The sequence below is a fragment of the Coregonus clupeaformis genome, chromosome 18, assembly GCF_020615455.1.
Source record: "Coregonus clupeaformis isolate EN_2021a chromosome 18, ASM2061545v1, whole genome shotgun sequence".
Taxonomy (NCBI): domain Eukaryota; kingdom Metazoa; phylum Chordata; class Actinopteri; order Salmoniformes; family Salmonidae; genus Coregonus; species Coregonus clupeaformis.
In genome coordinates this window covers 182517-304412 of record NC_059209.1, presented here as the reverse complement: position 1 = coordinate 304412, position 121896 = coordinate 182517, and the positions used below count along the sequence as shown (strand labels likewise).

The window sequence follows — 121896 nt, the reverse complement described above, 5'->3', positions numbered from 1 at the left end:
TTTACATTTAAGGTTTATCTCCTGATGGCAGTTACATGTCTGGTTGACCCAGAACAAACAAACTGACACTGCCTGTGTGATGAACTGTTGCCACATTGCAGATACAATAGTGCTGATGCACCATTATGCACCCTCACTCTCAGTGAAAAGCATTGCACTTATCTAGCTTCAGCAGCCTGCCATTCGCATGCAGTGTTGACAGATATTTTTTGTATTAGGAAGTTGATTGAAAATATGTTTCTACACCAGCCCTGTTCCTGGAGAGCAACTGTCCTATAGGTTTTCACTCCAAAAACCTACAGGAAGGTAGCTCTCCAGGAACAGGGTTGTGATATGGTTCATTGATTGTACACAAGGATTGGGTGAAAGATCAAAGGCAGGTCACATCATTACATCATTGCAACATTGTAACTTTTTGAAATCATGTTTCAAACATGCACCTGCTTGCTGAAAGTGTAGTTTGGGAATTTGTCAAAAGATATTATAGGTTTACAGCCAATCGAGTAAGGAGGTGTTGGTTGCCTGATAACGCAGTAGCCAATCGCTGTAGTGTTTGGTTTGTCAGCTCCCGGAGTCTGCAAGCTCGTGAGGCGGCTTATGAGTTTTTTCGGGGCACCTTCATGATGACATAAAAACGTAGGTTAAGTTTTATTACATGTCATCTGTAGAATGTTCTATGTAGGAGACACTTGTATATCCCTTGGCCTAGATATTGGCGTTATTTTAGTAGCATGCTAATTCTACTGTACCTGGTTTGACAGCAGCTTGTCTGCGCAGCTTCCTCGTGCATTTGACCGTTCTCGTATTGGTCCAAACAAGTAATCGTTAGCGAGCTAGCTACTGTAGCTTAAAAAACTGGCCTGCAAACGATATTAACTGCGCTGTTAGACTAGTTATATATGAGTTATCCAGCTTGTTGTCTTGCTAGCTATCCCTTGCCCTTTATTCTACAACGGGCTGGTCAAAACAAGCGTTTGTGATTGGTTAAGACGCGTTCTAAGCCATATGTTTAGCACGGGGTAGTTTTGTTGAGAGCCGCGACGCTCGGTCTGAACATGCTTGCGTTACGGTTTTGGAAGACTAAGAACCTATCATACTGTCGAGAAATTATTTTCAAAAAACAAAAGGTTAAATTAATACACAACTTTATAGAGTTAAGGTTCAGACATTACCATATTTCCATGTTACAGCGCTTGTTTACGGAAAACATACGGAAGAAGGCGGACTACTTGTGCTAATGAACACCACAAACGTGTTGTCACTGAAATTCTGTCGGCTGCAACTGTGTTAAAACAGTGTACAGTACGTGTGTATTTTGCGTTTGTACAATTATTTTGATGTGATAGAATAGTAAAGGGATTTGTTTCTAGGACCGTGCAGCAATTGAGACTCGATTCACGTTAGATGGAGTATTTGGCTGTTTTGGCTTCTTGGGCCAATTCGCCCTTTAAACAAAACATGTAAGGTCCTTGGACTAAGGAGTAGCTTTAGTCCAATAATTGGCTAAGCTGTCCCTAGCCAATTTATCAATAACAAATCCTCGGGGAGCTCGAGCCTTCCACCATTCACCAGCTGGGACCACTTTAGTCGGGCTCGAACATTATCCAGTCAGTCTCAAACTCGACAATGTAGTGAGACTGTATCATTAACTTATCTGGTATTGTAAGTGGATTTCTAAATCACACATTCAACTGGGCACACCATGTCATTTCAACGTGGACATTTGAGTAATATTATTCACCCACTCAAAAATACTGCATGAAGTTTGTTGAATTTCCAGTGTGTTATCACTATACTTTAAACAATCTAAAAGCACAACCAAATTCCAATGGAAAAACAATGTCAGATTGTTGATTTAGTTGTCATATAAATGTGTTATCACTGCACTTTCAACCATTTTAAAAGTACAACAAAGTTCAAATGGGACTACAATGTCAGATATTTTGTATTTACAACAATTTAATGTTTTATCACTGTGCTTAATCTAGGCCTAATAGCACAATACAATGACCTGAATTGCAGTTGAGATTACATTAAAAGTACATAGTGCAAGTGATCAATGCTGTTAGCGATTCCGTGCAGATTATTATATCAATTGTGAAGATCTCCACAGACCTGCGACCTTTGCACACTATCGTGAACATGCACGCTTTCTATGATTACATAAGAAAACATTTTACAGTAACCTCAATGTGGCCATGGATGTCACCATGGCTCGCGACTAACTTTCTTCCTCACCGTCCTGGTACTGTCCTGAAGTGCAATTTCAACTGTCCCAAACTGAACTTGAACCGTCCCAAAATGTTATGTTTTGATATGCCAACATGGGCCTAGGTCATTTGCAGTACTTTTACACGTTTACAATATATCTAAGAGAGAATAATGTTGTTGTGAACTGGTTACTGAAAAAAATTAAGTTGGAGACATTACATTCCACCACCAGCTGCCCCATTAAACAACATAACACAACAATGTACAATAAAGATTGTGTGTTCCCCAGCCTTCACTTTCTCTGCTTCACCCTCCCTCTTCAGTCACTGAAGAATGGTCGCCGTGACCTTTTTGAGCGCCACCACTTGATAACGGCCAGGGCCTAAAATGTACTTTTTGGTACACCAGCCACTGTGGCAGGTAGATAAAAAAATCTACCAGCCACTCAGATTTTTTACCAGGCTAAATATTGTCTTCCGCTAAAATTGCACCAACAAAAACAAAAAAAACGGATGAGCATGCTTTGTAATGTTCCTAAAAACAATAAATGTATTACTAGTAAGCAGTAATGTGGCACATTGTTTAATTTAATTACATTTTTTGTGACCTGAGTCTTTTAACCAAAATATCACAGATGAGACAAATGTTTACCTGCCCCAAAAGGGCGGGGGATTACTGTGGTAATGCGACTCGAGTCATGTTTGTGCCTGTGAGATTGAGTTTGACTAGTATCCGCGTTTCTTCTCTTTCCTAGCAGTTGAAACTCAAACAACCTAGTTTGTGAACAAAACAATGTAAATAGCCAAGGAACACAAGGAAAAAGTCTAATTTCAGTAGACTTCTGTTTTAAGTCAATGAAACAAACTTTATCTGTCATTCAGCTCTTCACGTGCGTGCGCGAGGCAGAAACACTTTGCACATTTTACAGTGTGCATTCAGTTCCGGTCAGGGAAATACAACCATATTCTCTAGAACAGTAATTCTCAACTGGTGGGTCGTGACCAAATTGTGGATCGCGGGAGGTTTTGAGTGGGTCATGGTTGTCTGAAAAAGATTATATATATATATATATATATATATATATATAATAATAATAATAATAATAATAATAATATGTATGAAGAAATACTCCAGTCCTTAACCAACAATGCATTTATTTCTTAATAAAAAAGTAAAATAAAACAACAACAACAAAAAAGTGTTGAGAAAAAAAGAGCAGAAGTAAAATAAAATAACAGTAGGGAGGCTATATATACAGGGGGGTACCGGTGCAGAGTCAATGTGCGGGGGCACCGGCTAGTTGAGGTAATATGTACATGTGGGTAGAGTTAAAGTGACTATGCATAAATAATTAACAGAGTAGCAGCAGTGTAAAAAGATGGGGTGGGGGTGCAAATAGTCCGGGTAGCCATGATTAGCTGTTCAGGAGTCTTATGGCTTGGGGGTAGAAGCTGTTGAGAAGCCTTTTGGACCTAGACTTGGCGCTCCGGTACCGCTTGCCGTGCGGTAGCACAGAGAACAGTCTATGACTAGGGTGGCTGGAGTCTTTGACAATTTTGAGGGCCTTCCTCTGACACCGCCTGGAATAGAGGTCCTGGATGGCAGGAAGCTTGGCCCCAGTGATGTACTGGGCCGTACACACTACACTCTGTAGTACCTTGCGGTCGGATGCCAAGCAGTTGCCATACCAGGCGGTGATGCAACCAGTCAGGATGCTCTCGATGGTGCAGCTGTATAACTTTTTGAGGATCTGAGGACCCATGCCAAATCTTTTCAGTCTCCTGAGGGGGAATAGGCTTTGTCGTGCCCTCTTCACGACTGTCTTGGTGTGTTTGGACCATGATAGTTTGTTGGTGATGTGGACACCAAGGAACTTGAAGCTCTCAACCTGTTCCACTACAGCCCCGTCGATGAGAATGGGGGCGTGCTCAGTCCTCTTTTTTTTTCCTGTAGTCCACAATCATCTCTTTTGTCTTGGTCACGTTGAGGGAGAGGTTGTTATCCTGGCACCACATGGCCATGTCTCTGACCTCCTCCCTATAGGCTGTCTCATCGTTGTCGGTGATCAGGCCTACCACTGTTGTGTCGTCGGAAAACTTAATGATGGTGTTGGAGTCATGCCTGGCCATGCAGTCATGGTGAACACTGAGTACAGGAGGGGACTGAGCACGCACCCCTGAGGGGCCCCCGTGTTGAGGATCAGCGTGGCAGATGTGTTGTTACCTACCCTTACCACCTGGGGCCGGCCCGTCAGGAAGTCCAGGATCCAGTTGCAGAGGGAGGTGTTTAGTCCCAGGATCCTTAGCTTAGTGATGAGCTTTGAGGGCACTATGGTGTTGAATGCTGAGCTGTAGTCAATGAATAGCATTCTCACGTAGATGTTCCTCTTGTCCAGGTGGGAAAGTGCAGTGTGGAGTGCAATAGAGATTGTATCATCTGTGGATCTGTTGGGGCGATATGCAAATTGGAGTGGGTCTAGGGTTTCTGTGATAATGGTGTTGATGTGAGCCATGACCAGCCTTTCAAAGCACTTCATGGCTACAGACGTCAGTGCTACGGGTCAGTAGTCATTTAGGCAGGTTATCTTAGTGTCCTTGGGCACGGGGACTATGGTGGTCTGCTTGAAACATGTTGGTATTACAGACTCAGTCAGGGACATGTCGGTGAAGACACTTGCCAGTTGGTCAGCACATGCTCGGAGTACACGTCCTGGTAATCCGTCTGGCCCTGCGGCCTTGTGAATGTTGACCTGCTTAAAAGTCTTACTCACATCGGCTACGGAGAGCGTGATCACATAGTCATCCGGAACAGCTGGTGCTCTCATGCATGCTTCAGTGTTGCTTGCCTCGAAGCGAGCATAGAAGTTGTTTAGCTCGTCTGGTATGCTTGTGTCACTGGGCAGCTGTGCTTCCCTTTGTAGTCTGTAATAGTTTTCAAGCCCTGCCACATCCGACGAGCGTCAGAGCCGGTGTAGTACAATTCAATCTTAGTCCTGTATTGACTCTTTGCCTGTTTGATGGTTCGTCGGAGGGCATAGCGGGATTTCTTATAAGCGTCCGGGTTAGAGTCCCGCTCCTTGAAAGCGGCAGCTCTACCCTTTAGCTCAGTGCGGATGTTGCCTGTAATCCATGGCTTCTGGTTGGGGTATGTACGTACGGTCACTGTAGGGACGACGTCATCGATGCACTTATTGATGAATTAGTTATAGTTTATCAAATTTTAAACTAAATGTTGTGATCTGTTTCATCAGCCTCGTCTCTGTGTTTAAACATTTTAGTATGGAACTACTGTTGTATGCATTTTATATTTTTCTGGCCTATTGTCCCGCAACTGTCCAAATGTCTGTTTTGAACCATCCAACATATTTTTTATCGTCCCCAGGACGACGGGACACCCTTCATTTCGAACCCTGGATGTCACTCATTTTAAGGTTGAATAAATACTGTTAAATTCATTTGTAAGATAGGCTAAATGTAGCCTATTTTCTGTATTACAAAAGTAATATTGAATTGTGTTTGGTTAACAACGCAACCAAATATCAACATTTAAAGGAGATTTATCTAATGCTTGGATAGTTTCATCTGAGCCACTTGCTTAATCCAGTTGTTAAAATAAAATGTTTGATTTAGTTGGAGACGTCAATCCAACATATACTTTTGTTAACTTATCGACAAGTAATAGGGTATTTGCTGTATTGCAGTAGTGATAATGAATTGTGGTTGGTTGTCAACGCAACCAAATAACATTTTGAAGGAGATGTATCTTTGGTGCCACTGATTTAGTCTGGCTTTAATTCCAGTTTGTCTACAAATTAATAATTGATATGTTGGACTCGCGTCTCCAATTCAACCAAAAATCAAAGTTAAAGGACTAAATCAAATCCATCTTTATTTAAAGTGAATTTAAAGTTTGTTTGATCTGATTTAGTCGTATTCTTTAACTTTGATATAGTCATATTCTTTCATTTAGATTTTCAGTTGAGATGAAGATGTGAATCCAACATATTAATTATACATTTGTAGACACTGGAATTAAAGCCAGATTAAGTCAGTGCACAGATGGAACTATGTAAGCAGAAAATACATCTTCAAATGTTGATATTTGGTTGCGTTGACACGTCTCCATCTCAACCAAAAATCAAAGTTAAAGAATACGACTAAATCAGATCAAACAAACTTTAAATTCACTTTAAATAAAGTTTGATTTGATTTAGTCCTAATCTTTCATTTAGATTTTTGGTTGAGATGGATATGTGAATCCAACATATGAATTATTAACTTGAAGATTACATTTTGAAATCAACCAAAGCCTATGTTTTGTCTATTTTTTGTTGAACCCTGGGTTGAATTGAAACAATAGCTGTTGATGACTTCGCAAATGCTATATAGACCTATATAGTATCATTGATGATACAGTGAGGGAAAAAAGTATTTGATCCCCTGCTGATTTTGTATGTTTGCCCACTGACAAAGACATGATCAGTCTATAATTTTAATGGTAGGTTTATTTGAACAGAGAGAGACAGAATAACAACAAAAAAATCCAGAAAAACGCATGTCAAAAATGTTATAAATTGATTGCATTTTAATGAGGGAAATAAGTATTTGACCCCTCTGCAAAACATGACTTAGTACTTGATGGCAAAACCCTTGTTGGCAATCACAGAAGACGGACGTTTCTTGTAGTTGGCCACCAGGTTTGCACACATCTCAGGAGGGATTTTGTCCCACTCCTCTTTGCAGATCTTCTCCAAGTCATTAAGGTTTCGAGGCTGACGTTTGGCAACTCGAACCTTCAGCTCCCTGCACAGATTTTCTATGGGATTAAGGTCTGGAGACTGGCTAGGCCACTCCAGGACCTTAATGTACTTCTTCTTAAGCCACTCCTTTGTTGCCTTGGCCTTGTGTTTTGGGTCATTGTCATGCTGGAATACCCATCCACGACCCATTTTCATGCCCTGGCTGAGGGAAGGAGGTTCTCACCCAAGATTTGACGGTACATGGCCCCATCCATCGTCCCTTTGATGCGGTGAAGTTGTCCTGTCCCCTTAGCAGAAAAACACCCCCTTAGCATAATGTTTCCACCTCCATGTTTGACGGTGGGGATGGTGTTCTTGGGGTCATAGGCAGCATTCCTCCTCCTCCAAACACAGCGAGTTGAGTTGATGCCAAAGAGCTCGATTTTGGTCTCATCTGACCACAACACTTTCACCCAGTTCTCCTCTGAATCATTCAGATGTTCATTGGCAAACTTCAGATGGGCCTGTATATGTGCTTTCTTGAGCAGGGGGACCTTGTGGGCGCTGCAGGATTTCAGTCCTTCACGGCGTAGTGTGTTACCAATTGTTTTCTTGGTGACTATGGTCCCAGCTGCCTTGAGATCATTGACAAGATCCTCCTGTGTAGTTCTGGGCTGATTCCTCACCGTTCTCATGATCATTGCAACTCCACGAGGTGAGATCTTGCATGGAGCACCAGGTCGAGAGAGATTGATAGTTATTTTGTGTTTCTTCCATTTGCGAATAATCGCACCAACTGGTTGGATAGCTGTAGATAGATCATGTCTCCAGTAGGAGATGCTGCCCAGCCTATTTTTTTTTCTGAAAGTGGATGTAAAGTTCAAGATCTGACGTTGTTTCAAAGGTAGGAATTCAACTAATTTTATACAAGGTGTATCTATGTGGAAAGTTGGTTACCATGATGAAATAATCCTGTGGTTGAAATTTCACCCTCAAAACAACAGTTTATGTTGATGACTTTGCAAATCCAATGTATTTTCCACGTAGATTCCATATCACAATACATTGACAAATTACTTTGAAACAACGTTAATTCAAGCAGTTTGTGCCCAGTGGGATAACTCAATCAGATGGAAGGAATCAGGCTGTGCAAAAACGGATTGAATCAACTATGTTTCCACGTCATTTCAACCCCCAAAAATCTGTGATGACGTTGGATCAACGTGAAAAACAAGTTGGATTTGTTTCACCCATCTTTGAACCTAGGCCTAAAACCAATGACATGACATTATTTGTTGATTTCATGTTGAATACGCGCTAGTTGACAACTCAACCAAATGTAAATCAAAACTAGACAATGAACTGATGTCTGTGCCCAGTGGCCAGGATTTATCAAGTTAATTAACAGTCAGTTTATTAAGTGTCTGACTAGCCTAAATAAGATTGTTAGGTTCACCATCTGTCCAATAGATTCAATTAGATTAAGTGTCACCAGAAGGTCCTGAATGGTCTGGGTGGTAAAGCAATATAAATTATTGAAACAAACCCAACATGCATAAATTGTTATCCCATTTCTAAAGAAAAATATTTTTTTGTTATTGTGATTTTGTTTATGTTGACCCCAATTTACCCTTTTCAGACTTGACATAGCCTACATTTTATAGCCCTAGGCTAACCCTACAATTATTCATTTCCTCAGTGCTTGTCTGGTCATCTGTTTTTGAAAAGATAGCCTACAAGCCATGGGTTGTTCTATTTGCACAAGGGACTGTCTGTTTCTGTAGATAAAAGACCATATTATGTCTCTTGGATTAGGCTGGTGATAAGAGCATGAGGAGATGGTATGTAGCTATTCCATTTGTTAATAGCTTAACTTCATTGGTAAAATTGTGTATTGGCCAGTTTCTTTGCTCTAACTTGGTGGTTCCCTCTTTCCTCTATTTGATGTGTAACAACCATCAGTGCCTTAAACTGCAATTCAACCTGTGGATTCCTACAAAGACAATATGAATCCCGGCCTGTGTTGCTGTAGAACTGGTGCCTGCTGAGATAAATGATTTGGCTTTGTCCCTCCCTAATAAGCTCCCCACACTCCCCTGTTCTTTAGGCTATTGCATGTTTCCATCCCTCCTTGTAGACGTCCGTCGTCCCTAGTAATCCTGTGTCTCGTGTCCACTGTTATCTGCCCCTCTATTTCAGGAGCCGTCTGCGTAGGCTATTCCGTGAGCTGCATGTAACCTGGGAGGTAGCGGATGATCCAGACACATTCGGTGTGTTCTGAAGCGTCGCCCTGAGGGAGTCTGGAGGACTGCAGCGATGCCAGAATCTTCACTTGGTGAGTACTGCATTGACCTTATGTACTGCTTGTGGTTTTCATTGCAATTGTGATGCAGTTTTTCTGCATTGTTTAGTGTGATTACGATTCTCCATTCGTCACTCCACTGAAGTGTCCTAGTAGTATAGAGCTAGCCTACTTAGTTAAAGATGCAGTGATGAGTAGCTAGGCTGCTACTGTCTCATTTTTCTTTTGCTCTACATAAAGTGAAGCCTCATGTGTAAAGGAGAAGATTAAATTGACAGAAATAGCAGATTAATGCTATTTTAAGGTTGTGTGCCTAGAGTAACCTCGATTCCAAAACTCACTCGTAAAAGGAATGCCTCATATTGCCTTTCTGTTATCACAAAGATATTATACTATTTAGCTTCCCAATAGTCCACCACATAATACCCATAAAAACACGGAAATGGTTCCAATGTTTTCTTTTTTGGCATACATATTTCACATTGTAATTCTTGTTTTATTTTTTAATTAATTCATTGTGTGTTTGGTGTAGGCTTACCTTGGTGTGACGTTTTGATAGCCGTGTAATTCTCTCTCGGACAAGGTGAGTTTTATCAATATATTCGCCTCAATTTACTCAAAGAAATGTGCTATACTAATTATTAATAAAAGTTACCTTGTCTGAGAGAGATTTGTGCGGTTATGAAAATGTCACGCCAGGGTAAGCCTACACGAAACCTTATATGAAGTAGTTTTAAAATCCCAGATGGAAAAAACTATTGGAACCATTTGCTAATGATTCAAAATTATACTGACAATAAGGTTGGAATTCAAGCGTTGCTAATAGCGTTGGATTTTCACTCAGTGTTTACACTGTAGCCTATTGGGTGTGTCAACTATGTTGAAGGAGAATTTCACTGTTTAGGGCTTTCATCTTTAAAAAATGAATTTAAATAGCATGTTAAAGAAGGGTGCAGAAACGTACCCCATCAGCAATTGACTTCCTCAGCTTCATTCTGGAGTTCCAGGGCGTCCCAAAAAAAACACCCAAATATGTAATTTTACAAACAGCAAATCATTTTACAAACGGCAAAGCTCTCAGTATCGTGATGCAGGTTTTTAGATGTTGTACACATGAAATTGTCATACCGAACTTTATCCGCAACGTTATAACCCATTTTGAAGAACTTAAGCGATAATTTCCGTTGCGCATATTGGCGTGCATGTGTGTACTCCCTTGTTCTCAATTCCTCTCGCTACTGCGTGCGTGTAAGGTAGTGGGGCATGGAAGCTAAAGGAGAGAGACAGAGCAGGCAGAGGTTTAGGCTGATATTCATCTAGCAGCCGAGGCCAGACTCAGGACATCTGGGGACTGATGGTGTACCTGAGGGCAATGCCAATTGATGCCCGCTGAAGACGAGTGTCTTTGCTGCCCAGAGTGGGACCTGCTTATGCCAGCCTTGGAAAATCTATATGTGTCCGGTGAGGAGAGAAACTGGAAGAAGAGACCTCTGCCAGAGGGACCTAATGGCCAGCTGTCAATAAAGTAAGTACAGGTCGTTTTTATGTGATGAATAGGCTTCCCAGCATTACAGTATTCATAGGCTGTGTCAAATGTCATCAGTCACCCAAATGCTCGTCAGTACCCCGACCTAGTGTTATTTTGCTTTCGCACAGATATTTATATTTATTTATTTTCTAGGCAATATAGACTTGTGGTCTTGGAATGGGGATTGAAAGGCAAACGACTTGGCCGTGGCCAGAGACGAGTGTTACTCAGTTGCGTCGTCAGAATCATCCGCAACAAGTACCCCTCGCCCACCGGTGTCTACGTTGGATTCAAGGAGTCAGATGAAGCCTTCAGAATCCTTTGCACAAACTTCCACCGATGGCTCACATCCTTTCCCTTTCTATACAGTGCATTCGGAAAGTATTCAGACCCCTTGACTTTTCCCACATTTTGTTACGTTACAGCCTTATTCTAAAATGGATTAAATAGTTAAATAGACCCTTTGCTATGAGACTCGAAATTGAGCTCAGGTGCATCCTGTATCCATTGATCATCCTTGAGATGTTTCTACAACTTTACTGGATTCCATCTGTGGTAAATTCAATTGATTGTACATGATTTGGAAAGGCACACACCTGTCTATGTAAGGTCCCACAGTTGACAGTGCATGTCAGAACAAGAACCAAGCCATGAGGTCGAAGGAATTGGCCGTAGAGCTCCGGGACAGGATTGTGTCGATGCACAGATCTGGGGAAGGGTACCAAAACATTTCTGCAGCATTGAAGGTCCCCAAGAACACAGTGGCCTCAATCATTCTTAAATGGAAGAAGTTTGGAACCACCAAGACTGTCAAGAGGAGCAAAACAAGGTTGTCCACTATCGGCATATCTATTTATTATGTCCATCGAAATGTTAGCTATTAAAATCAAGAATATCAAGGGATTAGAAATCCAGGACTTAAAAACAAAGGTGTCATTGTACGCTGATGATACATGATTTATTTTCAATCCACAACTTGAATCCCTCATCAGCCTCATAGAGGATCTAGATACATTTACTAACATCTCTGGGTTACAACCAAATTATGATAAATGTACTATATTATGTGGTGTTCCAATAAAAAATATAACTTTTACATTACCGTGTAGTACTATAAAATGGTTTGATGGTGATGTGGATATACTCGGTATACATATCCCAAAATAAATAAATGATCTCACTCCAATACATTTTAATAGAAAGTTAGCAAAAATAGATAAGATCTTGCTACCATGGAAAGGTAAACCAAGGAACCAATTTGTGGAAAGATCACCCTGATTAACTCTTTAGTATTATCCCAGTTTACCTATTTGCTTATGGTCTTGCCTACGCCTAGCGAACAGTTTTTAAAAATTATATGAGAAAAAAATATTCCATTTTATTTGGAACGGCAAGCCAGACAAAATTAACAGGCCTATTTTATATAATGAATATGAATTTGGAGGACAGCAATTATTAAATATTAAAGCATTAGACCTATCACTAAAAGCTTCAGTCATACAGTGAGGGAAAAAAGTATTTGATCCCCTGCTGATTTTGTACGTTTGCCCACTGACAAATTCATGATCAGTCTATAATTTTAATGGTAGGTGTATTTGAACAGTGAGAGACAGAATAACAACAACAAAATCCAGAAAAACGCATGTCAAAAATGTTATAAATTGATTTGCATTTTAATGAGGGAAATAAGTATTTGACCCCTCTGCAAAACATGATTTAGTACTTGGTGGCAAAACCCTTGTTGGCAATCACAGAGGTCAGACGTTTCTTGTAGTTGGCCACCAGGTTTGCACACATCTTAGGAGGGATTTTGTCCCACTCCTCTTTGCAGATCTTCTCCAAGTCATTAAGGTTTCGAGGCTGACGTTTGGCAACTCGAACCTTCAGCTCCCTCCACAGATTTTCTATGGGATTAAGGTCTGGAGACTGGCTAGGCCACTCCAGGACCTTAATTTGCTTCTTCTTGAGCCACTCCTGTGTTTTGGGTCATTGTCATGCTGGAATACCCATCCACGACCCATTTTCAATGCCCTGGCTGAGGGAAAGAGGTTCTCACCCAAGATTTGACGGTACATGGCCCCATCCATCGTCCCTTTGATGCGGTGAAGTTGTCCTGTCCCCTTAGCAGAAAAACACCCCCTTAGCATAATGTTTCGACCTCCATGTTTGACGGTGGGGATGGTGTTCTTGGGGTCATATGCAGCATTCCTCCTCCTCCAAACACAGCGAGTTGAGTTCATGCCAAAGAGCTCGATTTTGGTCTCATCTGACCACAACACTTTCACCCAGTTCTCCTCTGAATCATTCAGATGTTCATTGGTAAACTTCAGACGCAACTGTTGTTACCATCTCACCAAGCTGCTTGGCGATGGTCTTGTAGCCCATTCCAGCCTTGTGTAGGTCTACAATCTTGTCCCTGACATCCTTGGAGAGCTCTTTGGTCTTGGCTATGGTGGAGAGTTTGGAATCTGATTGATTGATTGCTTCTGTGGACAGGTGTCTTTTATACAGGTAACAAGCTGAGATTAGGAGCACTCCCTTTAAGAGTGTGCTCCTAATCTCAGCTCGTTACCTGTATAAAAGACACCTGGGAGCCAGAAATCTTTCTGATTGAGAGGGGGTCAAATACTTATTTCCCTCATTAAAATGCAAATCAATTTATAACATTTTTGACATGCGTTTTTCTGGATTTTGTTGTTGTTATTCTGTCTCTCACTGTTCAAATAAACCTACCATTAAAATTATAGACTGATCATGTCTTTGTCAGTGGGCAAACGTACAAAATCAGCAGGGGATCAAATACTTTTTTCCCTCACTGTACAAAAGTTATACTTAAATCCGAACTGGTTCTCTAGCAAATTAGTAAGATTGTCTCACCCAATGTTCAAGAATGGCCTTTTTCCCTTTATTCAGATTACAACCTCTCACTTTCAGTTATTTGAAAAGGAAATCATCTCCCAAATATCACTATTTCTAAAACAAGCCATAGACAATTGGTTGCAATTTCAATTTAATCCTCCAGAAACGACAGAACAAATAATGCAACAAATATTGTGGTTAAACTCAAATATACTAATTGATAAAAAAAAATGTATAATCTTCGTAAATGATATCATAGGTAGGAATGGTGGAGTTATGTCACACATGCAGCTAACAAAAACATATGGAAATGTCTGCTCTACCCAAAATTACAACCAAATAATTGCAGCATTACCGCAAAAATGGAAGAGGAAAGTGGAAGGGGGAAAAAGTAAGGAACTTGTCTGTTGGCCCTGCATTACCATAATTGGTTAAAGAAAATTGTGCTAAAAAAGTATACCTGTTTCATTTAAGAATCAACGGATTGACAGCCGTCCCATATAGATTGCAAAATAGTTGGGAAGAGATTTTTGACGTACCGATTCCATGGTACATGGTTTATGAACTGATATGCAAAACGACGCCAGATTCAAAACTTACGATTTTTCAATTTAAATTATTATACAGAATTCTTGCTACCAATATAATGTTATTCATATGGGGGATACAATCTTCCCAGCCCTGCAGATTTTGCTGCGAAGAGACAGAATCATTAGATCATTTGTTTTGGTACTGTCCATTTGTAGCTTGTTTTTGGTCACAAGTCCAGGAATGGCTGAAGGATTGCAATATTTACCTGGAGCTAACCCTGCATATGGCACTACTGGGTGATTTTTGAAAAGTCATAAACAAATCGATCAATAATATAATAATACTTTTAGCAAAAAAAAAATATTTTCAATTTACAATCTGTTGAAACAATGAGAATAGAAGGGTTCAGAACTTTTGTGAAACATCACAGTACAGTTGAAAAATATATGGCAAATATAAATCCAATATGGATGGTGTTAAGAGATAGATGGGAGGTGTTGAATGGAGCTGAAGGTTGGGACTAATAACAACAACATAAACATTATGGACACATACTGTGTCCATAATAAGTATATAGGTTATAGGTTAAGAATTTTTGTGAAAGAGCACAGTTTGAAAGATATGGCATATAGAAGCGAACCGGATGGACATCATGAAAATGATCAGAGAGGTTGAGGGTAGAGGAAGTTCAGGAGTAAAAACTATTGTAAAATTGACTGTCCATAAAATGTATATAGTATGTATAAGCTGGGAGTAGAGGCCTAAGCTTTGTAGTTCACTAGTTTACTCCAATTAGGGGAGTGGTGGTGGGGTTGAAAAGTAATAAAGGAAAATATATTTTAAAAAAGGATATGTGTATATACAGTGGGGGAAAAAAGTATTTAGTCAGCCACCAATTGTGCAAGTTCTCCCACTTAATAAGATGAGAGAGGCCTGTAATTTTCATCATAGGTACACGTCAACTATGACAGACAAAATTAGATTTTGTTTTTCTCCAGAAAATCACATAGTAGGATTTTTAATGAATTTATTTGCAAATTATGGTGGAAAATAAGTATTTGGTCAATAACAAAAGTTTCTCAATACTTTGTTATATACCCTTTGTTGGCAATGACACAGGTCAAACGTTTTCTGTAAGTCTTCACAAGGTTTTCACACACTGTTGCTGGTATTTTGGCCCATTCCTCCATGCAGATCTCCTTTAGAGCAGTGATGTTTTGGGGCTGTCGCTGGGCAACACAGACTTTCAACTCCCTCCAAAGATTTTCTATGGGGTTGAGATCTGGAGACTGGCTAGGCCACTCCAGGACCTTGAAATGCTTCTTACGAAGCCACTCCTTCGTTGCCGGGCGGTGTGTTTGGGATCATTGTCATGCTGAAAGACCCAGCCACGTTTCATCTTCAATGCCCTTGCTGATGGAAGGAGGTTTTCACTCAAAATCTCACGATACATGGCCCCATTCATTCTTTCCTTTACACGGATCAGTCGTCCTGGTCCCTTTGCAGAAAAACAGCCCCAAAGCATGATGTTTCCACCCCCCATGCTTCACAGTAGGTATGGTGTTCTTTGGATGCAACTCAGCATTCTTTGTCCTCCAAACACGACGAGTTGAGTTTTTACCAAAAAGTTATATTTTGGTTTCATCTGACGATATGACATTCTCCCAATCCTCTTCTGGATCATCCAAATGCACTCTAGCAAACTTCAGACGGGCCTGGACATGTACTGGCTTAAGCAGGGGGACATGTCTGGCACTGCAGGATTTGAGTCCCTGGTGGCGTAGTGTGTTACTGATGGTAGGCTTTGTTACTTTGGTCCCAGCTCTCTGCAGGTCATTCACTAGGTCCCCCTGTGTGGTTCTGGGATTTTTGCTCACCGTTCTTGTGATCATTTTGACCCCACGGGGTGAGATCTTGCGTGGAGCCCCAGATCGAGGGAGAATATCAGTGGTCTTGTATGTCTTCCATTTCCTAATAATTGCTCCCACAGTTGATTTCTTCAAACCAAGCTGCTTACCTATTGCAGATTCAGTCTTCCCAGCCTGGTGCAGGTCTACAATTTTGTTTCTGGTGTCCTTTGACAGCTCTTTGGTCTTGGCCATAGTGGAGTTTGGAGTGGGACTGTTTGAGGTTGTGGACAGGTGTCTTTTATACTGATAACAAGTTCAAACAGGTGCCATTAATACAGGTAACGAGTGGAGGACAGAGGAGCCTCTTAAAGAAGAAGTTACAGGTCTGTGAGAGCCAGAAATCTTGCTTGTTTGTAGGTGACCAAATACTTATTTTCCACCATAATTTGCAAATAAATTCATTAAAAATCCTACAATGTGATTTTCTGGAAAACATTTTCTCAATTTGTCTGTCATAGTTGACGTGTACCTATGATGAAAATTACAGGCCTCTCTCATCTTTTTAAGTGGGAGACCTTGCACAATTGGTGGCTGACTAAATACTTTCCCCCCCCACTGTACTTACAAAGCATGTAGCGGTCTGTAATTTTTATCATAGGTACACTTCAACTGTGAGAGACGGAATCTAAAACAAAAATCCAGAAAATCACATTGTATGATTTTTAAGTAATTCATTTGCATTTTATTGCATGACATAAGTATTTCTTCACCTACCAACCAGTAAGAATTCCGGCTCTCACAGACCTGTTCGTTTTTCTTTAAGAAGCCCTCCTGTTCTCCACTCATTACCTGTATTAACTGCACCTGTTTGAACTTGTTACCTGTATAAAAGACGCCTGTCCACACACTCAATCAAACAGACTCCAACCTCTCCACAATGGCCAAGACCAGAGAGCTGTGTAAGGACATCAGGGATAAAATTGTAGACCTGCACAAGGCTGGGATGGGCTACAGGACAATAGGCAAGCAGCCTTGGTCTGGGGCTCCATGCAAGATCTCACCTTGTGGGGCATCAATGATCATGAGGAAGGTGAGGGATCAGCCCAGAACTACACGGCAGGACCTGGTCAATGACCTGAAGAGAGCTGGGACCACAGTCTCAAAGAAAACCATTAGTAACACACTACGCCGTCATGGATTAAAATCCTGCAGCGCACGCAAGGTCCCCCTGCTCAAGCCAGCGCATGTCCAGGCCCGTCTGAAGTTTGCCAATGACCATCTGGATGATCCAGAGGAGGAATGGGAGAAGGTCATGTGGTCTGATGAGACAAAAATATAGCTTTTTGGTCTAAACTCCATTCGCCGTGTTTGGAGGAAGAAGAAGGATGAGTACAACCCCAAGAACACCATCCCAACCGTGAAGCATGGAGGTGGAAACATCATTCTTTGGGGATGCTTTTCTGCAAAGGGGACAGGACGACTGCACCGTATTGAGGGGAGGATGGATGGGGCCATGTATCACGAGATCTTGGCCAACAACCTCCTTCCCTCAGTAAAAGCATTGAAGATGGGTCGTGGCTGGGTCTTCCAACATGACAACGACCCGAAACACACAGCCAGGGCAACTAAGGAGTGGCTCCGTAAGAAGCATCTCAAGGTCCTGGAGTGGCCTAGCCAGTCTCCAGACCTGAACCCAATAGAAAATCTTTGGAGGGAGCTGAAAGTCCGTATTGCCCAGCGACAGCCCCCGAAACCTGAAGGATCTGGAGAAGGTCTGTATGGAGGAGTGGGCCAAAATCCCTGCTGCAGTGTGTGCAAACCTGGTCAAGACCTACAGGAAACGTATGATCTCTGTAATTGCAAACAAAGGTTTCTGTACCAAATATTAAGTTCTGCTTTTCTGATGTATCAAATACTTATGTCATGCAATAATATGCAAATTAATTACTTAAAAATCATACAATGTGATTTTCTGGATTTTTGTTTTAGATTCCGTACCTCACAGTTGAAGTGTACCTATGATAAAAATTACAGACCTCTACATGCTTTGTAAGTAGGAAAACCGGCAAAATCGGCAGTGTATCAAATACTTGTTCTCCCCACTGTATTTTCAAAAATGTATAAAACCTGTTTTTGCTTTGTCATTATGTGTAGATTGATGAGGGGGAAAAAATATTTAATCAAATTTAGAATAAGGCTGTAACATAACAAAATGTGGAAAATGTCAAGGGGTCTGAATACTTTCCGAATGCACTGTAAATGACAGCAGACTCAGTGTTTCCCCTTTCATCAGTGATGTTACTTTATTAAGTAGGTAGGTAGCTACTTTTATAGCATATCTCTTACCTCGATTTCAATTTCTGCTGGTCCTAGACAGGCGCGGCGACGTCCTTCAATGGTTGGTATAGTTGTTTCATGTGTACAATTTCATGTGTACAACATCTAAAGACCTGCATCACGATACTGGAGAGATAGAGCCTTTGTTCATGTTTTTGTACGCCCTGGAACTCCAGAATGAGGCTGAAGATGTTAATTGCTGGTGGGGTAAGTTTTTCAAAACCAAGTGAAATTCCCCAAGAAATGTCTGGACCCTTCTATACAGATTAGGGTCCTAAATAGTGAAATTCTCCATTAACTCCAACATACTGTATCTAACATTTTTGTGGTTTGATGTCTTGACATTCTGCAGTCATTTTCATTGGACATTTCATTTCAACACTAAAGCAAGACGGCTGCGCTTGTTTGAATCACATACATGAGGATTGTTTTCTTTTTGTCCACTTTGAAAGGCTATTTGTGATTTAATGGATTTCGACCTAGTAATGGCAATCCTTTTGTCCTATTATTCCTGCACAGAAATCAAGGACACTTCCTGCAGCTCTTCAAGATACAGAATGTCTTCTCTGAGGCAGTACAGCCAATCATCAGTGCTCTCTCTGCCAATGACCAGAAACCCCTACAACATGCCTGCAATAAGTGCCTTCTGTACAGAGGACAATGTGTCAGAATGTATCTCATACATCAATCAGGTAAGAGACCTCAAATGTTTTAATTTATAAAAGACGTCACAATGATGTCATTGCAACCAGTGTTGCCTGCTGGGTTCATGTTTGTTTTCATGTGTTGGATGCCAGTAGCTAGCCGCTAAGCTACATATCCGATCCCATCCCTGATTTGCCTCTGCAGGAGGTATCCTCACTGGGCTTTCCATCGCTTTGCACAGTGTCTAACGACAGTCCTGAACTGAACGTGGTGGCAGTGCTGAACAACGTGTACAACCTGCTCCAGCTGCACCGCCGGTGCCTGCAGACGGTGGAGGACATTGAAGTGGAGCAGGTCAAGTCCAACAGCAACATGGACTATCTGCAGCTCAGCAACACTAGACTGAAGGTTTGGCCTTGACTTGCTCACTCGCTAACCCTCTTAGTTTATTATCCTTTATTTATTCCCTTAGTCACTGTCTATGCACATCAATTGCTGTTCAAACGTGATTTAGCCTTACACAAACATATAGCACATTATAAAGCGTGGTCATGTAGTTTGTATTATGAATTCAAGCTTTGTAATTAAAACCACTTTTTTTATATATGAATCCTTATAGGATCAACTTGAACTCTCCAAGAGGGAAAACACTGGACTTCTTGAGAGAGAACGTCAGCTACAGCTGAAAGTGAAGAGCTTACATAACTGCCTGAAAAATGAAAAAGAAGAGGTACGCTTGGTTGATTTATATGGAAACTTGAGATGAGATTAGAATATCTAGTACCATTCCAGTCTATTTATTCCTAAACAGGATTATCATGTAATAGCCTACTTGTATTGTTTTCTTGCCAGGTACAGAAACTTCAGAGCATCATAGCAAGCCGTGCCACTCAGTACAATCATGACATGAAGAGGAAAGAAAGGGAGTTCGGCAAACTAAAGGAGCGCCTGAATCAGCTTCTGATCGACAAAAAGGATAAGAAACAAAGTAATCATTAAAGTTGTACTTAATTCTCTACATCCTCTGATCAACATTTTTATTTAATCTGTTAATATTTTCCTTTTCACCAAATGCTATGTATCATACAGTTGAGACTGTGATGGAAGTTGACCTATGTGTAATTTCTCTATTCTAGCGTTTGAAGTATTGAACTACGTGGGAAGATCTGATGGGAAGAGAAGCCTTTGGAAAACTGGGAAGACTGAGGCCAGGTAACTATGTAATAATTTCAATGATTTTACAGAGTTTACAGTTCATTTAAAACTTGAGACATTTGTGGCATTGTGTTGTGTGACAAAACGGCACATTTTAGCGTGGCCTTTTATTGACCCCAGCATAAGGTGCACCTGTGTAATGATCATGCTGTTTAATCGGCTTCTTGTATGCCACACCTGTCAGGTGGATGGATTATCTTGGCAAAAGAGAAATGCTCACTAACAGGGATGTAAACACATTTGTGCCAAAAATGAGAGAAATAAGCTTTTTGTGCGTATGGAACATTTCTGTGATCTTTTATTTCAGCTCATGAAACATGGGACAAACACTTTACATGTTGCGTTTATATTTTTGTTCAGTATATATTTTTTTGCCTCATAGTTGCACTCATGACATTAACAAATACTTCTGTGTACAGTGAGCTCAAAGTATTGGGACAGTGACAATTTGTACGTTGTTTTGGCTCTGTACTCCAGCATTTTGGATTCGACTATGAGGTTAAAGTGCAGACTGTCAGCTTAAATGTGAGGTTATTTTCATCCAAATCGGGTGAACCGTTTAGAAATTACTGCACTTTTTGTACATAGTCCTTCCATTTTATGGGACCAAAAGTATTGGGACAAATTCACTTATGTGTATTAAATTAGTAAAAAAATTAAGTATTTGGTTTCATATTCCTAGCACGCAATGTACAAAAAGTGCTGTAATTTCTAAACAGTTAAAGCTGACAGTCTGCACCTTAACCTCAGTCATTGTGTCATTTCAAATCCAAAGTGCTGGAGTACAGTGCCAAAACAACAATGTTGTCGCTGTCCCAATACTTTTGAAGCTCACTTGGTTTGTGATTATGTTAGCTTATCTTGTGTAGCATTTTAAGCGTAGGATCTGGGATAGTGTGTAGAAACCTTTAAGATTCTTCAAGAAACTCAGCCAAATAATTTATCATCACATGCACTGAGAAAACACTAAACACAGGTGAATGTCTTTATTTTTCAGACATGAGGGAGAGATGTATAAGACTCTACTGAACGACTACGACAGTCGCCACAAGCAGCTATTGATGGAGAATGCAGAGTTAAAGAAAGTATTACAGCAGATGAAAAGGGATATGGTCACCATTTTGAGCCCCAGGAAACCTAGCCTATGTGGCGAGAAACACGATGACAGTCTAGAACAGGTTTGTCTAGTAGTATTGTCTCTGTCATGGGTATCCATTGTGCTGTACCGGATGGTGTATTTGGTATCTACACTCCCCTCCATATGTATTTGGACAGTGAGGCTGACATTTTGTATTTGGCTCGAAGCTAACATTTTTTATTTGGCTCTATACTCCTGCATTCTGGATTTGAGATAAAATGTTTCATATGAGGCAACACCTTTTTTTTTGTGGGTATTTTCACACATCTGTTTTACCGTTTCGAAATGAAAGCACTTCATGTATCTAGTCCCCCTATGTGAAGTCATAAGTATTTGGGCAAATTCACTTATAGTATTAAAGTAGTCAAAGTTTAGTATTTGGTCCCATTTTCCTTGCATGCAATGACTACATCAAGCTTATGACTCTACAAACTCGTTGGATGCATTTGCAGTTTGTTTTTGTTGTGTTTTGGGTTATGTTTTGCCCAATACCCACTTGACAAAAAACGGGTTGAAACAAGGTTGTTTCCATGTCATTTCAAGGCCAAAATATTTGTAGGAGTGCTGTGTGTTCAGCTCTGCCCAAGCAAGGCATTTTATTGGTTTAACGTGTTTGATTGTGTTTGATATGTGTTGCTTGTTAAGCTCTGCCAAAGCAAGGCATTTGTGTTGAGTGCATTCGGAAAGTATTCAGACCTCTTGACTTTTTCCAATTTTGTTACGTTAGAGCCTTATTCTAAAATGGATTACATTGTTTTTTCCCTCATCAATCTACACACAATATCCCAAAATGACAAAGCCAAAACATTTTTGCAAATTTATTAAAAATACAAAACTGAAATATCACATTTACATAAGTATTCAGACCCTTTACTCAGTACTTTGTAGAAGCACCTTTGGCAGCGATTACAGCCTCAAGTATTTTTGGGTATAACGCTACAAGCTTGGCACACCTGTATTTTGGGAGTTTCTCCCATTCTTCTCTGCAGATCCTCTCAGGCTTTGTCAGGTTGGATGGGAGCGTCGCTGCACAGCTATTTTCAGGTCTCTCCAGAGATGTTCGATTGGGATCAAGTCCGGACTCTGGCTGGGCCACTCAAGGACATTCAGAGACTTGTCCCGAAGCCACTCCTTTGTTGTCTTGGATATGTGCTTAGGATCGTTGTCCTGTTGGAAGGTGAACCTTCAACCCAGTCTGAGGTCCTGAGCACTCTCAAGCAGGTTTTCATCAAGGATCTCTCTGTACTTTGCTCCGTTCATCTTTCCCTCAATCCTGACTAGTCTCCCAGTCTCTGCCGCTGAAAAACATCAACACAGCATGATGCTGCCATCACCATGCTTCACCGTAGGGATGGTATTGGCCAGGTGATGAGCGGTGCCTGGTTTCCTCCAGACTTGACGCTTGGCATTGAGGCCAAAGTGTTCAATCTTGGTTTCATCAGACCAGAGAATCTTGTTTCTCATGGTCAGTGTCCTTTTGGTGCCTTTCGGCAAACTCCAAGCGGGCTGTCGTGCCTTTTACTGAGGAGTGGCATCTGTCTGGCCACTCTACCATAAAGGCCTGATTTGGTGAAGTGCTGTAGAGATGGTTGTCCTTCTGGAAGGTTCTCCCATCTCCACAGAGGAACTCTGGCGCTCTGTCAGAGTGACCATCAGGTTCTTGGTCACCTCCCTGACCAAAGCCCTTCTCCCCCGATTGCTCAGTTTGGACGGGCGACCAGCGCTAGGAAGAGTCTTGGTGGTTCCAAACTTCTTCCATTTAAGAATGTTGGAGGCTACTGTGTTCTTGGGGACCTTTAATGCTGCAGACATGTTTTGGTACCCTTCCACAGATCTGTGCCTCGACACAATCCTGTCTCGGCGCTCTAGGGACAATTCCTTCGACCTCATGGCTTGGATTTTGCTCTGACATGCACTGTCAACTGTGGGAGCTTATTTAGACAGGTGTGTGCCTTTCCAAATCATGTCCAATCAATTTAATTTATCACAGGTGGACTCCAATCAAGTTGTAGAAACATCTCAAGGATGACCAATGGAAACAGGATGCTCCTGAGCTCAATTTCGAGTCTCATAGCAAAGGGTCTGAATACTTATGTAAATAAGGTATTTCATTTATTTTATTATTATTACTGATGAGGAAAACATTTAATTTAATCAATTTTAGAATAAGGCTGTAACATAACAAAATGTGGAAGAAGTCAAGGGGTCTGAATACTTTCTGAATGCACTGTTGTCAACCTATTGATCCATCAGAACTAGTCTTCCTTCCTTTATATACAGTCAGACTAAAGGCTGAGGTCAAATGAATAACCACTATGTTGCCTCTAATTGTAATGCTCGGAATAAAAAACATTGCTTAGTTCACAACTGAAATTACTCCAGCATAGTTTTAAAACCATCTGCACACAAAAATAACACACAATATAAAGGTGACTGCTTAATTAAATTAATTAACCAATTAATGGTCTATGCCTGTTGTCGCCACATTTCTCTGCAGCAGGCCAGCTCAGAGGAGGACGAAGTGTGTGACTCAAGTAGAGAGAGCCTGGAGCTGTCCTGTGAGCACGCACGGGAACAGCTCACCAATAGCATTCGCCAGCAGTGGAGGAGACTAAAGAGCCACGTGGAGAGACTGGACAGCCAAGGTATTCTTTGTCACATACTACTCGCATCATCTCTAAAGGGCAGCCACTTGTGAGGCTTTGTTAGCCTCGTTTGCTTACCACTGAAGAAAGAGGTCACTCAGGATACTCAGTTTTATTGTCTGGGGTATTATAGTTTTGTTATAAATAACATGAAAGACTACCGGGCTATTTGAGTTGATTAAATGTCCACTTAAAGCTCAACTGAACAGTGAAACAAATCGCTTGTTATAAGGAATGCCAGTTGATGGGTGGTCACTCTGTTATCAGCCAAATGAAAAGAGTCAAATAAAAGTGGTAGCTACTGTCTGTGAAACATGAACCAACAGACACCTCTACTGGTTCTTTGAGGAAAAGCAGTTTTTTATTTCTATATTTTTCATCCCCAGACCTTAATTCTTAAAATCCATTAGTTAAGCCTATTATTTATAACCATAAACAATAAACCATCTCAGAATCACTGGTAATGTTGTGACATGGTTCCTGTCCAGCGTCCTTGGTGGGGGAGAGAGACAACATGGACGCCGTCCCCAAAGAGGCCCATGAAGAGGAGATGGACAGGCTGAAACTGGAGATCCAGCAGTACAAAGACTTCATCCACACGCAGCAGCAGCTCCTGCAGGTATACACCTAACTCTGTTCTCTGTGAGGCTGCTTGAGTGAAGTACTTATTCAGCCTTGTTTGTTTTGAATTAATCTGGCTATTAATACACCTACAGTGTCTTATCTAACTCTTTCTAGCAGTCCTGTAAATCTGTCTACCTATTGCCTCAATAAATTGATCTATCAGCATAGACATTAAAGTAAATGGAAAATACTTATTAACAACTCGAGATATTGGGATTTATTAGGTTCTATCTGACATTTGCAATCCAATCCTGAACAAATACAAACGTACCAATCAGAACACGTCTTTGCCATCTCCCTCTAAATATGGTCTTGTCTAGTCAGCAATAATGGTACGCAAGCAAAAAAAAACACTGTCAGAAATCTTAAAGTAAATCATGTTGTTCAGTGATGACAGTAATTTGTCTGATCATAATACATTTTTAATGTATTTGATGATGTGTTGTGACTATCGTTTTATGTATTCAAATAGCTACAGTTTTCTTAACTGAACATGTGTAATTCAGAAGTGTCACATAGAACCTTATAGCTGAACCCAAATTGACATTTCAGCGCCATAAGGTTCTATCTGCGATTGCACCCCCCTAAAAATGTTTATTTACAAAAGTGTCAAGATGTTGATACTATGCACTTTAGGTACCTTTTAAGGTGAGGACCTTTATGGGTTATGAAAGAAGAATCCACTACAAAACAGATCTGGGATGTGAAAACATTGATGCTTAATATCTCAGAACTATACTTTGCGCCGATAGAACGCTATAGTCCCAAGGTCACAAACTGCTACCTCAGTTGTCAGTAACAATCAGTTGTCAGTAATTCTCCCTCCTAAGTCTCCTCTGCTCTGTGTGTTCTGTTCTCACAGCAGCAGCTGAACTCCCCGTGTGACGATGAGACAGCCTCGCTGCTCAACAACTGCTACATGCTGGAAGAGAAGGAGCGCCTCAAGGAGGAGTGGAAGTCCTTCGAGGAGAAAAGGAAGAACTTTGAGACTGAAAGGAGGAACTTCACCGAGGCAGCCATAAGACTGAGCCACGAGGTACAGAGAGTCTGTTCAGAGAGTGTACAAGAGGGCAGATAACTTGGAAAGTTGATGACTGCAATTTCATGAATTATTTTATTTCAGTGTGAATTATTCAGGCTAATATGCAATCCTTTGTCCTGCAGAGAAAAGCATTTGAGGAGGACCGCGCCACATGGCTCAAACATCAGTTTTTAAATTTGACTCCATTTGGAGACCAAACGAAACCACAGATGTCAAAGTCTCAAAGTGCCTTATCAGTATGTAAGTAATGAGCTCCTCCTGAAAACCATCAGCACTAAGCTGGAGGACATGGCTTTTCCTTCACATCAGTCAAATCAAATAGAAAGCATTTGTCTCTGAACACTTCATAAAGCGACCTGCACCTAAATTCCCAAAAGAGAAAGCCTACTGTAGGGCACATTGGTAGAATTGGTGAAAACTGTTTTGTGTATGGTTGTTGACACACCATGACTCATTTAATATCTTTTGACAGGGGCTGAGTCAGAGGTTAGGCCTTTGTCGACTCCAGCAAAGTTAAATAAATCACTATCCCACACGGCTTTCTCCACATCCAGAGCCTCTCCAGTGAAGACGCCATCCACGGCAGACCTGTATCGCACACACCGCCTTATCCCAGAAAAAAGGTAGCCTACAGTCGTGGTCAAAAGTTTTGAGAATGACACAATATTAGTCTTCACAAAGTTTGCTGCTTCAGTGTTTTTATATATTTTTGTCAGATGTTACTATGGTATACTGAAGTATAATTACAAGCATTCCATAAGTGTCAAAGGCTTTTATTGACAATTAAATTAAGTTTATGCAAAAACCCTTCTTTTTCAAGACCTCTGCAATCCGCCCTGGCATGCGGTCAATTAACTTCTGGGCCACATCCTGACTGATGGCAGCCCATTCTTGCATAATCAATGCTTGGAGTTTGTCAGAATTTGTGGGTTTTTGTTTGTCCACCTGCCTCTTGAGAATTGAGCACAAGTTCTCAATGGGATTAAGGTCTGGGGAGGTTCCTGGCCATGGACCCAAAATGTCGATGTTTTGTTCCCCGAGCCTCTTAGTTATCACTTTTGCCTTATGGCAAGGTGCTCCATCATGCTGGAAAAGGCATTGTTCGTCACCAAACTGTTCTTGGATGGTTGGGAGAAGTTGCTCTCGGAGGATGTGTTGGTACCATTCTTTATTCATGGCTGTGTTATTAGGCAAAATTGTGAGTGAGCCCACTCCCTTGGCTGAGAAGCAACCCCACACATGTATGGTCTCAGGATGCTTTGCTGTTGGCATGACACAGGACTGATGGTAGCGCTCACCTTGTCTTCTCCGGACAAGCTTTTTTCCGGATGCCCCAAACAATCGGAAAGGGGATTCATCAGAGAAAATGACTTTACCCCAGTCCTCAGCAGTCCAATCCCTGTACCTTTTGCAGAATATCAGTCTGTCCCTGATGTTTTTCCTGGAGAGAAGTGGCTTCCTCGCTGCCCTTCTTGACACCAGGCCATCCTCCAAAAGTCTTCGCCTCACTGTGCGTGCAGATGCACTCACACCTGCCTGCTGCCATTCCTGAGCAAGCTCTACACTGGTGGTGCCCCGATCCCGCAGCTGAATCAACTTTAGGAGACGGTCCTGGCGCTTGCTGGACTTTCTTGGGCGCCCTGAAGCCTTCTTCACAACAATTGATCCTCTCTCCTTGAAGTTCTTGATGATCCGATAAATGGTTGAGTTAGGTGCAATCTTACTAGCAGCAATATCCTTGCCTGTGAAGGCCTTTTTGTGCAAAACAATGATGACGGCACGTGTTTCCTTGCAGGTAACCATGTTTAACAGAGGAAGAACAATGATTTCAAGCACCACCCTCCTTTTAAAGCTTCCAGTCTGTTATTCTAACTCAATCAGCATGACAGAATGATCTCCACCCTTGTCCCCATCAACACTCTCACCTGTGTTAACGAGAGAATCACTGACATGATGTCAGCTGGTCCTTTTGTGGCAGGGCTGAAATGTAGTGGAAATGTTTTGTTGGGATTAAATTCATTTTCATGGCAAAGAGGGACTTTGCAATTAATTGCAATTCATTTGATCACTCTTCATAACATTCTGGAGTATATGCAAATTGACATCATAAAAACTGAGGCAGCAGACTTTGTGAAAATTAATATTTGTGTCATTCGCAAAACTTTTGACCACGACTGTACACATGATATAGATATTCATTACAGGTACACATTACAGTGCAGCACTCAACACAATTGCAATACCAAAATATGGCAAAAGAAAACTAACACAGCAGAGCTTAAATCAATTGAAGGAACCGTGTCATACATGTGAAGATGGTTGTCCTCTGTATGCACTGACTGTTTGTTGCTCTGGTTTAGAGGAACTGCTAGCTAAATAACTATAACGTAAAGAATTCAAGACTTTGCTCTCGATGGGGATGAAGACATAATGCTGTGTAAAATGTTCTTTCCAGCCCAAGCACAATCCACCCAAAGCAAGACTCCAGCATCCTTCGCAATGGTGATGTTCCTGCCCAGCACCGACACCTGAATGGAGGAGCAAATCGCAGAGCATACACATTCATGGGAGATAGAAACGGCTCCATTTAAACACCGAGATAGACACCTTGATCTCTTTTCATGACAATCCATGCTCTTAAATCAAGTGTAGTATCAAAGTTAGTCAGACACACTTGAATGGAAACACCAAACACAAAATATATTTAGTTCTTGTTTGTAGAACTTTATAAAATAAAAATCTGTAATTTAACCAGCCAAAAAGGACCCGGACAGATGAGGCCCCTGACTGTGTTTTGATAGAGCCATAATATTTTGGCTGCTGAGTGGCTCATTGTAAATGACAGGGACAAATGAGTGTGGTTTTTAATGTAATGTTGGTGTTTGTAGATGTCATTTGTATATATTTCATGTCAAATGTCTTTGTTGTTTTACCTTTTTGTTAAGGTCATGTAGTTTTGTAAAGTTTAATGTTTATCCGTAGGCACTCTGTAAGACCGAGTAATGTATTTGTTACCATGTTCAACATTGTTTTCACCTTAAATATTTGATATCGTCTTAGAATGTACTTTTAGTTAAATGCTGCTGATATACCAAATGCAATAAGATACATATATATATATATATATGTAACTCAGCAAAAAAAGAAATGTCCCTTTTTCAGGGCCCTGTCTTTCAAAGATAATTTGTAAAATTCCAAATAACTTCACAGATCTTCATTGTAAAGGGTTTAAACACTGTTTCCCATTCTTATTCAATTAACCATAAACAATTAATGAACATGCACCTGTGGAACGGTCGTTAAGACACTAACAGCTTACAGACGGTAGGCAATTAAGGTCACAGTTATGAAAACTTAGGACACTAAAGAGGCCTTTCCACTGACTGAAAAACACCAAAAGAAAGATGCCCAGGGTCCCTGCTCATCTGTGTGAACGTGCCTTAGGCATGCTGCAAGGAGGCATGAGGACTGCAGATGTGGCCAGGGCATTAAATTGCAATGTCCATACTGTGAGACGCCTAAGACAGCGCTACATGGAGACAGGACGGACAGCTGATTGTCCTCGCAGTGGCAGACCATGTGTAACAACACCTGCACAGGATTGGTACGTCCGAACATCACACCTGCGGGACAGGTACAGGATGGCAACAACAACTGCCCGAGTTACACCAGGAACGCACAATCCCTCCATCAGTGTCTGTCTGCAATAGGCTGAGAGAGGCTGGACTGAGGGCTTGTAGGCCTGTTGTAAGGCAGGTCCTCACCATACATCACCGGCAACAACGTCGCCTATGGGCACAAACCCACCGTCGCTGGACAGGTCAGGACTGGCAAAAAGTGCTCTTCACTGACGAGTCGTAGTTTTGTCTCACCAGGGGTGATGGTCGGATTCGCGTTTATCGTCGAAGGAATGAGCGTTACACCGAGGCTTGTACTCTGGAGCGGGATCAATTTGGAGGTGGAGTGTCCGTCATGGTCTGGGGCGGTGTGTCACAGCATCATTGGACTAAGCTTGTTGTCATTGCAGGCAATCTCAACACTGTGCGTTACAGGGAAGACATCATCCTCCCTCATGTGGTACCCTTCCTGCAGGCTCATCCTGACATGACACTTCAGCATGACAATGCCACCAGCCATACTGCTTGTTCTGTGCGTGATTTCCTGCAAGACAGGAATGTCAGTGTTCTGCCATGGCCAGCGAAGAGCCCGGATCTCAATCCCATTGAGCACATCTGGGACCTGTGGATTTCCCCACAGAAATGTCTGGGAACTTGCATGTGTCTTGGTGGAAGAGTGGGGTAACATCTCACAGCAAGAACTGGCGAATCTAGTGCAGTCCATGAGGAGGAGATGCACTGCAGTACTTAATGCAGCTGGTGGCCACACCAGATACTGACTGTTACTTTTGATTTTGACCCACCCTTTGTTCAGGGGCACATTATTCAATTTGTATTAGTCACATGTCTGTGGAACTTGTTCAGTTTATGTCTCAGTTGTTGAATCTTGTTATGTTCATAGAAATATTTACACATGTTAAGTTTGCTGAAAATGAACGCAGTTGACAGTGAGAGGACGTTTCTTTTTTTGCTGAGTTTATATATACACACACACACTACCGGTCAAAAGTTTTAGAACACCTACTCATTCAACAGTTTTTCGTAATTTTTACTATTTTCTACATTGTAGAATAATAGTGAAGACATCAAAACTATGAAATAACACATATGCAATTTTGTAGTAATCAAAAAAGTGTTAAACAAATCAAAATATATTTTATGTTTGAGATTCTTCAAATAGCCACCCTTGCCTTGGTGACAGCTTTGCACACTGTTGGCATTCTCTCAACCAGCTTCACCTGGAATGCTTTTCCAACAGTCTTGAAGGAGTTCCCACATATGCTTAGCACTTGTTGGCTGCTTTTCCTTCACTCTGCGGTCCAACTCATCCCAAACCATCTCAATTGGGTTGAGGTCGGGTGATTGTGGAGGCCAGGTCATCTGATGCAGCACTCCATCACTCTCCTTCTTGGTAAAATAGCCCTTACACAGCCTGGAGGTGTGTTGGGATATTGTCCTGTTGAAAAACAAATTATAGTCCCACTAAGCGCAAACCAGATGGGATGGCGTATCGCTGCATAATGCAATGGTAGCCATGCTGATTAAGTGTGCCTTGAATTCTAAATAAATCACCAACATGCTTCACAGTGGAAACCACAAATGCGGAGATCATCTGTTCACCTACTCTGCGTCTCACAAAGACACGGCGCTTCGAACCAACAATCTCAAATTTGGACTAATCAGACCAAAGGACAGATTTTGGCCCAAGCAAGTCTCTACTTCTTATTGGTGTCCTTTTAGTAGTGGTTTCTTTGAACAGTTGATGTTGAGATGTGTCTGTTACTTGAACTCAGTTATTTGGGCTGCAATTTCTGAGGCTGGTAACTCTAATGAACTTATCTTCAGTAGAGGTAACTCTGGGTCTTCCATTCCTGTGGCGGTCCTAATGAGAGCCAGTTTCATTTTAGTGCTTGATGGTTTTTGCGACTGCACTTGAAGAAACTTTCAAAGTTCTTGACATTTTCCAGATTGACTGACTATGACTTAAAGTAATGATGGACTATCATTTCTCTTTGCCTATTTGAGCTGTGCTTGCCATAAAATGGACTTGGTTTTTTACAAAATAGGGCTATCTTCTGTATACTCCCCCCTACCTTGTCACAACACAACTGATTGGCTCAAACTACCTCATGAAGCTGGTTGAGAGATTGCCAAGAGTGTGCAAAGCTGTCATCAAGGCAAAGGGTGGCTACTTTGAAGAATCTCAAATATAAAATATATTTTGATTTGTTTAACCCTTTTTTGGTTACTACATGATTCCATATGTTATTTCATAGTTTTGAAGTCTTCACTATTATTATACAATGTAAAAAATTAAGAAAAACCCTTGAATGAGTAGGTGTGTCCAAACTTTTGACTGGTACTGTATATATATATATTCATGAAATTGACAAACTGTGTCTTTCCCCTTGAAGTGACAACAAAACAATATTGCTCTAGGCTATTGTGTTTAATGTTGTAGATGCAGTGTAACAAAATGGTATACGGAACAGTCACAGTGAGGTGGATGCGCTTATCACTCTGCATATATCACTTTGAAAGTGTTTTCTGCATTGATGTCTTATTTTTATTTTACAATTCACCATGAAAAGTGATTGCCATTAGATTGCTGTTGTTAGAGGGCTATAATGTATCAGAGACCGTCTTTGAATGCACAGTTGGATTTATTACAATTTGAATGGTCAAGAATCTCAGTGATGTGAAATTACATATTTTCTGTTCGAAAGGTTACATAGTATCTGCTCCACCAGAGCTCTAAGCACACTGCTCAGAGCAGCGACAGGCCACATGGTCTTCTGCCTTCTACCTCAGGTCCACACTCTAATCGTAGATGCTGCTCAGACCTTCAGAGCGGTTCAGGTTGGAATCTGTAATAGGAAAGAAAGTAAGAAATCAGTATTCATTGAATACATCACATACAGTATGGTGTCTTCAGTAAAACAGTTGTCCATTCTATACTCACTGACTGGCAGGCAGTGGAAACCGATTGTGTGAGTGGTCCTCACTGGGAGGCAGACAGTGCAGGACAGGCTCAACAGAGTAGCATTTGGACTTCTTGCCATCAACAATCACCTGCTTCTCCAGACTCAGGCTTCATGAGACATTCGGGGATAAAGATGTACAGTAATAATGTTAAATAAATGAACTTACATTTGTTAAAGTGATGCATAGGCAGTAGGCTAAGACTTACCAGACTTATCACTGCAGTTCTCCGAAGAAATCACCCAGGAATGGGCAAAGCTGACTGGGCTCTTGGTCAGGCGGCCACTGGGTGTACGGTACTCGTGTCTGACTTCCCCATCAGCCTTTCCACAGATTCCACAGGTATGTCCCTTCATCCAGTCCACAACTTGAACCTGAGTGCCAAAATCATATGATTTAAAATTACTCTTGCTTATGATTTAGTACCCTTTAAACAGGTTATATGCTATTTATGAATTTAAAGAAATTATGGATATTATGACCTAAGATTCCAATCACCAGGGCCAGCCCTAGCCTTTTGGGGGCCCTAGGTGACATTTGTTTGGGGGGCCCCTCGTGGAGAGGGAAAATGTAGTTTTAAAGTGTATTTCCTGCAATTCTACACATTTTGCCATGGGGCGGAGATATTTTGTTGTTGCAGTTTTACATCTAATTTCCTGCAATTCTACAAATTATTTCATGACTTATGCCATGTTAATATGATATCTGAGTGAGAGTGACTAACAAAATCAATGGGGGCCCCCTGGAGGTCAGGGCCTCTGGGCACGTGTCCGGTTGTTAATTCGGCTATGATTACTACCAACTTTAGATAGCTGGGTAGACTAACTGAACAATCTAAAAACATTTCAGCTGGGCTAATTGAGTGACTGTAACCAGGTTTCCATCCAACCTTTTTATGCGAGTAAAGTACTTCGGATGAAATATATCCCGACAAATCAAATCAGTCCAAATTGTATTTGTCACATGCTTCGTAAAAAGGTGTAGACTAACAGTGAAACAATTACTTACGGGTCCTTCCCAACAATGTAGAGAGCAAAACTAGAAAATAATAACACGAGGAATAACGATAACTTTGCTATATGCACAGGGTACCAGTAACGAGTCGATGTGCAGGGGTACGAGATAATCAGTGGCGGTTGTGACGTTTATGATGAGGGAGGACGATACATTTTTTTATTACAGCCTTATTTCTATTACAGCATATTGGATGACCGTCATTAATAACCGTCATTAATCACTACATATTCATCGCCAAACCCACTGGCTCCAGGCCATCTATAAATCACTGCTAGGCAAATCCCCGCCTTATCTTAGATCATTGGTCACCATAGCAACACCCACCCGTAGTCTGCGCTCCAGCAGGTATATCTCACTGGTCATCCCCAAAGCCAACACCTCCTTTGGCCGCCATTGCTTCCAGTTCTCTGCTGCCAATGACTGGAACAAATTGCAAAAATCTCTGAAGCTGGAGACACTTATCTCCCTCACTAACTTTAAGCATCAGTTGTCAGAGCACCTTACCGATCACTGCACCTGTACACAGCCCATCTGAAATTAGCCCGCCCAACTACCTCATCCCTATATTGTTATTTATTTTGCTCATTTGTACCCCAGTATCTCTATTTGCACATCATCTCTTGCACATCTATCATTCCAGTGTTAATACTAATTGTAATTATTTTGCACTATAGCCTATTTATTGCCTTACCTCCATAACTTGCTACATTTGCACACACTGTATATATATTTATTTCTGTTGTATTTTTGACTTTGTTTTGTTTTACCCCATATGTAACTCTGTGTTGTTGTTTTTATCGCACTGCTTTGCTTTATCTTGGCCAGGTCGCAGTTGTAAATGAGAACTTGTTCTCAACTGGTTTACCTGGTTAAATAAAGGTGAAATAAAATAAATAAAATAAAAATAAAATAATCCATTCATCCAGCTCAATGTAACATCGATAGGTTTAGGCTACTACATGATACTATAATTTTCCCTATACCCATCATGAGGTTGCTACAACCTAGCCTATGAATTAAAGTTTACAACGTAGGTACACATGTCGAGAGAAAAACAAAAGTAATCAAGGTGACAGACAGTGACACATTCATTACCGCCTTGCACACTCTTGCCTGCATCTAGCTGATCTAGGTTGTAATCATTAGTCCAACAGTTGAAAACAAGAGTTTCTTTTGGACAAATTCAGGTATGTTTATCCCTGTTTCATTCCGTTTAAGAAACGTTTTTCAACAGAATCTGCAGAATGAATACACCACTGATCACACGCAAACACAGTTCACTTTCATAGCAGCCACATACAAACAACATGATCATTTTGCTCATATAATTCCTTCTCGCATCTACGTGCTCTCCTCCTCTCACCTTTTCCCTTCGCTTGTGGACTTCAGTGCACAACACATCAGCTGTCTGTAACCAGGCGAAAAAACCTTTCCAGGCAAAATCTTCATATCATAACCGCTAACCGCTACACACAGCCTACATCGTTATCGCCATATTGGCTAATGTCATAGTCATCAAACAGTAGCTACTAGAACTAACGTGTTAGTAAACCCGCTACAATCATGCAGTACAGGCAGCAAGCAGTTACACCGGCGGGCCATAAATTAATAAAACCAAAAGCTTAGAGTTCCAGTGTTGGATAGCCATAGCTAGCTAACATAGCATCCCTCTCTGTTTGAGCCAGGTGTTTGAGTAGGCTAATCTAGCTACAGTGACGGAAAAAAGTATTTGATCCCCTGCTGATTTTGTACGTTTGCCCACTTACAAAGACATGATCAGTCTATAATTTTAATGGTAGGTTTATTTGAACAGTGAGAGACAGAATAACAACAACAAAATCCAGAAAAACGCATGTCAAAAATGTTATAAATTGATTTGTATTTTAATGAGGGAAATAAGTATTTGACCCCTCTGCAAAACATGACTTAATACTTGGTGGCAAAACCCTTGTTGGCAATCACAGAGTTCAGACGTTTCTTGTAGTTGGCCACCAGGTTTGCACACATCTCAGGAGGGATTTTGTCCCACTCCTCCATACAGACCTTTTCCAGATCCTTCAGGTTTCGGGGCTGTCGCTGGGCAATACGGACTTTCAGCTCCCTCCAAAGATTTTCTATTGGGTTCAGGTCTGGAGACTGGCTAGGCCACTCCAGGACCTTGAGATGCTTCTTACGGAGCCACTCCTTAGTTGCCCTGGCTGTGTGTTTCGGGTCGTTGTCATGCTAGAAGACCCAGCCACGACCCATCTTCAATGCTCTTACTGAGGGAAGGAGGTTGTTGGCCAAGATCTCGCGATACATGGCCCCATCCATCCTCCCTCAATACGGTGCAGTCATCCTGTCCCCTTTGCAGAAAAGCATCCCCAAAGAATGATGTTTCCACCTCCATGCTTCACGGTTGGGATGGTGTTCTTGGGGTTGTACTCATCCTTCTTCTTCCTCCAAACACGGCGAGTGGAGTTTAGACCAAAAAGCTCTATTTTTGTCTCATCAGACCACATGACCTTCTCCCATTCCTCCTCTAGATCATCCAGATGGTCATTGGCAAACTTCAGACGGGCCTAGACATGCGCTGGCTTGAGCAGGGGGACCTTGCGTGCGCTGCAGGATTTTAATCCATGACGGCGTAGTGTGTTACAGGTGCAGTTAATACAGGTAATGAGTGGAGAGCAGGAGGGCTTCTTAAAGAAAAACGAACAGGTCTGTGATAGCCGGAATTCTTACTGGTTGGTAGGTGATCAAATACTTATGTCATGCAATGAAATGCAAATTAATTACTTAAAAATCATACAATGTGATTTTCTGGATTTTTGTTTTAGATTCCGTCTCTCACAGTTGAAGTGTACCTATGATAAAAAATTACAGACCACTACATGCTTTGTAAGTAGGAAAACCTGCAAAATTGGCAGTGTATCAAATACTTGTTCTCCCCACTGTAGCTCTCTCTCTCTCCCTTCATTTTTAAAGAAATTAATTTGTTAACTTTTCAACTATTGTCTACTGCAGTACTAGCTAGCTGTAGCTTATGCTTTCAGGACTAGATTCATTCTCTGATCCTTTGATTGGGTGGATAACATGTCAATTCATGCTACAAGAGCTCTGATAGTGAATATATTTAGTATAGTGTTTTCGAAAAAGGATGACTTTTTATGGTCCTCCCCTTACTCATTTGTGGAGCCTCCACTGGAGGTAATTGAGGTAGATATGAACATACAGTGCATTCGGAAAGTATTCAGACCCCTTCCTCTTTTCCCAAAAATTTTTACGTTACAGCCTTATTCTAAAATGGTTTAAATAGTTTTTTCCCCCTCATCAATCTACACACAATACCCCATAATGACAAAGCGAAACAGGTTTTTAGAAATGTTTGCAAATTTATAAAAAATAAAAAACAGATACCTTACAAGTATTCAGAAATACAAGTATTCAGACCCTTTGCTATGAGACTCGAAATTGAGCTCAGGTGCATCCTGTTTCCATTGATCATCCTTGAGATTTTTCTACAATTAAATTGATTGGACATTATTTGGAAAGGCACACACCTGTCTATATAAGGTCCCACAGTTGACAGTGCAAAAGCCAAGCCATGAGGTCGAAGTAATTGTCCGTAGAGTTCCGAGACAGGATTGTGTCGAGGCTCAGATCCTGGGAAGGGTACCAAAACATTTCTGCAGCATTGAAGGTCCCCAAGAACACGGTGGCCTCCATCATTCTTAAATGGAAGAAGTTTGGAACCATCAAGACTCTTCCTAGAGCTGGCTGCCCGGGAGGTGACCAATAACCTGATGGTCACTCTGACAGAGCTCCAGTGTTCCTCTGTGGAGATGGAAGAACCTTCCAGAAGGACAACCATCTCTGCAGCACTCCACCAATCAGGCCTTTATGGTAGAGTGGCCAGACAGAAGCCACTCCTCAGTAAAAGGCACATGACACCCCGCTTGGAGTTTGCCAAAAGGCACCTAAAGGACTCTCAGACCATGAGAAACAAGATTCTCTGGTCTGATGAAACCAAGATTGAACTCTTTGGCATGAATGCCAAGCGTCACGTCTGTAGGAAACCAGGCACCATCCCTATGGTGAAGCATGGTGGTGGCAGCATCATGCTGTGGGGATGTTTTTCAGCGGCAGGGACTGGGAGACTAGTCAGTATGGAGGGAAAGATGAACGGAGCAAAGTACAGAGAGTTCCTTGCTCCAGAGCGCTCAGGACCTCAGACTGGGGCTAAGGTTCACCTTCCAACAGGACAACGACCCTAAGCACACAGCCAAGACAACGCACGAGTGGCTTCGGGACAAGTCTCTGAATGTCCTTGAGTGGCCCAGCCAGAGCCCGGACTTGAACCCGATCGAACATCTCTGGAGAGACCTGAAAATAGCTGTGCAGCGACGCTCCCCATCCAACCTGACAGAGCTGGAGAGGATCTGCAGAGAAGAATGGGAGAAACTCCCCAAATACAGGTGTGCCAAGCTTGTAGCGTTATACCCAAAAAGACTTGAGGCTGTAATCGCTGCCAAAGGTGCTTCTACAAAGTACTGAGTAAAGGGTCTGAATAGTTATGTAAATGTGATATTTCCGTTTTGTATTTGTAATACATTTGCAAAAATGTGTAACAATCTGTTTTTGTTTTGTCATTATGGGGTATTGTATGTAGATTGACGAGGGAAAAAAAACTATTTAATCAATTTTAGGATAAGGCTGTAACGTAACAACATGTGGAAAAAGTCAAGGGGTCTGAATACTTTCCAATGCACTGTATAGTTAGTGGTAAATTGACTAGGCAACAGGATAAATAATAAACAGTAGCAGCAGCGTATGTGATGAGTTCGTGCAAAAAGGGTCAATGCAGATAGTCCGGGTAGCTATTTGGTTAACTATTTAGTAGTCTTATGGCTTGGAGGTAGAACTTTTTCAGGGACCTGTTGGTTCCAGACTTGGTGCATTGGTCCCACTTTAATGCAGTAGCAAAGAGGTCTATGACTTGGATTGCTGGAGTCTTTGACTTTTTTTAGGGCCTTCCTCTGACACTGCCTGGTATAGAGGTCCTGGATAGCAAGGAGCTCGGCCCCAGTGAAGTACTGGACCATATGCACTACCCTCTGTAGCACCTTGCGGTTGGATGCCAAGCAGTTGCCATACCAAGTGGTGATGCAGCCAGTCAAGATGCTCTCAATGGGGCAGCTGTAGAACTTTTTGAGGATCTGAGGGCCCATGACAAATCTTTTCAGCATCCTTAGGGGGAAGAGGCGTTGTCGTGCATTCACGACTGTGCAAATTTTAACGTTGTGAAAATTCCTCTGGCACACATTTACTGTAAACATTGAGGCTGTACCCGCTTTAATTGACTGTTTTAACAGTGGCCAAGTAGGCTACTGTGGCTATTTGATCATAATGTAGGCCCTACCAGAGTGGCCTACCATCAAAAACAATGGAGAAAATGCATCCCATAACATTTTAACATGGAAATAGCTGTTCTATCATTCAGCCTACAGTAGCAGCCAATGTGTGGTGTTCAATGTAGGTCTACATTGCATGAGACTTTTGAAAGAAAACATGCAGGGCTTGACAATAACCTGTTTATCCACTTGTCCTTCAGAAAAGGAGGTCACTGAACATTTTGTTGTGTTGTTTGATTTAAACCACTTTAGAAAATAACAAACATTATTATTCCCATAGATTTATTACGGAGAATCAGACAAATTATGCTATGGCTACTTAGCTTATTCAAGCCTGTCTCAAAATACAACACTGCCCCTTTAAGACATAAAAAAAAGCTCTTTACCTGACTCCTTTTCAAAGATGGCTAGAAATGTACACGTTTTGTGCTGTTGTAGGAAGCAGTCACTCCCACATTGCTGACTACAAATTAGCTATAACTGGGCTAATAACTCACTAACTAGCAAAGAATATGAACAAATGTGCACACGTGGCTACATGCAGCTCTCGCTTTGATCTCAAAACAGGCGCATATACTCACGACCGCTCATGCTGTAAACACAGTCCAGTTCAAAGTGAATGGCTCAAATCCATATATGGCAATGGTCTATTCGCATATAGCCCTACTGCAACTCTGATTGGTCTGTGTAGAGTAGGTCAATGCAATAGAATCCTACTCCGATGCGCTCTGCCTACAACAAAACCTCTTGCACAGTTAGTTTTGCATACTAAGTCTTGCATAGTTTTTTTTTTTCTCTGTATGTGGCATTGAAAGTGGCTAATATTGTGTTGATTCGATTACAATTCCCACAGTAAAGGGAAATGTCGATATTGTTAACTAACGGGGAAAACTCTAGAAAGTTGAGTGAAGTTCAATCTCTTGAGTCTCTGCGCAGGCTGCTATTTATTCTTCAGGGCAGTCCAGTGGGAGCTTCATGCAGCAGCTCAGAGGGATCATTGGTGTGGACCATGTTAATTCCTTAGGGCCTGATTCCGACCTGAGTTAAGAGTGTGTAAATGGAATGGAATTCCCTTTTTATGCACTTTTCTCTCTATATGCATATTCTGACCTTGAACTTAAGCATGGGAATAGCATGCTATTTACCCACTATTCGTTTGGGGTGGAGGTCGAATAAATGAAGGTGTGGCGGAGGTGTGTCTGACCTTGACTTAAATACCCCATAATTCCACCACCGTTATGAGTGAGGAAACCATGAATTGAAGTGTGAAAGCAGCTACTTTATTTTTTCAGATAGAAATAACACCTTTCTCCATGCACTGTACTTTACAACTTGATAAGAGCTATTGATAAGAGCTAGGGAAATAAGTAATCTGTTTGGATTGTTTTAGATATTTTTACTTATAATAGCTGGAGACGTGAGACCAGTCATATGACAGCAAACTGAAGCATATCAACTTTCCCACAGTAAAGTTTATGGAATTATGCAGAATTTAAATTGCACAGCCTTTTTTACTTGCAGGGATGGGTCTGCTCGAATGTCTTCATTATAGCCTACCCGGACTTTCTCTATCTCCTATTTAAATATTAGCCAGTATCGACCATCAGTAGACCTAATAACCACACATATTCAACAGCCAACTAAAAGGTTCCCTTCAGTTACTATAGCCTACATTATCATTCAATTTTTTTTAAACTCAGTTTATTCAGTTTTACACACATCACACATAATAAGACAACACTATATAAACAATATAAATAATATGCTGAACTAGAAAAAAAAATAAGAATAACTATAAAGATACCATACTTTAGACAAGTTAAACACACTGGACAGAAGGGTACAAAGGTTAAAGGGGTAGGGTTGAAGAAATGCAACCACTCGCACATTCACAGACAGTCATGGCCACAGACTGACCATCCATCGGACCAAAATGTAAGTTTACAATGCTTGTTTTATTTTTTACAGTTACATTGTTTACAAACAGAGCAAAACAAGCTCACATTTTAGGCTCTGACAGGGCAAGAGGAATAAGGCAGCCACAAGTCACATTCTATAAGAATCAATGGGCACATCCCCAATCTCAATGTCCTCCCAAAAAAACACAAAAAATAAATGCTCCTCCAACCAGTAAAACCAGATTTATTTTTGTTCAAAGTAAGACCGGAATGGAGCCCAAGCATCATAAAACAGTTTGGAATTCCCACGTGTATTGAATTGAGTTTTACCTAATTTCAGAGAGCACAACACATCTCCCTCCCAATATTTATGAGATGGAGAAACCGCCATCTTCCAGTTCTGGAGTATTAGCCGTCTTAACTAAAAGAGTTGTATAAACAACAGTGTCCAACTGAATTCTTGACAGGGGGGTACTCCAAAAAGGTCTGTAAGGGGAGATGGATCTATAACAGTGTCATATACTGTATATCAGAAAAACATTTTATTATGAATTCCCAGAAACCAGACAGTTTATGACAGTCCCAAAACAGTGGCTGGTTCTGTTTTACATCGAACACAAGTAGGATCAAAATCAGAGAATATTCTTCCGAGTTTAGCCCCGGACCAGTGAACCACCTTGAAATGGATGAGGCTGTGCTAAAAGAGGAAGAATGCACCCTGTACAGCACAGATTCCCAGGTGTCATCCTCAAGTTCCTCCCCCAAATCCTTTTTCTATCGAGTCTTTAATGGCAACAAAGATGGGTTCTGTATGTCATTAATGATTGCATATACAGTACCAGTCAAAAGTTTGGACAGACCTACTCATTCAAGGGTTTTTCTTTATCTTATACCAATAAAAGTGTTAAACTAATCAAAATATATTTTATATTTGAGATTCTTCAAATAGCCACCTTTTGCCTTGATGACAGATTTACACACTCTTGGCATTCTCTCAACCAGCTTCATGAGGAATGCTTTTCCAACAGTCTTGAAGGAGTTCCCACATATGCTGAGCACTTGTTGGCTGCTTTTCCTTCACTCTGCAGTCCAACTCATCCCAAACCATCTCAATTGGGTTGAGGTCGGGTGATTGTGGAGGCCAGGTCATCTGATGCAGCACTCAATCACTCTTCTTGGTCAAATAGCCCTTACACAGCCTGGAGGTGTGTTGGGTCATTGTCCTGTTGAAAAACAAATGATAGTCCCACTAAGCCCAAACCAGATGGGATGGCATATTACTGCAGAATGCTGTGGTAGCCATGCTGGTTAAATGGGCCTTGAATTCTAAATAAATCACAGACAGTGTCACCAGCAAAGCACCCCCACACCATCACACCTCCTCCATGCTTCACGGTGGGAACCACACATGCGGAGATCATCCGTTCACCTACACTGCGTCTCACAAAGACACGGCGATTGGAACCAAAATCTCACATTTGGACTCATCAGACCAAAGGACAGATTTCCACCGGTCTAATGTCCATTGCTCGTGTTTCTTGGCCCAAGCAAGTCTCTTCTTATTATTGGTGTCCTTTAGTAGTGGTTTCTTTGCAGCAATTCGACCATGAAGGCCTGATTCACGCAGTCTCCACTGAACAGTTGATGTTGAGATTTGTCTCTTACTTGAACTCTGTGAAGCATTTATTTGGACTGCAATTTGAGGTGCAGTTAACTCTAATTAACATATTGTCTGCAGCAGAGGTAACTCTGGGTCTTCCTTTCCTGTGGCGGTCCTCATGAGAGCCAGTTTCATCATAGCGCTTGCGACTGCACTTGAAGAAACTTTGAAAATTCTTGACATTTTCTGGATTGACTGACCTTCATGTCTTAAAATAATGATGGAGTGTCATTTCTCTTTGCTTATTTGAGCTGTTCTTGCCATAATATGGACTTGGTCTTTTACCAAATAGGGCTATCTTCTGTATACCAACCCTACCTTGTCACAACACACAACTGATTGGCTTAAACGCATTTAGATGGAAAGAAATTCCACAAATTAACTTTTAACTAGGCACACCTGTTAATTGAAATGCATTCCAGGTGACTACCTCATGAAGCTGGTTGAGAGTGTGCAAAGCTGTGTGCAAAGCTGTCATCAAGGCAAATGGTGGCTATTTGAAGAATCTCAAATATAAAATATATTTTGATTTGTTTAACACTTTTTTGGTTACTACATGATTCCATATGTGTTATTTCATAGTTTTGATGTCTTCACTATTATTCTGCAATGTAAAAAATTAAGAAAAACCCTTGAATGAGTAGGTGTGTCCAAACTTTTGACTGGTACTGTATATATTTTCTTGTCACTTTAACTCCCAAGTAGCTGAAATGATCCCGGACAGTCCTAAAATGAAAGCTTGTTAAAGAGCACTTTAAAGCAGCCTGATTTACAGGAAAAAGCTCACTCTTGCCTAGATTCATATTGTACCCTGAGATTGCTCCAAACAGTTTAAGAATAGATAAGGCATGTGGTAATAAGGTATCAGGGTTGGAGATAAACAAAAGGTAATCCTCATATAGTGAGACTTTCTGCTCTAAGGCCTCCCTGAGTATACCTGAATAGCATCATTAGAGCACTGTGCGATGGCGAGGGGCTTGATTGCCAAAGCAAACAACAAGGGGGAGAGTGGACAACCCTATCTGGATCCACGGTGCATGGGAAAATAATCAGAGGACAGGTTGTTAGCCCATACTGAAGCCATGGGAGAGAAATAAATAATTTTTATCCACGCAATGAATTTGGCCAAAAAGAACAAATAGCTTCTTAGCAAAGAGCAATTTCTCAAGAAATACTTTTGCTAGGACTGTCTTCGAGGGGTCTGAGTGGGGAGGGGAAAACTGAACCTTTGCTGTTATTGGCAGAGAGGTTTGAAACTCTTATTGGTCTATTAACCAATTTACCGCATTGGACCATGGAAGGCCGAAATTTCATCCCACCAACAGGCTGAAAATTCCACAAAACACTGCAAGTTCTTTTTAAAGATCCTTACTTGTCGTTTAATTTTATTTTTAGTAATTTTAAATAGATTTCTAAGTCTTTTTGTAAATTATTGTAAAGCCCAAAATTGATTTTTATCTGTTACGTAGTCCCACTCGAAGCAGTCAAAAGCTTTTCCCGCATCGTGTGAGACCACCACCTCCGGGGCCCCGAACGCTGGGGAGTACAGTACATTCATAAGGCGTTTAATATTGAAAAACTAATGCCTATTTCTCATAAAGCCAGTCTGGTCAGAGTGTATTACTTGGTTCAGTGAGCCCTCCATACGGATGGCTAAGAGGTTGTCTAGGATCTTGTAATCACAATTTTAAAGCGAGATTGGGCGATAAAATCCACATTCCAGGGGGTCCTTGTTTTTCTTTAATAGTAATGAAATTGAAGCCTGATAAAGACTTGGCGGTAACTTTGATGTATTAAGGCACAATGCAAATAATCGAGACAGGAATGGGCAAAGCAGACCGGAAAACGCCTTGTAAAATTTGTTTGGAATGCTGTCCGGACCCGGGGATTTACCGCTTTTCTTGCGGACACTGCCGTTGCAATCTCCTCATGTGTAAATCCTTCTTCTTTTTTTTTTTCTTTCTTCTAAACCGTTATGAGAGTCTGTATCAATTGAAGGCATTTTTAGACCATCAAATAACAACTCAATGAACAAAGGGTCTAGAGGAGATTCAGAGGTGTATAGCGCAAGAGTAAAATTGTTTGAATTGATCATTGATCTCTTTATGTATAACTGTGGTAGCACCAGACAGGGTCCTTATTTGTGGGATTAAATGTGAGACCTCAGATTTACGGATTTGATATGCAAGGAGTTTACTGGCCTTGTCGCCTTGCTCAAACACTCTGTACCGGGCTCGTAAGAGTAATTGCTCAGCTTGTCTGGTAGAGAGCTCGTCAAATTCAGATTGGAGTAGCTGGCATTCTTTATATAGATCAGAGGAAGGATCTGTAGCATAATTTTAATCCAATGTAGCTATGGCTTTGCTCAAGTCTCGAAGCCGCTGAGAGCAAGCTTTGTTTTTGCTGGCTGTATAAGAAATAGAGCACACATACCTGGGGTTGAATTAATTTCTAGGAAAAATGTGATTTCAGAAGAAATGAACTTGACAAACTCCTTATCTGAGAGTAAAATGGAGTTAAGACGCTATTGATTTGTTGCTGGGGAACCTCTAGCTAGAGCACTAATGGTGAATGGTCAGATACAGTGCATTCGGAAAGTATTCAGACCCCCTTGACTTTTTCCACATTTTGTTACGTTACATCCTTACTCTAAAATTGATTCAATTGTTTGTTTTTTTCCTTGTCAATCTACACACATAACCACATAATACACATTTATTAAAAATAAAAACGGAAATATAATATTTACATAAGTATTCAGACCCTTTACTCAGCACTTTGTTGAAGCACCTTTGGCAGCGATTACAGCCTTGAGTCTTCTTGGGTATGACGCTACAAGCTTGGCACGCCTGTATTTGGAGAGTTTCTCCCATTCTTCTCTGCAGATCCTCTAAAGCTGTCAGGTTGGATGGTGAGCGTCGCTGCACAGCTATTTTCAGGTCTCTCCAGAGATGTTCGACCGGGCTCTGGCTGGGCCACTCAAGGACATTCAGAGACTTGTCCGAAAGCCACTCCTGCGTTGTCTTGGCTGTGTGCTTAGAGTCATTGTCCTGTTGGAAGGTGAACCTTCGCCCCAGTCTGAGGTCCTGAGCCCTTTGGAGCAGGTTTTGATCAAGGATCTCTCTGTACTTTGCTACGTTCATCTTTACCTCAATCCTGACTAGTCTACCAGTCCCTGCCGCTGAAAAACATCCCCACAGCATGATGCTGCCACCACCATGCTTCACCTTAGGGATGGTGCCAGGTTTCCTCCAGATGTGACGCTTGGCATTCAGGCCAAAGAGTTCAATCTTGGTTTCATCAGACCAGAGAATCTTGTTTCTCATGGTCGAGAGTCCTTTAGGTGCCTTTTGGCAAACTCCAAGCGGGCTGTGCCTTTTACTGTGGAGTGGCTTCTGTCTGGCCACTCTACCATAAAGGCCTGATTGGTGGAGTGCTGCAGAAATGGTTGTTCTGGAAGGTTCTCCCATCTCCACAGAGGAACTCTGGAGCTCTGTCAGAGTGACCATCGGGTTCTTGGTCACCTCCCTGACCAAGGCCCTTCTCCCCCGATGGCTCAGTTTGGCCGGGCGGCCAGCTCTAGGAAGAGTCTTGGTGGTTCCAAACTTCTTCCATTTAAGAATGATGGAGGCCACTGTGTTCTTGGGGACCTTCAATGCTGCAGAAATGTTTTGGTACCCTTCCCCAGATCTGTGCCTCGACACAATCCTGTCTCGGAGCTCTACGGACAATTCCTTCAACATTATGGCTAGGTTTTTGCTCTGACATGCACTGTCAACTGTGGGACCTTATATAAACAGGTGTGTGCCTTTCCAAATCATGTCCAATCATATCGATGTAAACTTTGAGTCGCGATGATATGCTGTGTGGTCCTCCCAGTTCATTAGGCAACAGTGATGAACTTCACAGGGTGGTGAAAGTGCACGGTGACAAGGCTTGATACTTTTTTCCAATAAATATCAAGGGTCTTATTCTGGTGACATAATAATCTATGCTTGGCTGCCATTTTGACAAATAATCTTGCTTTTTAGTCCATAATCTGATCATGTAGGCTATACCTGCACTGCTTCTGCGAGCTGTTGGCTAGAGCGCACGTGCCATTAACAGAGGGGCACATTCACTATGTAACGCAATTTGTTTGTGTGACAAAACCATCAGTAGAGTTGAGAATGCGATGTAAACCCATTTACCTTTTTTTATTCGGTACATGGGAATTTAACTTTAATTTATTTTTATGTGCACTATGTCATCGCGCATAGCCTTTTATCCGCAACAAGTCAATGTGATGTAAACACATCTCTGGTGGGAAAATGCTAATGCAGAGTTTAGAATATTCGCATGGAAATCTGTCGCCAATTGGATGGAAACCTAGTTAGTGACTGACATAACAAGAGGAAAACTCCTGTTGCACAACCAAATTTCTAAATTGCACCTTGTGTATTCTACTATTGTCACGGATTCTGCCGAGGCTGCTCCTCCTCCTTGCTCGGGCAGGCTTCGGCGTTCGTCGTCCCCGGAGTACGAGCTACTGCCAATCGATGTTTCGGTGTTTGTCTTGTTTTGTCTTGAGTAGTTACACCTGTTGTCTATTATGTTTGATTGTATATCCTATAATTACCCTTGTCTCACGTTTGGTATTTGTGTGTTATTGTTTTGTTGTCTAGGCGGTATCGGCAATGCTGTATTTCTTATCACGTGTATGGTGTTTTTCCCTCCTGGTTCGGAGGTTTTGTTTTGCTCTTTACTATTAGTAAAGTAAGTCTGCTAGTATCTCTGTGTCCTGCGCTTGACTTCACTCGCCGCATACACATCGCACCTGACAGAATAACACACCCACTATGGAGTCAGCAGGATCAGCGGTGCCAACGGGATCATTGGAGGAGTGCGTAAGCAACCAAGACGCCATGATCCAGAAACTGGGCACCGCCATGCAAGATGTTATGAACACCTTGAGCCGATGGGAGAGAGGAGGTTTGCCCACACCTCCTCCAACAATACCACCACCCTCAGCCATACCCATCGTTCCATCTCCGGAGTCCAGTGGGATTCGGCTCTCGCTCCCGAGGGCTTATGATGGCACCGCGGCCGGGTGTCAGGGTTTCCTGCTCCAAGTAGAACTCTACCTGGCAACCATTCACCCAGCGCCCTCGGGATACGAGAGCGTTTCCGCCCTCACCTCCTGTCTGTCCGGCAAGGCACTGGAGTGGGCCAACGCCGAGTGGAGGGGAATAGACGCCGCGACAGTCAGTTATGCGGAGTTCTCCCGCCGCTTCAGGCGGTTTTCGATCATCCCCCAGAGGGGAAAGCGGTGGGGGAGCGTCTGTTCCACCTCAGACAGGGGAAGAGGAGCACGCAGGAATTCGCACTGGATTTCCGGACTCTGGCGGCCAATGCGGGATGGAATGAGAGGGCCCTCATCGACCACTATAGGTGCAGCCTACGGGAGAACGTTTGCTGAGAGTTGGCCTGCAGGGACACCAACCTAAGTTTCGATCAGCTGGTGGACATGTCGATTCGTCTGGATACCCTGTTGGCTACCCGCGGACGTACGGAGCTGGGGCCGTCCATTCCATCCCCCAGCACCTCCGAGCCGAGCCCTATGGAGCTCGGGGGTGCTGGTGCTAGAGAGAGGAGGAGAGAGACCAGGAGAGAGGCCGTCCCCTGCACCAACTGTGGCCGCAGAGGACACACTGCGGTTCGGTGCTGGGGAGGGTCTCCTAGGGATCGAGGCAGCAGGCCACGCACTGATGAGTCATTCCAGGTGAGTAAGCACTCAACTCACCCAGAGCTCTCTGTTGTCCACATGTGTATCCAAGTTGTGTTTCCCGAGGTTTCTTCTCACTCCCAGCATAAGGCGCTAGTTTATTCAGGCGCAGCTGGGAATTTTATTGATCGCAGTTTCTGTTATAAGTTAGGGATTCCCCTCATACCAGTTAATGTGCCCTTCCCTATCCATGCCCTAGACAGCCGCCCTTTGGGGTCGGGATTGATTAGGGAAGTCACAGCGCCACTTAAGATGAAGACGCAGGGGGGTCATGAGGAGATTATACAGTTCTATTTGATTGACTCTCCTGCGTTTCCCGTGGTGTTGGGGCTTCCCTGGTTAATATCTCATGACCCCAACATTTCATGGCAACAGAGGGCTCTCAGGGAATGGTCTGATCAGTGTGTCGGGCGGTGTATAGGTGGTTCCGTAGGGGCAACAACGGTGGAAAGTTCGAACCAAATGCCCGCACTGCACATTCCTCCTGAGTATACAGATTTGGCACTCGTCTTCAGTAAGAAGAGGGCGACTCAATTACCACCTCATAGACAGGGGGATTGTGCGATAGACCTCCAGGCAGGCGCTGCACTTCCGCGTAGTCATGTGTATCCTCTGTCTCAAGAGGAGACGGCGGCTATGGAGACATACGTCACTGAATCTCTGGGACAGGGATACATACGGCCATCCACTTCTCCTGCATCCTCGAGTTTCTTTTTTGTGAAGAAGAAGGATGGGGGTTTGCGCCCGTGTATTGATTACCGTGGTCTCAATCAGATTACCATTAAATACAGTTATCCTCTCCCTCTGATTGCGAGTATGACGGAATCATTATACGGGGCGCGATTCTTCACAAAATTGGATCTCAGGAGCGCTTACAACCTGGTGCGCATTAGGGAGGGAGATGAATGGAAAACAGCATTTAGTACCACCTCGGGTCACTATGAGTATCTCGTCATGCCCTACGGGTTAATGAATGCTCCTTCAGTCTTCCAATCATTTGTGGACGAGATTTTCCGGGATTTGCATGGACAGGGTGTAGTGGTGTATATTGATGACATTCTAATATACTCCGCTACACGAGCCGAGCATGTGTCCCTGGTGCTTCGGGTGTTGGGTAGGCTGTTGGAGCATGACTTGTATGTGAAGGCGGAGAAATGCCTGTTTTTCCAGGAGTCCATCTCCTTCCTGGGACATCGGTGGTCCACATCAGGGGTGGAGATGGAGATTGACCGCGTTTCAGCCGTGCGTAATTGGCAGACTCCCACCACGGTTAAGGAAGTGCAGCGGTTTTGGGGTTTTGCCAATTACTACCGGAGGTTTATCCGGGGTTTTGAACAGGTAGCAGCTCCCATCACCTCCCTGCTAAAGGGGGGCCCGGTGCGTTTACAGTGGTCGGCTGAGGCGGACAGGGCGTTTAGACATCTGAAGGACCTGTTCACCTCGGTTCCGGTGCTGGCACATCCGGACCCCTCTTTGGCGTTCCAAGTGGAGGTGGACGCGTCCGAGGCGGGGATTGGTGCTGTACTGTCTCAACGCTCGGGCACGCCTCCTAAACTCCGTCCCTGTGCCTTTTATTCTAAGAAGCTCAGTCCGGCGGAACGTAATTATGACGTGGGGGACAGGGAGCTGCTAGCGGTGGTTCAAGCCCTAAAGGTGTGGAGGCATTGGCTTGAGGGGGCTAAACACCCTTTTCTCATTCTGACTGACCATCGTAACCTGGAGTACATCCGGGCAGCGAGGAGACTGAACCCTTGTCAGGCTAGGTGGGCCATGTTTCTTGCCCGGTTTGTATTTAAGCTCACGTATATACCAGGGTCACAGAACGTGAAGGCAGACGCTCTGTCCCGGCGATATGACACAGAGGAGAGGTCCATTGAGCCCACTCCCATACTTCCGGAGTCTTGTCTGGTGGCACCGGTGGTGTGGGAGGTCGATGCGGAGATCGAGCGGGCGTTACGTACAGACCCTACTCCTCCTGAGTGTTCAGAGGGGCGGAAGTACGTGCCGCTCGAGATCCATGATCGACTGATATATTGGGCTCACACGTCACCCTCCTCTGGTCATCCGGGTGTAGGTCGAACGGTGCACTGCCTTAGCGGGAAGTACTGGTGGCCCACCTTGGCAAAGGACGTGAGGGTTTACGTTTCTTCCTGTTCGGTGTGCGCTCAGTGTAAGGCGCCTAGACACCTGCCCAGGGGGAAGTTACAACCTCTACCCGTTCCACAACGGCCGTGGTCTCACCTAACGGTGGACTTTGTCACGGACCTTCCCCCCTCCCAGGGGAATACCACGATTTTGATCGTTGTGGATCGGTTTTCTAAGGCCTGCCGTCTCATTCCAATGCCAGGTCTCCCTACTGCCCTACAAACTGCTGAGGCCCTGTTTACACACGTCTTCCGGCACTACGGGGTGCCTGATGATATAGTGTCTGATCGGGGTCCCCAGTTCACCTCTAGAGTCTGGAGGGCGTTTATGGAACGTTTGGGGGTCTCGATTAGCCTTACCTCGGGTTTTCACCCTGAGAGTAATGGGCAGGTGGAGAGAGTAAACCAGGATGTGGGTAGGTTTCTGAGGTCCTATTGCCAGGACCAGCAGGAGGAGTGGTCGGGTATATCCCCTGGGCAGAGATAGCCCAAAACTCACTTCGCCACTCCTCCACTAATCTTACTCCTTTTCAGTGTGTGTTGGGGTATCAGCCGGTCCTGGCACCCTGGCATCAGAGCCAGATCGAGGCTCCTGCGGTGGATGAGTGGTTTCGACGCTCGGAGGAGACGTGGAACGCTGCGCATGTCCATCTGCAGCGGGCTATCAGTAGGCATAAGGCGAGCGCCGATCGCCACCGCAGTGAGAGTCCAGTTTATGCACCTGGAGATCGAGTCTGGCTCTCGACTCGAAACCTGCCCCTTCGCCTGCCCTGCCGGAAGCTGGGTCGGCGGTTTGTGGGGCCATTTAAAGTCCTGAGGAGATTGAACGAGGTATGTTATAGGTTACAACTGCCCATAAATTACCGCATTAACCCCTCGTTCCATGTGTCTCTCCTCAGGCCGGGTGGTAGCTGGTCCACTCCAGGAGAATGAGATACGAGAGGCTCCTCCGCCCCCACTGGACATCGAGGGGGCTCCGGCGTACTCAGTCCGTTCCATCGTGGATTCGAGACGTCGGATGGGGGTCTGTAGTATCTCGTGGAGTGGGAGGGGTACGGTCCGGAGGAAGCGGTGCTGGGTCCCCTAGGAGGGACATCCTAGATCCCTCCCTCTTGACGGAGTTCCACCGGAGTCATCCGACTCGCCCTGCTCCGCGTCCTCCTGGCCGTCCCCGGCGCACGGCTGGAGCCGCGCGTCAAGGGGGGGGTACTGTCACGGATTCTGCCGAGGCTGCTCCTCCTCCTTGCTCGGGCAGGCTTCGGCGTTCGTTGTCCCCGGAGTACTAGCTACTGCCGATCGATGTTTCGGTGTTTGTCTTGTTTTGTCTTGAGTAGTTACACCTGTTGTCTATTATGTTTGATTGTATATCCTATAATTACCCTTGTCTCACGTTTGGTATTTGTGTGTTATTGTTTTGTTGTCTAGGCGGTATCGGCATTGCTGTATTTCTTATCACGTGTATGGTGTTTTTCCCTCCTGGTTCGGAGGTTTTGTTTTGCTCTTTACTATTAGTAAAGTAAGTCTGCTAGTATCTCTGTGTCCTGCGCTTGACTTCACTCGCCGCATACACATCGCACCTGACAACTATTCTAATGCTCAACCGAAGTTGAGACCCTGACTGAGTTCCTAAAAAGAAGGAGGGCTCCCTAGTGGCCAGGGGCCCTAGGCAACTGCTTATGTCGCTTACGCCCTGCCAATTACCTTTCATGAGTTCTTATCAGAGTAGACTTCGTAGTTACCATGGCTTGGGGCATACAGAGACAAGCCTTAACCCGTCTGTCTGATCTAGATAAAGGCTTGAGGCAAGAGAAAACGTTGTTTAAATGCACAGGAATTCATTGATGTATTTTATGGATGAGGGCATTGTCTATGATCTTATTACTGCAGTACATGATTAGATGATTCTAGTTAATGTGATGTAAATAATTAAGGTTGAAGGAGCATGAGGAGAAACATGTGGGGTGCTGGTATGGGAGTTTTTATTTTTTACCCCTTTTTCGTGATATCCAATTGGTAGTTACAGTGTTGTCCCATCGCTGCAACTCCCCTACGGACTCGGGAGAGACGAAGGTCGAGAGCCATGCATCCTCTGAACACGAGGTTTGGGAGGGTGTTGATGGGAATTTCCATTCCATTGACCTTCTCCATCACATAATTGTCCTTGGGGTACAGGTCAATATCTCTGGAAGTGTCAAAGATAACATTTCATACATTACCTTATTGATGGAACTGAGAAAATTGTACCACCGTTCTATTGTACCACCGTTCACAAGATACTTGATCTTACAGTGACTTTGTGTTTGCTGAGCAGAGCACCATCAGCACAGTTTCCAGTTGTCACTCTCAGCAAGGGCAGCCAGAATGATCTGCAGTCTGGAAGTAGCTTTGTCCAAGTAAGCGGCAACCTGGTATCCCTCCTCCGCACGGAAGTATTGCCAAGGACTTTGGCCTGAGAAGACAGACATTTTTCAAGTGAAATCATCTTTGTGCTCTCTCCCATTGGCACAAAACGATAGCGAGAGATGATTATCTTGACTCAAGTTGTGAGATTGAAGTTTCACCTGCTTGTAGATGGCCTGGAAGCCTGAGGTGCTGCTCCTGCTTCTGGAGGCTCTGGCCTTGGAAATGGCCTTAGAGATGGCTTGGGAGACCTGCAAACAAAGAACAAAACAAAACATTTGGCCTCTACCATAGATTAAAAATCCTCAATATTGTACCTTGTGATTCTTGGTGGATTTGCGGTCATAAACCTCAGCCTAATTGGAAAAATGTTTAATAAATGTAATACATTCCCGTCACATTATTAACATTATGTTCGCAACAAGTTTGTCCCTTGTTTGTCAACTCCATACATCTCTGTCTCAAAGAGTTTTGTGAGAAACAGTAGCCTCACCCTGGAGAGGCGAGAGCTGGAGCTGGAGGAGCTGGAAGAGGGGCCGCTCACTGATTTGCTGGAGCTCAGTTTGCTGCTGCTACTACAGATTTTCCTGGACATTTTGCTGATTGGGGGTGCATTCACATCGATGGTCTTGCTCTTGGCACGAGAAAAGGAGGATGAGGACTTGGAGGAAGAAGAGGATTTGGAACAAAGGCTAGAGTGAGAACTGCTGGAACGAGAGCTGATGGAACGAGAGCTGCTGGAGTTGGATGATGATCTGGTGCGGTTCTTCAGACCAGGTACCAGGATTTTCTTGAGGACAGTTTTTCCTTCCAGAGCTTCCTCCTATTCGGTTATGGTGCTGACTTTGAGGATCTTTCCTGTGGCCTTGGGTCCAACTTGCACTTCAATCTCCAGTCTCTCAATAGTGGGCCCAGAAGCTGCTAAAAATGGATAGTATTTTAAATAACTGTCATTAACTTTTGATTTTTGATTTTTTTACCTTTATTTAACTAGGCAAGTCTTTAACTATGCCAAAATCAACTCATCAACACCCCCAGGGCAGGGTTTCTACTAAGCTAACATATGGAATTGTTTTAAGATGGTCATACCAAGGATCATTTAGCTATTTGACTTTGAATTTTAGGACCCCTGCAGGTCTTTTTTAATTTTTTGATGAAACATTGAATTTGGCCTTACTGCTATTAGCCCATAGAAACGCATTGAATAACATTAATACATTGCAAAACAGATAGTCAAAACATTTAACAAAAGGAAGTATGTTTTGAAGTGCATGGCCTATATCTGAGAGATATAAGAAAGCTCAGGATTTATTTAATTTTTAAAAAGTTTTTTTGTTGCCACTAAGTACTTCCACAATTTAACTGGTACCAGGTTACCTTCAGATGGGTCTTGTGGGCATCGTAGAACAAAACAATCAACATGTACATGTTTGTGAGAGTCTGTCACGTCTCCTCCCGTTGCTCCCCTCCGGCGCTCTGATTCGCTGGTCTACTGAGCCACCGGTCTGAGCACACCACCTCGGCAACACCGTAATGGAAACCCAACTCACCCTAATCACCTCCAGCGCACCTGCACCTCATCATCTCATCACCACCCCTATTTAGCCCTGGACTGTTCTGTATGATGTTGTGTGTGATTGTTTTGCGTCGTGTCATTTACTCTATCTTCGTTATTTATCTTTGTCATTGTTAAGTAAACCTTGACCTTGTTAATTCCTGTCTCTTCGTATACTCAGTACTCGTCACAGAGTCTCTGTGACTGTTCGGGCGCTACAGACATTTGTGAGAAGACCTATTTTTGGGATGTTTCCTGGTCTAACAAACACCGATGTAGCTCTGCCACCTTCCACCGAAGATGCGGAAGGCCGACATCGGCGGATGCAGTGGATTAAGACACAAATATAGATTTCTGCTTGGGCATCGACTCTAGTTATTTTTTATTCAAGTGTATCCTGAATTTAACTTATTACCAAGTTAATGCTTGCCTGGTTTTATAGCAATGATGACTGAATGATTTCCAACTGGCTTGTAGAAAATAGTGTTTCTGATGAAGGCAGCATTCTCAGAGGCCACCTCAAAGCATGCCTTGACTCCAAGCCTTTCGGCACAGAATGTCTTCTAAAGTTGGACTGCAATGGCCTTAACGATTGGCTTGAATTTGGATGGCATATCAGAATAGATTATCTTAGAAGATCTTGACTGAAAAAGGATATAAATTCACAAAATTAATCAAATGTCTGTGGTTAATAATCTCTGATTGGCAATGCTTGTGAGAATTTAGTTTTGAACAAGTATTTCATACGAACTCACCTAACCAAGAAAAAGAGGCTGCAATCTTAGATGTGAACTTCTCCCTGGACAGCTGTGCGCTTGCTGCTACAGCTTTACATTTACATTTTAGTCATTTAGCAGACGCTCTTATCCAGAGCGACTTACAGTTAGTGAGTGCATACATTTTTTTTTGATGATGGACTTGTCAATGTTGGTGATTACAATTTCCTGTCCTAAGAACTTCACGTACATGGAGGCCAGGGGCTTGTGGTCAGGGACCCCCAGGCAAGAGAGCTGTGGATAGATGAGTAGAGCAAACCTGATTTATCAACTTAATTTAAAAGCCCTACAGGGATTGAATCAATTGAAGATAATTGTGTAACATTTAGTGATCCTTACAGCCTTAATGACATGCTTCATCTTGCTGATTCTGTCAACATTTTCAGGAGCCATGGGGATTTTCAGAAGAGCCTCCTGGATTCCCTTGGTTCTCACTCCAACCTGAGTGACAGAAATTAAGCTTGGACAGTTAAAACGTGTTTTAAATTGACTGAATCTTTGTCATTTCAAGTAACTTTGAAAAAATGCCTTTAATTTAAGAACATCAGCAGCTACTCCAGCAAAGTAGGTGCAGGCTTTGACAACAATGGTTCTGGGCAAAATGGGGACAGCATCGTTAATGTAGAAAGCACTGGCAGCAGCACCAACCATCAGAGGACCTTTAAGAGAGGAAAAATGACTGTAAATGGTGGACTTTGTTGAGATTTGGTGAATGATGACCTTTCTGTAATAGGCATCCAGGTGGATGTCTTAGCTGATGCAGTAGCCCAGTCTTTCAAATTTGGTGCTGAGGATCTTCACAGCAACATTGCGGGCTGTAATGGAATACTATGTCTTTAAGCCTGAAGAAATACATATTGAGAGAGATAGTGACATTTAAAGGTGAAAGAGTGCTCTGCAGTGCTCCTTGTCAGGGACTCTTCAGAATGTTAGCAAGGGTAGTCACCAGACCCATTGGGGGCTTTGTCTCAAACAGCACAATGCAGACAACCATGTGGTGCTCTGGATGAAGAGCCTTGTCCATGAACAACTGCAAAGCGACTTCCTGGATGTAATTCACAACAATAATGCAGAGATTTTAACAGACTTCACCAAAGAGAACGATGATGTTGTCATTTGCTATTCGTCTCCGAGCATCACGAGTTTGATTTGATTGCTGGGCAATCGTTTTGACATGAATGGAAACTAATGTTAGTGTAGCATACAGTTATTATTTAACCAATCCAAAGGCTGCTGCCTACTTTCCTCCAAAGGCAAGCACTTTTCCAGTAGGTTACTGCCATTTGGGACTGGATTTGAAGGAAGTATCATGTGATAACGTACTCACATTCCACCGAGCTAGAGACGTTTGTAGCACCATTGTAGCCTCTGTACCAGCCAGTGTTGCCAACTCCTCAGTAAGGAAAGTAGCTATTGGCTGTCCTAAAAGTCGCTAAATGACAACATCACCCAATTTGCATAATTGTCTATGTGCATGTAATTGTGATGGACGCTGTAGGAGAGAGGAATAACGTCATGGGAGAGACAAAAAGTGAGTAAAAAACACCCTAAATATGTTTAGAACTACAAATGAACTTTCTTCTGTCGATTCTTGTTTTTTTTATGTCACAATTCCAACCCTCCTCCTTTATCCGGGCTTGGGACCGGCAAAAGTGACCCAAAAGAGACACTTGTGGAGTTACTTAGTTTTTATTTTAGTTTTTTAGTTTAGTTTTCTTAAGTTTGGTTTGGTTTTTAACGTTATGGTCCACTTAGGAGCCTATAACAAGTCACAGTAAAACATGAAACATTTTAACCATATCATAAATAAATAAAAAATTATAACAATCTAAATGGACCAAAAAGAGACAATAGAAAAAACTGTCAATGGCAATGTGAGAAAATGATGGTAAGTAGTTTGGCCCTAATTCAGGTTAATTGTTTGTTTTTTCCAGACCCCCCTCCACACACACACAGGCTGTGCTGGCTCACAGAAAGAGTGGGTCATCGTAATTTTGGTCTAGGCTCTCTATGGCAGGTTCATCAACTGAGGGAGCTGACTTAAATGAGTAAGCAGCTGATGTGCCAAAAAGCTGCAAAACATTATCAGACAGCTGGTGCTCATAGCAAGCATCACCAGACAGCTTCAGTCCATATTGAATGTACAGGATGGAGTTAAGGGTCTGCAAGGACATCCGATTTCTATGTTTGCTTTTTACCACACTCATCTGGCTGAATACTCTCTCGACTTCAGCATTCGAGTGTGGCAAGGACAACACAGACACAGCAGCCATGGCAAGTTCTTGAAACGGGTTGATATCAGCTGCATCCCTGAACTTCCAAATCTCACTCCAGAAGCCCAGTGTGATGGCACGTCATTGCTGGACAATCTTGTCTATCTCTGCAGGGGAGTAACCAAGGAGCTTGGCTATTTTTTCTATTTCTCCAGGGCTCTTATTGTGCTTTAGAGTTTCCTCCACATTGAAAACTGACATGTACTGCAATGCTTCGATGTTGTCCGGCAGTCTCACCCTCAACTCATTAGTGAGGGAGATGGTGAAGGCTACACACCGCTTTCAGACATTGTTTTCATCCTCAGGCTCAAGGTGGAGCTCAGCTGCCTTTGACTCAAAAAGGTAACCATGGTATGGTTTGGGACTGATGTATCCATCTATTGGCCCTTCGAGTACATCAACATTTGCCAGTGGATTCAGCACCCTGCTGCTCACAGACTTGATCAGGCTAATCAAGCTGTCAAGTAGCTTAAGAGGATCTACTTGATCTCCCTCAAAAGCCTTGATGGCCAACTGTACCTCACCCAGCACTGACTTCAAAAAAGTCAGATGCAATATGTTTTGAGGATCACTGTACATGTAGCAGTGTTCACTGGACTTGGTGACTGCGAAATGCAGCCTAAGCTCCTCCCACTGGTCCAAAATGCGTGAAACCGCGGGTTCAATGGAGAGCCAACGTGTGGCACACACCTTGGTTATCTGTAAAGGTTTCTCCCCACAGTTGATGGTCTCATATATGGCTTTGTAGGCCTCCCTGCGCTTTGGAGACACTGAAAACCAGTTATAAGTCTCTCGTACCAAGTACTCCACACTACGGGGGATGGTGTCATTGGAAGCATGACTTACAGCAAGCTGCAGAGAGTGGCACACACAGCGAATAAGAACCAGATCTTTGAGGCCATACTCCTCCTTCAGCACTTTATGGACCCCATTGTTAATCCCCGTCATAACAGAGGCATTGTCAGTCCCTATCCCCAGGAGTTTCTCTTTTTTATGACAACACTTCTCGAGGAAAGCCACAACAGCACGGGCTATAGATTTGGCATCTCCTCCCTCCAACTCAACAAGCCCCAGAAATGTTGATACAATTGTCTGCTTGGTGTCACTAAAGTACCTTATCACAACCCCCAGGTACTTAGAAACACTTACATCCGTGGACTCATTGAGGAGGAGGCTAAAACGCTGGTCACCCACATCTGCGACCAACTTTTTCAGAATGTATGGTGCTAGAACACCATTAATCATTTCTGTGCACTTTGAAGTGGGTAGCAGCAGTGGAGTCTGAGAAAGCAGCTCTACATGCTTCTCCAATGTGATCACATGCCAGCATGGAACAGTGTTCAGCGATAGCTAATGCCATGGTGGCCTCAGCCTTTTTTGCAGAGTCAATTTTTTTAACCATAAATGGCAGCTTGTTTTGGGTGGAACTGTTATAAGGCTTTGCCTTTTGAGTATGTTTTTGAGTTGTCATGTGTTTTTTTACATCACTAAGTTTGGCGTAGAAATCAGCCTTACAATACAGGCAGTATGCCCGTGTATCATCTCCAATAAATGGCTTCAACCAGCCTTTAAATTCAGGGTTTGATTCCCACTCCTTTCTGTATTTTTTAGTGTACAGTTTAGACTGAGACATGATGAGCTAGCCAGTTTATGTCACAGAGAGGCATGCAAACAGTGGACGAGGTAAGTAAGTGACTGAGGCTGTGTGAGTGAAATGCAGTGATTTATTTTTGTGCAGTGATTGATTTTAGACAAGGAACATTTGACATTTACATCCCGCACTGAATGTAAGCCAGGGTGGGATTAGCCAGCGGCGGCTTCCCGTATGCACAATTCATTTGCAGTCTGGACGCGGAGGGGTGAACATCTCCTGCTCTGACTGCAGCTGGGAGGGACTGCTGCACGAGGACTGGGCCGCCTGTGAGTGCTTTGGGACGGGGGTGAGGCCCACGGCAGCACCCGCTGCTCGTTGAGAAGAGTAAGAACGATACGTACTTTCACGTCAGTCTCCAAAAGTCTTGTCATGTATTATATGCAAAATGTATGTATGATAAGTATGATGGTTCGTATACGGGCTCACTGAAATACCACGCAGGGCAGACAGAGAACTGGCTTCCTCATTACAAATTCTTCCTTAAATACCCTGACAGTTTTAGTTCCCGCTCTCTGCTGGGCCTATCAGGGTAGAGGTTGAGCGTGGTTTAGACTTGCCCAACCTATCGCTGGCGCTCAGGCTGGTCCCAGCCCCTTGGCGCTCCACTGTTGCACACTGTTGCCAGGCATAAGTTGTTATCATAACAACCTGTAGAGTCAGCACACATAGACACCGTTCCACTGTACTCTATGTACCTACGTTCAAGGACGGTTCACAGATCACAAAGAGGCAGTGTAGTCTAGTATTTTGAGACACAAGTTCTTATCTCCCCCTACTCCCTAAAACAGCTCCTCACATGAATCACAGCTTGTTATCAGTACAGTACAAACCTTTTATGCTTAATCATTAATGCATTCTTTCTAAGCTAGTCATCACATCCAGTTATGAGAAAATAGAATCCCACAATCCCCCTTTTCACACCCACTAGGGTGTGATTCAAAAAATGTTAAAGGATTCCCTCTATTGACACCATTTATGGTGTCACTCCAAATAACAGTTTGAACAGAATATAAACAACCCTGAGAATAACAGGATATGGAAAATAAATCACATCAAAAAATGTTAATAACATAAAAAATACAAATTTAAACCCTCTATTCCTCCCCTACACCTAACATGTACTGAGTTGGCTACCAGCCACCCAGGAATCCTTTACCTTCACATAAGGAAAGACAAACATTCACAATGGTTAACTTGATTAATAAAGCATAAAACACAAACAGGGAAGTACATTTTGGCCCCCTTTAGATACCCTCTAGGGTGTCACTCCACCAAGCCTGGTAGGTCATATCCTTCATTCCTTAGGTCGGAGTCCGGGATTGGGCCGTATCTCACCATCTGTTGGGAAACCGCCTTCTCCATCTCCTTGCTCACCAACCCTCAGACACAGGGAATAAGACAACATCCACAAAAAACAAGTATACCCATAGAAGCTATAACTTCATCCAGAATAGTTACAACAATAGTTTTCCATTTACCAAATATGTTATCAAACCAACCGTTTAGGGAGCTATCAATACCAGAGTTCTCAGCCAGTTCGTTCGCCAGCGTGGTGAGTCCCTGAAGCGCTTTGGTCACGGACCTGTCCGGTGCTGTATTGTTGGAGATGAAAGTACAGCACATAGATCCAAACAGAACACAAACTCCGCCCCGCTCAGCCAAAAGCATATCTAAAGCTATTCTATTCTGCCATGCCATTAAGCTAGTTGCCGCTGTCTGCTCAGCCAATCCCTTTATTGCATCACGAGTGTGGTTTATAAATCTTTGCTGGTTATAATAAATATAATTTATCCAATCTGTGTTTTTATTAATTGTTGACCACCAGAAAAGACTTGATTCAAACCCAGCTGCGATCTGATTCCTAGCTTTGAATTCTTCTGGAACCCCTCGAGGTACTCCTATCCCATCAATATATATCCTTTCATCAAAGGATCCCGTTTGATTGTTTGCGTATGTAGGTGAGTTCACAATCTTATCACCACACAACCATCAGATGTCAGCACGGGCCTGGTTTTGGTTCCTAAAATCCTCTGGCTGCAACAAAGAGGAGAGATTAGTCATGGTCTCTTTAGTTGTGATGGTCTCTGTGTGGGAGCAGGAGCTAAGATGCCCTACCCTGTATCCTATCTTATTAGTCCTAGAAAAACAATAATAAGAATCCCCTGAGACTTCAAAACGGAGGCAACCTAGGTCGGGGTGACTTTGTTATCGGGGGATACAGATAGTGCAAGTTACTACTAGACTTCTTCACCACATTCCCAGGTGGCTTGAACAATTTAATCATGGATGATAAACCTGACAGAGAGTTAAAGCCTGTCCAGGGGAACGGAGTAGTTGTTAACCTTGGTTTGGCTGTCCCACAGGCATAACAGTCCTCTTTAGACATAGTTCCCGCCGCACACTGAACCCATTCCAACCACAGGTCAAGATCTCCACACCCCGTCTCCACCTGTACTACTTCCTTCAGGTCTACAGTTTGCACTATCTTCACCACAGCCCCGGTCTCACTACCTCCCTCAGAGAGGTTTACTCTATAGGGTACCCCAGTTGAAGAGGATGTCTCACTTGTTCAGGTCTGTAACCTGTTTTAGCGTATTTCAGACTTTCAGACAGTACCTACCCTTATATGGGTCGCACTGCCATTTCTGGTAATTCCCTACTTTCACAATACTACACCTGTCCTTAAACTGTGTATGGAGATTGACATATTCGTATCGTAGACTGTGCTCAGGTATTATTTTATCAACTTGTGTTAGGTTAACTACTACTTCTGGCAGATCAGGAGGGTTTGAGTGTGTTAGGAATATGGCCCCCACAATCAGACAGCTACCTACCGTCAGGAGACCTGTGAATCCCCACCCTCGCCCTGAGAACATGTCAGACGCCAGAGGCCAACCCATTGCTTTACCTTCTATCGAACTCACACAGGGATGATCAGACAGGGTAAGGGAATCTTCGTTAAGGAGCCAACCCCCGAGCCCTAGTGGTGATCGGTTCTTTCTCCTATCTCTGTGTTTGTTTGTCAGGTGTAGCTGGGTTTCCCTTTTTGCAGTGTGTGACATGCACCCAGGTGGATCTCTCAGCGATTCTTACTGCGAAGGCCGTCACCAACAGGACCTGATATAGACCTTCCCAATGGGGCTGCTTCCAGTTTTTCTTCTTTAGGGACTGAATGCTCACCAGTCTCCTGGTTAGATAGTGGGTCACCTACTCTTTTAGTTCACCTGTGGGGCACAAAACCTCTGGCATACTGGTGTGGTTAATAAACTAACTTCACACATACATGTTCAGCTCTCAATTTCTATTCTTGTTGGGGTTTTTTTTAAGTATTTTGTCCCCTCCTTCGTATATATTTATTATTTAATCCTACCATCCCCCTTTTGACACATGATTTGCCCATGTGTCAATATTACCACCTACCTAAACAATCACTTAGGTAATATTGCTAATTCATTATCCAATTGCCATCCCTCCACTCTCTCTTCTGTTATTTTATGGTTCAAATCATATATATTATTACCAAATTATAATCTTCTTCACACTTTTCACAGTATTATAAATTACCCTCAACTTAGTAAAATAAACTATCTTAAAGTCCTCCTCTCATGCCTTTAGAATTTACTAGTGTGGATGATTCATTAACACCAGAAAGTTAAAACAGAGTTCAGAGGCCATTGAAATCATTCAACGAACTGTTCCATCCCATAGTATACTAAACATTACCATTATTCTAAATATTTTATAAATGTTAGTTATCCCAAGTGTTCATTAAGTCCTCATGATATTCATTCTCATGATAATCATATATACCCCAAACTCAGCCAAAACCTAAAAAAACTCCATAAAATTCACTGTGAGTGCTCCTCTAAGACCTATCACCCTTGACCTGCTGAAAACCCCAAAATTGAAACAACAAGGCTTTATAAACATTATACTAGGTGTGTTGTTTTTTGTTTGAAAAACCCAATTTGAAAAACAACAACCACAAATAGCCAGGCCTCACTTAATTTGGTAGCTCACTTTTATGACCTAAATACTGCCTAACTTCACTACTGCTCCCCCTAGCCCTGGGCAACATTCAAATCAAATCAAATCAAATCAAATGTTATTGGTCACATGCGCCGAATACAACAGGTGCAGACATTACAGTGAAATGCTTACTTACAGCCCTTAACCAACAGTGCATTTATTTTTAACAAAAAAAGTAAAAATAAAACAACAACAAAAAAAGTGTTGAGAAAAAAAGAGCAGAAGTAAAATAAAATAACAGTAGGGAGGCTATTTATACAGGGAAGTACCGGTGCAGAGTCAATGTGCGGGGGCACCGGCTAGTTGAGATAGTTGAAGTAATATGTACATGTGGGTAGAGTTAAAGTGACTATGCATAAATAATTAACAGAGTAGCAGCAGCGTAAAAAGGATGGGGTGGGGGGGCAGTGCAAATAGTCCGGGTAGCCATGATTAGCTGTTCAGGAGTCTTATGGCTTGGGGGTAGAAGCTGTTGAGAAGTCTTTCGGACCTAGACTTGGCACTCCGGTACCGCTTGCCGTGCGGTAGCAGGGAGAACAGTCTATGACTAGGGTGGCTGGAGTCTTTGACAATTTTGAGGGCCTTCCTCTGACACCGCCTGGTATAGAGGTCCTGGATGGCAGGAAGCTTGGCTCCAGTGATGTACTGGGTCGTACGCACTACCCTCTGTAGTGCCTTGCGGTCGGAGGCCAAGCAGTTGCCATACCAGGCGGTGATGCAACCATGCAACCATGCAATGCATTCCAATGAGATAAGCTAAATCTCTTTCTCCTGGTTATAATTTAAAGATGGTAGTACACACAAAACATGATACAGATATCCCCAGTCCTAACCCATCAATAATTGTTTGTATCAATCTAATTCCTCATAACTAATCCATAAAACCACTCAAAATTCCTCGAGTATATAATGATTATTTAATTGATTACCCTAACTCTGCTACATGTGATCTCATCTCAAATGATCCATAATAATAATATAATAATAATTATTTGTTCAACCCCCTAGGAAAATCAGTCTCCCCTTCTATTGTTCCTGTCCCCCCTGTAAATGTCACACTTCACTTTTTAGCCAATACAATCACGGTTACATCAAAAGTAATGCAATGTCTATATTAGGGTGTAAGGTAAATTATTCCTGTTTTGTTTTCAGCTAAACATTTTATATCCCTCAGTTAATGGTATTTTCTCCCTAATATATCTTCATATTCCTCTGCTTTCCCTAAATGAGATGTAATCCCCTGCCTTTCCTCTACTATCCTTCTATCATTACTGGATCAATGATAATAACTGTAATAACTATCAATAATAATAAACATTATGTTGTGCTCTTTTTCTGATAATGTTATAATTGTAGCCTATTCCATCACTTTAGTTTAAAATATAAGTTTGTTTATGTAACAAATCCAGAACCCACCACAGGCTGGCGCTATTCCCCCAGCACAACAGCCAATGCCACTTGCATCCCCTGTTCCCCGTAACGAAAATAAATGATCGTTCTACAATTTACCAACTATTTGTATACACCACTGGCGTCAAGCAACCCATCGAATAAAGTAATAACAATTATAATGTATCAAAGCACTGCCTTCCAGTCAAGCATTCAGACCTCCACTTGAAATCCCACAGCTCAACCCAACTCGCTTTACTGTCTCTATTATTATTATTTTTTTCTCCCGCTAACCAGAGCCATAAATTACTCTCCTTTGTCCTCAACTCAATTTTCACAGCTCTATCACCATTTTCAGTTCGCTATTCAATTTCTTTAACTGTTCTCTCTGATTAGGCCCTAATTAAATAAACAAATACTTGCTATCGTTGATAAGCATACATTTAATGACATTCCTAACATTTGAACTATCTCTCACCCCTCCCCTTGCTCCTTTCTATCCAACGGGGAAGGGGCGGGGACCTAGTAACATATTTTCATAGACCTTTCTAGAATACTTCTACTTAAGCTATCTAATTCAACCTTTCACATGTCTCAATCCACATAGTAATCTAGGTATATAGCCCCAATGCGAAAGCTTTACCCACTGTCCCTACCTGTGTTCGAACCCGGGACCCTCTACATACATCGCCAGTCACTCCACACATTCCGCGATGCTTTCAAAGTACATACTTCCAGTTCATAGAGCAAGTGACATCACCAAATGAAAATCGCACTAGCTTTCACCTCAGCAAAGAACTCTCTCTCCCTTCACCCATACCAGCCGCCGAATTCACTCATATACACAGATTTCACCTTATGCCATTGAAATGCCAAACAAAACATAATAGTTCAATGGAGCCCCCTACTGGCTCTCCACTATTTATACATAACTTCCATAACCACACCAGTCATAGTCCGATCACCCATCAAACCTTATCACATGATCAAACAACGGCACAACCTTAAACTCATATGGGGCGGCAGGCAGCTTAGTGACCAATAGCACCGCGCCAACAACCGAGAGGTTGCCAGTTCCAATCCCCGAGCCGACCAGGCGAAAAATCTGCCAATGTGCCCGAGCAAGGCACTCAACCCCAATCGCTCCCATAAGTCGCTCTGTACCAGAGCGTCTGCCAAATTACCAAAAATGCAAAATGTAAATATTCTCTACTTTCTCACCCATGATGTACGTCTACGTTCAGGTGAGCAAGTTCATACGTATATATCATTAGAAATGTATAGGTACCTCTCAAACAATCACCCCGTGGTGTTCCCAGCCAACTACCAATCGACACAAATCACCCCCTAGTCCTTCCTGACTTATCAAAAGCCACACTCTCGCTGTCTCCAGCCCCTCCCCTCGCAACTCTCCCTTCTGTGTCCAGTGGGAACAGGCTTTGTCTGTTTTTCGTTTGAGCGTTTCCAATATTCTGCCGTTATTTAAAGTACTTTAGTCTATTTATTTAAATCCAATTATTCCCACCTAATTAGTTAAAGTCGGTGCATATTTATATTTCAACGATAAACCGAATTATTTCAGTCTAATTGTTTAACCAGTATTTTGCAGGGTCAAACATCAAACGTTAAATCAAATAATAAACCAAATAGCCTCAACCCAAGCACCTAAAACCAGTATTATGCTATGTCGAACATCAAACATTAAATAAAATAATAAACCGAATTGCTTCAACACAACTATTCAAAACCAGTATTATGCTATGTCAAACATCAAACGCCACAGTTCAATCATATCAGCTCAAACGTTTCAGTTTAGTCACACTAGCCATTCATCACTTTACCTTTATGTTCCCAATTGTTATTAACGGGTTATACGGTTTAAGCAACCACAAACCCAACAGTTATTCACAAATTATACAGTTTGGACAGCCACAGACGTCTTTAATTCCCAATTAGTTTTCTATCAAGGTATACAGGTTTATCATTCACACTCTCATGCATACGACAACACTCTGATCTTAGCCGTACCTAGCCTTTGCTGATACGTGTCAATAGCGTCACCCCTTTCTTAAAGAATTTTAAGTGCCTCCTATGAACCTAGTCATATCTAGTCTGAACTGATATGTACCATAGCGTCGCACTGCCTATCTATTTAAAGTACCTCCTATAGGTGTCTTTTGTTAACGTTTGCACAATTTAAACTTTATTTCCTAATTGTAATTCTCATTATTTACTGTTTTAAAATATTGTTTGTATTCACAGCCAAAAATGGTACACAGTTATTACACAGTTAAACGTAGTATACAGTTATCACACAGCAAAAATAGTACACAGTTATCGCAGTCACTCACAATACACAGTCATAATCCTATCACACAGTCAAATATGTCACACAGCCATAAATGTCACACTTACACTCAACACACAATCTATTTGGGCACACAGCCTCTTCTATGGGCACAGAGCCTCTATTTGGGCACACAGCCTCTTCTATGGGCACACAGCCTCCTCTATTTGGGCACACAGCCTCTTCTATGGGCACACAGCCTCCTCTATTTGGGCACACAGCCTCTTCTATGGGCACACAGCCGCTTCTATTGGGCACACAGCCTCCTCTATGGGCACACAGCTGCATCTATTGGGCACACAGCCTCCTCTATGGGCACACAGCCGCTTCTATTGGGCACACAGCCTCTTCTATGGGCACACAGCCGCTTATATTGGGCACACAGCCTCCTCTATGGGCACACAGCCGCTTCTATTGGGCACACAGCCTCCTCTATGGGCACACAGCCGCTTCTATTGGGCACACAGCCTCCTCTATGGGCACACAGCCTCCTCTATGGGCACACAGCCGCTTCTATTGGGCACACAGCCTCTTCTTTATCCCATGGGTTTAACCATCAGAATTATCAAACATTTGCATGGTATTCTATAAAATTGAATTAATATTCTATAATCGTTATTTATAGCGTAATAGAGTTCACTTACATCAAACAGGTGCTTCACAAAATTAATTTGGATAAAGCCAATGTGCAGAACTTTAGTTACATAACAATAGGTGTCTGCTTACCTGTTTTCAGAAGCCCGGGCACTTTGTGAAACACACCGTTCGACGACAGCGATGTCCAATGGGCTGGATGAATTCCAGCGAAGTTCCGCTACCAGATCACGTCGGGGTCACCAATTGTTAGAAATTGCGTAATTCAAATCTGGTATTGGAATAAGAGAAAACATAATCAAGAGATATTCAATCCAAGCTACATTTATTATATGCAAAATGTATGTATGATAAGTATGATGGTTCGTATACGGGCTCACTGAAATACCACGCAGGGCAGACAGAGAACTGGCTTCCTCATTACAAATTCTTCCTTAAATACCCTGTCAGTTTTAGTTCCCGCTCTCTGCTGGGCCTATCAGGGTAGAGGTTGAGCGTGGTTTAGACTTGCCCAACCTATCGCTGGCGCTCAGGCTGGTCCCAGCCCCTTGGCGCTCCACTGTTGCACACTGTTGCCAGGCATAAGTTGTTATCATAACAACCTGTAGAGTCAGCACACATAGACACCGTTCCACTGTACTCTATGTACCTACGTTCAAGGGCGGTTCACAGATCACAAAGAGGCAGTGTAGTCTAGTATTTTGAGACACAAGTTCTTATCTCCCCCTACTCCCTAAAACAGCTCCTCACATGAATCACAGCTTGTTATGTGAAACAATACATATCAGTACAGTACAAACCTTTTATGCTTAATCATTAATGCATTCTTTCTAAGCTAGTCATCACATCCAGTTATGAGAAAATAGAACCCCACACTAGATTTGTCGCTAGTCGATTTTTTGAAAATGTGTCGCTAGAGGGGTCTGAAAAGTCGCTAAATTGGCAACACTCTGGTACCAGCGTGAGCAACTAGTAACAGCAATTCAGTGAACAACTATCCCAAAATGGAAATATCTGACAAGAATAACAAGTAAACAAGTAACAGAATCGATCTCCTCATTACCTAATAAATTAAATTGACACCGATCAGAATAATTATCCTACGGTATAGGGTCCTCTTGCATATTGCTTGGGCTGCTGCTCCATCGTTGAGGACATGACTGGTAAGCTTGCATGCATGATATCATGCAGGCTACGATTTTTTGAGATAGCTAAATTAGCTATTTTACAGTTTAAGAATAATTAATAGCCAGAATAGTCATGTTTCATATTGCATTATAGCTACTGTTTTTTTCCTAATGAATAGGCTTGCATTGTGAATAATTCATACAACTATCACACCCATGCATATTATTAAATGAGACCGATGTTCATGATAACATGGTTTTATATTCAATGATAACTAATATTGAAAGGTTATAGGATGCAATCTAACTAGATTAGAAGGCCTAGGCTACTTCATCCTAATGTAAGCTAAATGCATTGGATACAAAACAAATACTTGCATGTGAAAGGATAACATGTCCAATATAATTATATGAATCATATCAAACAGGAATATATATTCAATGAAATGAATACAGCATTGTAATGTTATTGATGCCTTGCAGGGGATTAGACAGATGAACTGCAGTCACCTGTCAGGCGTCAGTGTGTAGCGGTAGGACGGAGTCAGACGCAGGACACAGAGCTAGTAGGCAACGTACTTTACTCGTAAATAACAAATGAACATAAACTCCACGCAGGGAGGACAATCCCGCTCACCAGTCGATAACACCAAACATAGAACAAACACGCACACAACACAGTGGGAGCCAGAGGGTTAAATAGGGAACAAATCATAGACATAATGGGAACCAGGTGTGTACAATGAAGACAAAACAAGTAGAACACAGAAACATGGATCGGTAGCAGCTAGTGCTCCGGTGACGACGAACGCCGAAGCCTGCCCGAGCAAGGAGGAGGAGCAGCCTCGGCTGAATCCGTGACATCACCAGATGCCCAAGCCTCAAAACCAGAAACATGGAGACATCAACACTTGTCATTTTGAATAAATGTTAACATTTTTATTGGTTCTCCTGTATCTGTTGTACATTTTACAAGTAATTCCCAAGTGAGGGACATCTCAAGGAGATTAACCTCCAACATTCATAAGCTTGTTCAGTACATGAGGGCACATTTAGTCATGACAGCCACGGGTTTTTTTTATACACAGGACTGGAGTCAACAGGTTTTTGTTCCAGCCCTTCTCTAACACCTAATTCAACTAATTGTGGTCTAAATTGAAAACTTGCACACAGTGCAATCCCCTGGGACAGAAATCATGTCTGTGTTTTAGAATGAGCTTCATAAATCACAATGTCCTGACAAACTGCATGATAAACAATAACAAGGGTGAATCTATTTCTAACATTGTGATGTTGCACATGTAATAGTTGTTAAAGTACTTTGTGAATTTCACCATGTTCATATAGTAATATAGCATATTGATTTGTTATTATGCATGCCTGCATCCTGGGAATAGGAGAGTGTGTACTTACGTTTTGCCCTGCGTGCTCGTGCTCAAATAATTTTGATGCACTATGAGAGGTAGGCACGCTTTTTCTGTCGTCTTTAGAAAAGTTAGATTCCTTCAAGCACAAAGTCGTACACACAGTGTTTGTTCATGAATAATGTTGCATATTTAGAGTTTACTCATGAGTGGATGGTATTGTTAAGATGTAATTGTACTTTTTAGGATGATATTAACATTCTGAATTCAACATGTGGTTACTAGCTAGCTAAGGTATTATATGTGTGAACGATGGCTAGCTCCTCGAATTGATTCCAGTCCTTTGTATTGTGCGTCTATGTTGTAGAAAGAGGCGACAATGGGCAGAACATATTTGTGCTCTACAAATGTTTTGTATTTTCTTTTGGATGCAGGTATGTGGTTTTATCTATGTAAAATGTATGTTATGTGTTGATACATTATAAGGAGAGGTTGTACTCATTTTTGTATTCTAAAAATAATTTTGATGCACTATGAGAGAAAGAGGCGACAATGGGCAGAACATATTTGTACTCTACAAATGTTTTGTATTTTCTTTTGGATGCAGAGATAATTCTGATTCATTAAAACAGCCTGATCTATGAAGTCCACGTCTATAGTCCCAATCAATCACACACAACACAGAGATACAGCCGTGCAGTACAGTGCCGGTTACACACACTCCTGAACAATATCCTGGGATATGGTGATTATCCTGGTGGCTGGGAGGTTCACAAGTTCTTTATATCTGCAGTGTGTCAGGGTGGGATGGCCTTTAACCTGGGACAAGAAGAGACAAGAGGGAAGAAATTAACCTCAATGCTCAAATTTCAGTGCTGTTTCAAGTTGCTCAAGCCACAACTACCTTGTGCAATCGTTTTGTTAACAGTTTTGCATATTTTTAGGCTTTGTCAAGTTGTTTACAGTAAGAGTAGGTTCTAATTTGAATGAAAGGTTATCATTTTAACTAGTAAAACCAACCCCAATGGTGCAACACAATAGATGGGTTAGCTGACAACGTCACGAAAATGATGTGCACGCTTCCATGGAGCAGAAGTCAGCGTGTTGTGATTCTGGATGGCCAGCTTGCTAGCAAAAATGAGAAGAAACTGCCATGTGGGGAATCATAAGTGGCTCTTTTCATCTTGTTGATACCATGTCTTGTTTTGAGGTGTTTTGACTGATTTCATGTCAATGCTAATATGGCTAAAATTAGCTAGCTAGCGAACCAACAACTGTAATGATGTATTTGAGAGACAACAAGTGCTCATTGTGTAATATTATTTATGTTTTCAATAAACATTAGAGATGAACTATAGCATACAGTGAGGGAAAAAAGTATTTGATCCCCTGCTGATTTTGTATGTTTGCCCACTGACAAAGAAATTATCAGTCTATAATTTGAATGGTAGGTTTATTTGAACAGTGAGAGACAGAATAAAAACAAAAAAATCTAGAAAAACGCATGTCAAAAATGTTATAAATTGATTTGCATTTTAATGAGGGAAATAAGTATTTGACCCCCTCTCAATCAGAAAGATTTCTGGCTCCCAGGTGTCTTTTATACAGGTAACGAGCTGAGATTAAAGGGAGTGCTCCTAATCTCAGCTTGTCACCTGTATAAAAGACACCTGTCCACAGAAGCAATCAATCAATCAGATTCCAAACTCTCCACCATGGCCAAGACCAAAGAGCTCTCCAAGGATGTCAGGGACAAGATTGTAGACCTACACAAGGCTGGAATGGGCTACAAGACCATCGCCAAACATCTTGGTGAGAAGGTGACAACAGCTGGTATGATTATTCGCAAATGGAAGAAACACAAAATAACTGTCAATCTCCCTCGGCCTGGGGCTCCATGCAAGATCTCACCTCGTGGAGTTGCAATGATCATGAGAACGGTGAGGAATCAGCCCAGAACTACACAGGAGGATCTTGTCAGTGATCTCAAGGCAGCTGGGACCATAATCACCAAGAAAACAATTGGTAACACACTACTCCGTGAAGGACTGAAATCCTGCAGCGCCCGCAAGGTTCCCCTGCTCAAGAAAGCACATATACAGGCCCGTCTGAAGTTTGCCAATGAACATCTGAATGATTCAGAGGAGAACTGGGTGAAAGTGTTGTGGTCAGATGAGACCAAGATCGAGGTCTTTGGCATCAACTCAACTCGCCATGTTTGGAGGAGGAGGAATGCTGCCTATGACCCCAAGAACACCATCCCCACCATCAAACATGGAGGTGGAAACATTATGCTTTGGGGGTATTTTTCTGCTAAGGGGACAGGACAACTTCACCGCATCAAAGGGACAATGGACGGGGCCATGTACCGTCAAATCTTGGGTGAGAACCTCCTTCCCTCAGCCAGGGCATTGAAAATGGGTTGTGGATGTGTATTCCAGCATGACAATGACCCAAAACACACGGCCAAGGCAACAAAGGAGTGGCTAAAGAAGAAGCACATTAAGGTCCTGGAGTGGCCTAGCCAGTCTCCAGACCTTAATCCCATAGTAAATCTGTGGAGGGAGCTGAAGGTTCGAGTTGCCAAACGTCAGCCTCGAAACCTTAATGACTTGGAGAAGATCTGCAAAGATGAGTGGAACAAAATCCCTCCTGAGATGTGTGCAAACCTGGTGGCCAACTACAAGAAACGTCTGACCTCTGTGATTGCCAACAAGGGTTTTGCCACCAAGTACTAAATCATGTTTTGCAGAGGGGTCAAATACTTATTTCCCTCATTAAAATGCTAATCAATTCATAACATTTTTGACATGCGTTTTTCTGGATTTTTTTGCTGTTATTCTGTCTCTCACTGTTCAAATAAACCTACCATTAAAATGATAGACTGATCATGTCTTTGTCAGTGGGCAAACGTACAAAATCAGCAGGGGATCAAATACTTTTTTCCCTCACTGTACATGTTGTCAACCCTGTCTGTTTGCCCCATATACCATATACCCCATTACATACTTACATTTTGCGAAGCTATTCCTTATTCTTCTGGAAAATGTTATCCCAAGCAGGGACTGGTCAGAATTGAAGGAATGATGGATGGCGCTAAATACAGGAAAATTCTTGAGGGAAACCTGTTTCAGTCTTCCAGAGATTAGTTATGCACGCTCAGGTTTTCAGTTTTTTTGTCTTATTTCTTGTTTGTTTCACAGTAAAAAATATTTTGTATCTTCAAAGTGGGTAGGCATGTTGTGTAAATCAAATTATACAAACCCCCCAAAAATCCATTTAAATTCCAGGTTGTAAGGCAAAATAATTGGAAAAAAGCCAAGGGGGTGAATACTTTCGCAAGCCACTGTAAGTACCACTCAAGATACACTTCATTTTGACTAGCTTAATCCTATTTTTCCAACCTAATTGAGTAGAATAAGAACAATCCAACATTTCTATTTGATACTGTCGCAAAGCTAACTAAAAAGCAGCATTCCCCAAGAAAGGATGCCTTTCACTTCAGCAGTGATGAATTCATGAACTTCTTCGACGAAAAGATCATGATCATTAGAAAGCAAGTTACGGACTCCTCTTTGAATCTGCGTATTTCTCCAAAGCTCAGCTGTCCTGAGTCTGCACAAACCTGCCAGGACCTAGGATCAATGGAGACACTCAAGTTTTTTAATCCTATATCTTTTGACACATTCATGAAAATAGTCATGGCCTCTAAACCTTCAAGCTGCATACTGGACCCTATTCCATCTAAACTACTGAAAGTGCTACTTCCTGTGCTTTGGCCTCCTATGTTGAACATAATAAATGGCTCCCTATCCACTGGATATGTACCAAACTCACTAAAAGTGGCAGTAATAAAGCCTCTCTTGAAAAAGCCAAACCTTGACCCAGTGTCACGTTAGTTTAAGGACGGGTCAGACCAAGGCACAGCGTGAAATGCGTACATGTTTATTTAAGTGATAAACACACGACAAACCAACGAAACGTGAAGTCCTAAGGCTACACACAAAACAAGCCTACTCACGGAACAAGATCCCACAACCCCTAATTGCCAATAGGCTGCCTAAGTATGCTCCCCAATCAAAGACAACGAGCGACAGCTGCCTCTGATTGGGAAACACACCCGGCCAAACATAGAACTACACGTACTAGATAGAAACATAGAAATACTAACATAGAACATTCACACCCTGACTCAACATATAAGAGTCCCCTGAGTCAGGGCGTGACACCCAGAAAATTGAAAAAACAATTGGCCTATTTCGAATCTCCCATTCCTCTCAAACATTTTAGAAAAAGCTGTTGTGCAGCAACTCACTGCTTTTCTGAAGACAAAAAATTTATACGAAACGCTTCAGTCTGGTTTTAGACCCCATCATAGCACTGAGACAGCATTCGTGAAGGTGGTAAATGACCTTTAAATGGCGTCAGACCAAGGCTCTTCATCTGTCGTCGTGCTCTTAGAACTTAGTGCTGCTTTTGACACCATCGATCACCACATTCTTTTGGAGAGATTGGAAACCTTAATTGGTCTACACGGACAAGTTCTTGCCTGGTTTAGATCTTATCTGTCGGAAAGATATCAGTTCGTCTCTGTGGATGGTTTGTCCTCTGACAAATCAATTGTACGTTTCGGTGTTCTTCAAGGTTCCGTTTTAGGACCACTATTGTTTTCACTATATATTTTACCTCTTGGTGATGTCATTCGGAAACACAATGTTAACTTTCATTGCTATGCGGACGACACACAGCTCTACATTTCGATGAAACATGGTGAAGCCAGAAAATTGCCTACCCTGGAAGCATGTGTTTCAGACATAAGGAAGTGGATGGCAACAAATGTTTTACTATTAAACTCGGACAAAACAGAGATGCTAGTTCTAGGTCCCAAGAAACAAAGATATATTCTGTTGGATCTGACAATTAATCTTGATGGTTGTACAGTCGTCTCAAAAAAACTATGAAGGACCTCAGCGTTACTCTGGACCCTGATCTCTCTTTTGACAAACATATCAAGAATATTTCAAAGACAGATTTTTTCCATCTTCGTAACATTTAAAAAATATTTTTGTCCAAAAATTATGCAGAAAAACTTAGACTACTGCAATGCTTTACTCTCCGGCTACCCGGATAAGGCACTAAATAAACTTCAGTTAGTACTAAACACGGCTGCTAGAATCTTGACTAGAACCAAAAGATGTGATCATATTACTCCAATGCTAGCCTCTGGTTTCCTGTTAAGGCTAGGGCTGATTTCAAGGTTTTACTGCTAACCTACTAAGCATTACATGGGCTTGCTCCTACCTAGCTCTCCTATTTGGTCCTGCTGTACATACCTACACGTACGCTACGGTCACAAGACGCAGGCCTCCTTATTGTCCCTAGAATTTCTAAGCAAACAGCTGGAGGCAGGGCTTTCTCCTATAGAGCTCAATTTTTATGTAATGGTCTGCCTATCCATGTGAGATGCAGACTCGGTCTCGACCTTTAAGTCTTTACTGAAGACTCATCTCTTCAGTAGGTCCTATGATTGAGTGTTGTCTGGCCCAGGGGTACGAAGGTGAACGGAAAGGCAGTTGAGTGACAAACCACCCTTGCTGTCTCTGCCTGGCCGGTTCCTGTCTCTCCATTGGGATTCTCTGCCTCTCCCTATTACGGGGGCTGAGTCACTGGCTTACTGGTGCTTTCCATGCCGTCCCTAGGAGGGGTGCATCACTTGAGTGGGTTGAGTCACTGACGTGTGCGGTTTGTCGCCCCCTCAGGCTTCTGCAGTGGAGGAGATCTTTGTGGGCTATACTCAGCCTTGTCTCAGGGTAGTAGGTTGGTGGCTGTTGATATCCCTCTGGTGGTGTAGGGGTTGTGCTTTGGCAAAGTGGGTGGGGTTATATCCTGCCTGGTTGGCCCTGTCCGGGGGTATCGTCGGACGGGGCCACAGTGTCTCCCGACCCTCCCCCTGTCTCAGCCTCCAGTTTCTATGCTACAATAGTCTATGTGCCGGTGTTATTCTCCTGTCTTATCCGGTGTCCTGTGTGAATTTAAGTATGCTCCCTCTAATTCTCTCTCTCTCTCCCTCCCATCCCGGAGGACCTGCGCCCTAGGACCTGGCCTGATGACTCCTTGCTATCCCCAGTCCACCTGGTCGTGCTGCTGCTCCAGTTTCCACTCTTCTGCCTGCGGCTATTGAACCCTGACCTGTTCACCGGACGTGCTACCTTGTCCCAGACCTGCTGTTTTCAACTCTCTCTCTACCGCACCTGCTATTTCAACCTCTAAATGCCCAGCTATGAAAAGCCAAGTGACATTTACTCCTGCTGTACTGACCTGTTGCAACCTCTACAACCACTGTGATTATTATTTGACCCTGCTGGTCGTCTATGAACGTTTGAACATCTTGGAGAAAAATATGGCCTTAATGGCCATGTACTGTTAAAATCTCCACCCTGCACAGCCAGAAGGGGACTCAGAGCCTGGTTCCTCTCTAGGTTTCTTCCTAGGTTTTTCCTAGCCACCGTGCTTCTACATCTGCATTGCTTGCTGTTTGGGGTTTTAGGCTGGGTTTCTGTATAGCACTTTGTGACATCTGCTGATGTAAAAAGGGCTTTATAAATACAATTTGATCGATTGATTGATTAGGCCCAGCCTTTGGAACTTTGGTTTTCGTAGATATGGCTACTCTATTGTGATCACTACATCTGATGGATTTGGATACTGCTTTCAAACAAATTTCTGCAGCATCATATCTTTATATGATTAATACATGTTTATGATTTAATTCCTGTACTGTTTGTGAGGTGGATTTTTTAGTGAACTATGTGCTAAACAAAGTTAAATCACGGACGTCTCTGTTGCTAGGCAAGAACTAAGAATGGTTCCTTTCACTGGGCTTGTGTATGTGTGAAATGGGGATCTGACCTAGGGTCGAATTGCTCGCTCTTACCTAATCCATGGCTGTCTTACCTTATCAGAGACTGAAACCAGACTGTTGCCTAATGCACCTCTCCTCAAACAAAGGTTCTGAGAGCGGAGCCAAAGTTGAACAGCGTTTAGACTAGTCATGAGTAATTACAGCATGACGGGAGGGAAGAGGAGTAGGTTTGGGTATGTTTGAAAGATTAAGTGTGAACCTGTCATGTCCAACAATCAATCTTCAGGTCAAGCTCGGGAGAGCTGGGGTTGAACAGTTTAAACTAAACATTAGTGTTTTTGCAAGATAAGGGATTGATTGATTGTATTACTATTGATTCTGAACTGAATAAAAGTTAAATTTAGCCGCCATCATAGACGAAGGGAGTCGGCGGAGCGATAGAGAGCGGGAAACTGAAGATAATGGTAGGAGAACCCAAGAGGGAGGGGTTTTGAGCTAGGAGGGATGTGAATGGGACTATATAGACGGGGAGCAGAGAGAGAGAAGGGAGGATGCTTTGCAAATCACCCCAGTTGTAATAAAGTCTCTCGATTCTACAAAAACTCTGTAAGAACTTTGATTTTTAATAAAGTATAGTGACAAGTTTCCACAACATTTGTAACTACCCTGGTAGGTTGATTGATAACCTGAACCAGGTTGCAGGCACTAGTTACAGTTTGAAGCTTTCTCTTTAGTGGGCAGCCTGATGAAAGCCAGTCAATATTTAAATCACCCAGAAAGTATACCTCTCTATTGATATCACATACAGTGGGGAAAAAAAGTATTTAGTCAGCCACCAATTATGCAAGTTCTCCCACTTAAAAAGATGAGAGAGGCCTGTAATTTTCACCATAGGTACATGTCATCTATGACAGACAAAATGAGGATTTTTTTTCTCCAGAAAGTCACATTGTAGGATTTTTAATGAATTTATTTGCAAATGATGGTGGAAAATAAGTATTTGGTCAATAACAAAAGTTTCTCAATACTTTGTTATATACCCTTTGTTGGCAATGACACAGGTCAAACGTTTTCTGTAAGTCTTCACAAGGTTTTCACACACTGTTGCTGGTATTTTGGCCCATTCCTCCATGCAGATCTCCTCTAGAGCAGTGATGTTTTGGGGCTGTCGCTGGGCAACACGGACTTTCAACTCCCTCCAAAGATTTTCTATGGGGTTGAGATCTGGAGACTGGCTAGGCCACTCCAGGACCTTGAAATGCTTCTTACGAAGCCACTCCTTCGTTGCCCGGGCGGTGTGTTTGGGATCATTGTCATGCTGAAAGACCCAGCCACGTTTCATCTTCAATGCCCTTGCTGATGGAAGGAGGTTTTCACTCAAAATCTCACGATACATGGTCCCATTCATTCTTTCCTTTACACGGATCAGTCGTCCTGGTCCCTTTGCAGAAAAACAGCCCCAAAGCATGATGTTTCCACCCCCCATGCTTCACAGTAGGTATGGTGTTCTTTGGATGCAACTCAGCATTCTTTGTCCTCCAAACAAGATGAGTTGAGTTTTTACCAAAAAGTTCTATTTTGGTTTCATCTGACCATATGACATTCTCCCCAATCCTCTTCTGGATCATCCAAATGCACTCTAGCAAACTTCAGACGGGCCTGGACATGTACTGGCTTAAGCAGGGGGACATGTCTGGCACTGCAGGATTTGAGTCCCTGGTGGCGTAGTGTGTTACTGATGGTAGGCTTTGTTACTTTGGTCCCAGCTCTCTGCAGGTCATTCACTAGGTCCCCCCGTGTGGTTCTGGGATTTCTGCTCACCGTTCTTGTGATCATTTTGACCCCACGGGGTGAGATCTTGCGTGGAGCCCCAGATCGAGGGAGATTATCAGTGGTCTTGTATGTCTTCCATTTCCTAATAATTGCTCCCACAGTTGATTTCTTCAAACCAAGCTGCTTACCTATTGCAGATTCAGTCTTCCCAGCCTGGTGCAGGTCTACAATTTTGTTTCTGGTGTCCTTTGACAGCTCTTTGGTCTTGGCCATAGTGCAGTTTGGAGTGTGACTGTTTGAGGTTGTGGACAGGTGTCTTTTATACTGATAACAAGTTCAAACAGGTGCCATTAATAAAGGTAACGAGTGGAGGACAGAGGAGCCTCTTAAAGAAGAAGTTACAGGTCTGTGAGAGCCAGAAATCTTGCTTGTTTGTAGGTGACCAAATACTTATTTTCCACCATAATTTGCAAATAAATTCATTAAAAATCCTACAATGTGATTTTCTGGAGAAAAAAAATCTCAATTTGTCTGTCATAGTTGACGTGTACCTATGATGAAGATTACAGGCCTCTCTCATCTTTTTAAGTGGGAGAACTTGCACAATTGGTGGCTGACTAAATACTTTTTTTCCCCACTGTACATTATCAAGCTTTTCACACATGTTATCCAGATACTGACTGTTAGCACTTGGTGGCTATAGCAGCTTCCCACAAGAATGGGCTTTAGGTGAGGCAGGTGAACCTGTAGCCATATTACTTCAACAGTATTTAACATGAGATCCTCTCTAATCTTCACAGGAATGTGGTTCTGAATATAGACCGCAACACCACCCCCCATTGGCATTTCTGTATTTTCTGTAAATGTTATAACCTTGTATTGCTACCACTGTATCATCAAAGGTATTATCTAAATGAGTTTCAGAGATTGTCAGAATATGAATGTCATCTGTTACTAGCAAATTATTGGTTTCATGAACCTTGTTTCTTAAGATATATATTTTTAACACTTTTCTGGGATGCTTGATTATTTTTCTTGCTTTACTGGAAAGCTTAGCAAAGGTAGACATACTAGGGTTATTTTTATTAGTGCAGGGTGAGCTGCACACAGTGGACTTCTTACTAGGGCACACCACCTCAGTGCTAACAGTATTACTCTGGTTCATAGGCATATGATTACTGCATACAATAGCTGTAGGATCAGCAGAGGCATTCCGGGCAGTAAGAGGGACATAAATTAGGTTATTTACATTGTGTCTTCCAACGCCCCTAGGATAATGTACATTATGACAACTCAGCGACACAATGGTAGGGATTAAATGAGCTGGACGTGGGTCATTGATAAGTCATTGTCTCAACGCAACCTTATAATGCTGTGAAAGGATCCATGAGCTCAAATGATTTGGATGGATCCCATCCTCCTTATAATACAAGCTTTGTTTACAGAAGGTATCAAAATTGTCAATAAATGTTACACCCACAGAGCTGCAATAGTCTCGTAGACAGTTATGGATGGCTAAAAGTCTGCTGAACTGTTCAATGCCACAATTTAGGGATGGCAGACAGACAGATATTATGGGGTGTTTGTTGGTGTCAAGTAGAGAACCAATCAGTTCTTTAAAATCCATCTTCAGCTGTTCTGAGCTGCCCTTCATAATGTCATTTGACGCCACATGAACCATGACAGTATCAGCCCCCGGTGACTGACTCACAGCCTCGGGAACAACCTGGTGATATCCTGAACTTTAGCCTGAGGAAAACACTGAGTCTTTGCCCAAGATATAGATATACAGTTGAAGTCGGAAGTTTACATACACCTTAGCCAAATACGTTTAAACTCAGTTTTTCACAATTCCTGACATTTAATCCTAGTAAAAATTCCCTGTTTTAGGTCAGTTAGGATCACCACTTTATTTTAAGAATGTGAAATGTCATAATAATAATAGAGAGAATGATTTAATTCAGCTTTTATTTCTTTCATCACATTCCCACTGCATCAGGAGTTTACATACACTCAATTAGTATTTGGTAGCATTGCCTTTAAATTGTTTAACTTCAGTCAAACGTGTCGGGTAGCCTTCCACAAGCTTCCCACAATAAGTTGGGTGAATTTTGGCCCATTCCTCCTGACAGAGCTGGTGTAACTGAGTCAGGTTTGTAGGCCTCCTTGCTCGCACACGCTTTTTCAGTTCTGCCCACAAATGTTCTATAGGATTGAGGTCAGGGCCTTGACTTTGTTGTCCTTAAGCCATTTTGCCACAACTTTGGAAGTATGCTTGGGGTCATTGTCCATTTGGAAGACCCATTTGCGACCAAGCTTTAACTTCCTGACTGATGTCTTGAGATGTTGCTTCAATATAGCCACATCATTTTCCTTCCGCATGATGCCATCTATTTTGTGAAGTGCACCAGTCCCTCCTGCAGCAAAGCACCCCCACAGCATGATGCTGCCACCCCCGTGCTTCACGGCTGGGATGGTGTTCTTTGGCTTGCAAGCCACCCCCTTTTTCCTCCAAACATAACGATGGTCATTATTATATCATTGGCCAAACAGTTATATTTTTGTTTCATCAGACCAGAGGACATTTCTCCAAAAAGTACGATCTTTGTCCCCATGTGCAGTTGCAAACCGTAGTCTGGCTTTTTTATGGTGGTTTTGGAGCAGTGGCTTCTTCCTTGCTGAGCGGCCTTTCAGGTTATGTCGATATAGGACTCGATTTACTGTGGATATAGATACTTTTGTACCTGTTTCCTCCAGCATCTTCACCAGGTCCTTTGCTGTTGTTCTGGGATTGATTTGCACTTTTCGCACCAAAGTACGTTTATCTCTAGGAGACAGAACGCGTCTCCTTCCTGCGCGGTATTGTCACGATCGTTGACACCTGATGAAGCGGACCAAGGCGCAGCGTTGAAGGTGAACATATTATTTATTTAGAATGATCACACGATCAAAACAACAACGATAACGTGACGTCTACGGTATAACACAAACCAAATCAGAACAAGATCCCACAAAGAATAGCTGAAAACAGCCTACCTAAGTATGGCTCCCAATCAGAGACAACGAGCAACAGCTGCCTCTGATTGGGAACCACCCTGACCAACATAGATCTATATGATCTAGAACAAAACCCAAAACATAGAAAACACAACATAGAAGCTACCCCGTGAAACTAAACATAGAAAATCCACACCCTGGCTCAACATTTCAGAGTCCCCAGAGCCAGGGCGTGACAGTACCCCCCAAAGGCGCGGACTCCGACCGCGCCAACAGAACACCACAGGGGAGGGACCGGGTGGGCACTCCGCCTTGGCGGCGGATCCGGCTCTGGGCATGATCCCCACTCCCTCTCTAACCCCCCACAGTACCCCTGGTCCGGTCTGGCCCTGCTGGCCGGAGCTGGACTGAACACTGGTGGAGCGGATTGCTCTAGCTCCGACGTGAAGCATCTGACCGGTGCCGGACCAGCCACCGGTGGAACAGGCACGGGCCGTGCCGGACTGGCGACGCACACCACTGGCTTGGTGTGGGGGAGCAGGAGCGGGCCGAGCCGGGCTGTCGAGCGCACCCCTGACTTGGTGCGGGAAACAGGCACGGGCCGTGCCGGACTGACGACGCACACCACTGGCTTGGTGTGGGGAGCAGGAGCGGGCCGAGCCGGGCTGTCGAGCGCACCCCTGACTTGGTGCGGGGAGCAGGAACGGGCCGAGCCGACTGACGACGCACACCACTCGCTTGGTGTGGGGAGCAGGAGCGGCCGAGCCGGGCTGTCGAAGCGCACCCCTGACTTGGTGCGGGGGAGCAGGAATGGGCCGAGCCGGGCTGACGGGCGCACCACTGACTTGGTGCGGGGGAGCAGGAACGGGCCGAGCCGGGCTGACGAAGCGCACCACTGACTTGGTGCGGGGAGCAGGAACGGGCCGAGCCGGGCTGACGAAACGCACCACTGACTTGGTGCGGGGAGCAGGAATGGGCCGGACCGTACTGGGAACACACACCACTGGCCCTACGTGGGGATCAGGAACAGGCCGGACCGGACTGGCAACACACGCCAGTACCTCTCGCCGTGCCTCTACAACCTCCTTCTCCCTGGTGACCAGTGACTCCCGTAACCTGGCGTCCTCCTGCTGCCCCGTCGTCCACGGCGTTAACCCCCCCCCTAAAACATTTATGGGCTTCACTCCTACCCGTGGCCAAGGCCTCCATCCCTCTTGCCAGACTCGCACTCATCTCCTCCCAGGTCCATCCTCTCTCCTCGTCACGCTGCTTGATCCAGTCGAGGTGGGATCTTCTGTCACGATCGTTGACACCTGATGAAGCGGACCAAGGCGCAGCGTTGAAGGTGAACATATTATTTATTTAGAATGATCACACGATCAAAACAACAACGATAACGTGACGTCTACGGTATAACACAAACCAAATCAGAACAAGATCCCACAAAGAATAGCTGAAAACAGCCTACCTAAGTATGGCTCCCAATCAGAGACAACGAGCAACAGCTGCCTCTGATTGGGAACCACCCTGACCAACATAGATCTATATGATCTAGAACAAAACCCAAAACATAGAAAACACAACATAGAAGCTACCCCGTGAAACTAAACATAGAAAATCCACACCCTGGCTCAACATTTCAGAGTCCCCAGAGCCAGGGCGTGACAGGTATGACGGCTGCGTGGTCCCATGGTGTTTATACTTGCGTACTATTGTTTGTACAGATGAACGTGGTACCTTCAGGAAATTGCTCCCAAGGATGAACCAGACTTGTGGAGGTCTACAAGGATTTTTTATGAGGTCTTGGCTGATTTCTTTTGATTTTCCCATGATGTCAAGCAAAGAGGCACTGAGTCTGAAGGTAGGGCTTGAAATACATCCACAGGTACACCTCTAATTTACTCAAATGATGTCAATTAGCCTATCAGAAGCTTCTAAAGCCATGACATCATTTTCTGGAATTTTCCAAGCTGTTTAAAGGCACAGTCAACTTAGTGTATATAAACTTCTGACCCACTAGAATTGTGATACAGTGAATTATAAGTGAAATAATCTGTCTGTGAACAATTGTTGGGGAAAAAACTTGTGTCATGCACAAAGTAGATGTCCTAACCGACTTGGCAAAACTATAGTTTGTTAACAAGAAATGTGTGGAGTGGTTGAAAAACAAGTTTTAATGACTACAACCTAAGTGTGTGTAAACTTCCGACTTCAACTGTATGCCTCACCATCGAACTCCCCATCACAATTCGCCGGAATGATCCGGCCTCCGCTGTGTCTCGAAGCAGATTGCCAGAGCCACAGAACTCACCTGAGAAGAGGGCTGCTGAGACACCGGCTGCGTGCAGGCCACAACCGCCAAAGGGACAGAGTTCTGATCCAGAGAGCACGGCCCAGTGGAGGGGGGGGCGAGGTGGTCCAGGCTGTGCCCAGACAGTTGATTGACTAGGACAGGGAGAGGTAGCTGGAGGGTCATCCACAGCCATGGAGGGAACACCCAAGCCCCCGACAGAGAGTCTTAAGTCTGGACGTGGGGGAAGAAGGCAGGCGTGCCGAGAATGATTATTCTCCTTCTTTCTGGTTCCGACACGCATCCATTTACGCTCACCTGGAGTCGAACAGTGAGCAGCCATTTTCTGGTTCAAGCTAGTAAAGGGGTGCAGTGGCAGAAATTGATCGTAGTCCAGGAAGGTCCCATCATGATCCTCTTGGATGTTTTGATAGGAAGCATTTAAAGATGCCGATATTCTCATAGAATCCTTATTCAGTTCAAGGCGCTTGGTCAAATTAGTTATTTCTTCATGAAGAAGAAAGGGCGGCAGGTAGCTTAGTGGGTAAGAGCGTTGTGCCAGTAAACGAAAGGTCGCTGATTCTAATCCCCGAGCAGTCTAGTTGAAAAATCTGTCGATGTCCCCTTAAGCAAGGCACTTAACCCTAATTGCTCATGTAAGTCACTCTGGATAAGAGCATCTGCTAAATGACTAAAATGTAAGAGTAATAATCCTTTCTTTAGCTGCATCAAGTTCAATACATGTTTCACATATGAAGGGAGCCATCTGACCTTTCACTGTGACAACAACGAACTTGTCGCATATTATACGTTTAATTGCTTGCGAGTCCCCAGCAGATTCAAATGAGTTATCTCTGCTGCACGCCGACAGTCCAAGGGAACAAACATTTCCAGGCTCTGCCGGGGACTTAGATGCTCCCTCCATGGCCGCGGATGCCCCCACCAGCCCCCCCACAACTGTGTTGTTGTCTGTCTCTCATTGAATGTGAGAGCGAGAGAGAAGCACAGGGGGGCGGGCAGGTGATGTCTGGGTCGGTTATCAGTGGCAGGTCGCCGGCTGTTCCTTTCTACTCAGAGCTGTGTCAGGCATGTCCCCAGTGTCTGTAGTCGTGAGGGATACAAAACATACAATTACAGCATTTACTGGCCAACAATTGGAGTCACACTCATACGCTGGAAATTAGCACTTTCCTTTAGTAGTTTTATAGAGAGCGTTGTATGAGTTGAGCTCTTGATAGCCTGGCTCGGTTTCCAGATAATAAAGCGTCTGGGGTGAAAAAATTCAATAGAAAAAGTTGAGCGAGGAAAAAACTAAGACGTTGGTAAATGTGTTAAATGCAGAGTTTTGGTTATTTAAAGTAAAAAACGAAAAGTTTGGCAGGTAGCCAAGTTGCAACAAACAGTACATCAGCACGACAATGCAGAAGTACATTTGCAGAGTAGGCGGGGTTAGTGTTGCATCCCTCCAAGATGTGCATGCTCATCCCCCAAATCTTTTTACGTGTCTATTTTCTAAGGTTGAAGCTAAGAACATTAACAATGTTATAACATTATGGAAGAAAACATTACGTATTCTACAAGAACCAATATCACTCCCTAAAAACACAACCCGATGGAACAACCCTTGGATAGCGTTTTAGAATTCACCAATTTAAATTAGTCTACATGGACAACTAAAGGCATAGAAACCATAAATGACTAGGAATAGGAATAATTGTATTTCCATTACAGAATGAAAAAGCAATTTCGGACTGAAACTTAAAACTTAAAAGTTTAATATAAAAAAATGTCCATTTGAAATCATTTGGACATCAGAGTAATCTTGAGGGGGGATGACATGTTTACTGTTGCCTTGTTAATACAAGGTTCTAACATTTACAGAAAAGATATAAATGCCAATGGTGGAGGTGTTGCTGTTTATATACAGAACCACATTCCTGTGAAGATTAGAGAGGATCTCATGTTAAATACTGTTGAAGTAATATGGCTAAAGGTTCATCTGCCTCACCTAAAGCAAATTCTGGTGGGAAGCTGCTGTAAACCACAAAGTGCTAACAGTCAGTATCTGGATAACGTGTGAAATGCTTGATAATGTATGTGATATCAATGGAGAGGTATACTTTTGGGGTGATTTAAATATTGACTGGCTGTCATCAGGCTGCCCACTCAAGAGAAAGCTTCAAACTGTAACCAGTGCCTGCAACCTGGTTCAGGTTATCAGTCAACCTACCAGGGTGGTTACAAACAGCACTGGAATTAAATCATCAACATGTATTGATCATATCTTTACTAATGCTGCAGAGATTTGTTTGAAAGCAGTATCCAAATCCATTGGATGTAGTGATCACAATATAGTAGCCATATCTAGGAAAACCAAAGTTCCAAAGGCTGGGCCTAATATTGTGTATATATTATGTGATTCCTATGTTGTTGATGTAAAGAATATATGTTAGTCCGTGTTGTGTAATGAGGAGCAAACAGACACTGACTTGACACATTTATGAAATTGTTTATTCCAGTTACTAATAAGCATGCACCCATTAAGAAAATTATTGTAAAAACTGTTACAGTGGGGGAAAAAAGTATTTAGTCAGCCACCAATTGTGCAAGTTCTCCCACTTAAAAAGATGAGAGAGGCCTGTAATTTCCATCAAGGTACACGTCAACTATGACAGACAAAATGAGGAAAAAAAATCCAAAAAATCACATTGTAGGATTTTTTTATGAATTTATTTGCAAATTATGGTGGAAAATAAGTATTTGGTCAATAACAAAAGTTTCTCAATACTTTGTTATATACCCTTTGTTGGCAATGACACAGGTCAAACGTTTTCTGTAAGTCTTCACAAGGTTTTCACACACTGTTGCTGGTATTTTGGCCCATTCCTCCATGCAGATCTCCTCTAGAGCAATTATGTTTTGGGGCTGTCGCTGGGCAACACGGACGTTCAACTCTCTCCAAAGATTTTCTATGGGGTTGAGATCTGGAGACTGGCTAGGCCACTCCAGGACCTTGAAATGCTTCTTACGAAGCCACTCCTTCGTTGCCCGGGCGGTGTGTTTGGGATCATTGTCATGCTGAAAGACCCAGCCACGTTTCATCTTCAATGCCCTTGCTGATGGAAGGAGGTTTTCACTCAAAATCTCACGATACATGGTCCCATTCATTCTTTCCTTTACACGGATCAGTCGTCCTGGTCCCTTTGCAGAAAAACAGCCCCAAAGCATGATGTTTCCACCCCCATGCTTCACAGTAGGTATGGTGTTCTTTGGATGCAACTCAGCATTCTTTGTCCTCCAAACAAGATGAGTTGAGTTTTTACCAAAAAGTTCTATTTTGGTTTCATCTGACCATATGACATTCTCCCAATCCTCTTCTGGATCATCCAAATGCACTCTAGCAAACTTCAGACGGGCCTGGACATGTACTGGCTTAAGCAGGGGGACACGTCTGGCACTGCAGGATTTGAGTCCCTGGCGGCGTAGTGTGTTACTGATGGTAGGCTTTGTTACTTTGGTCCCAGCTCTCTGCAGGTCATTCACTAGGTCCCCCCGTGTGGTTCTGGGATTTCTGCTCACCGTTCTTGTGATCATTTTGACCCCACGGGGTGAGATCTTGCGTGGAGCCCCAGATCGAGGGAGATTATCAGTGGTCTTGTATGTCTTCCATTTCCTAATAATTGCTCCCACAGTTGATTTCTTCAAACCAAGCTGCTTACCTATTGCAGATTCAGTCTTCCCAGCCTGGTGCAGGTCTACAATTTTGTTTCTGGTGTCCTTTGACAGCTCTTTGGTCTTGGCCATAGTGGAGTTTGGAGTGTGACTGTTTGAGGTTGTGGACAGGTGTCTTTTATACTGATAACAAGTTCAAACAGGTGCCATTAATACAGGTAACAAGTGGAGGACAGAGGACCCTCTTAAAGAAGAAGTTACAGGTCTGTGAGAGCCAGAAATCTTGCTTGTTTGTAGGTGAACAAATACTTATTTTCCACCATAATTTGCAAATAAATTCATAAAAAATCCTATAATGTGATTTTCTGGATTTTTTTTTCTCAATTTGTCTGTCATAGTTGATGTGTACCTATGATGAAAATTACAGGCCTCTCTCATCTTTTTAAGTGGGAGAACTTGCACAATTGGTGGCTGACTAAATACTTTTTTCCCCACTGTAAATCCCCATGGATTGATGAGGAATTGAAAAATTGTATGGTTGAGAGGGATGAGGCAAAAGGAATGGCAAATAAGTCTGGCTGCACAACCGATTGGCAAACGTACTGTAAATTGAGAAATCATGTGACTAAACTGAATAAAAAGAAGAAGAAACAACACTATGAAACAAGGATAAATTACATAAAGAATGATAGTAAAAAGCTTTGGAGCACCTTAAATGAAATTGTGGGCAAAAAGGCAAACTCAGCTCCATCATTCATTGAATCAGATGGCTTATTCATCACAAAACCAACTGATATTGCCAACAACTTTAATAATTTTTTCATTGGCAAGATTAGCAAACTTAGGCATGACATGCCAGCAACAATTGCTGACACTAAACATCCAAGTCTATCTGACCAAATTATGAAAGACAAGCATTGTAATTTTGAATTCCGTAAAGTGAGTGTGAAATTATTGTTGTCTATTAACAATGACAAGCCACCGGGGTCTGACAACTTGGATGGAAAATTGCTGAGGATAACAGCGGACGATATTGCTACTCCTATTTGCCATATTTTCAATTTAAGCCTACTAGAATGTGTGCCCCCAGGCTTGGAGAGAAGCAAAAGTCATTTCGCTACCTAAGAATAGTAAAGCCCCCTTTACTGGCTCAAACAGCCAACCAATTAGCCTGTTACCAACCCTTAGTAAACTATTGGAAAAAATTGTGTTTGACCAGATACAATGCAATTTTACTGTAAACAAATTGACATCAAACTTTCAACATGCTTATATAAAAGGACATTCAACAAGCACAGCACTTACAAAAATTACTGGTGATTGGCTGAGAGAAATTGATGATAAAAAGATTGTGGGGGCTGTTTTGTTAGACTTCAGTGCAGCTTTTGACATTATCGATCATAGTCTACTGCTAGAAAAACGTATGTGTAATGGCTTTACACCCCCTGCTATAATGTGGATAAAGAGTTACTTGTCTAACAACACAGAGGGTGTTCTTTAATGGAAGCCTCTCAAACATAGTCCAGGTAAAATCAGGAATTCCCCAGGGCAGCTGTCTAGGCCCCTTACTTTTTTCCATCTTTACTTACGACATGCCACTGGCTTTGAGTAAAGCCAGTGGCATGTTTGCGGATGACTCAACACTATACACGTCAGCTACTACAGCAACTGAAAAAACTGCAACACTTAACAAAGAGTTGCAGTTAGTTTCGGAATGGGTGGCAAGGAATAAGTTAGTCCTAAATATTTCCAAAACTAAAAGCATTGTATTTGGGTCAAATCATTCACTAAACCCTAAACCTCAACTACATCTCGTAATGAATAATGTGGAAATTGAACAAGTTGAGGTGACTAAACTGCTTGGAGTATCCCTGGATTGTAAACGGTCATGGTCAAAGCATATTGATACAATAGTAGCTAAGATGGGGAGAAGTATGTCCATAATTAAGCGCTGCTCTGCCTTCTTAACAACACTATCAACAAGGCAGGTCCTACAGGTGCTAGTTTTGTCGCACCTAGACTACTGTTCAGTAGTGTGGTCAGATGCCACAATGAATGTACCGAGCTGTCTGTTTGGAATGCTGGCACACAGCTCGGACACCCATGCATACCCCACAAGACATGCCACCAGAGGTCTCTTCACAGTCCCCAAGTCCAGAACAGACTACGGGAAACGCACAGTACTACACAGAGCCATGACCACATGGAACTCTATTCCACATCATGTAACTCAGTCAAGCAGTAAAATCAGATTTAAAAACAGATAAAACTACACTTTATGGAACAGCGTGGACTGTGGAGACACACACACACACACACAGGCACACACACAGCATTCGCAAACGCACTCTACACACACACATTTTAATATTGTTATTTTGCTGTATTATTGATTTTGTATTGTAATTATGTTATGGTAGAGTAGTGTGTAATAAGGTGGTGTGCTATGTATTGTTTTATTGTATTTATTGTAAATTGTAGTTGGAACCCAGGAAGAGTAGCTGCTGGCTTGGCAGCCGCTAATGGGGATCCATAATAAATACAAATAAAAATACAAATCAGCTTTGCACATCTGTATTTGGAGAGTTTCTCCCATTCTTCCTTGCAGAATTTCTCAAGCTCTTTGAACCTCTATGGGATCGGTGTCCCGTAAACGGGACAGATGAGCTAACGTGCACTAATGTGATTAGCATGACTGTTGTAAGTAACAGCAAACTTTCCAGTACATAGAAATGTCTTATATGGGCAGAAAGCTTAAATTCTTGTTAATCTAACTGCACTGTCCAATTTACAGTAGCTATTACAGTGAACAAATACCATGATATTGTTTAAGGAGAGTGCACAACAACAAAAAACGTATCACGGCAACTGGTTTGATACATTCACCTCTGAAGGTAAATAATTTACATTTTAGTCATTTAGCAGATGCTCTTATCCAGAGCGACTTACAGTTAGTGAGTGCATACATTTTCATACTGGCCCCCCATGGGTTCTACAGTTTGAACCCCTGCTGTCTCTGACTCCACACCCACCCCGCCCGGCCATCTAGATGTGTGAAAGTTAGTGTATAAGCTAATGATCCATCATGTATGACATTCCTGGGAGTGTATAAACTTACATTTTGTATTACCATATACTTTTTGAATGTTCTCTATAGTTATGTACTTGAAAATGTATCAATTGACCAATTCGGCACATTTGGGCAGACTTGATACAAAATAGTCCAGTATTACAATGCTTCACTGGATCAATCTTTGCACACACTGCTACCATCTAGTGGCCAAAATCTACATTGCGCCTAAACTGCAATATTATATTGTGGCCTTTCTCTTGCAAGATGATGACAAAAATAAATAATAGAAAATGCATGTTTTTTTGTTTGTATTATTTTTTACCAGATCTAATGTGTTATATTCTCCTACATTAATTTCACATTTCCACAAACTTCAAAGTGTTTCCTTTCAAATGGTATCAAGAATGTGTATATCCTTGCTTCAGGTCCTGAGCTACAGGCAGTTAGATTTGGGTATGTCATTGTAGGCGAAAATTGAAAAAAAGGGTCTGATCCTTAAGAGGTTCTTCAAGTCATTCCACAGATTTTCAATTGGAGTCAAGTCTGGGCAACTCAAGGACTTTCACATTATTGTTCTGAAGCCATTCCAGTGTTGCTTTGGCTGTATGCCTGGGGTCATTGTCCTGTTGGAATGTAAATCTTTGCCCCAGTCTAAGGTCGTTGGCACTCTGAAGCAGGTTCTTATCAAGGATTTGCCTGTATTTGGTTCTATTCATTGTTCGTTCTGTCCTTAGCAGTCTCCCAGTCCCTGCTGCTGAAAAGCATCACCATAGCATGATGCTGCCATCACCATGCTTCACAGTAGGGATGGTGTTAGACGGGTGATGAGCTGTGCCTGGTTTTCTCCAGACATAGCGTTTTTTATTTTTATTTTTTTCTTGGGGAATGGATCAGCTTTATATTGCAGATAGATTGTATCTTCTATCAATGTAATTGTCTGCATCACTTCCAATCCCGCATGTTTTTTTTTTTTTATATATATATATTCCCCTTTATTACTTTTCAACCCCACCATCCTTTCCCTACTTTGAGTAAATTAGTGAACAACAATGCCCAGGCCTCTACTTCCGGTCTATACTTACTATCTACACCTTATGGACAAAGTTAATCTTACAATAATTCTATTATTTATATATATATATATATATATATATATATTTTTTTTTTTTTTTTTTTTTTGACATAGCGCTTTGCATTCAGGCCGAAAAGTTCTATTTTTCTCATCAGACCACATAATCTTTTGCCTTATACTCTCAGAGTCTTTCACGTGCCTTTTTGCAAATTCCAGTTGTACTGTCATGCACCTTTTTCTCATGAGTGGTTTCCGTCTGGCCCCTCTCCCATAAAGCCCAGATTGGTGAAGTGCTGTAGAGACTGTTGTCCTTCTGGCAGCTTCTCCCATCTCAGCCAAGGAACTCTGTAGTTCTGTCAGAGTTGTCATTGGTTTCTTGGTCATCATCCTGACCAAGGTCCTTCTTGCCCGGTTGCTCAGTTTGGTCGGAAGGCCAGCTCTTGAAAACTTTCAACACTCTAGAAATTGTTTTATACTCTTCCCCAGATATAAGCCTCATCACAATTCTATCTCGGAGCTGTACGGACAGTTCCTTGGGCTTTCATGGTATAGTTTCTGATCTGACATGCACTGTCAACTGTGGGACCTTATATAGACAGGTGTGTTTCTTTCTAAATCAAGTCCAAACAATTGAATTGGCCACAGGTTGACTCCTTCAATTTGGAGTGGCATAGCAAGGGCGTGTGAATACTTATGTCAATTAGATTTCTGTATTTCATTTTCAATACATTTGCAAACATGTCGAAAAACATGATTTCACTTTGTCATTATGGGGTATTGTGTAGGGCAAAGATTTTTTATCTATTTTTATCCATTTAGAATTCAGGATCAAAAACATGCATTCACTCCACATAACTGGCCTATATGACAGAGTGAAGTCTGTGCTAAAAATCCATTCCAAATCATCCATCATGTTTACAACCAGGCCTTTATAATCTTGCTTTCTATGAATACCCCACAGCTCTCTCTTGCTTTATAAACTGGAGAGTGGCTTTATAAACTGGGCACAGACATCAGCTTAGTTTTGATTTACATTTCATTGACTTGTCAACTAACATGAATTCAAAGCGAAGACACACCTAAGCTGTCTTTACCTAATGAGGGCAAGGCGACTGGATAAAGAGAAAATGGCTCACACTCAATCAGACCGGCAGCTCAAGAGGGTGAAGCTTTCAATAACCTGTTTGTTAAAGGTCCAATGCAGCTGTTTAAAAAAAAATCTCAATATCACATTTTTTCTGGGTAACAATTAAGTACCTTAGTGTGATTGTTTTCAATTAAAATTGTCAAAAAGAAAGGAGGGTAACTTTTGAAGTAAACTACCAGAATTTTTGAAACTTTCAGGATTTTATCGAATCTTCATAACATGTAAAGATATATAAAATAATTAAAAAAGAATAACACAAAGCTGTAAAACATTATCCTAAATATAAGAAGTAGAAGCTAAGAATAAAATAAAAACAGAGCTTGACCAGTCTTGATTTGTCGGCTCTGGAAGGTCTTCGATCTTTACACATGCTAATAGCCCGCAACACCTTGTCTATTGTCCTCATATGTGACCGACTGGCTCGATTCGGTCTTATGTAGCGAAAGTTGAAATTGTGTTTTTTACATTGGATAAAGTAGAGACCTACTGGATGTTAGGCCTACTGCTGCTAGGTAGCTCTCTCTCTGCTCTCCCCCTCCCCTCTGTCTGTCCTTGATTGCAGGAGTGAAGTCTGGTGTGCGGGAGTCAGGGTTCCAGCTGCAGCTCATTCACCATAATCACCTCAGCCTTTAAGACCCGGTCAAACTTTCCACTCATCGTCAGATCATAGTCAAGACAACCATGTTAGTCTCGCTGCCGACTCAACCTGTCTGTTTTCGCTCTTGTGTTTTTTGGACTGTTTATTTACTTTTTCTCCTGTGCCACAGATATTTGGAACCTGACTCCTGCCTCCGCTTCACTCCTGCCACCACCATCCTGCTCTCCACTATCGGGCCTCTCCTTTGGACTCACCACGGACACTAGGACATTACGGTACCACACCTGCCCTGACCTGGATCTGTACCCTCCCTGTAACCTGGACTTGCTCTTTCCCATTTATTGGAAACCTGGACTATTGAACATTATAATAAACCTGTTAAAACTTCTCTGGCTTGGTGTACTTGTCTGCATTTGGGTTCTATCCAGTTAAATCATAACAGTATGATCTGACCAACATGAACCCAGCAGACAGTAGCTCGGATACCACCCCAGAGTGCACTCAAATTTGGACTGCCATAGCCAATCAGGGCATTCTACTTGGCCAACATGATACCCTGTTTAAGACGATTGCTGAGGACAGTCAGGTGCTGCTTAATCAGGTTCAATTACTCACCAATCAAGTGTTTGCCCTTACTACCCCTTCAGCCCAGATCAGAGAGCCTTTTGTTCCTGCTCCAGAGCGCTATGACGGGAACATGGGAACCTGTGGCGATTTTTTTGACTCAATGCTCGTTAGTGTTTGAACAACAGCCCCTCACCTACGCCTCAGAAAGAGCCCGTATTGCCTACCTTATCAACTCTACTAGCGGTTCCGCTCGTGCCTGGGGATCCGCGGTCTGGGAGAGTCAGTCGGACATTTGCAACGCTTTACGTGGCCTTCACCACGGAGATGAGGAAGGTTTTTGATCACCCCGTACGAGGCAAGGAGGCTGCGAAACGGTTGTTTTCTCTTCGGCAGGGGGCTCGTAGTGTGGCGGAGATGGCAGTGGAGTTTCGGACTTTAGCAGCAGTGAGTGGTTGGAATGACGAGGCATTACAAGGAGTGTTCATCAATGCTTTGTCTGAGACTTTAAAAGATGAATTGGTGTCATATGATGAATCGCCTACGCTGGATAATCTTATTTCACTCACTATCAGGTTGGATAATCGGATTCGGGAGCGCCGCCGGGAGAGGAGTGTTAGTTCCAAGCAACCTGTCTGTCATCAACAAACTCCTCCCCTGCATCGTCCCTACGGAGAGAGCCGTGTCGTCCCGAGTCGATACGAGGAGCACTGAACCCGAAGCCATGGAGGTGGGTCGTGCACGGTTGTCCTCAGAGGAGCGTGCACGTCGTATTCAGGCTCGGGTCTGCCTGTATTGTGGAGAAGCTGGTCATTTCGTTCCTTCCTGCCCAGTTCGTCCGGGGAAAAGGGCCGGCTCATCATTTATGGGAGAAGTTTTGGTGAGCCGAGCAGCGGATTCTTCCTCTTCTCCCCGCATTCTGCTCCAGGCATCCCTCCAGTGGCAGTCCCAGAATTTCTCTGTTAGTGCGCTGATTGACTCTGGTGCCGACGAAAGCTTTTTGGATAGAGAGTGGGCTCAACAAATGGATTTGGAGACTGTTCCTATGGACTGTCCGCTGCAGGCTAAGGGTCTAAATGGACAATTGTTGACCCGCATTACCCATCAGACTGTTCCTGTTTGTCTTAGAGTGTCGGGAAATCATCAGGAGAACATTCAATTCCATATTATCGACTGCCCACAGACTCCCCTGGTCCTTGGTATCCCCTGGCTCATAAAACACAATCCACACATTGATTGGGTGACAGGTAGCATTGTTTCATGGAGCACATTTTGTCATGTGAATTGTTTGTGTTCTGCTCAGACTCCTGCCAGTACTGTGCCTCAACCTCCACTGGAGTCCATGGATCTTTCTGCTGTTCCTGACGTGTATCATGACCTGGCATCCGTTTTCTGCAAACACAGAGCTACTTCTCTTCCTCCTCACCGGCCTTACGACTGCGCCATTGACCTCCAGCCAGGAGCCCCGCTCCCCAGCAGTCGCCTGTACAATCTCTCCCGGCCGGAGACGGAGGCTATGGAGAACTACATTCGGGACTCCTTGGCGGCAGGTATTATGCGTCCTTCCTCGTCACCTGTAGGAGCGGGGTTCTTTTTTGTTGCTAAGAAGGATAAGACCCTCAGACCCTGTATTGATTACCGTGGACTTAACAACATCACCATTAAGAACAAGTATTCTCTGCCTTTGATTAATTCTGCTTTTCCCCTCCTTCATGGTGCTACCATCTTTACGAAACTGGATCTACGAAATGCGTATCACCTGGTGCGCATTCGTAAGGGTGATGAATGGAAGACTGCCTTCAACACACCCTTGGGACATTTTGAGTATCTGGTTATGCCTTTTGGGTTGTCTAATGCCCCTGCTGTTTTTCAGGCACTAGTCAATGATGTCCTTCGGGACATGTTGAATCGGTTTGTTTTTGTCTATCTGGATGATATCTTGATTTTCTCAGAGTCCTCCCAGGAACATGAACTGCATGTGCGCCAGGTGTTGCAAAGGTTGTTGGAGAACAAACTGTTTGTGAAGATGGAGAAATGTGAATTTCATGTGTCTGAGACCTCTTTTTTGGGTTACATCATAGCTCAGGGGGAGCTGCGGATGGACCCAGCTAAGATCTCTGCTGTCACGGACTGGCCAGCTCCCTCTACCCGCAAACAACTTCAACGATTCCTGGGGTTTGCGAACTTCTATAGGAGGTTCATCAAGGACTACAGCCGCATTGCGGCGCCACTCACCGCTCTCACCTCCATCTCACGACCGTTCGCTTGGAATGAAGGGGCCGAATCAGCGTTCGAAGAACTGAAACATCGCTCGCCTCGGCTCCCATTCTGATGCAGCCGGACCCCGACCGCCAGTTTGTCGTGGAGGTGGATGCATCCGACACTGGGGTAGGTGCAGTGTTGTCACAACGTTCTCCTGAAGATAACAAACTGCATCCCTGTGCTTTTCTCTCAAGGAAACTTTCTCAGGCAGAGAGGAATTATGATGTTGGAAATCGTGAACTGCTCGCCGTTAAGCTGGCTCTCGAGGAGTGGCGACATTGGTTGGAGGGGGGGCGGAACAACCCTTCATCGTTTGGACGGATCATAAGAATCTGGCTTACCTCCAGTCAGCGAAGCAGCTCAACCCCCGTCAAGCCAGGTGGGCACTATTTTTTGGGAGATTCAATTTTTCTCTGTCTTACCGTCCTGGGTCACGCAACGTCAAGCCTGACGCCCTGTCTCGTGTTCATTCGGCTGTTGATACTGGTAGTAACCCTGAACCCATTTTGCCTCCTACCTGCAGTATTGCAGTCATCACATGTGACATCGAGGGGATTGTTAGACAGGCTCAACATCATCAAGCTGACCCTGGGAGGGGTCCTCCTAACCGGATGTTTGTCCCTGAGTCTGCTCGCTCCCAGGTACTTCAGTGGGCTCACTCGTCTCCCCTTACCTGTCACCCTGGAGTTTCGCGGACCCTTGACTTTGTGCGACGGAAGTTCTGGTGGGCCACGATGGAGGCGGACACTCGAGCCTTCATTGCTGCTTGTACGGTATGTGCACGAAGTAAAAACTCCACCCAGGCCAGCGCTGGTCATCTACGACCTCTACCTATACCCAGCCGGCCCTGGTCGCATATCGCTATGGATTTTGTCACTGGACTTCCCCCCTCATCTGGTAAGACTGTCATTCTTACGGTGATTGATCGTTTTTCTAAGTTCGCTCATTTTTTGGCCCTACCTAAACTGCCCACTGCCAGAGAGACGGCTGATATTTTGGTTGAACATGTGTTCCGCTCTCATGGTCTACCCACGGATATTGTCTCTGACAGGGGTCCCCAGTTTGTCTCCCAGGTGTGGAAAGCTTTCTGTAAAGCTTTGGGCATTACATCCAGCCTGTCCTCTGGATATCACCCCCAGACCAACGGGCAAGCCGAGAGAGCGAACCAGGAGATGGAGACCGCACTTCGCTGTGTCACTGGGTCAAACCCTGGGTCATGGAGCTCCATGCTCCCCTGGGTGGAATATGCTCATAACACCTTGACTAACGCTTCCTCTGGTTTGTCTCCTTTTCTGTGTGCTCTGGGTTATCAACCTCCCCTGTTCCCTTCCCAAGAGAGGGAACTTGCGGTACCCTCGGTGCAGTCCCACATGCGCTGCTGCTGCAAGGTCTGGCGGAAGGCCAGGGTAGCTCTGTCCCGAGCTTCGGCGTACATGCAGAGGCAAGCCAACCGTCACCGGTCCCAGGCTCCCGGTTACTCTCCTGGTCAAGAGGTATGGCTGAAGTCACGGGACCTTCCATTGAAGGTGGAGTCGAAGAAGATGGCGCCTCGTTTTATAGGACCGTTCAAGATACTGTCTATTGTTAACCCCTGCGCGGTTAAGCTACAGCTTCCTGCCTCCCTACGGGTTCATTCCACCTTTCATGTTTCCCAGATTAAGCCTGTGTCGGTTAGCCCTTTGTGCCCGCCCTCTCGTCCCCCTCCTCCGCCCAAGATCGTGGGTGGGGGTCCGGTCTACACTGTCCGGCGACTTCTGGATGTTCGCCGCCGGGTCGTGGTTTCCAGTACCTGGTGGATTGGGAGGGTTATGGTCCTGAGGAACGTTCCTGGGTGCCCAGGAGCTTCATTGTGGATCCTGCTCTGGTTCGTGAGTTTCATAGGTTACATCCTGATAAACCCTGTCGGCCGCCAGGTGGCGTCCGTGAGAGGGGGGGTACTGTTAGGCCTACTGCTGCTAGGTAGCTCTCTCTCTGCTCTCCCCCTCCCCTCTGTCTGTCCTTGATTGCAGGAGTGAAGTCTGGTGTGCGGGAGTCAGGGTTCCAGCTGCAGCTCATTCACCATAATCACCTCAGCCTTTAAGACCCGGTCAAACTTTCCACTCATCGTCAGATCATAGTCAAGACAACCATGTTAGTCTCGCTGCCGACTCAACCTGTCTGTTTTCGCTCTTGTGTTTTTTGGACTGTTTATTTACTTTTTCTCCTGTGCCACAGATATTTGGAACCTGACTCCTGCCTCCGCTTCACTCCTGCCACCACCATCCTGCTCTCCACTATCGGGCCTCTCCTTTGGACTCACCACGGACACTAGGACATTACGGTACCACACCTGCCCTGACCTGGATCTGTACCCTCCCTGTAACCTGGACTTGCTCTTTCCCATTTATTGGAAACCTGGACTATTGAACATTATAATAAACCTGTTAAAACTTCTCTGGCTTGGTGTACTTGTCTGCATTTGGGTTCTATCCAGTTAAATCATAACACTGGAGAGCTTTTCTTTGTCTACACCCATTCAGCATCATTCACACCCTCTTAAGCCTTAGCCCCACCCATCTCTTTAAGGATTCACATGTGAGGCTGCACTTTATACCGGCAATATGCACAGCGCTTCATAATTCACTGAACTGGAATAAACTGTGCTTCTGATACAGTTTTCAATGCCTTGCCCCAAACCTCAACAGGGGGCTTGAAATTATATGAATTCGGATGTTTCTGGAACCAATTTACACGACCCATGACATGAGAAATGTGTGTGTTTTCATGTGCTGGACCAACAAGCACATCACAAGAGAACAACTGTGTTACTATGCCTTGTGTTAGCTCTGCATCTGGTTGAAAGAGTGGTAGGCCCGTCTGTATGTAAGTGGCAAACCACTTTGCAAGCTTTTTTCACCCCATTTCCATGGAAGTGTCTGTAGGCATTTGTTCCAACCTATGTGAGCTTGACCTGGATCTGTGTTGTTGAACAGATAAAAAGATGGTGGTGAAATCCCAAGTAGGCGACATGAAAGTTAAAAACATCACAATAACAAAAAAAAAGTTTATAATAAAAGTTTCAAACAGAATGACATTGAAAATAAACAGGGGCCTGAAAGACCCCGCAATAAAGTAGACAACTTCATAAATAGCTATTATACATTATCGATGTACACTAGTTAGTTGGAGAACAGGCAAGATTATGAATGCTTTTACAGAGGAGACACAAACAGCTCTGTAATAATAAACACACACGTACCATGTTCATCCTGGCAAACTAACTCCTGGGTCTGTTCTTGCTGCAATTGCAATTCCTTGGGAAAGGTGTCTGTTTTGCCGTTCAACTGTCCATTGATGAGTGAATTTATCATAGAATTTAGCATTATGTTCATAGTATGCGGTCTTTCCCTAAAGTATGTGGATGCCGAGCCTTCCCTTGAAAGCCCCATCTTCCTGGCTATAATACCGGGCTCGCATACATTTCCTCAATTCAGTACCGCTCTTCAGCGAGCTCAAACCCCCTGATGGTACGGTGCCAAAATATGTTATACATGTCACACCCTGGCTCGGGGACTCATTATGTTGAGCCAGGGTGTGTTCATTCTATGTTTTCTGTTTCTTCAGTGGGTGTTCTAGGTTGTCGATTTTCTATGTTTGCAGGTATGACTCCCAATCAGAGGCAACGAGTGTCAGCTGTCGGCTGGTTGTCTCTGATTGGGAGCCATATTTAATCTGTCGGTTTTTCCTTTGGTTTGGTGGGTTCTTGTTTCAAGTTGGTTGTGTTATACCGTGTACTGTCACGTTTCCGTCTTTTGTTGTTTTGTTCGCGTTTCGCTCAATAAATGAGTATGTTTGCCTGCAACGCTGCGCCTTGGTCCTCGTCTTTGGTAGACGACCGTGACAGAAGAACCCACCAAAAATGGACCAAGCAGCGTGAAGAGGAGAGAGGAAGGACCTGGGATCAGGGGAGTAGGAGTTTCGGCTGGGCCACGCTAAGTGAAGAGGAGAGAGGCTGGTCTATGAAGCAATGGATCGAGAGTCTGGCGAGAGCTAGGGAGGCCTGGTCCGCGGGGAGGAGAGAACCCCAGAAAATTTTTAGGGGGGGGCTCACGACGTGGACGACGGGGCAGCAGGAGGCCGCGATGGAGCGGTCCAGCGGGTGTGAAGAGGAGGCCGCCAGGTTAAGGGGGCCACTGGTCACAGAGGAGAGGGAAAGTGTGGAGGCACGGCGAGAGGTACTGGGGTGTGTTACCAGTCCGGTCCGGCCCGTTCCTGATCCCTGCGTAGGGCCAGTGGTGTGTGTCCCCAGTACGGTCCGGCCTGTTCCTGTTCCTCGCATCGAGCCTGTGGTGCGTGTCGTCAGCCCGGCCCGGCCTGTTCCTGCTTCCCGCATCGAGTCTGTGGTGCGCGTCGCCAGCCCGGCCCGGCCTGTTCCTTCTCCCCGCACCAAACCTGTGGTGCGCGTCGCCAGCCCGGTCCGGCCTGTTCCTGCTCCCCGCACCAAGTCTGTGGTGCGTCTCGTCAGCCCTGTCCGGCTCGTTCCTGCTCTCCGCACCAAGTCTGTGGTGCGCGTCGCCAGCCCGGCCCGGCCTGTTCCTTCTCCCCGCACCAAACCTGTGGTGCGGCGTCGCCAGCCCGGTCCGGCCTGTTCCTGCTCCCCGCACCAAGTCTGTGGTGCGTCTCGTCAGCCCTGTCCGGCTTCGTTCCTGCTCTCCGCACCAAGTCGGTGGTGCGCGTCGCCAGCCCATTCCGGTCCATTCCTGCTCCACGCACCAAGCCAGGGGTGTGTATCGTCAGCCCGGTCCGGTCCGTTCCTGTTCCACGCACCAAGCCAGGGGCGCGTGTCGTCAGTCCGGCTCCGGCCAGCGGGGCCAGACAGGACCAGGAGTACTTTGGGGGGTTGGAGAGGAAGTGGGGATCAAGCCCGGAGCCGGAGCCGCCGCCGAGGAGGAATGCCCACCCAGCCCTCCCCTGTTTTGCTCGTATTTAGGCGCGGTCGCAGTCCGCGCCTTTAGGGGGGGTACTGTCACACCCTGGCTCGGGGACTCATTATGTTGAGCCAGGGTGTGTTCATTCTATGTTTTCTGTTTCTTCAGTGGGTGTTCTAGGTTGTCGATTTTCTATGTTTGCCGGTGTGACTCCCAATCAGAGGCAACGAGTGTCAGCTGTCGGCTGGTTGTCTCTGATTGGGAGCCATATTTAATCTGTCGGTTTTTCCTTTGGTTTGGTGGGTTCTTGTTTCAAGTTGGTTGTGTTATACCGTGTACTGTCACGTTTCCGTCTTTTGTTGTTTTGTTCGCGTTTCGCTCAATAAATGAGTATGTTTGCCTGCAACGCTGCGCCTTGGTCCTCATCTTTGGTAGACGACCGTGACAATACAGTCGTGGCCAAAAATATTGTCTTGGCCAAAAATACCCTTGCACTTTTTTCAGATAATGCACAATTTCTTCCAGAAAACTGTTGAAATTAAAATTTATATTGGTATCCATGTATGTCTTTGGTTTGGAGTTGAACCAAAAAAAAATCTGAATAATTTACTAAATGTTAACTTATTCCACAAAGAAATCCTAAAATGGCCTGGACAATATTATTGGCACCTTCTAGAAGTAGTTCGAAATAATTAGATTTCAAGCAGGTGATTGTCCTTTACTCTTGAATTGAACTCACCTGTGGTGAGTTGCAGGTGCCTGCAATATAAAAATCACAAATTCAACTAGTTTGAATAGAGAAAAGGACTCATTCTCCTGTTTTGTGTTACTGTGTGTACCGCAATGAGCATGGAGAAAAGTAAGAAAACCAGAGAATTATCTGAGGAGGTCAGACATAAGATTGTAGCCAAGCATAGACAATCTCAAGGCTACAAGTCCATCTCCAGAGACCTTGATGTTCCTGTTTCCACCGTACATAATGTTATCAAGAAGTTTAAGGCCCATGCCACTGTAGCCAACCTCCCTGGACGTGGCCGCAAGAGAAAACTTGATGGAAGATTGCAGCGAAGGATTGTTCGAATGGAGGAGAAAGTACCTCGAACAACTGCCACACAGATTCAAGCTGACATACAGACACAAGGTACGACAGTTTCAACTCGCACCATCCGTCGCCAACTCAATGAAAGGGGGATATATGGTAGGAGACCCAGGAGGACCCCACTGCTGAGAGAGAGAGAAAGCCTGACTGCAATTTGCCAAAACACACCTGAACATGTCAAAATCCTTCTGGGAGAATGTCCTGTGGACAGATGAGACCAAATTAGAGCTTTTTGGTAAAGCACACCATCTGTATGTTTACAGAAAACAAAATGAAGCCTTCAAAGAAAATAACACTTTCCCTACAGTCAAACATGGAGGAGGTTCAGTGATGTTTTGGGGTAGTTTTGCTACGTCTGGCACTGGGTGCCTTGAACGTGTGCATGGCATCATGAAATCAGGAGAATACCAAGGCATTTTGGAGCGCAATGTTGGACCCAGTGTCAGAAAGCTGGGTCTCCGTCGAAGGTCATGGGTCTTCCAACAGGACAATGACCCCAAACACCCAGGAATGGTTCAAGACAAAATGCTGGAGTCTTCTGAAGAGTCCAGATCATTAATCCCGTTGAAAACTTGTGGAGAGATCTGAAAACAGCAGTTGCGAGAAGGCACCCTTCAAATCTGGGAGAACTGGAGCAGTTTGCACAAGAGGAGTGGGCCAAACTGCCAGTACACAGGTGCAGGAAGCTCATCGATGGCTATAGGAAGCGCTTGATTGCAGTTATTTTGACCAAAGGCTGTGCTATCAAATATTAAGTCTAGGGTGTCAATAGTTTTGTCAATGCCATTTCTCACGTCGGTAGCCATGAAGTGCTTTGAAAGGCTGGTCATGGCTCACATCAACACCAACATGCCGGAAACCCTAGACCCACTCCAATTCGCATACCGCTCCAACAGATCCACAGATAATGCAATCTCAATTGCACTCCATACTGCCCTTTCCCACCTGGACAAAAGGAGAGAATTCTATGTGAGAATACTGTTCATTGACTACAGCTCAGCGTTCAATACCATAGTGCCCACAAAGCTCATCTCTAAGCTAAGAACCCTGGGACTAAACAGCTCCCTCTGCAACTGGATCCTGGACTTCCTGACGGGCCACCCCCAGGTGGTAAGGGTAGGCAACAACACATCTGCCATGCTGATCCTCAACACTGGGGCCCCTCATGGGTGCGTGCATAATTCCCTCCTGTACTCCCTGTTCACCCACGACTGCGTGGACAAGCACAACTCCAACAGCATCATTACGTTTGCTGACGACACAACAGTGGTAGGCCTGATCACCGACAATGATTAGACAGCCTATAGGGAGGAGGTCAGAGACCTGGCAGTGTGGTGCCAGGACAACAACCTCTCCCTCAATGTGAGCAAGACAAAGGACTATAGGAAAAGGAGGGCCGAACAGGCCCCCATTAACATCGATGGGGCTGAAGTGGAGCGGGTCGAGAGTTTCAAGTTCCTTGGTGCTCACATCACCAACGAACTGTCATGGTCCAAACACACCAAGTGTGATGAGGTGATGTCGAAGGAGTCAGGCGCAGGAGGGTAAATCACAGAATAACAGGCTTTATTCCGCAAATACAGAGTTACGCAGTAATGCGTCAAAAACACTTCAGTGCGCAAAACAGGCCCACGGGGAAATATCCCGGCGATACAAAATACACGAGGCTCCACCGAGCTTCACTAGCCTCCACAATAAACAATCACACACAAAGACAAGGGGGCAGAGGGAACATTTATACAGGTGCTGATGAGGGGATATGAACTAGGTGTGTGGAATAAACAAGACAAAACAAATGGAATGATGAGATGCAGTGACTAGAAGGCCGGTGACGACGAACGCCGAAGCCTGCCCGAACAAGGAGAGGTGGCAGCTTCGGAGGGAGTCGTGACACCAAGACAGTTGTGACGAGTGCTTAACAACACCTTTTCCCCCAAGATTTGGCATGGGTCCCCAGATCCTCAAAAAGTTATATATCTGCACCATCGAGAGCATCCTGACCGGTTGCATCACTGCCTGGTATGGCAACTGCTCAGCATCTGACCATAAGGCGCTACAGAGGGTAGTGCGTACGGCCCAGTACATCACTGGGGCCAAGCTTCCTCACATCCAGGACCTATATACTATGCGGTGTCAGAGGAAGGCCCAGAAAATTGTCAAAGACTCCAGTCACCCATTTCATAGACTGTTCTCTCTGCTACCGCACGGCAAGCGGTACCGGAATGCCAAGTCTAGGACCAAAAGCCTCATTAACAGCTTCTTCCCCTAAGCCATAAGACTGCTGAATAGTGTTTTTACACTGCTGCTACTCGCTGTTTATTATCTATGCATAGTCACATTACAAATTACCTCAACTAACCTGTACCCCCACACATTGACTCAGTACTGGTACCCCCTGTATATAGCCTCGTTATCGTTATGTAAAACATTTTATTAAATGTTTTTACTTTAGTTTATTTAGTAAATATTTTCTTAACTCTATTTCTTAAACTGCATTGTTGGTTAGGTGCTTGTAAGTAAGCATTTCATGGTAAGGTCTACACCAGTTGTATTCAGCGCATGTGACAATAAACTTTGATTTGATTTTAAATGGGTTTTTAGAAATGTTTGCTAAAAGATTTAAAATAAAAAACTGAAATAGCATTTTACATAAGTACTCAGACCCTTTGCTATGAGACTCGAAATGGAGCTCTGGTACATCCTGTTTCCATTGATCATCCTTGAGATGTTTCTACAACTTGATTGCAGTCCACCTGTGGTAAATTCAATTGATTGGACATGATTTGGAAAGGCACACACCTGTCTACATAAGGTCCCACCGTTGACAGTGCATGTCAGAGCAAAAACCAAGCCAGGAGGTCGAAGGAATTGTCTGTAGAGCGCAGAGACAGGATTGTGTCAAGGCACAGACCTGGGGAAGGGTACCAAACATTTCTGCAGCATTGAAGGTCCCCGAGAACACAGTGGCCTCCATCATTCTTAAATGGAAGTAGTTTGGAACCACCAAGACTCTTCCTAGAGCTGACCGCCCGGCCAAACTGAGAAATCGGGGGAGAAGGGCCTTGGTCAGGGAGGTGACCAAGAACCTGATGGTCACGCTGACAGAGCTCCAGCGTTCCTCTGTGGAGATGGGAGACTCTTCCAGAAGGACAACCATCTCTGCAGCACTCCACCAATCAGGCCTTCATGGTAGAGTGGCCAGACGGAAGCCACTCCTCAGTAAAAGGCACATGACAGCCCACTTGGAGTTTGCCAAGATTCTCTGGTCTGATGAAACCAAGATTGAACTCTTTGGCCTGAATGCCAAGCGTCACATCTGGAGGAAACCTGGCACCATCCCTACGGAGAGATCCTTGAAGAAGACCTGCTCCAGAGAACTCAGGACCTCAGACTGGGGCAAAGGTTCACCTTCCAACAGGACAACAACCCTAAGCACACAGCCAAGACAACGCAGTAGTGGCTTCTCTGAATGTCCTTGAGTAATATAATAATAATAATATGCCATTTAGCAGACGCTTTTATCCAAAGCGACTTACAGTCATGCGTGCATACATTTTTGTGTATGGGTGGTCCCGGGGATCGAACCCACTACCTTGGCGTTACAAGCGCCATGCTCTACCAGCTGAGCTACAGAGGGTGACTTGAGTGACTTGAACCCGATCGAACATCTCTGGAGAGACCTGAAAATAGCTGTGCAGCGACACTCCCCATCCAACCTGACAGAGCTTGAGACAAGCTGCAGAAAATAATGGGCGAAACTCCCCAAAGACAGGTGTGCCATGCTTGTAGCGTCATACCCAAGAAGACTCGAGGCTGTAATCACTGCCAAAGGTGCTTCAACAAAGTACTGAGAAAGGGTCTGAATACTTATGTAAATGTGATATTTTAGGGTTTGGTTTGTCATTATGGGGTATTGATGAGGGAAAAAAAACAATTTAATACATTTTAGAATAAGGCTGTAACGTACAAAATGTGGAAAAAGTCAAGGGCTCTGAATACTTTCCGAAAGCATTGTATTTGCGTAAAGCGCACACAACCTCCATTGTTCACTGGAAGCAAACAGAGGATGTGAGAAAGGGAAACCTCGAAAGCCAGAGACATGTAAGACATCGGCATAACCTGCATTAGGACATAACCTCACTTTGGAGTCGCCAGGCGCGAACTCCAAACAGGAAGGTTGTACTGATAGCGCGTGGAGATCACCAACTCGCTTGGCCAACACCAAGGCCATGAGCATGGCAGTCTTGTAGGAAAAGACCTTCAAGACCACTGACTTCAATAATTCAAAAGGAGGCTCACACAGAGTGGTTCAACGCCAGGTCCCAGGTTGGTGCCATAGGCTTAGACCCTGGTCTGATCTGACGCACGCCTTTCAGGAACAGCACCACCAGAGGATGAGACCCTAGGATAGAGCCGTCCATCCCTACATGACAAGCCGAAATGGCTGCCATACAAACCTTCAATGTGGAAAAAGAACTGCCCTGCTCAAAAAGCTAAAAAATGTCTACCAAAGAGCAATGAAAAGGAGAAACTACCTCAACCTGACACAAACCTCAAACACATGCCATTTATATGTATACAACCCTCTCATAGAGGTTGCAAGCACTGACTGTATAGTCGTAATCACATTTTAGGGTAAACGCCTAGCCATCAAATTCAACCTTTCAGGGGCCAAACCCACAGATCCCATATCTGCGGTCATGGGTGCCAAATCCTTCCATGCGCCTTGGACAATAGAGCCCGACGACACTGAACCCCCCCACAGGTCCCCGCCCAACAGGCGGATGATCTCTGGGAACCAGGGTTGTCTGGGCCAACGGGGAGCCACCAGAATCAACAACAGACCCTCCTGATGGACCCTCTCCATGGTGGCCTGAATCAGGTCCACCAGAGGAACGCATAGAGCATGGTCTGAGGCCTTTGATAAGCAAAAGCATCCGTTCCCAGATCCCTTATGGAGAAGAACAGATGACAACGTGTGCTTACTTGCGATGCGTATGATTTACTTCGGCCCTGCCGGACGGGTCCCATTTCTGGGTCACCACCAAGGGGTGCAGTTTCCACCAAGGGGTGCAGCGCCCTTTGCACTGTTGACCAAATCCTCCCCCTTTCCTTTTTATTTTCTTTACGAGTAGCCCACACACAGCACTCCCCATCCCAGGAAGGATGCGTCTGTCGTGATCACCCTGCGAGACACTACTCGGCCCATGACAACCCCCTGCAACAGCAGTCACAGTTCTCTTCAAGGAGTCAATGCCCTTAGGCACGACGGGGATACCTTGAGCAACCAATGGCATTGGCGCGATGCGTCCAGACATGTAGCAATCACCCAGTGCTGAAACAGATGCATCAACAGAAGTCCCAGAGTCACCACAGCTATCATAGAGGCCATCAGACCCAATAAACACAGGCACAAGTGAAAAGGCATTGAGTGCCCCAGCTGAAACCGTACCAGACAGAGCCAGAATGCAACCCTCTGTTGGGACAAAAATGCATGATTCAGAACCGAGTCACGAACGAGACCCAGAAACTGAATGTGCCGATCGTCCAGATAGGCCAATACTCTGATCCCCTGGCACCGCACCAGTGCCAAAGCCACCTCCACCACCATAGAAAAGGTGCAGGGTGATAGGAAGATGGGGAGGATGTATAGCACATGCATCCTTCAGATCTATGGACGTGAACCAATCGCTGGGATGCACCAACTGCAATAGCTGGTGAAGTGTGAGCATTTTGAATTTGCAACATTCAGGTGCTTGTTTAAAACACACAAGTCCAGGATGGGACGCAATGTTCCACCGCTCTTGGGAACTAACAAATACTGGCTCTACCAACCGCTCTGTACTTCTAACTAGAGGTCTTCACGGATCCACCTTTACCCGAATACATGAGACCCGATCTAGGACCCGAGCGGGTCTGGATCCAGAATTCAAAATAATGCCACGGGTCTTGGTCGGATCTTATATGATTGCTACGGGTCTCGGTATGTGTAATTTTAACTGACTTGTCCGGAAGGACCCATACAGATCCGAACATGACAGCTGCAGTTTTTTTTTGGGGGGGGGGTAAGGGGGGGTAGAAGGATTACTTTATCCTATCCCAGTTATTCCTTAAAGAGGTGGGGTTTCAAGTGTCTCCGGAAGGTGGTGAGTGACTCCGCTGTCCTGGCGTCGTGAGGGAGCTTGTTCCACCATTGGGGTGCCAGAGCAGCGAACAGTTTTGACTGGGCTGAGCGGGAACTGTGCTTCCGCAGAGGTAGGGGACAGCAGGCCAGAGGTGGATGAACGCAATGCCCTCGTTTGGGTGTAGGGACTGATCAGAGCCTGAAGGTACAGAGGTGCCATTGCCCTCACAGCTCCATAGGCAAGCACCATGGTTTGTAGCAGATGCGAGCTTCAACTGGAAGCCAGTGGAGTGTGCGGAGGAGCGGGGTGACGTGAGCGAACTTGGGAAGGTTGAACACCAGACGGGCTGCGGTATTCTGGATGAGTTATAGGGGTTTAATGGCACAGGCAGGGAGCCCAGCCAACAGCGAGTTGCAGTAATCCAGACGGGAGATGACAAGTGCCTGGATTAGGACCTGTGCCGCTTCCTGTGTAAGGCAGGGTCGTACTCTCCGAATGTTGTAGAGCATGAACCTACAGGAACGGTTCACCACCTTGATGTTAGCGGAGAACGACAGAGTGTTGTCCAGGGTCACGCCAAGGCTCTTTGCACTCTGGGAGGAGGACACAACGGAGTTGTCAACCGTGATGGCGAGATCATGGAACGGGCAGTCCTTCCCCGGGAGGAAGAGCAGCTCTGTCTTGCCGAGGTTCAGCTTGAGGTGGTGATCCGTCATCCACACTGATATGTCTGCCAGACATGCAGAGATGCGATTCGCCACCTGGTAATCAGAAGGGGGAAAGGAGAAGATTAGTTGTGTGTCGTCTGCGTAGCAATGATAGGAGAGGCCATGTGAGGATATGACAGAGCCAAGTGACTCCATCTAATCAATGGAAGATGTGAAATGTGACCATACTTTATCACTCATATATAATCAATGATGCTATTTAGGCCTATATAGCATTTGCAAAGTCATCAACAGCTATTGTTTCAATTCAACCCAGGGTTCAACTAAAAATAGACAATACAATAGGCTTAGGGTTTCAAGCTCTGGTTCATTTCAAATACAATTATATTTAGTGATATTGAATTGTGTTTGGTTGTCAACACAACCAAATATCAACATTTGAAGGAGAGGCATCTTCTGCTTGGATAGTTTCATATGTGCCACTGACTAAGTCTGGCTTTAATTCCAGTTTGTCTACAAATTAATTTATGTGTTGGATTCAAGTCTCCATCTTAACCAAAAATCAAAGTTAAAGAATAGGACTAAATCAGATCAAATCAAACTTTAAAGGCACTTTAAATAAAGTTTGATTTGATTTAGTCCTATTCTTTAACTTCGGTTTTTGGTTGAGATGGAGACGTGAATCCAACATAACAATTTTCTATTTGTCAGTGGCACAGATGGAACTATCCAAGCAGAAGATGCATCTGTTGATATTTGGTTGTGTTGATAGCCAAACACAATTAAATATAACTTTTGAAATACAAGTTAGCAAATTATACTGCATGAGTCTCCAACTCAACCAAAAATGTAAGTTAAAGAATGGTATTAAGCCAGTGGCTCAGATGGAACAATCCAAGCAGTCTCCTTTAAATATGGATATTTGGTGGCGTTGTCAAACAAACACAATTCAATATTACTTTTGCAATACAGTAAATAACCTAAAGTTAAGGCTATCTTACAAACTAATATAACATTCAAACTTAAAATGAGTAACACATCCATGGCCACATTTTGAGGTACCTGTAACTATACATTTCTTCTTATGTATCATATAAAGGTGCATGTTCAAGATAGCATGCATAGGTCGTCATAGGTCTGTGCAGATTTTCACAATTATTGTAAAAATCTGCAAAGAATCTTGAATGGCATTGATCACTATTATTTCATCTCAACTGCAATCTGTTGTATAAATAAACAAAATATCTGACATGGTATTCCCATTTGAACTTTGTTTTACTTTTTAAATAGTTGAAAGTGCAGTGATAACACATTGGAAATTCAACCAACTTTTGGCTGTCTTTTTGAATGGGTTGTAATGTAATTAATCAACGTTTCAACCAAATATTACCCAATTATCCACGTTGAAATGACATGGTGTGCCCAGTGGGTTGTATTTCAGAGTGGATACTCAATGGCATGTATACAGTGAGGCCCAAAAGGATTTGGACAGTGACACATTTTTTGTTGTTATGGCTCTGTACTTCAGCACTTTGGATTGTAAATTATACAATGACTATGAGGTTAAAGTGCAGACTGTCAGCTTTATTTTGAGGATATTTTCGTGCCAGGTAAACCGTTTAGAAATTACTGCACTTTTTGTACATAGTCCCCCCATTTTAGGGAACCAAAAGTATTTGGACAAATTCACTTAAAGCAGTCAAAAGTTTAATATTTGGTCCCATATACCTAGCACGCAATGACTACATCAAGATTGTGACTCTAAAAACTTGTTGGACGCATTTGCCATTTTTTGTTGTTGTTGTGCCCAATAGAAATGAATGGTAAATAATGCATTTTGGAGTCCCTTTTATTGCGGATAAGGGTCCCGCTTTAAATGACGTTCAGCTTATAAAGTCTTCATAAAGTCTTCATAATGCTTTCATAAGCACTACATAAATGTTTTACAAAGCATCTATAACCGTATGTCATGTTTTATAAAGGGTTCATAAATGTGGTATAACTGTGTGACATAATCACCAATGTCAAATGTGACATAAAGCACTATGTCAAGTATGATATAAACATGCTTTATAAAGCATGACATGTTGTGCTGAAGGATGGCAAACGCTCTAAAGTGATGACATGTTAGTCACATTACACCTAATCTCTTTCCCAGACACTTCCGCCGAAATGCGGCATGTCTGGTTGACCAATGCATCAAACTTGGCCTTCATTAGTTAGGGTTAGGTTTAAAATAACATTTTAAGAAGATACATTGTGAATATGGGTAGGGTTTAGCAATAATTATAACTTTTTGACTGTGTTAAGTAGTGACGATGACACATCCTATAGAATTCTATGGTCTCTCCCACTAAGGCCAACTTTGAATGGTTGATATCCCAGGCTTATACAGTATGTGCTGTGTGTGCGATAGCCTGGGGACGACATTACACCAACAAACACTTACCTTGATGAAAGCCCCCAACCTGAAGAAATTGAAAGTGTCTTTCTTCTGGAACCAAGTTCCAGTACACAAACTTGCGCACAACAAAAATAAGCCATACCACACGGTGCTCGGCCCAGTCAGGTCTTTGACACATTGTAACAGGTTGTAATTAAGCCCTGGTCTCCAGCATGGGAACAGAAGAGGAATACCTGGTGCGATAGCCTCAGGTTGGACTACTCCAAATCATCTTGGTTCTGACACACACACACAAACGCAAACTTTGCAGATCCATCAACCGATTTATTATTATTTTATTTATTTATTTGTCATTCTTAACCCCTTTTTCTCCCCAATTTCGTGATTACGATCTTGTCTCATCGCTGCAACTCCCCAACGGCCTCAGGAGAGGCGAAGGTCGAGTCACACGTCCTCCGAAACGTGGCTTCTTAACACCCACTTGCTTAACCTGGAAGCCAGCCGCACCAATGTGTCGGAGGAAACACAGTCCAACTGACGACCCTAGTCAGCCTGCAGGCGCCCGGCCCGCCACAAGGGGTCACTAGAGTGCGATGAGCCAAATAAAGTCCCCCCGGCCAAACCGTCCCCTAACCCGGACGACGCTGGGCCAATTGTGGGCCGCGCTATGGGACTCCCGGTCACGGCCGGTAATGACACAGCCTGGGATCGAACCCCAGGCTGTAGTGATGCCGCAACACTGCGATGCAGTGCCTTAGACGGCTGCGCCACTCGGGAGGCCCATCAACTGATTTAACCCTCCCATTGTCCTAGGGTCAAAATGACCCGCCACTGTGTTGAACCAACTTTATTTAATTTTTATATTTTTGGGATCATTTGTGAGAAGGAGGCAGTGAGACTTTAAATAAAGTATCACTGCCTCCTTCTCACAAATGATCCAAAAAATATAAAAATTTAATAAAGTTGGTTCAACACAGTGGCGGGTCATTTTGACCCTAGGACAACGGGAGGGTTAAATATCTCTCACACCCTACAGTAACCTGTGGATCACGAGAGAACCTTCATAAATCATCAGAACGTTAATAACCTATTTATTGACATTTTATGTAATGTCCTGTAATACTTAGTTTGAAGCGAGACACCTTTGGTCATTCATAACACATCCATAAAGACTCTATATCGCATGACGCTGTACTTAATTTAAAGTCAGACCCCTTTTGTCATTTATTACACATATGTGCCTTGTATCATATGACGCTGTACTTACTATAAATTCAGACACCAATGTGTCATTCATAACACATACATAAAGGCTTAATGATGTAAACAGATGTATGGTCAAATAAGAATAGAACACTTCTACATTAATGTGGATGCTACCATGACTACGGATAATCCTGAGTGAATCATGAATAATGATGAGTTAGAAAGTTAGAGGCACAAAGATCCCCCATGACATGCTAACCTCTCAACATTACCAATATCAGGGGAGGTTAGCATTTTTTGGGGGGTATGATATTTATGCCTCCGTAACTGAAATCCCAATCTGACTGAGGAACAGGATCACAAACCCATAAATGTAGGTTAACCCAGCCTTTCATATCTGCTTCTCTATGTTCAAAAGATCAGTGTCCAATCTACAAAAAAAACATGTCGCCCACCTTTCTAATTACCTGTTACTTTTATCTTAATATTCTTGACAATCAAATGTTTTACAGTATGTCCTCACTTATTTTCTTTTAATTGTTAGTTACAAAACAAACATAGGTTACATTATTACTGGCTCCCATGACCACGTGTGCGTAAAGGGACCGATGGTGTCTCACCTTTCAAGTGTGAGGCCAAAGGGTGCAGGAAAAATAAGATCCCCAGTCACTGTCCTGTAATGGGGATGTGGGTGTTGCATAGAGGCTCACCTTTTGGGACAGTGACCATGGAGCCCATGTGTTAAGTTAATGTGTTCAGGCTAAGCAACACAAACATAGGCACAGACACATGCATACAGACACATGATACAAGACGCATTATACATACACGTACACATGGATTTTGTGTTGTAGATATGTGGTAGTGGAGTAGGGGCCTATGTTGTGAAATCTGCTATGAGTGTACTGTAATGTTTAGAAAAAATTATAACTGCCTTCATTTTGCTGGACCCCAGGAAGAGTAGCTGCTGCCTTGGCAGCAGCTAATGGGGATCCATAATAAATACAAATACAAATATGTTGTGCTCCTTTTGGAAATGGATTGATTATTACGCACCAATCGCTGAATTAGTTAGAATGGTTTATTCATGAAAAATCTGTACTGTTTTATATGTAATGTATGTCTTGTTTTGGGAGAGCAGTTGTAAATGAGAACTTGTTCTCAACTGGCTTACCTGGTTAAATAAAGGTGAAATAAAATAAAAAATTAAAATGTTTATTGTTACAGTGGTATGTTTTGCAAGTATGTGTGTATCAAATCAAATCAAATCAAATTTTATTGGCCACATGCGCCGAATACAACAGGTGCAGACATTACAGTGAAATGCTTACCTACAGCCCTTAACCAACAGTGTATTTATTTTTAACAAAAAAGTAAAAATAAAACAACAACAAAAAAAGTGTTGAGAAAAAAAGAGCAGAAGTAAAATAAAATAACAGTAGGGAGGCTATATATACAGGGGGGTACCGGTGCAGAGTCAATGTGCGGGGGCACCGGCTAGTTGAGGTAGTTGAAGTAATATGTACATGTGGGCAGAGTTAAAGTGACTATGCATAAATAATGAACAGAGTAGCAGCAGCGTAAAAGGATGGGGTGGGGGTGGGCAGTGCAAATAGTCCGGGTAGCCATGATTAGCTGTTCAGAAGTCTTATGGCTTGGGGGTAGAAGCTGTTGAGAAGTCTTTTGGACCTAGACTTGGCACTCCGGTACCGCTTGCCGTGCGGTAGCAGAGAGAACAGTCTATGACTGGGGTGGCTGGAGTCTTTGACAATTTTGAGGGCTTTCCTCTGACACCGCCTGGTATAGAGGTCCTGGATGGCAGGAAGCTTGGCCCCAGTGATGTACTGGACCGTACGCACTACCCTCTGTAGTGCCTTGCGGTCGGAGGCCAAGCAGTTGCCATACCAGGCGGTGATGCAACCAGTCAGGATGCTCTCGATGGTGCAGCTGTATAATTTTTTGAGGATCTGAGGACCCATGCCAAATCTTTTCAGTCTCCTGAGGGGGAATAGGCTTTGTCGTGCCCTCTTCACGACTGTCTTGGTGTGTTTGGACCATGATAGTTCGTTGGTGATGTGGACACCAAGGAACTTGAAGCTCTCAACCTGTTCCACATAGGACAGTAATCAATACTCTTATTACCAGTGTGCATTGCATGGTTTTGTCTATGTAGTTATTATTACTGCATGCCACAGCCTATGGCTAACTACACATTTCCAAGTAGCCGGGGGTATATGGTGCTCCAGGTGCTACCTTTTAGTGTGGGGGGGGGGTGTACAGGTAGGTGTGTACAGGTAGGCATGTTCAGGTAACACGAGAGAGGTGTGGCCTAGTCCTACTTCAGTGGATTTGTAAGTGTGCTTGCGGCGTGTGCTGCCCATCTCCCTCCAGATCCGCTGTTCTTCTCCCTGTGCACACCCTCCTCAATTGTTTTCACATTTTGTAAATATTGCTATTGATTGCTGAAACTATATTGAATCATATTATTGGATAGCTTGTTGTATGAGCGACAGTGCTGAAGTTGGTGTTTGAAATGTGCGGAGCGCTCCGATTATAATTGTATTTTCTGGGGGGTAGGTCAGCTTTAATATTGCAGATAGATTGTGGCTTCCATCAATGTAATAGTCTGCATCATTTCCAATTCCCCATAACATTTTTTGTAAATACAGTGGGGAGAACAAGTATTTCATACACTGCCGATTTTGCAGGTTTTCCTACTTACAAAGCATGTCGAGGTCTGTAAATTCAAACAAAAATCCAGAAAATCACACTGTCTGATTTTTAAGTAATTAATTTGCATTTTATTGCATGACATAAGTATTTGATACATCAGAAAAGCAGAACTTAATATTTGGTACAGAAACCTTTGTTTGCAATTACAGAGATCATACGTTTCCTGTAGGTCTTGACCAGGTTTGCACACACTGCAGCAGGGATTTTGGCCCACTCCTCCATACAGATCTTCTCCAGATCCTTTAGGTTTCGGGGCTGTCGCTGGGCAAAATGGACTTTCCGCTCCCTCCAAAGATTTTCTATTGGGTTCAGGTCTGGAGACTGGCTAGGCCACTCCAAGACCTTGAGATCCTTCTTACAGAGCCACTCCTTAGTTGCCCTGGCTGTGTGTTTCGGGTCGTTGTCATGCTGGAAGACCCAGCCACGACCCATCTTCAATGCTCTTACTGAGGGAAGGAGGTTGTTGGCCAAGATCTCGCGATACATGGCCCCATCCATCCTCTCCTCAATACGGTGCAGTCGTCCTGTTCCCTTTGCAGAAAAGCATCCCCAAAGAATGATGTTTCCACCTCCATGCTTCACGGTTGGGATGGTGTTCTTGGGGTTGTACTCATCCTTCTTCTTCCTCCAAACACGGCGAGTGGAGTTTAGACCAAAAAGCTCTATTTTTGTCTCATCAGACCACATGACCTTCTCCCATTCCTCCTCTGGATCATCCAGATGGTCATTGGCAAACTTCAGATGGGCCTGGACATGCGCTGGCTTGAGCAGGGGGACCTTGCGTGCGCTGGAGGATTTTAATCCATGACGGCGTAGTGTGTTACTAATGGTTTTCTTTGAGACTGTGGTCCCAGCTCTTTTCAGGTCATTGACCAGGTCCTGCCGTGTAGTTCTGGGCTGATCCCTCACCTTCCTCATGATCATTGATGCCCCACGAGGTGAGATCTTGCATGGAGCCCCAGACCGAGGGTGATTGACCGTCATCTTGAACTTCTTCCATTTTCTAATAACTACGCCAACAGTTGTTGCCTTCTCACCAAGCTGCTTGCCTATTGTCCTGTAGCCCATCCCAGCCTTGTGCAGGTCTACAATTTTATCCCTGATGTCCTTACACAGCTCTCTGGTCTTGGCCATTGTGGAGAGGTTGGAGTCTGTTTGATTGAGTGTGTGGACAGGTGTCTTTTATACAGGTAACGAGTTCAAACAGGTGCAGTTAATACAGGTAATGAGTGGAGAACAGGAGGGCTTCTTAAAGAAAAACTAACAGGTCTGTGAGAGCCGGAATTCTTACTGGTTGGTAGGTGATCAAATACTTATGTCATGCAATAAAATGCAAATTAATTACTTAAAAATCATACAATGTGATTTTCTGGATTTTTAGATTCCGTCTCTCACAGTTGTAGTGTACCTATGATAAAGATTACAGACCTCTACATGCTTTGTAAGTAGGAAAACCTGCAAAATCGGCAGTGTATCAAATACTTGTTCTCCCCACTGTATATTTACAGTATATAAAATATATATATAAAATATATGTTCCTTTATTATTTTCCCCTAACCCCTACCATCCCTTCCCTAATAGGAGTAAACTAATGGACAACAACTCTTAGGCTTCTACTTCCAGGTTATTAATTTTACGGACACTGTATAGTTTACAATAGTTATCTTTTGTTTGTTTTTAGTCCCATCCTCCACTCAACCCCTCCTATTTATCTCTGAACACCATCCAATTTTAATTTCTATTTGCCATATATTTTTCAACTGTGATGTGATGTTTCACAAAAGTTCTGAACCTTTCTATTCTCATAGATTATACATATTGTAAATTAAAGATAAACATTTTTGCTAAGAGTATTATTATATGATTAATCGATTGACTATGACTTTTTCAATCACCCAGCAGTGCTATTTGCAGAGTTAGCTCCAGGTAAATGTTGCAATTCTTCAGCCATTCCTGAGCGCTCCGATTATTGATTATTGAATATTATATTATGATTTCATTGCTGCTATAGGCCTAAAGAAAATAAAAATAAAAGCTTTGCATTGCAATCTCTGCTTGTTATTTCCACGCTCCATCCCTGATGGTAAAGAACCTGGGTTTTGTTCATGTTTAGTTGTTTATTTATTTATCCTCACCTCGTTAAACCAGGGGCCTGTTGCACAAAACTAGGATAAGGGATTAAGCCAGGATATCTTGGTGATCCTGGCTCAATTGATCCGTAATCCGGTTGCACTAAAGATGGATAGGGGGCAGGAGGATATGTTATGGTATAAATTACCATGGAGATTTATTATGTGGAGCTAGCCTGCTCCAGACCAGGCTAAATTCCAGGATATATTTAATCTCATCCCTAATGTCAGTCAGCAGTCACCACAAATGGAAACCAATAGTTATTTCACTGCTCACTATACATTGTTATCACATATAACTAGACCCACTGTCATTATTTAAACGTTTGTGATCATTAATTTCAATGATTTTGGATAAAAAAATGATTTTTAGATGATGTTGCTATCATTAGATAATTTACAGTTTCCCATAGACTATAAGGCTATATATAAAATGATAGAATATTAGGGCCACAGAGGGGAAAAAAACACAAGTCATAATATTGTAACCAGTTGTTTTAAAGGAGGACAGTTGTTAAAATGACAGATGTGGGGCATTTCGTGAAATTGTACTTCAGTATGGTTTCATAAACAAAGACATGCTGATGTGCCAGAATATTAAGTATCACATTGTCATAAGCATCAAAACTGTAAAAACAATATGTAGCTTTTCTGCAGAAAGAACCAGCCTCATAAATTTATGACTTTATCCTTTTTCTTCAGTGTGGCCCTAGTACTCTGTCATATAAACAAATACACATTCCATATGAATATAAAAACACAATGTGTAACATTATGTTCCTTTATTGAATAAGGACAAAACAAAGCAGGTAAACCATCAGCTCCTTTCGAAACTGAAGTCACAGTGACTCTACAAGATGGAAAGCACAGAATCCAAGCATATTATACAAAATGATACATACACATTCAAAGGTCTGTATATAACACACCCTGCATGTCTGCACACTAAAATAAATGCAGGACAAATCCATACACATCAACTGAACAGACAAATGAATGGATGCAGTAGCCTCCCTGCAGCCTTGTATTACACACAGTATACCGCACAAACATCATAAGAGGCCAAATTCGTAAAAAAACGAACCCAAAAAACCCCAAATTCCTCTGCCACCGCAGGACATATTTAACCAAAATTGAAAGCACACATACTAACTAAAATAATTCAACACATATTGGTCCCTCAGCAGCCGACCACTGTCGTCATCAGGGAAGATTGCCGGATTGTCCCAGTCCATGGCTGGTGGCACTCTGGGGGCCCTCTCCTTCCTCAGGCAGGCCACATTGTGGAGGACAGCACAAGCCACAGTAATATCACATGCCCTAACAGGGCTGACCCTTAATTTGTGAAGGCAGTGAAAGCGTGCCTTCAGGAGGCCAAAGGTCATTTCAACTCTGGCCCTGGTCCTGGCATGGGCATGGTTGTAGGCCTGCTGTGCTTCCTGGGGGTCTGTGAAAGGTGTCAGGAGAAAAGGCTGGCAGCCATACCCCCTGTCTCCCAGCAACACACCAGAGAATTCACCTGTCAACACAAAATCTCATCATTACTACCTCATAAACACAGTGATATTCTTGACACAGCCATGATGGTTATAAATAGGGGTTGTGTGGCTTACCTTGTGATAGGCACTGATAGATTTCAGAGGCCCGAAAGATTCTGGAGTCATGGACTGAGCCAGGCCATTTTGCCACAACATTGCTGATCACACAGTCAGCATTGCAGACCATCTGAAATCATAAGATGAGGAATATTACACCAATCAATGCACATCACTGGCAATGCAGTGTTCGTCAATGGACAATATCAAAAAGTTATGTTCACCTGAACATTAATGCTGTGAAAGGATTTCCTATTCACAAAATCGGCCTCATGGGCACCTGAGGGGCTTTTATCCTTATGTGTGTGCAGTCCACTGCACCAATGACATTGGGGAAACCTGTCACACAAAGTAATGAGTATCCTACTATGTGTTAACAGTTGTCCTGTAATTTGTAGATCCTCTTACCTGCAATCCTATAGAACTCCTCTTTGATGTCACAGAGTCTTCTGTGGCCAGGGAAGGAGATGAAGACATCTGCTAATGCTTTGATAGCCAGACACACACTCCTTATTGTGCGGCAAATTGTGGCCTTGTTCAGCTGTTCTGCATCCCCCACTGAGTACAGGAAGGCTCCACTAGCAAAAAAGCGCAAGGCCACACAAACCATTTGCTCCACACTCAGTGCATGGCTCCGTGCAGTGCGGTGCTTAATCCTGGGACCCAGTAGTCTGCATAGATACCTGATGCCATCTGCAGAAAACCTGTATCTTTCATATAGATGGTCATCAGGGAAGGCCAGTGGGTCCAACCGGTCCCTGAAGACCCTTTCTCGCCTGAAGGCTCTCCTCAGCACAAGTGCTTCTTCATCCACCACATCTCGCACGAATGGGCATGCCATTGTCAGAGCAGAAAGGAACACACAATTTTGGGCCTTCATATAGGCTAGTGGCCACACCTGGTGCTGGGGGTGGGCAAAAGAGGGCGATGCCTCATAACGATGACTTGGTTGTACTGATTGCTGGGAAAATAAAAAAACCTTAGAAAGATGCCACCGTCCTGTGTGCTCACAATAAGAGCTCATATGTCATGGCTCACTTGACTTTACGAGAATATACCTAATTTTTATTTTGAGCTGTGTCATCTTCTTGGAGCTGGGGGAGGAAAGAAAAATAATGATTAATACATTTGTGTTACAGTTAGCATACAGTGTACATTGAAGGCATATCTCACCTCCCTCTCAAGTTTTTTTATTTCAAGGTCCAGTTTCCTAATTGTCCTCTTTTTTATTTCGGACTCCAGTGCAAGATTTTCCATCTTTTTCTTCTTGTACTGAATGTCTATGTCTGCCAGTTCTATTTGGCGCCGGAGGTGGTTGCCATACAACTTTCTGATAGCTTGTGAGCTCTGTGAACACAATACAATTAGCGCAGCTGGAATTTGGCAGGATGTGGTGTCCTTTTATTAATACGCACTATGTTGCCAGGCTGGTTTTCCCACTGTATAGCATCTGGGTCCTGTAAAAGAAATTAGATTTTTTGATTTTGATGAGGACTCCTCACCATTGTAGAGTAAATAGTACTTTCACAGTCTTAACATGATACCTCATGCCTTCTGGAATCCAGAGAGATGGTCTCCTCCTCATCATCGTCTCCATCATGTGCTGTTGCTGCTGCACTGGGGCCTTCACCCTATCACATTTAATCGGATTCATATTGAAGCTAGTAGACAAGACATGCCAGGCCTACAGTATGCCTTTGATGGAGTACTCACTGGATCAGCATCGTCTGGTGCTTGTGCTGGTGGCTCTAACAGGAACACAGTGCTGCCAGACACTGCAAGGCAATAGGTAAACCAAAGTCAGACAGTCCAAATTGATTCAATATGAATGTGGTTGTATCCCATGTAGAGATGGAAGGACATACCTTGAATGAAGCGGGTGGCATCTTGGGAGGAACCTATGCTCGTCTCTTTCCCCCCAGGGATCCCCTCTAAGACGGGCCTGCCTTTATTTAGCTCCAAGGCCATGTCCTCTGCTGGGGTAAGGTCAGCCTTTGGTGACCCACCACCCGTGCCTTGTCTGTGGGTATTCTTTTTCACTGCTAAAACAGTACAGACAATGTGTGAGCAGGCACCTTCTGGGTACAATATATGCTTGTGCTTTGTTAAATATTAGTCAGGGACCATACCATTCTGCAGAATGTTCTTGTATTTGATTTTGACCTGCTGCCATGTCCGTTTTGGCCCGTTCATGTTTAATCTACACACACACACACACACACACACACACACATTTAATGGAGTCACACTGCAAAAAATTACTTGGTATTTTTGTCTTGTTTTCAGTAAAAATATCAAAAAATTTATCATAGCTTTATACAGTGTGATGGAGTTACTTTACACAATTTCACTCATATCTGCAGTGCATTTCAATTAAAAATTTAACCGTTTCATAATTACAGTACAACTGCATTTTTGGAGATGTGAATTAAATATTTGAATTGTAATTGTGATGTTTCAGCGGAGCGGTGAGTGTGTAATTGTGCACTACTTACGCATTCAGGCGGTCTGCAATACTTTGCCACGCTTTTTTCTCTTTGCTTTATCACTGTGGCGGTGTTGCCTTTCTTCTTAATTATATCTTTTACCTCCTCGTATGCCTCCATGAGGATTTGTGCTTCCGACGGGGAAAAGTACGCGGCTCTAGTTGCCATGGTAAATCAGTTAATCTGTGATCTGTGGCGGGGTCTATTTGAGTGAGCCGTGAGCGCGCACCTATCCAGGATTGGTTTCACCTGGCTTAATGAATCCGTGTCTGCTCATCCTGGCTTGGTCTTTGTGCAACCAATTAAGCCTGGACGCACATGTTTTGGCTTCATTGAGCTCAGCTGAGTCATTTATCCCGGATGTCTTAATTCTACTTTTGTGCAACAGGCCCCAGGTGGCGTAGCAGCTACAATCTCTAACTTGTCACAACTTGTGCTGTAGTTTGAATGCTACAACAGTAACTGGTGAATGTTTTGTAATGGAATCAGTAGGTTTTGATCATTTCAGTGTGTTTTAAAGCTGATGCTATGCTATGTTCTAAATGAATGTATGATTCTGACAGTAAGCAACTTCTATCCAAATGT

The 121896-nt window shown here is 43.4% G+C and overlaps 1 protein-coding gene and 2 pseudogenes across 5 annotated transcripts; 1 reads left to right on the top strand and 2 right to left on the bottom strand.

Annotated features, from left to right (window-relative positions):
* Positions 1 to 540: 540 nt before the first annotated feature.
* Positions 541 to 28646, top strand: LOC121533793 (afadin- and alpha-actinin-binding protein). Of its 5 annotated transcripts, none has more exons than XM_041840036.1 (14): positions 541 to 636; positions 9149 to 9284; positions 18876 to 19048; positions 19206 to 19409; positions 19621 to 19731; positions 19854 to 19989; positions 20138 to 20213; positions 21214 to 21394; positions 23852 to 23999; positions 24488 to 24618; positions 25489 to 25659; positions 25788 to 25905; positions 26138 to 26288; positions 28121 to 28646. In XM_041840036.1, the coding sequence occupies exons 2-14, from the start codon at positions 9266 to 9268 to the stop codon at positions 28254 to 28256; spliced, it is 1755 nt and encodes a 584-aa protein (XP_041695970.1). In that variant the 5' UTR covers positions 541 to 636; positions 9149 to 9265; the 3' UTR covers positions 28257 to 28646. The 5 variants fall into 5 exon arrangements, with proteins under 5 accessions (XP_041695970.1, XP_041695968.1, XP_041695969.1 ...); XM_041840034.1 differs by having other exon boundaries at positions 25486 to 25659; XM_041840035.2 differs by lacking the exon at positions 541 to 636 and adding an exon at positions 7744 to 7853 and having other exon boundaries at positions 25486 to 25659.
* A 2946-nt stretch (positions 28647 to 31592) lies between these two features.
* On the bottom strand, positions 31593 to 52605 carry LOC121532949 (annotated as a pseudogene).
* Positions 52606 to 52608: 3 nt separating this feature from the next.
* LOC121532950 lies at positions 52609 to 83913 on the bottom strand (annotated as a pseudogene).
* Between the last annotated feature and the right edge of the window lie 37983 nt (positions 83914 to 121896).

What these genes read in the sequence shown, in the direction of transcription:
- LOC121533793 (XM_041840034.1), top strand. An exon ending in TCAGCAACACTAGACTGAAG is followed by an intron (nt 19,410 to 19,620) that starts GTTTGGCCTTGA and finishes GAATCCTTATAG; the next exon opens with GATCAACTTGAACTCTCCAA. An exon ending in GGAGAGACTGGACAGCCAAG is followed by an intron (nt 24,000 to 24,487) that starts GTATTCTTTGTC and finishes GTTCCTGTCCAG; the next exon opens with CGTCCTTGGTGGGGGAGAGA.